The following is a 106,329-nucleotide window of genomic DNA, read 5'->3' as shown; positions in this document are numbered from 1 at the left end:
TACAGACATGCGGATTTTCCTATCATTATAATTTTTTGTCTGGCTCACATGTCTTACTCTAGGTGTCATATACCAATTTAAACTTCTTCACATTCCCCTTTTCTTATGTTTTACTTCTAAGGCTCGTGCACTTACCCCTCATGACCTTGTAAAATCTCCTGCACATACAACCTCCTATCTCTTCTTAATTTTCATAGCTCTCCTGCTTCTTTGTATTTGCATTACTTACATGTACTTACGTCTAAAACGTCACACTTCTTGCTGTCATGTTGTCACCGGCGAACCCCTTCTCCTCCTAAGACATGTTCCATCCCTATTATTAGTCCTCCTATTTCCGTAGCTGCTATATCTCAACGTCCCGCACATTCCCCACCACCCCCTCCCACTCTTCGTCAACTTACAACTCCCACTCGCTTAGCTCCTCCTCTTCCCACACGTATCACCTTCGATGATGGCTACTGTCTACCCACCCCTGTCATTTCACTTATGTCACCTTCGACTCCAACCTTTACTCTTCCGCACTTAGGCGAACACCTTTTATTATAACTTCCCCTTCCCTACGCTTGTCGGCTCCCCCTTGCACAACGTCACCATCTGGCCATACTACACTCACGGCATTCTCAAGCATCTCTTCGGCAGTTCCGCATACAGCCAGACACCCAGCAGTCGGTCAGCGAGGAATCATCATGGCGCAGCAGTCATCCTGGAGCAGCTGTACAAGCAGCCAGCCAGCCAGCAGCCATCTATTCCAGACATCATGCCGCCAGCCAGCCAGGAGACCTCCTATTGCAGCACACACCATGCAGCCAGCCAACCAGCTGACATCTTATTGCAGACATCATGCAGCCAGCAGATATCTTATTTCAGCTCATCATGCAGCCCGCCAGTCGGCCAGTGGACATCATGCAGACACCATGCAGCCAGCCAACCAGCTGACATCTTATTGCAGACATCATGCAGTCTTCATGCGGCTCATCATGCAGCCAGCCAGACACCATGCACACATCATGCAGCCAGCCAGCCAGCAGGCATCCTATTGCAGCCAGCCAGACACCATGCAGACATCATGCAGCCAGCCAGCCAGGAGCCTTCCCATTGCAGCAGACATCACACAGCCAGGCAGCCTGCTCATATTCTATTGCAGACATCCTGATGCAGACATCATGTAGCCAACCAGCCAGGAGACTTCCTATTGCAGCAGACATCATGCAGCCGGCCAGCCAGCAGATATCTTATTGCAGCACACCATGCACACATCATGCAGCCAGCCAGATACCATGCCGCCATCCTGCAGCAAGCACATAAACATGTAGCCAGCAGACCACAGGCAGCCTGCAGCTCAGCATACCACCAGCGGTCAGCATTCCAGCTGAACATGCAGCCAGACCCGTGCAGTACCAGCTATACCGACAGCTCCAACTTTTTTTTTTATTTTTTTTTCCACATTATTATATACAGGGTTTTTATTTTTCTTTACTCAATGTACCTTCAATTTTTATTTAAAAATATACACTCCATAACCATCTCTACTCTGCTTCGTAACCACTCACAGTGGATACATCTTGGCCAGGGGAATGATGAAGGAATTGGGAGCATAAAAGTCGAAACATTAATTTGCCTCAAACATTGCTCAGAAGCTCGCAAGTTGAACGCTCATTCACCCCACATTCCACCGGATGCAGAGCCGAGCAACAAGAATTTTCCACTCGGCTCTGCACAGTCAGCAAGGCAACGGCCCTCGCCAGCGGTGAGTGCACCTCCACTGTAAATTTCCATCTGCATCCAGGGATACCCCAGGTGCACAGTGGAGGTGCAAAGTCCACCAACCTATGACTCAAATCCAATGTATAAAACCGCTGGAGACAGTAAATCGATCTCTCACTTCGCTCCAATATCACCACCAAACTGATCGACGAGAAGAGGACGACGGCTTGCTGAGAGATCGAGACACTACGAGGCGGCAACAAGCGAGAAGTCCATAGCAGTCCGGATTAAGCCAACCGAAGAATCTGCAAGAATAAAACAAGTCGCCGAATTGCCTGCCGTCTCTTATCGTCATCTTCGATCTCTCCAGCGGACACCAGTCACCGTCGCCGACGCCAGAAGCCGAGGGCCAGACCAACAGCAAGGGGTGAGTAGCGTTCAACAACACACGCTCCCAACAATCCTTCATCAGCCTCCTTAAGGGTAGAGGTGGTTAGCCAAGTCAAACTTAAAACCTATTGCATTTAACTGAGCTACGTCCCGGCGTGACTCGATCCCGTACCTTACCCGACGTCACGCTACAATATATATACACATATATATATACACACACACTCAGATATTATATACACACTACTGCACGTTTGAGTTGTTGTTGTTTTAAGTCCACTTTATGCACAGTATGGCTAATCGGGACTGGACCTACAGTTTAAAGTGGGATCCGAACCACTTGTGCCTCCACCGGGTATCGAACCCGGGACCCCTTGATTACAAGGCAACGACGCTACCACTGCGCCATGGGGAGGCCCTACACTTCTGCACGTATTTAGAAATACATTTCGGGGGGTCAAACCAAGTGTTGCAATAATAATGCATAATAATAATTAGAATAATTATATTAAATTAAAATATTAATTAAATATGTAAATTAATTAATGTTAATTATTATTACATGAATAGGTAAAAGATCTTGAAAGAATAGATATATAACAGCACGTACTCATTATATAGCTTTCATGTAGTTAAGATCGCCAAGATTTGCATAAAAACAACTGCCTTGGTAAGCATTTAATGTCAAATAGAAAAATAATTGAATATTTATTGAATAACAAAAAAGGGGTTAGATCCAATTAACGAAAAGTAAAGTTGCTGATCAATATTTTATGGATATCATCATAATTACTGTGCATAAATATTTGGAACCCTTCAAAACCGTATGAGTGAAATTCATTGCCTTCCAATAAGTTGAGCGGATATAGCCATCGATTATACGTATATTTAATGCTACACAATTACATTTTGATTATTTACTTTCACTACATGATAAGTCTTTCGGGGGGTGGGTCCGGACCCCTTGGACCCCCTCCAAATACGTCCATGATACCTAGGTATAATATGAAGCCATGGGAAACATTCTATTTTAGAACATCACACGCGAATGTCCTGTTATTTAATGCAAAATTTGCATATATATATTTTTCTTTTGTTTTTCTTAGATTTTTTTAAAACAGATTTTAAAACCTGATAACAATTGTGAAACATATAAAGCTCTGGACCTCTTTCTGGGCTTACTTGGATTTAACGGAACGGAAAATCAGGAGTACGAAATGTGAAAATTGCGAACAAAGATACATCTTTTCATTTTAATGCAGGTTGAGATTAAAGGGGTTGAGGAGGATCTTGAGCCACCCCAACCAAGAATGGACATTTCCACTCAATTTTTTTATAACAATTTTAAAAACTACACCTTGGAAAAATGACCCCTGCAAGTTCTCGCGTTTCTTTGCGTCCAGTTTAAGGCAGAAACGAGACTTCGAAAGTTGCGAGGCTAGCGTTGCGCTGAAAACACGCCGCCGCCATGTTACTACGTCACTCCTTAGGGAGAGCTCGTTTGTCGTCTGCTTCGAGCGTCCAGTTCCGGATGGTTAGCCCACGGTGAGCGAACACGTGCAGCAGTTTTACAAATCTGTACCGATTTAAATATTGGAAGAAGGAGCGATAGGAGAAAGGAAAGCTGTGCTTTGTAAAGATTATTCTTCTATGAAATATCCGTGCTGCTCACGTGCAAGATAAATGAAAGGGTTCAGCTGCGTGTGTGTTCTCAGGCCATGCGAAAAATATTGCTTATAAAATTGGTTGCTGAACAGACACTCTAACTAACTAACTAACTAACTCTCTAGCCTTCTTAAACCCGAAGGTTCATGCCTGCAGCAACACAGGCCTTCCATCTGTCCCTATCTTGAGCAAGATCTATATACTCTTTTCCATCCCTACAGATTTCCCTTAGGTCCATCTCGACGTTGTCCCTCCATCTTCGTCTTGGCCTTCCTACTGGTCTCTTACCATCAGGTTTCCCAACAAGAATCCTGTAAACTCCTCTTTCCTCTCCCATTCGTGCCACATGGCCTGCCCACCTAAGTCTTCTTGATTTAATTATTCTAATAATGTCTGGACATGAATACAAATTATGTAGTTCTAAATTATGTAACCTTCTCCACTCACCTGTCTCCTCATCCCTTTTAGGTCCAAATATTTTCCTAAGGATCCTATTTTCAAATACTCTCAATTTATGTTCCTCTTTCAATGTAAGGGACCAAGTTTCACACCCATATAATACTACAGGCAAAATTACTGTTTTGTATATTTTAACTTTTAGTTTCTTAGATATTAAACGAGAAGACAAAAGTTTATAAAGAGAGAAGTAACATGCTTTTCCTGAATTAAGCCTACTTTTTATTTCCTCTTTAATATAATTTTCATTTGTTAATATTACTCCTAAGTATTTGAATTTGGAAACTGTTTCAAACGAGTTGTTATCAATAATTAGATTTTGATTATTACCTAACACTTGGTTTCGGCCTGTAAGCATATATTTAATTTTCTCTTTGTTAACTTCCAAACCTATCTCTTTAGCAGTTTTGAAAAATATTTTAGCATTATTCTTAATTGTATTCACATCATCCCCCAGTAAGTCTACATCATCTGCATATGCTAACAACTGAGTCACACCATTTAATTTTAGTCCTTCTTTAGTTTCGTTTACCTTCCTAACAGCATATTCTAAGGCAAAATTAAAGAGCAATGGAGATAATGCATCTCCTTGTTTTAACCCATCATGAATTGTAAATTTGTCAGACATATTAATAGCCACACGAATTTTACTTTCTGTTTCACTGGTGCATATTTTTATCATACTAACAAGCTTCTTAGGTATTCCAAACTCGACTAATATATTATATAATTTATCTCTTTTGACCGAATCATATGCTTTTTTGAAATCAATGAATAGCTGATGGACATTTTGATTATATTCCCACTTTTTCTCAAGTGTCTGTCTGATGTGAAAAATTTGATCTGTAGTTGATCTGTTGCGTTTAAATCCACATTGATAATCACCTATAATTTCATTAGCATATGGGGTTAGTCTTGTTAAAAGAATGTTAGATAATATTTTATATGTTGTTGAGAGTAGAGAAATTCCACGGTAATTATTGCAGTTCATTTTATCACCTTTTTTAAACACAGGAACAATTATGGATTCTTTCCACTGTTGAGGGATTTCTTCTTTATTCCATATTAAACAAATTAATTTATGAATTTGACATATTAATGAATTTCCACCATATTTAATTAACTCAGCTGGTATTAAATCAATGCCAGGTGCTTTGTTATTCTTTAGCCTTTTAATAGCATCTTTAACTTCAGTCAAGTTAGGTTCTGGAACTAAAGGTTCTGCTGTGTGTACTTCATTCACTTCTGATTTATCTCCTACATGGACATTTAAAAGGTCATTAAAGTAGTTCTTCCATCTATTTAGAATATCACTTGGGTCAGCTAGAAAATCACCGTCTTTATCTTTTATCAAGTTTACTTTAGGTTGCCACCCCTTTCTCAATTCATTTACACCTTTATATAAATCTCTGATATTTTTATTTTTGCTGTTTGTTTCAATTTCGTTAATTTTGCTTTTCAAGTAATCTCTTTTTTTTACTTCTAAACGTGCGGTTAACTTCTCGCTTTATTCTATTATAATTGTTTAGATTTGTATCATCAGAGTTATTTAACCACCTAAGTCTAGCCTGATTTCTTATTTCTATTAGATTATGACATTCATTATCAAACCATGGCTTACTTTTTCTTGGTTTATGGTATCCTATACTTTCTTTAGCTGCTGATTCTATTGCATTACGTATGTGCTCCCAATTCTTATTTACGTCTGTTTCATTTATATTTTCATCATCATTTAAATCCTGCAAAACATCAAATCTATTTGACAGTTTAATTTGGTAATCTTTCTTAATTCTTTCATCAGTAAACTTTCCTGTATCAAATTTTAGAACTTTTAGATTTTGTTGCTTATGATTTATCACTGAGAGTCTTTCTCTTAATTTAGCAATTACTAAATAATGGTCACTGGCACAGTCAGCACCTCTATGTGTACGAACGTCAATTATACTAGTATGCCTTCTCTTATCAATGAGAATATGATCTATCTGATTATGAGTTTTACCATCTGGAGAAGACCAGGTATATTTATGGATATCTTTATGTTTAAAAGTGGTACTTTTCACAATTAAATTCTTTGAGGTTGCAAAAGTAATCAATCTTATACCATTATCATTACTTAATTCATGAAGACTTTCTTTACCAATCGTGGGTTTAAATGTCTCTTCTTTGCCAATCTGTGCATTACAGTCACCTAACAGAATTTTCATATCATACTGAGAAAATTTATCAAAGACCTGTTCTAACTCTGTATAAAAATCATCTTTATAGATCGACCACAAGGAAAAAAACCTTGGGACGAGAAGTCCCCGCGCAACTTTCCCTTCTTCCCTCCACCTCGGGCCATAAGGAAGCATGGTCAACTCTCCCCCTCCCTTACTCGCGGGGGTACGGTGCACAGGACTCGCGGGTCTGCGCAGGTTGTTTTGCTCGTGGTTCCACTATAGTATTATCCTCTTTATCTTCCGTTGGTGCATGTATGTTTATTAAAATAATTTTACACCACCTACCCTGTAAAACTGCATATGATATCCTATCATTAATAAATTCTACTGTTTTAAGAGCTGAGATAATTCTATTATTTATGAAAAAGCCTGTTCCAAAATTATGATTTTCAGTACCACCATAGAAAAAAGTATAATTTTTAGTTTTACAATTCCCTTCTCCTCGCCACCTAACTTCCTGAACAGCTACTACATCTAATTTATACTTGACTATCTCATTAACTGTACACTGAAATGCCCCAGGCCGGTAAAGGCTCAGAACATTCATAATATCCTTATTCCTAACGTAGATCTTATCCTTAGTCCAGGGACCTCCCAAAGTAGTCCCCACCCGGAGATCCGAACGGGGGACTATTTTACCTCCGGAATATTTTACCTTGGGAACATCCATGGCCTTATATTGCTGATTCTTGACATGGCTTTTTACAGTGCAGAGTTCTCAGCTCTACGCCTAACCCCCGATATGAATGGAGGAACTACTACACAAGACAAACACAAACACATTAGACAGCACAACTACTACACAAGACACACACAAACACATCACAACTATAACACAATATAAACACAAACACACCACAACTACTACACAAGACAAACACAAACAAATTAGACAGCACAACTACTACGCAAAACAAACATACTAGACAGCACAACTACTACACAAACATACTAGACAGCACAACTACAACACAAGACACATACATACACACCACCGATACTACACAAGACAAATAGAAACACATTAGACAGCATAACTACTACACAAGATAAACACAACCACACTAGACAGCATAGCTACTACACAAGACAAACCCACATACAAGCACATCACAACTACTACACAAGATAAACACAAACACACTAGACACCACAACTACTACACAAGACAAACCCAAACACACTACACAGCACAACTACTGCACAATACACCCAAACACATAACCTCTACACAAGAAAAAACATAAACGCACAACTACTACTACATTTTAGTGCTAAGCACAGGGGAGCAATCAAATTTTAGATTGCATCTCCATTCTACACATACTCACCGATAATATTTGGAACCGATACCGATGCCGATATTTAACCGATTCCGATACATAAGATTATTAAACAGAAATGGGATGTTATTTCAGCATGACCAAAAAAAATAATTGCTATGTACATTTCTATTGCATATATCATAATGTATGTGGGTGGTTATGTGAACCTTTAAGAAGAACACAGATTCTCAAGAGATTTAACATTAGTACAAAAGGAGTTCTTTGAAATGCAAAATGAATTCCTGTTCTTAATGTTGGAAATTTACTGCTGCCAGATTCAACTTCAGAAACACGAGTTTTTAGCACTTCTGGAAATAATATAGATCTTCTCTTATCGCAAATCTGTTCAGCAACACTGAACACTCATTCACTGAATACTGATGCAGCAGGTATGCCCAGGTATTTTCTCAGCACTTGCTTCAGGTTTCAATACTCATTTTTGAATTTCCTGGTTCAGCAATGTACTGTTATATTTTCGATTTATAGTTAGGTTGATCCTCTGAATGAGAGTTTGCAATAATTGTATAACAAAAACTCTACAATGATGAAGAATCATAAACTAATTTTCAACAAATCTTACAAAACTATAATATAAAACTTATTAGAAGGTAAAACTCTAGTATTATCTGTACAGGTATAAATATCGGATTTTTTCCGATTCCGATACCGATGCCGATATGACCAGACACTCAAATTTTTTTTAAAACTTATATTTATCGATATTTACCGTAACCTATGTAGTGCAAAATAGGAATTTTCACATTCTTCACTTTATTTATAAAGCCTATTTAACTTTCTTTTCCATAAAGCAATTTCAGTTTGTGTTTCATTTCTGTTGCGCAAATTATGATCAAATATTTTTGTGCAGATAAGAGAAAATACACTGAGAAGATTACATTAGTTGCACAGTGCATATCTATACTTAGTTTATGTATAATTATTACAAGGAAATAATGTGTATAACCATGGGCGTATTTAAGGGGGATTCAACGGGTCCAACCCCCCTCATTTTTTGGTTCACTAAAATTACCAGTTTCCTTGTTCTATCCGCTTGTTCATAAAAAAATCCTTCGGACTTATTTCATTCTCTTAAATTAGAGACGTATAGGACGGGATACGGATGGGAAGGAAATTTCGTAATTCCACACACCAGATGGGACTGCAGACCAATATCTGCAATTTCCTGATAGTTTCGGAATTTTTGCGATAAGAAACTGCATTGACACTGTCAAATCAGTTACTTTTCCCCCTCGAATCATATTAAAGAAATTTGGTTCTTAAAAACGTAGTGACACAAGATGAACAGAAAAGTATCAATACTAAGTTGCGTGACTTCGTGACTACAAACACACAACTTTGTCGGGTCCAACATCCCCTCCCCCATGCTTCCCAACAAGCTTCCGGTCAGCGGTGTCCTGGATTTTTACTTACGAAATAAAGCAACCCTAATTATACCAAAAGTTGATCCATCCCCCCCCCCCCGTGAACTATATATACGCCCATGTGTATAACAATATCCCATACTGAAATGGTACGATATAATTATTTTGAATTTTGTACTGCGAAAAAAGCCGCCTCATCTCGTTACCCCGAACGCATTAATTGGTTGGTTCACAACTTCACCACTAAGTATCCTATCGAGACGAGACATGGCAGCCTTGGTCTCATTCTCGTCGAGAGTTGTAAATGTCTGTCTCGTGTTTATTTGTAAATGTCTCATTGACAGTCTCGCCTCAATTTGTAAACATCCGTCTAGGTTTGGGAGGGCAATTCTCGTTCTCGTCTCAAGTCTAGAAAAATATAGAATTGACAACGTATGCAAAGGCTTATCATTATAAATACCAAAAACCTTTCTTAATATTTTTTATTATTATTATTATTTTTTGACTCATCGTTTCGACGGTACAGCCCTCGAAAACTGAATATTATCCTGCTTATAAATGCAAACCAAACTGCAGATTCAGAATTACCAGGAATGAACTGGCGTTGTGATTATTATACACAAAATTCATGATTTATCTGAGGAAGTCGCATGTTCCAGGTTTGACTCTCGACCTGGGTATGACTGTTTCCTCGACCTGGGTATGACATATTTTTTTTTTTTTGGTGGACAATATGAAGAGCCGGCCAAGGTTTATTTTCATATGGAATAGTATTAAATGCAGATACATGCGTGTGTTTTAAGGTGACATGTAAATTTCTTGTTTATGTGAAAAAGTGAACTTAAATGTAAACAAAAGCATGCGCTTCACAGATTTTTGAATCTACAAAGAAAATCCAAAAAACATTCCCGCCTCGCCGGTCTCCGTGGCAGAAGGGTTAGCATAGTGCGCTATGACGCCAGAGGTCCCAGGTTCGAAACCCGGCCTGGGCATGGGGTGTTATTTGTGAGTGTCCATCAATTCCATCATATCATCACTCATCCTCATCTTCGCGATTAGCTAAAATTGGCAGAAATGCGAAGTAAAAAAAACCAAATAAATCTATCAAACATTCCTATCACTCCAAAGACCTAGCGAATCCAATCCAAAATCTACCAATAGAACCTGCAGTGAGTCTCATTTATCTCGTACATTCATCTGACTAATGAAATTTTCTTACAGTTTGACTTTAGTGTTTAACTTAAAATGGCGTTGTGTTTGTGTTGCATTCGATATAAAAATCAGATTTTAAGCAATTAATGTCCAATTATAAGTATACCTAATACATAGGTAAAATAAGTCCCCCCTCTGATAAAATCGCAGATTCCATCCTGTTTAAATGTCTAGGAAAAATTTCATTTCACCTAGGAATAATATCGCAATCCGATGAGTCGAAAACTGTCACAGCTTCATCTCGTCTCCTGTGTGGTGAGGTCCGTCCTTCTCGTTCTTGTTTGTGCTTATTTTTGTTTCGGTTTCCACTTTGAAGTTGCTAGAACATATTCTACATTCACTTCATGCTCAGGTAGGTTACTCTGGACTCTATTTTATAAAAAATATCTTAATATATAAGTTTATGTATAATTTTCCGAACACCCTCTTACAAAGTTATGAAAAATATGGGTGAGGTACAGGAGTGCATTGTAAACCCCCCCCCCCATCCCCAAGTTGGTCTGTCGTGTCTCGTCTCGTTCGTGTAAATATTACGTTTCGGAAAATTCCATTTTCAATATTCAAAAGAAAATGGGGTCAGTCATACACTCTTCTGATGAAGATTTGTATTTTATCTTCGAATCGACGCGACCACTTCTTTAGAAAAGTGTACCCCCCATACGCAAAGGAGCATTCGTATGCAGCCTGATTTTCTGAGAGCAAATCTGATTCCATCGTTCCACACACATTTTAAACAATTTTCATCTCCTTAAAGATTTATCTAAGAACATAGGTCAATGAACTAACTAGTAGCAAGCATAATGTAGTAGAATCAGTTTACAACGGTTTGAATTTCTGTGGTAAGGAAGATAAATGCTTATAAGTTATAAAAAATATTAACTTTTATATTGGGTGAATTTAAAATTGGTTCTTTTAACAGTAGCACCTTGCGTCTGCTGTCAAATTACCAAAGGGGGGTACAACTCGATTTACGGATTTAGGGGGGGTACAGTACCCCCCTTCAAAAATTTGGGGAGGTACAATGTACCCCTGTACCCCCCCCCCCCGTTCCTGCGCCACTGTAAGTGTTTCAGATAATAGGATCTTCCCCATATGTATTGAAGATGTCAAATGGTCACACGTGCTGACGGACTCAACCATTTTAAATCAATCAATCGAATCTCGCCCTGAGCATGTTTTTGTATTTTCCTTCATCAATTTCATCATATCATCACTCATTCTCAACTTCTGGATTAGCCAAAAGTGGCAGAAAGGCGAAGTAAATTAATCCAAATCAATAAATCAATCGTAAGGGGGAGGGGAGCTGATGGGATAACAGGCCGTCCTTAAATTCTGAGAAAATTTTCAAATGGAAGAAGAAAAGAACTCTGAAAAAATCGGTGATAAACGCAAACTTCCCTTAAGGCGAAGAGGGACAATTACGCACCAGTTGTGCATTTATTTCAATATAGTCGGATTGAGCACTGCTATTTAGAAAAGGATTTAGTATGGAAAAGAGTATGAATTTCTCTCCATGTTTCAAGTGGAAACTGTTTTTCAAGTTGATTAGTAAACTAGACATGATGTTTGAAAAATATGATTAATAAGTATTTACAGAATTCCATGAATTCCTTATGGGAAATCAACTTCAACTTCAAATTACGGCTAATCAAATGGGAGTTTTGACTTTTCCTTCTACATTCAACGTGTCCTTTTCCGTCCATGTACTTTTCTACGACATTGCATGTTTGATATTCCCGAGAGAACGAATAAAATAATGGTCCCATAAACCTAATGCATTTCTCCTATGGCCATCCTGGTAGTGTTGCCAAACCTTACGTGCATAAAAGAGCTAAATTTCACCATTAATAGAGCTAAAGATAACTTTCAAGGAGCTAGATTAACGAAGGCTGCATAAAGTGCCTCCTAGGGTAATTTTAGGTGTCAGAGAGGTGGGGCAGGCATCACTCATCTCAATAATCCAATGATGCTTATATGAAATCGAAAATGAAGGATTCACGGATAACAATATTGTCATCTTCACCTTAGGCACGGCGCAATGTTTATAAAAATAACTGGGGAGGTAAGAGCGGGTGGGTGACTCAGCCTATATATGAATGTCACGTCACGTGCAAAATGTACACTAATGGCAAAAGTTGGTCTTTAGGAGCCGGAGCCAGTGCTGGCATCATATTGGAGCAGAGGGTGGGTGTCACAGTCCACAGCGAAACGAGTGCACGAAAGAGCCAGATCTGGCTCCAAAAGAGCGAAGTTGGCAACAGTGATCGGCAGCTGCCCCAGCGAGAAAGACCTAGGGGAAATTGTCCCTCTCCCCCTTAAACTCCCCTGCTTACCATTTTTGCCTTTGAACAACTTTTAAAACGAAAGTTAAAAATCGTAATCACGAAATAATTTACAGTGTTTCCCACCCCTACATAGAAAGTAGTTTTACAATTCCAGACACCTCCAAAAGAAAAAAAGGAAAGAAAAATGCTGCACAGCGTACAGTTTGGTGCCTAATGATAGATAGTTTGATTAAATAAGGTTATTTTACGATGCTTTTCTGCCACTTTTGGCTAATCGCGACGATGAAGATGAATGATGATATGATTAAATTGACGAGGTCACTCTCACGAAGAACATCTAGAACCCGAGAGAATGAAAACCAATCCGCCAGGGAGGTCGGCATTTAGTGCTTATTGTTCAAATTCAATCTTTCTCAGAAGTATTCGAATAGTACAATATTCCACAAATTAACAATCGTTAAAATTTATATTTAATTTTCCTTTAATAGCCAGTACCACTGAAAATAAATAGTAATTCTGTGGTTACAAAATAATTTATTGCTAAATTAATTGATACGTTTTTAGCAATGATTCTTGCAATGAAGAACATGTCCGAATGTGAGTTAACATACGTCGTATCACAATTGCAGTTCGAAAAATGTCAGCACATGTATTAGCCACTCATGAATAGTCATAAAACTAAAATTACAACTCTTCACAAATAACCAATTACGGAAGGACAAAAACAAAAATTTGCAAAATATTCAATGTTACTTTCGTATGTTTTTATAGGTATATTTTATTAAAAATATTCATGGTTCAAAGGGGACATGGCCACCTTGGCCCCCTTGGGGACGGGCCTGATTACATCGCACAAACATAAAATTTCATGCATTGAAAGGAGTATGGAATGTTGATGTAAGAAAACAATATTTATTATCCTGAACGACCTCTCTGTCTGACACTGAGAGTAAAAAAAAAAAATACTAACAATCGGCATTAAAATAACAATAACCCGTGGCTCTACAGCCCTGTAAGAGCCTTGGCCTATCTCCCGACTGCCAGTCTCCCTCCCACAATCCTAGCTAGGGGTGTGGAGATCTGCAACCGGTAATGGGGTGACGTGGGGTCAGCACGTCGAAACCCCCAACCGTTGTAGGAGATTTCCGAGACCGGGTTACGCTACTCACTCGTAGCTTCCCAATTTCCTCACGATGGTGGGTTGCCACCGGTCCTATACACAGGCCGAGAACCCAGGTGGACTCGAACCCATGCCGTCCTGCAGTCGGAGCCCACAGCCACGGCATTATATCTGTCAATTCTTATCAAAGAAACAAGTCTCTGGATTCAATAATTAGTTAAAATAATTTCTAAGTTAATTATTGTATTTGGATTATATGCCCTTCTTAACTTTATGTTAAACGCTAATTTACAATTATCTAGAGTACTTAAAATAAATTTTCACATAAAAGTTCTAATACCTTCTAGAAAATGTTACGTTGGAAACATATACAAACCAGGTAAATCATTAATCTTATGGAAGTGACTTGGATACCCATACTCCGGACAGGACCCCCAAGTAGCGAGAGCGTTACATAACAGCTCAGCACAAAGTCCGTGCAGATTTCCTTTGAAGCACTTATTACTTAAAAAGCCACCAGGAAGGGACTATTATCTTTGATTACGAACGTCACAATATAAATTATATCTTGTGGAGCTCTTTATCGCAATCGGAACATTTAGGAAGCTACTGTAAATCCAAAGACAAGATTTTCAATAACGGGAAATACCAATCAAATACTATTAATACTCTATTAATCGAAGGTAAATTATGTGTGTGGGGGGGTGCTGTTAAGTCTTATTAAGTTAACATAAAACATAAAATTCAGAAATATCATACAAATACTAGTTTTTCTATATCTTCTAAAACATCTCTCGAAGTGTTAATTGACTGATACAGACAACATCTCTTACTACCCACTCCATACCAAAATGCACAGTATTCAATCATAGTGCCTATCGTACATACATTCCATCCCCGGCTAAAGCAATAAAACTCCCCTTTCTTCACAAAACTTAGGAGCTGTTCACCTGTGATGCAGATGTGAAAGGAGCGTGAATGATGACATGAAAGTCACAAAAAAAATTCTAAAGGGGAGGCCGCAACGGGGGCATTGAAGGTACAGAAGAAGCTTCTCTATGTATCTAAAGTCTAGAGAATCTTGTAAATACTTGCCGCTACTTAGACTTCGGCTCATAAAAAAGATGAATGAATGTAATAGATTCTGTCCATGTTCTGTTAATTTATCCTTCACCAAGTTGTAAGTAAAATAATATCTGCTGAATACATTGCCACTCTTCACTGCAAACAACAAAGTAAAAAAAAGGTAAAGTGCTCCCCTGTGCTTAGCACCACGCCATGAAGGCGTATAGGGGGTGTGGGGGTAACGCCCCACACTTTCTTGATCCGGTCATGAGTGGGGGTGATGTGATCAGCATCACGCCCCTGACCGCCTTTACCCCCCAGGGTTTCCCCCAGGTACCCATGTCATTCGACGCTGGGTGGGCGCCGGTGTAACGGGGAATTTGGACTCCGTAGAAAAGTGACTGTACAGTCAATTTTCTACGCAGTCCGAATTCCCCGTCTTCGTGACGGGGAATTTGGACTCCGTAGAAAAATGACTGTACAGTCAATTTTCTACAGAGAAAAATGACTGCCCTTTTCAGTTCCCGTCAATTAAGCAGGGGGTAAAATATCCCCGTAGAAAAATGACTGCCTGTCAATTCCCACTTAAAAGAGGGGGTACAAAATCCCCGTAGAAAAGTGACTGCCCAATTAAATCCTGCTTATATTAGGAGGGGGTACAATTTCCCCGTAGAAAAGTGACTGCCCCCTTAAATCCTGCTTATATTAGGAGGGGGTATAATTTCCCCGTAGAAAAGTGACTGCCCGTTAAAATCCTGCTTATATTAGGAGGGGGTATAATTTCCCCGTAGAAAAGTGACTGCCCTATTAAATCCTGCTAATATGAGAAGGGGGTACAATTTCTCCGTAGAAAAGTGACTGCCCCCTTATATCCAGCTTATATTAGGAGGGGGTACAATTTCCCCGTAGAAAATTGACTGACCCTTTAAATCCTGCTTATATTAGGAGGGGGTATAATTTCCCCGTAGAAAAGTGACTGCCCTTTTAAATCCTGCTAATATGAGAAGGGGGTACAATTTCCCCGTAGAAAAGTGACTGCCCTATTAAATCCTGCTGATATGAGAAGGGGGTACAATTTCCCCGTAGAAAAGTGACTGCCCCCTTATATCCTGCTTATATTAGGAGGGGGTACAAATTCCCCGTAGAAAAGTGACTGCCCCCTTAAATCCTGCTTATATTAGGAGGGGGTATAATTTCCCCGTAGAAAAGTGACTGCCCCCTTATATCTAGCTTATATTAGGAGGGGGTAGAAATTCCCCGTAGAAAAGTGACTGCCCCCTTAAACCCTGCTTATATTAGGAGGGGGTACAATTTCCCCGTAGAAAAGTGACTGCCCCTTTAAATCCTGCTTATATTAGGAGGGGGTATTATTTCCCCGTAGAAAACTGACTGCTCTTTTAAATCCTGCTAATATGAGAAGGGGGTACAATTTCCCCGTAGAAAAGTGACTGCCCTATTAAATCCTGCTTATATTAGGAGGGGGTACAATTTCCCCGTAGAAAAGTGACTGCCCCTTAAATCCTGCTTATATTAGGAGGGGGTATAATTTCCCCGTAGAAAAGTGACTGCCCGTTAAAATCCTGCTTATATTAGAAGGGGGTATAATTTCCCCGTAGAAAAGTGACTGCCCTATTAAATGCTGCTAATATGAGAAGGGGGTACAATTTCTCCGTAGAAAAGTGACTGCCCCCTTATATCCAGCTTATATTAGAAGGGGGTACAAATTCCCCGTAGAAAAGTGACTGCCCTATTAATTCCTGCTTATATTAGGAGGGGGTACAATTTCCCCGTAGAAAAGTGACTGCCCCCTTATATCCTGCTAATATTAGGAGGGGGTACAAATTCTCCGTAGAAAAGTGACTGCCCCCTTAAATATTGCTTATATTAGGAGGGGGTATAATTTCCCCGTAGAAAAGTGACTGCCTTATTAAATCCTGCTAATATTAGAAGGGGGTACAATTTCCCCGTAGAAAAGTGACTGCTCCCTTATATCCTGCTTATATTAGGAGGGGGTACAAATTCCCCGTAGAAAAGTGACTGCCCCCTTAAATCCTGCTTATATTAGGAGGGGGTATAATTTCCCCGTAGAAAAGTGACTGCCCCCTTATATCTAGCTTATATTAGGAGGGGGTACAAATTCCCCGTAGAAAAGTGACTGCCCCCTTAAACCCTGCTTATATTAGGAGGGGGTACAATTTCCCCGTAGAAAAGTGACTGCCCCTTTAAATCCTGCTTATATTAGGAGGGGGTATTATTTCCCCGTAGAAAACTGACTGCCCTTTTAAATCCTGCTAATATGAGAAGGGGGTACAATTTCCCCGTAGAAAAGTGACTGCCCTATTAAATCCTGCTTATATTAGGAGGGGGTACAATTTCCCCGTAGAAAAGTGACTGCCCCTTAAATCCTGCTTATATTAGGAGGGGGTATAATTTCCCCGTAGAAAAGTGACTGCCCGTTAAAATCCTGCTTATATTAGAAGGGGGTATAATTTCCCCGTAGAAAAGTGACTGCCCTATTAAATGCTGCTAATATGAGAAGGGGGTACAATTTCTCCGTAGAAAAGTGACTGCCCCCTTATATCCAGCTTATATTAGAAGGGGGTACAAATTCCCCGTAGAAAAGTGACTGCCCTATTAATTCCTGCTTATATTAGGAGGGGGTACAATTTCCCCGTAGAAAAGTGACTGCCCCCTTATATCCTGCTAATATTAGGAGGGGGTACAAATTCTCCGTAGAAAAGTGACTGCCCCCTTAAATATTGCTTATATTAGGAGGGGGTATAATTTCCCCGTAGAAAAGTGACTGCCTTATTAAATCCTGCTAATATTAGAAGGGGGTACAATTTCCCCGTAGAAAAGTGACAGCCCCCTTATATCCTGCTTATATTAGGAGGGGGTACAAATTCCCCGTAGAAAAGTGACTGCCCCCTTAAATCCTGCTTATATTAGGAGGGGGTATAATTTCCCCGTAGAAAAGTGACTGCCCCCTTATATCTAGCTTATATTAGGAGGGGGTACAAATTCCCCGTAGAAAATTGACTGCCCCCTTAAACCCTGATTATATTAGGAGGGGGTACAATTTCCCCGTAGAAAAGTGACTTCCCCTTTAAATCCTGCTTATATTAGGAGGGGGTATTATTTCCCCGTAGAAAAGTGACTGCCCTTTTAAATCCTGCTAATATGAGAAGGGGGTACAATTTCCTCGTAGAAAAGTGACTGCCCTATTAAATCCTGCTTAAATTAGAAGGGGGTACAATTTCCCCGTAGAAAAGTGACTGCCCAATTAAATCCTGCTTATATTAGGAGGGGGTACAATTTCCCCGTAGAAAAGTGACTGCCCCCTTAAATCCTGCTTATATTAGGAGGGGGTATAATTTCCCCGTAGAAAAGTGACTGCCCGTTAAAATCCTGCTTATATTAGGAGGGGGTATAATTTCCCCGTAGAAAAGTGACTGCCCTATTAAATCCTGCTAATATGAGAAGGGGGTACAATTTCTCCGTAGAAAAGTGACTGCCCCCTTATATCCAGCTTATATTAGGAGGGGGTACAATTTCCCCGTAGAAAAGTGACTGCCCCGTTAATTCCTGCTTATATTAGGAGGGGGTACAATTTCCCCGTAGAAAAGTGACTGACCCTTTAAATCCTGCTTATATTAGGAGGGGGTATAATTTCCCCGTAGAAAAGTGACTGCCCTTTTAAATCCTGCTAATATGAGAAGGGGGTACAATTTCCCCGTAGAAAAGTGACTGCCCTATTAAATCCTGCTGATATGAGAAGGGGGTACAATTTCCCCGTAGAAAAGTGACTGCCCCCTTATATCCTGCTTATATTAGGAGGGGGTACAAATTCCCCGTAGAAAAGTGACTGCCCCCTTAAATCCTGCTTATATTAGGAGGGGGTATAATTTCCCCGTAGAAAAGTGACTGCCCCCTTATATCTAGTTTATATTAGGAGGGGGTAGAAATTCCCCGTAGAAAAGTGACTGCCCCTTAAAACCCTGCTTATATTAGGAGGGGGTACAATTTCCCCGTAGAAAAGTGACTGCCCCTTTAAATCCTGCTTATATTAGGAGGGGGTATTATTTCCCCGTAGAAAACTGACTGCCCTTTTAAATCCTGCTAATATGAGAAGGGGGTACAATTTCCACGTAGAAAAGTGACTGCCCTATTAAATCCTGCTTATATTAGGAGGGGGTACAATTTCCCCGTAGAAAAGTGACTGCCCCTTAAATCCTGCTTATATTAGGAGGGGGTATAATTTCCCCGTAGAAAAGTGACTGCCCGTTAAAATCCTGCTTATATTAGAAGGGGGTATAATTTCCCCGTAGAAAAGTGACTGCCCTATTAAATGCTGCTAATATGAGAAGGGGGTACAATTTCTCCGTAGAAAAGTGACTGCCCCCTTATATCCAGCTTATATTAGAAGGGGGTACAAATTCCCCGTAGAAAAGTGACTGCCCTATTAATTCCTGCTTATATTAGGAGGGGGTACAATTTCCCCGTAGAAAAGTGACTGCCCCCTTATATCCTGCTAATATTAGGAGGGGGTACAAATTCTCCGTAGAAAAGTGACTGCCCCCTTAAATATTGCTTATATTAGGAGGGGGTATAATTTCCCCGTAGAAAAGTGACTGCCTTATTAAATCCTGCTAATATTAGAAGGGGGTACAATTTCCCCGTAGAAAAGTGACTGCCCCCTTATATCCTGCTTATATTAGGAGGGGGTACAAATTCCCCGTAGAAAAGTGACTGCCCCCTTAAATCCTGCTTATATTAGGAGGGGGTATAATTTCCCCGTAGAAAAGTGACTGCCCCCTTATATCTAGCTTATATTAGGAGGGGGTACAAATTCCCCGTAGAAAAGTGACTGCCCCCTTAAACCCTGCTTATATTAGGAGGGGGTACAATTTCCCCGTAGAAAAGTGACTGCCCCTTTAAATCCTGCTTATATTAGGAGGGGGTATTATTTCCCCGTAGAAAACTGACTGCCCTTTTAAATCCTGCTAATATGAGAAGGGGGTACAATTTCCCCGTAGAAAAGTGACTGCCCTATTAAATCCTGCTTATATTAGGAGGGGGTACAATTTCCCCGTAGAAAAGTGACTGCCCCTTAAATCCTGCTTATATTAGGAGGGGGTATAATTTCCCCGTAGAAAAGTGACTGCCCGTTAAAATCCTGCTTATATTAGAAGGGGGTATAATTTCCCCGTAGAAAAGTGACTGCCCTATTAAATGCTGCTAATATGAGAAGGGGGTACAATTTCTCCGTAGAAAAGTGACTGCCCCCTTATATCCAGCTTATATTAGAAGGGGGTACAAATTCCCCGTAGAAAAGTGACTGCCCTATTAATTCCTGCTTATATTAGGAGGGGGTACAATTTCCCCGTAGAAAAGTGACTGCCCCCTTATATCCTGCTAATATTAGGAGGGGGTACAAATTCTCCGTAGAAAAGTGACTGCCCCCTTAAATATTGCTTATATTAGGAGGGGGTATAATTTCCCCGTAGAAAAGTGACTGCCTTATTAAATCCTGCTAATATTAGAAGGGGGTACAATTTCCCCGTAGAAAAGTGACTGCCCCCTTATATCCTGCTTATATTAGGAGGGGGTACAAATTCCCCGTAGAAAAGTGACTGCCCCCTTAAATCCTGCTTATATTAGGAGGGGGTATAATTTCCCCGTAGAAAAGTGACTGCCCCCTTATATCTAGCTTATATTAGGAGGGGGTACAAATTCCCCGTAGAAAAGTGACTGCCCCCTTAAACCCTGCTTATATTAGGAGGGGGTACAATTTCCCCGTAGAAAAGTGACTTCCCCTTTAAATCCTGCTTATATTAGGAGGGGGTATTATTTCCCCGTAGAAAAGTGACTGCCCTTTTAAATCCTGCTAATATGAGAAGGGGGTACAATTTCCCCGTAGAAAAGTGACTGCCCTATTAAATCCTGCTTAAATTAGAAGGGGGTACAATTTCCCCGTAGAAAAATGACTGCCCCCTTATATCCAGCTTATATTAGGAGGGGGTACAAATTCCCCGTAGAAAAGTGACTGCCCCCTTAAACCCTGCTTATATTAGGAGGGGGTACAATTTCCCCGTAGAAAAGTGACTGCCCTTTAAATCCTGCTTATATTAGGAGGGGGTATTATTTCCCCGTAGAAAAGTGACTGCCCTTTTAAATCCTGCTAATATGAGAAGGGGGTACAATTTCCCCGTAGAAAAGTGACTGCCCTATTAAATCCTGCTTAAATTAGGAGGGGGTACAATTTCCCCGTAGAAAAGTGACTGCCCCTTTAAATCCTGCTTATATTAGGAGGGGGTATAATTTCCCCGTAGAAAAGTGACTGCCCTATTAAATCCTGCTAATATGAGAAGGGGGTACAATTTCCCCGTAGAAAAGTGACTGCCCTATTAAATCCTGCTAATATGAGAAGGGGGTACAATTTCCCCGTAGAAAAGTGACTGCCCCCTTATATCCTGCTTATATTAGGAGGGGGTACAAATTCCCCGTAGAAAATTGACTGCCCCCTTAAATCCTGCTTATATTAGGAGGGGGTATAATTTCCCCGTAGAAAAGTGAGTGCACTATTAAATCCTGCTAATATGAGAAGGGGGTACAATTTCCCCGTAGAAAAGTGACTGCCCTATTAAATCCTGCTAATATGAGAAGGGGGTACAATTTCCCCGTAGAAAAGTGACTGGCCCCTTAAATCCTGCTTATATTAGGAGGGGGTATAATTTCCCCGTTGAAAAGTGACTGCCCCTTTAAATCCTGCTTATATTAGGAGGGGGTATAATTTCCCCGTAGAAAAGTGACTGCCCCTTTAAATCCTGTTTATATTAGGAGGGGGTATAATTTCCCCGTAGAAAAGTGACTGCCCTATTAAATCCTGCTAATATGAGATGGGGGTACAATTTCCCCGTAGAAAAGTGACTGCCCTATTAAATCCTGCTAATATGAGAAGGGAGATATTACATACTCTCTCAGCATTTTGTCGTACATTTCTTGGAACAAGCGACGGAATGTCTTAAACTAACAGCATGTCCCGTACTCTTTGTTTTATCGGGTACTTATTGGCATCCGCTATTACGTCTCCATTTTGCTTTCTCTCTGTTCTATCGTGGGCGATTCAGCTGCCTTTTCCTTGAAAGTGTTGATTTTTGTGGCAATGCTTCAGCTGGTCGGCTCAAGTTAATGGGACGTATGCCTTAATTAATCACGTTTGACATAGATATTTACTAGCTTGAAAGAAAATATACTTTATATTTAGTTAATGTGATCAGAGGATTGTAGTAATCAATGTTTTATGCAGCATATAAACTTTCAACGGATAGTCACAAGCCACAGCGAACATAACCACAACTCTATTTCATAATTACACGTACAGAAGGATGAGTTCCACACTGAACTGCTAGCTGACGGGTGTCAGAAATTTCCACTATTACTATCAAAAAGATGTGACTCGTCACTTCCTTCATTATTGTCTCCAAAATCCATGTTTTCTAACGGTGCATGTACAGCCTACGTAGCGGGAAAGTGTGGCTTATGACTATATCACTACACAGATGACCACCTGGTTGGAGAGCCAAAAAGTTCAGTGATGTACATATTATACTGCCATTCGAAAAGAAAAATGACAATGTCTCGCACTTTTTGGACAGTGGGTTGCTTATTGTGCATGATGGTATGTTCAACAACAACAACAACATAAAAATCAAACATGTGGCTTAAGAATATCATCCACTGACTCCTTCATGTGTTAAACATGGTGAATAATATGTAATAGGTTAGTTGCAAACCACAACGAAATTATAAATGTCTGTATTTGATAAAGTTTTTGTATAAATTGAAATACATCACATATTATACTAAAATGCACTACAGCATTATTGAAATACATATTTAGTGAAAAGTGATAAATCATAATTCTCATGCTATATGCATTGTATATTATTTTTTTGTTCAATTTTTTTGAAGTTAAAACAATTGTTTTATTTGACTTGTGTACTCCTGGTGTTTCTGAATCGTATTGATTCTGATCAAAATGTTACAATTAAAACTATAGTCTGTGTGTAGATGTATCTTGTTATTTGTTCCTATGAAAATATGATTAGTGTGTACATAAATATGTTTGTGTGTGTAAGTATGCTTATGTAATATATGTTTCTGTGTAACAAAATTATGATTTATCAACCTCATAACACGAATAACGTGTGTATTCGATTATTTTAAAAATTGATCAAAGGTTCTATCATAAAATGCATCAATGTAATTTTTAAATTCGAGAGTTACTACGGATATGTGGAAGCAACCACTTTCAATTATATTTTACAAGTTATAAAATATTTCCATGTTAAAATATCGCTTCTACGGGCTCTCGTCGTGCTTTTCAAATAAATATAATTACCACAAGGGACAAAGTGTTTTACTTTTTGTTAGTTATGCATAGATTATATAAGAAGTATTTTTATGATGAGAAACCTATTTATTTGTGACAGTACACACACACATTGTGTACAAATTTGTTGTCCAAAATGTTTCAAGAAAATGCAATTCAAATGTCTTGAGTGATGGATTGATTGAGTTAGCGTTTTAATTTATGCACACTAAGTCTAATCAAGAATGGACCCACAGTTTAAAGTTGGATCCGAATTACTATGTGCCTCCACCGGGTATTGAACCCAGGACACCTTTATCACCCTACTCAAATGGTAGACTCATTCAAATGTTTTGATGAACATTCAAATGAGAAAGTTGTACGTAATAATTAAGTCAATGATGAGCCAGATACCAGAGTTATAAAGGCTTTATACGACAATATAATACATCTAATTTCCCTACTGTTTTGTGAAGTAAACTAAGTAAGCAGCAACTTTTCTCCGTAGCATTTTGTATGCAATTTCTCATGTAAGAACTAATTATTAGAACAGTAAATTTTCTAGGGGGAAATTTGTACCCCCTCCATATATATTAAAGATAAAAGGGGCAGTCACTTTTCTACGGGGAAATTGTACCCCCTTCTAATATCAGCAGGAATTAATGGAGCAGTCACTTTTCTACGGGGAAATTATACCCCCTCCTAATATAAGCAGGATTTAAGGGGGCAGTCACTTTTCTACGGGGAAATTATACCCCCTCCTAATATAAGCAGGATATAAGGGGGCAGTCTTTTTTCTACGGGGAATTTGTACCCCCTCCAAATATAAGCTGGATATAAGGGGGCAGTCACTTTTCTACGGTGAAATTGTACCCCCTTCTCATATTAGCAGGGTTTAATAGGGCAGTCAGTTTTCTACGGGGAAATTATACCCCCTCCTAATATAAGCAGGATTTTAACGGGCAGTCACTTTTCTACGGGGAAATTATACCCCCTTCTCATATTAGCAGGATTTAATAGGGCAGTCACTTTTCTACGGGGAAAATGTACCCCCTTCTCATATTAGCAGGATTTAATAGGGCACTCACTCTTCTACGGGGAAATTATACTCCCTCCTAATATAAGCAGGATTTAAAGGGGCAGTCACTTTTCTACGGGGAAATTATACCCCCTCCTAATATAAGCAGGAATAAAGGGGGCAGTCACTTTTCTATGGGGAATTTGTACCCCCTCCTAATATAAGCAGGATATAAGGGGGCAGTCACTTTTCTACGGGGAAATTGTACCCCCTTCTAATATTAGCAGGATTTAATAAGGCAGTCACTTTTCTACGGGGAAATTATACCCCCTCCTAATATAAGCAATATTTAAGGGGGCAGTCACTTTTCTACGGGGAATTTGTACCCCCTCCTAATATTAGGAGGATATAAGGGGGCAGTCACTTTTCTACGGGGAAATTGTACTCCCTTCTCATATTAGCAGGATTTAATAGGGCAGTCACTTTTCTACGGGGAAATTGTACCCCCTTCTCATATTAGTAGGATTTAATAGGGCAGTCACTTTTCTACGGGGAAATTATACCCCCTCCTAATATAAGCAGGATTTAAAGGGGCAGTCACTTTTCTACGGGGAAATTATACCCCTCCTAATATAAGCAGGATTTAAGGGGGCAGTCAGTTTTCTACGGGGAATTTGTACCCCCTTCTAATATTAGCAGGGTTTAATAGGGCAGTCAGTTTTCTACGGGGAAATTATACCCCCTCCTAATATAAGCAGGATTTTAACGGGCAGTCACTTTTCTACGGGGAAATTATACCCCCTTCTCATATTAGCAGGATTTAATAGGGCAGTCACTTTTCTACGGGGAAAATGTACCCCCTTCTCATATTAGCAGGATTTAATAGGGCAGTCACTTTTCTACGGGGAAATTATACCCCCTCCTAATATAAGCAGGAATAAAGGGGGCAGTCACTTTTCTATGGGGAATTTGTACCCCCTCCTAATATAAGCAGGATATAAGGGGGCAGTCACTTTTCTACGGGGAAATTGTACCCCCTTCTAATATTAGCAGGGTTTAATAGGGCAGTCAGTTTTCTACGGGGAAATTATACCCCCTCCTAATATAAGCAGGATTTTAACGGGCAGTCACTTTTCTACGGGGAAATTATACCCCCTTCTCATATTAGCAGGATTTAATAGGGCAGTCACTTTTCTACGGGGAAAATGTACCCCCTTCTCATATTAGCAGGATTTAATAGGGCAGTCACTTTTCTACGGGGAAATTGTACCCCCTTCTCATATTAGCAGGATTTAAGGGGGCAGTCACTTTTCTACGGGGAAATCATACCCCCTCCTAATATAAGCAGGATTTAAAGGGGCAGTCATTTCTCTACGGGGAAATTATACCCCCTCCTAATATAAGCAGGATTTAAGGGGGCAGTCACTTTTCTACGGGGAATTTGTACCCCCTCCTAATATAAGCAGGATATAAGGGGGCAGTCACTTTTCTACGGGGAAATTGTACCCCCTCCTAATATAAGCAGGATTTAATAGGGCAGTCACTTTTCTACGGGGAAATTATACCCCCTCCTAATATAAGCAGGATTTAAAGGGGCAGTCACTTTTCTACGGGGAAATTATACCCCCTCCTAATATAAGCAGGATTTAAGGGGGCAGTCACTTTTCTACGGGGAAATTGTACTCCCTTCTCATATTAGCAGGATTTAATAGGGCAGTCACTTTTCTACGGGGAAATTGTACCCCCTTCTCATATTAGTAGGATTTAATAGGGCAGTCACTTTTCTACGGGGAAATTATACCCCCTCCTAATATAAGCAGGATTTAAAGGGGCAGTCACTTTTCTACGGGGAAATTATACCCCTCCTAATATAAGCAGGATTTAAGGGGGCAGTCAGTTTTCTACGGGGAATTTGTACCCCCTCCTAATATAAGCAGGATATAAGGGGGCAGTCACTTTTCTACGGGGAAATTGTACCCCCTTCTCATATTAGCAGGATTTAATAGGGCAGTCACTTTTCTAAGGGGGAATTGTACCCCCTTCTCATATTAGCAGGATTTAAAAGGGCAGTCACTTTTCTACGGGGAAATTATACCCCCTCCTAATATAAGCAGGATTTAAAGGGGCAGTCACTTTTCTACGTGGAAATTGTACCCCCTCCTAATATAAGCAGGGTTAAAGGGGGCAGTCACTTTTCTACGGGGAATTTGTACCCCCTCCTAATATAAGCAGGATATAAGGGGGCAGTCACTTTTCTACGGGGAAATTGTACCCCCTTCTCATATTAGCAGGATTTAATAGGGCAGTCACTTTTCTACGGGGAAATTATACCCCCTCCTAATATAAGCAGGATTTAATAGGGCAGTCACTTTTCTACGGGGAAATTGTACCCCCTCCTAATTTAAGCAGGTTTTAAAGGGGCAGTCACTTTTCTACGGGGAAATTGTACCCCCTCCTAATATAAGCAGGATTTAAGGGGGCAGTCACTTTTCTACGGGGAAATTATACCCCCTCCTAATATAAGCAGGATTTAAAGGGGCAGTCACTTTTCTACGGGGAAATTATACCCCTCCTAATATAAGCAGGATTTAAGGGGGCAGTCACTTTTCTACGGGGAATTTGTACCCCCTCCTAATATAAGCAGGATATAAGGGGGCAGTCACTTTTCTACGGGGAAATTGTACCCCCTCCTAATATTTGCAGGATTTAATAGGGCAGTCACTTTTCTACGGGGAAATTGTACCCCCTCCTCATATTAGCAGGATTTAAGGGGGCAGTCACTTTTCTACGGGGAATTTGTACCCCCTCCTAATATAAGCAGGATATAAGAGGGCAGTCACTTTTCTACGGGAAAATTGTACCCCCTTCTCATATTTGCAGGATATAATGGGGCAGTCACTTTTCTACGGAGAAATTGTACCCCCTCCTAATATTAGCAGGATTTAAGGGGGCAGTCATTTTTCTACGGGGAAATTGTACCCCCTCCTAATATAAGCAGGATATAAGGGGGCAGTCACTTTTCTACGGGGAAATTCTACCCCCTCCTAATATAGTCAGGTTTCTACGGGAAATTGTACCCCTCCTAATATTAGCAGGATTTAAGGGGGCAGTCACTTTTCTACGGGAAATTGTACCCCCTCCTAATATTAGCAGGATTTAAGGGGGCAGTCACTTTTCTACGGGGAAATTGTGCCCCCTCCTAATGTAAGCAGGATTTAAGGGGGCAGTCACTTTTCTACGGGGAAATTGTACCCCCTTCTAATATTAGCAGGATTTAATAGGGCAGTCACTTTTCTACGGGGAAATTGTACCCCCTCCTAATATAAGCAGGATATAAGGGGGCAGTCACTTTTCTACGGGGAAATTGTACCCCCTCCTAATATAAGCAGTATTTAAGGAGGCAGTCACTTTTCTACGGGGAATTTGTACCCCCTCCTAATATAAGCAGAATATAAGGGGGCAGTCACTTTTCTACGGGGAAATTGTTCCCCCTTCTCATATTTGCAGGACTTAATAGGGCAGTCAATTTTCTACGGGGAATTTGTACCCCCTCCTAATATAAGCCGGATATAAGGGGGCAGTCACTTTTCTACGGGGAAATTGTACCCCCTTCTAATATTAGCAGGATTTAATAGGGCAGTCACTTTTCTACGGGGAAATTGTACCCCCTCCTAATATAAGCAGGATATAAGGGGGCAGTCACTTTTCTACGGGGAAATTGTACCCCCTCCTAATATAAGCAGTATTTAAGGGGCAGTCACTTTTCTACGGGGAATTTGTACTCCCTCCTAATATAAGCAGGATATAAGGGGACAGTCACTTTTCTACGGGGAAATTGTACCCCCTTCTAATATTAGCAGGATTTAATAAGGCAGTCACTTTTCTACGGGGAAATTGTACCCCCTCCTAATATAAGCAGGATATAAGGGGGCAGTCACTTTTCTACGGGGAAATTGTACCCCCTCCTAATATAAGCAGTATTTAAGGGGGCAGTCACTTTTCTACGGGGAATTTGTACCCCCTCCTAATATAAGCAGGATATAAGGGGGCAGTCACTTTTCTACGGGGAAATTGTACCCCCTCCTAATATTTGCAGGATTTAATAGGGCAGTCACTTTTCTACGGGGAAATTGTACCCCCTCCTCATATTAGCAGGATTTAATAGGGCAGTCACTTTTCTACGGGGAAATTATACCCCCTCCTAATATAAGCAGGATTTAAAGGGGCAGTCACTTTTCTACGGGGAATTTGTACCCCCTCCTAATATAAGCAGTTTATAAGGGGGCAGTCACTTTTCTACGAAGAAATTGTACCCCCTTCTCATATTAGCAGGATTTAATAGGGCAGTCAATTTTCTACGGGGAAATTGTACCCCCTTCTAATATTAGCAGGATTTAATAGGGCAGTCACTTTTCTACGGGGAAATTATACCCCCTCCTAATATAAGCAGGATTTAAAGGGGCAGTCACTTTTCTACGGGGAAATTATACCCCCTCCTAATATAAGCAGGATTTAAGGGGGCAGTCACTTTTCTACGGGGAATTTGTACCCCCTCCTAATATAAGCAGGATATAAGAGGGCAGTCACTTTTCTACGGGGAAATTGTACCCCCTTCTCATATTTGCAGGATTTAATGGGGCAGTCACTTTTCTACGGGGAAATTGTACCCCCTCCTAATATAAGCAGGATTTAAAGGGGCAGTCACATTTCTACGGGGAAATTGTACCCCCTCCTAATATAAGCAGGATTTAAGGGGCAGTCACTTTTCTACGGGGAATTTGTACCCCCTCCTAATATAAGCAGGATATAAGGGTCAGTCACTTTTCTACGGGGAAATTGTACCCCCTTCTCATATTAGCAGGATTTAATAGGGCAGTCACTTTTCTACGGGGAAATTATACCCCCTCCTAATATAAGCAGGATTTAAAGGGGCAGTCACTTTTCTACGGGGAAATTTTACCCCCTCCTAATATAAGCAGGATTTAAGGGGGCAGTCACTTTTCTACGGGGAATTTGTACCCCCTCCTAATATAAGCAGGATTTAATAGGGCAGTCACTTTTCTACGGGGAAATTATACCCCCTCCTAATATAAGCAGGATTTAAAGGGGCAGTCACTTTTCTACGGGGAAATTATACCCCCTCCTAATATAAGCAATATTTAAGGGGGCAGTCACTTTTCTACGGGGAAATTGTACCCCCTCCTAATATAAGCAGTATTTAAGGGGGCAGTCACTTTTCTACGGGGAAATTGTACCCCCTCCTAATATAAGCAGGATTTAATTAGGCAGTCACTTTTCTACGGGGAATTTGTACCCCCTCTTTTAAGTGGGAATTGACAGGCAGTCATTTTTCTACGGGGATATTTTACCCCCTGCTTAATTGACGGGAACTGAAAAGGGCAGTCATTTTTCTCTGTAGAGAATTGACTGTACAGTCATTTTTCTACGGAGTCCAAATTCCCCGTCACGAAAACGGGGAATTTGGACTCCGTAGAAAATTGACTGTACAGTCACTTTTCTACGGAGTCCAAATTCCCCGTTACACCGGGACAGAAAGTAATTTTAACCAATGTCAGGGGTGGGGGGTTGAGCTCCCCTGGCCCCTGCCTGGCTACGGGACTGGGTGCTACGCATGGTACCTTAAGCAACTGCGCCTCTTATTGCGTTGTTTCTGTAGGAGAATTAAAGTATTACATTGTATTACAATATTATTAAGAATAAGAAGTACTTGGCTTTGTGGAGTATTACCACAACACAAACACGACAAAGCGTAAAAGTTTGCTAAACCATAACCCCACCCGCCCAAGACCCACAGACCCTTGCTTTGTTAAGGACATTCATATCTAATCTGTGCCTTTTACCTTGTTTGAGCTTGAGTCACGTGTCATAAATCCGCCTGCTTTTCGTGGCCACCAATGGCACCTTCTCTTTGCCAATGGAATGACATGCCTGGAACAAGCCTCAGGCAGTAGATTGCAGTAGTTGGGTCAGTCAAGTTGAAGGCCGAGATCCCAGAATAGCTTTGTCGCCAGCCAGAACCCAGAACGAACCAGCCAAAGTGGAATACTCCAGTTGATAGTGAAGATAGAGACCGGCGTTCGAAGGTAAGTTCATTAATGCTTGAGATTGCACGTTTAAGTTTCCTGTATACAGGGGCGGCCGCTCATAAGGACGATACGGACGCCGCACTGCCGTGTGTAACCACAAGTGAACAAACATTACATTAACATTTATATATTAGCTTTTACATTGTCTGAATTGCAAATATTCCATTGCTTATAGATCGTTGGTTAGTCGGTTCTGTATTCTTCTTCCGCGACAATTGCGAAGTTTGCACGCCACCGTGCGGGGGAATACGGAACTTCGAGAGAAATCTGGCGGGGCGCCGTCCTCCCACTTTACGAGACGTAGAACATTCTCAGGCGCGGTCGCGAGGGATAAGAGGCGAGGGAACTTAGGGAATAACACGCGCGGGATCTGTGGCTGGGAGGACGGAAGGTTTGTCGTCCTAAACCCACCCCCTAGGCGAAACTGGCCCTCTCTCCGGAGAACGGTAAACAATGAAGAGTTGCCAGAAGCAATGAAGTTAACATAAGAAAAAAAATTACGAACCGTTGAAAAAAATCATTCTGTATTCCATAATCTTACTCACTTATGACATAAGAGTAGAGCAATAAATTACGCAATGCAATTTCCAATGAGGAAAGAAAATATCGGTAACTGTACATGTACAGACTCTTGCTTGATTTTTGTTATTTACCGTCGCTTTCTGCTACTTTTCGGTAATCACGACGATGAGGAGGAGTGATGATATAATGAAATTGATGGAGGGGCACTCACAAAGAACACACATACCCATGCCGGGATTCGAAACCAGGTGCCCTGGCTTTGTAATGCGGTATGTTAGCCGCGGAAGTCTGCTATAGATTCTTGTTACACGCAAAATTATCGCATATATGCGTTGTATTTTTTCTGAGTTTAGTGAAAAGTACATTTGCATTACAATGATGTGGAGTAGAGTCCAGCACATATTTCTGCCGTGCGATGCGCGACACAACTCAAGAAGCAGTGTTGCTGATGGAGCAGATAGAAAAATCGCTGCAGTGCGCCGATGCACAGCTGTTACGTACAACAAGAAAATTAGAGAATTCAGGTCTATCTAACGTTGAGTTTTAAACGTCATGCATTATACCAGGACTAGGATTAATATGTACTAACAAGTGGCTTTGTACCGTGCGTCGATTTCGATCTGCAGCCGAGAGATCGGGAGAAGCGTGGCGGGCGGCACTGACGGAGATGCCGACATTTGCGGCCTGAAATGCCCGCTTATTTTTATGGACATATGCAGACATTTATATAAATATTGCAAAACGAGCACTAACCTGTGTTATAAGAGTATGGTTTTAATTTTAGTAGCTTAGTGACTGTATGTGCCGATGATTTTGACACGCCCACCTCTTGTGAAACACGGCGTAGAGGTTTGTTTGGAGAACGTTCTAACGCTGCACCAATATCATCGAGTTTTGCTTCGGTTAGAATCCGTCGTTTTTGCTTAGGTGTTTTAAAACTTAACGATACAGTTTCTCGTAATTTAAGGACAAGATGTCTAACCGTATCTCTGTGTGGAGTTGAAACGCATGGGAATTTCTGTACAAATTACCTACACACGTCTCGACACGAGTTTGTTTTCACGTAGGTACGTGTCATACATAAAAAAATCTTTGTTCTAACGTGAATCTTGCGTCTGGCATTCCAATCGTCTCACTGACACGTCACACATACACACTCCAATAACACAAACAAGTAACTGCAAGTAACCAAGAATAACACTCTTGCGCACAGTACGAAATTAACACGCTCTTGGTTTACATTGCTCGCCACTATATTTACAACTCTGTCTTCATCTAGTCGCGAAGGAACAAAAAACTCGAGCTCGGATATTTCGGATTGCAAGGAAGCTCAGGAACACTATTGACTTTTAACGGTTTCTTCTACAGCGTAATCTTGATACAGTGTTGCACATTCAAAACCTCCAAACGATCCCCATCGGCACAAAACTCTTTCAAGGATATAAACTTAAGCAGGACGTTACTGGTCAAAACTATGATTAAAATGTTTTATTATCTGTGGCTCTTAACATCGTTTCTAAAGCGTATTTTTTTGTGTATATAAGAGCAGAACTTGGATGAATTACACAAGAACTTTTGCGTGTTATAACACAGGTTAGTGATCGTTTTGCAATATTTATATAAATGTCTGCATATGTCTATAAAAATAAGCGGGCATTACAGGCCGCAAATGTCGGCATCTCCGTCAGCGCCGCCCGCCACGCTTCTCCCGATCTCTCGGCTGCAGATCGAAATGAACGCACGGTATGTAGCTACATACATATGGACTAAAAATTTGCAAAATATGAACAAACACATACGTAAAATTACCAAAAATGCTGCAAAGACTTCTTCATACGATTCCTTATTTGAGTGACTTCGAACAAAATAAAAAAAAAAATTATTTTCCATTGCATTATTGCACTGGTGGCGTTCTAACTGTTTACTCCCAAAACCCGTATACACTGGTAAGGAACTGCAACGGCAGATAATAACATGCCAACTTGTTAAACCGCGACAATTGGACCACAACACTCCGCCTCAAAGCAGTATTATTATTTCCTCTCTGTGATCTGCGGTTGCCTTTGTTCTACATTTACAAACGATGCCGGTTTCCAAAAGAATAACAACATATTCTGCCACTAGACGATAAGCTGCGCGGCTTTTTCTTTTGCTATGAACCAGGGCAGGTGTAACGGGGAATTTGGACTCCGTAGAAAAGTGACTGTACAGTCAATTTTCTACGGAGTCCAAATTCCCCGTTTTCGTGACGGGGAATTAGGACTCCGTAGAAAAATAACTGCACAGTCAATTTTCTACAGAGAAAAATGACTGCCCTTTTCAGTTCCCGTCAATTAAGCAGGGGGTAAAATATCCCCGTAGAAAAATGACTGCCTGTCAATTCCCACTTAAAAGAGGGGGTACAAATTCCCCGTAGAAAAGTGACTGCCCCCTTAAAGCCTGCTTATATTAGGAGGAGGTATAATTTCCCCGTAGAAAAGTGACTGCCCTATTAAATCCTGTTAATATGAGAAGGGGGTACAATTTCCCCGTAGAAAAGTGACTGCCCCCTTATATCCTGCTTATATTAGGAGGGGGTATAATTTCCCCGTAGAAAAGTGACTGCCCTATTAAATCCTGTTAATATGAGAAGGGGGTACAATTTCCCCGTAGAAAAGTGACTGCCCCCTTATATCCTGCTTATATTAGGAGGGGGTATAATTTCCCCGTAGAAAAGTGACTGCCCTATTAAATCCTGTTAATATGAGAAGGGGGTACAATTTCCCCGTAGAAAAGTGACTGCCCCCTTATATCCTGCTTATATTAGGAGGGGGTATAATTTCCCCGTAGAAAAGTGACTGCCCCCTTATATCTTGCTTATATTAGGAGGGGGTATAATTTCCCCGTAGAAAAGTGACTGCCCTATTAAATCCTGTTAATATGAGAAGGGGGTACAATTTCCACGTAGAAAAGTGACTGCCCCCTTAAACTCTGCTTATATTAGGAGGGGGTATAATTTCCCCGTAGAAAAGTGACTGCCTTATTAAATCCTGTTAATATGAGAAGGGGGTACAAATTCCCCGTAGAAAAGTGACTGCCCCCTTAAATCCTGCTTATATTAGGAGAGGGTATAATTTCCCCGTAGAAAAGTGACTGCCCTCTAAATCCTGCTTATATTAGGAGGGGGTACAAATTCCCCATAGAAAAGTGACTGCCCCCTTAAATACTGCTTATAATAGGAGGGGGTATAATTTCCCCGTAGAAAAGTGACTGCCCTATTAAATCCTGTTAATATGAGAAGAGGGTACAATTTCCCCATAGAAAAGTGACTGCCCCCTTATATCCTGCTTATATTAGGAGGGGGTATAATTTCCCCGTAGAAAAGTGACTGCCCCCTTATATCCTGCTTATATTAGGAGGGGGTATAATTTCTCCGTAGAAAAGTGACTGCCCTATTAAATCCTGTTAATATGAGAAGGGGGTACAATTTCCCCGTAGAAAAGTGACTGCCTCCTTATATCCTGCTTATATTAGGAGGGGGTACAAATTCCCCGTAGAAAAGTGACTGCCCCCTTAAATCCTGCTTATATTAGGAGGGGGTATAATTTCCCCGTAGAAAAGTGACTGCCCTCTAAATCCTGCTTATATTAGGAGAGGGTACAAATTCCCCGTAGAAAAGTGACTGCCCCCTTAAATACTGCTTATATTAGGAGGGGGTATAATTTCCCCGTAGAAAAGTGACTGCCCCCTTATATCCTGCTTATATTAGGAGGGGGTACAATTTCCCCGTAGAAAAGTGACTGACCCCTTATATCCTGCTTATATTAGGAGGGGGTATAATTTCCCCGTAGAAAAGTGACTGCCCTATAAAATCCAGTTAATATGAGAAGGGGGTACAATTTCCCCGTAGAAAAGTGACTGCCCCCTTATATCCTGCTTATATTAGGAGGGGGTATAATTTCCCCGTAGAAAAGTGACTGCCCCCTTAAAGCCTGCTTATATTAGGAGGAGGTATAATTTCCCCGTAGAAAAGTGACTGCCCTATTAAATCCTGTTAATATGAGAAGGGGGTACAATTTCCCCGTAGAAAAGTGACTGCCCCCTTATATCCTGCTTATATTAGGAGGGGGTATAATTTCCCCGTAGAAAAGTGACTGCCCTATTAAATCCTGTTAATATGAGAAGGGGGTACAATTTCCCCGTAGAAAAGTGACTGCCCCCTTATATCCTGCTTATATTAGGAGGGGGTATAATTTCCCCGTAGAAAAGTGACTGCCCTATTAAATCCTGTTAATATGAGAAGGGGGTACAATTTCCCCGTAGAAAAGTGACTGCCCCCTTATATCCTGCTTATATTAGGAGGGGGTATAATTTCCCCGTAGAAAAGTGACTGCCCCCTTATATCTTGCTTATATTAGGAGGGGGTATAATTTCCCCGTAGAAAAGTGACTGCCCTATTAAATCCTGTTAATATGAGAAGGGGGTACAATTTCCACGTAGAAAAGTGACTGCCCCCTTAAACTCTGCTTATATTAGGAGGGGGTATAATTTCCCCGTAGAAAAGTGACTGCCTTATTAAATCCTGTTAATATGAGAAGGGGGTACAAATTCCCCGTAGAAAAGTGACTGCCCCCTTAAATCCTGCTTATATTAGGAGAGGGTATAATTTCCCCGTAGAAAAGTGACTGCCCTCTAAATCCTGCTTATATTAGGAGGGGGTACAAATTCCCCATAGAAAAGTGACTGCCCCCTTAAATACTGCTTATATTAGGAGGGGGTATAATTTCCCCGTAGAAAAGTGACTGCCCTATTAAATCCTGTTAATATGAGAAGAGGGTACAATTTCCCCATAGAAAAGTGACTGCCCCCTTATATCCTGCTTATATTAGGAGGGGGTATAATTTCCCCGTAGAAAAGTGACTGCCCCCTTATATCCTGCTTATATTAGGAGGGGGTATAATTTCTCCGTAGAAAAGTGACTGCCCTATTAAATCCTGTTAATATGAGAAGGGGGTACAATTTCCCCGTAGAAAAGTGACTGCCTCCTTATATCCTGCTTATATTAGGAGGGGGTACAAATTCCCCGTAGAAAAGTGACTGCCCCCTTAAATCCTGCTTATATTAGGAGGGGGTATAATTTCCCCGTAGAAAAGTGACTGCCCTCTAAATCCTGCTTATATTAGGAGAGGGTACAAATTCCCCGTAGAAAAGTGACTGCCCCCTTAAATACTGCTTATATTAGGAGGGGGTATAATTTCCCCGTAGAAAAGTGACTGCCCCCTTATATCCTGCTTATATTAGGAGGGGGTACAATTTCCCCGTAGAAAAGTGACTGACCCCTTATATCCTGCTTATATTAGGAGGGGGTATAATTTCCCCGTAGAAAAGTGACTGCCCTATAAAATCCAGTTAATATGAGAAGGGGGTACAATTTCCCCGTAGAAAAGTGACTGCCCCCTTATATCCTGCTTATATTAGGAGGGGGTATAATTTCCCCGTAGAAAAGTGACTGCCCCCTTATATCCTGCTTATATTAGGAGGGGGTATAATTTCCCCGTAGAAAAGTGACTGCCCCCTTATATCCTGCTTATATTAGGAGGGGGTATAATTTCCCCGTAGAAAAGTGACTGCCCTATTAAATCCTGTTAATATGAGAAGGGGGTACAATTTCCCCGTAGAAAAGTGACTGCCCCTTTAAACTCTGCTTATATTAGGAGGGGGTATAATTTCCCCGTAGAAAAGTGACTGCCCCCTTATATCCTGCTTATATTAGGAGGGGGTATAATTTCCCCGTAGAAAAGTGACTGCCCTATTAAATCCTGTTAATATGAGAAGGAGGTACAATTTCCCCGTAGAAAAGTGACTGCCCCTTATATCCTGCTTATATTAGGAGGGGGTATAATTTCCCCGTAGAAAAGTGACTGCCCTATTAAATCCTGTTAATATGAGAAGGGGGTACAATATCCCCGTAGAAAAGTGACTGCCCCCTTATATTCTGCTTATATTAGGAGGGGGTATAATTTCCCCGTAGAAAAGTGACTGCCCTATTAAATCCTGTTAATATGAGAAGGGGGTACAATTTCCCCGTAGAAAAGTGACTGCCCCCTTATATCCTGCTTATATTAGGAGGGGGTATAATTTCCCCGTAGAAAAGTGACTGCCCCCTTATATCCTGCTTATATTAGGAGGGGGTACAATTTCCCCGTAGAAAAGTGACTGACCCCTTATATCCTGCTTATATTAGGAGGGGGTATAATTTCCCCGTAGAAAAGTGACTGCCCTATAAAATCCAGTTAATATGAGAAGGGGGTACAATTTCCCCGTAGAAAAGTGACTGCCCCCTTATATCCTGCTTATATTAGGAGGGGGTATAATTTCCCCGTAGAAAAGTGACTGCCCCCTTATATCCTGCTTATATTAGGAGGGGGTATAATTTCCCCGTAGAAAAGTGACTGCCCCCTTATATCCTGCTTATATTAGGAGGGGGTATAATTTCCCCGTAGAAAAGTGACTGCCCTATTAAATCCTGTTAATATGAGAAGGGGGTACAATTTCCCCGTAGAAAAGTGACTGCCCCTTTAAACTCTGCTTATATTAGGAGGGGGTATAATTTCCCCGTAGAAAAGTGACTGCCCCCTTATATCCTGCTTATATTAGGAGGGGGTATAATTTCCCCGTAGAAAAGTGACTGCCCTATTAAATCCTGTTAATATGAGAAGGAGGTACAATTTCCCCGTAGAAAAGTGACTGCCCCTTATATCCTGCTTATATTAGGAGGGGGTATAATTTCCCCGTAGAAAAGTGACTGCCCTATTAAATCCTGTTAATATGAGAAGGGGGTACAATATCCCCGTAGAAAAGTGACTGCCCCCTTATATTCTGCTTATATTAGGAGGGGGTATAATTTCCCCGTAGAAAAGTGACTGCCCTATTAAATCCTGTTAATATGAGAAGGGGGTACAATTTCCCCGTAGAAAAGTGACTGCCCCCTTATATCCTGCTTATATTAGGAGGGGGTACAAATTCCCCGTAGAAAAGTGACTGCCCCCTTAAATCATGCTTATATTAGGAGGGGGTATAATTTCCCCGTAAAAAAGTGACTGCCCCTTTAAATCCTGCTTATATTAGGAGGGGTTATAATTTCCCCGTAGAAAAGTGACTGCCCTATTAAATCCTGCTAATATGAGAAGGGGGTATAATTTCCCCGTAGAAAAGTGACTGCCCCTTAAAAACCTGCTTATATTAGGAGGGGGTATAATTTCCCCGTAGAAAAGTGACTGCCCCTTTAAATCCTGCTAATATTAGAAGGGGGTACAATTTCCCCGTAGTAAAGTGACTGCCCCCTTAAATCCTGCTTATATTAGAAGGGGATACTATTTCCCGTAGAAAACTGACTGCCCCTTTTATCTTTAATATATATGGAGAGGGTACAATTTTCCCCGTAGAAAAGTTACTGTCCTAATAATTAGTTCTTACATGAGAAATTGCATACAAAATTCTACGGAGAAAAGTTGCTGCTTGCATAATTTACTTCACAAAACAGTAGGGAAATTAGATTTACTATATTGTCGTATAGAGCCTTTATAACTCTGGTATCTGGCTCATCATTGACTTAATTATTACGTACAACTTTCTCATTTGAATGTTCATCAAAACATTTGAATGAGTCGACCATTTGAGTAGGGTGATAAAGCTGTCCTGGGTTCAATACCCGGTGGAGGCATATAGTAATTCGGATCCAACTTTAAACTGTGGGTCCATTCTTGATTAGACTTACTGTGCATAAATTAAAACGCTAACTCAATCAATCCATCAATCAAGACATTTGAATTGCATTTTCTTGAAACATTTTGGACAACAAATTTGTACACAATGTGTGTGTGTACTGTCACAAATAAATAGGTTTCTCATCATAAAAATACTTCTTATATAATCTATGCATAACTAACAAAAAGTAAAACACTTTGTCCCTTGTGGTAATTATATTTATTTGAAAAGCACGACGAGAGCCCGTAGAAGCGATATTTTAACATGGATATATTTTATAACTTGTAAAATATAATTGAAAGTTGTTGCTTCCACATATCCGTAGTAACTCTCGAATTTAAAAGTACATTGATGCATTTTATGATAGAATCTTTGATCAATTTTTAAAATAATCGAATACACACGTTATTCGTGTTATGAGGTTGATAAATCATAATTTTGTTACACAGAAACATATATTACATATAAACATACTTACACACACCAACATATTTATGTACACACTAATCATATTTTCATAGGAACAAATAACAAGATACATCTACACACAGACTATAGTTTTAATTGTAACATTTTGATCAGAATCAATACGATTCAGAAACACCAGGAGTACACAAGTCAAATAAAACAATTGTTTTTACTTCAAAAAAATTGAACAAAAAAATAATATACAATGCATATAGCATGAGAATTATGATTTATCACTTTTCACTAATATGTATTTCAATAATGCTGTAGGGCATTTTAATATAATATGTGATGTATTTCAATTTATACAAAAACTTTAATTAACTGATGTGTTTATCAAATACAGACATTTATAATTTCGTTGTGATTTGCAACTAACCTATTACATATTATTCACCATGTTTAACACATGAAGGAGTCAGTGGATGATATTCTTAAGCCACATGTTTGATTTTTATGTTGTTGTTGTTGAACATACCATCATGCACAATAAGCAACCCACTGTCCAAAAAGTGCGAGACATTGTCATATTTCTTATCGAATGGCAGTATAATATGTACATCACTGAAGTTTTTGGCTCTCCAACCAGGTGGTCATCTGTGTAGTGATATAGTCATAAGCCACACTTTCCCCGCTACGTAGGCTGTACATGCACCGTTAGAAAACATGGATTTTGGAGACAATAATGAAGGAAGTGACGAGTCACATCTTTTTGATAGTAATAGTGGAAATTTCTGGCACCCGTCAGCTAGCAGTTCAGTGTGGAACTCATCCTTCTGTACGTGTAATTATGAAATAGAGTTGTGGTTATGTTCGCTGTGGCTTGTGACTATCCGTTGAAAGTTTATATGCTGCATAAAACATTGATTACTACAATCCTCTGATCACATTAACTAAATATAAAGTATATTTTCTTTCAAGCTAGTAAATATCTATGTCAAACGTGATTAATTAAGGCAGACGTCCCATTAACTTGAGCCGACCAGCTGAAGCATTGCCACAAAAATCCACACTTTCAAGGAAAAGGCAGCTGAATCGCCCACGATAGAACAGAGAGAAAGCAAAATGGAGACGTAATAGCGGATGCCAATAAGTACCCGATAAAACAAAGAGTACGGGACATGCTGTTAGTTTAAGACATTCCTTCGCTTGTTCCAAGAAGTGTACGACAAAATGCTGAGAGAGTATGTAATATCTGCATTCATCTTGAGACCTGGGTGATTTTAATGAACAGAATGCTAAGCTTATGGCTGCCTGGAAATGATGCCAAAGAAAAGCAAGTGTCACAGAAAGATGGAGAACAATCAACAAGATCACTAAACTTTTCGTATTATCTACAAGTTCATGACCTTAAACTTTTCAATCCGTAAAGAGGTTATTTTGACTGTCCATGATTTGCAGAACTATGCGCAAGAGATAAATTTTCAACACCCAATGAAGGAAACTTTAACAATACCAAAACAGGAAGAGAGGGATATACTTGTTAATCATGGACATAAATTCCCCGAAAAAGCTGTACATGTTTTATTAATGCCATCTCAAAATACACGTGTAATTCAGAACTGTCCCCAGAGAAAATACCTGAAAAAAGAGCAAGGAATTACATTGAAAAGCTGACTTTGGGCTAAAGTGAATCATGGATTTAACCACTTCGCCAAAGGAAAATCCACACCATAGCAATAGATATGCAGAACGCATTTCCAAATCCAAAATCAAGTGCTCCTTCTGCATTTTACGAAAGAACACTTTGGACATACAACTACGGCATACATGACTGTGGATTGACTGTCGTAGAACTGCCTTGAAAGAAGTTTGCAACAAGCTAGTTCCATGTGTAATGTTTGTAAGTTACTTGTATATATCGTGCATCATTCTGCACATGAATGTAAAGAATGCATGGTACCAACGTGCTCATCTTTCGAGAAAATTAATGTAGCCCTTACTGTACCTCCCTATCATATCGCACAGCTTTTCTGTAGAATATAGTCATAAGCCAAATTCGAGGTTTTCTCCAAGTTATTAGGTTAGAAACTACAGGAAGACATGGGCATTCAGGTTTACTGATTTTATGCATCATTAATAACATATTAAGGTTTATATTCACCTCAATCCCGTGTCCATAAATTACGATGCTGATTTAGCATTAAAATCACCCAGGTCTCAAGATGAATGCAGATATTACATACTCTCTCAGCATTTTGTCGTACATTTCTTGGAACAAGCGAAGGAATGTCTTAAACTAACAGCATGTCCCGTACTCTTTGTTTTATCGGGTACTTATTGGCATCCGCTATTACGTCTCCATTTTGCTTTCTCTCTGTTCTATCGTGGGCGATTCAGCTGCCTTTTCCTTGAAAGTGTGGATTTTTGTGGCAATGCTTCAGCTGGTCGGCTCAAGTTAATGGGACGTCTGCCTTAATTAATCACGTTTGACATAGATATTTACTAGCTTGAAAGAAAATATACTTTATATTTAGTTAATGTGATCAGAGGATTGTAGTAATCAATGTTTTATGCAGCATATAAACTTTCAACGGATAGTCACAAGCCACAGCGAACATAACCACAACTCTATTTCATAATTACACGTACAGAAGGATGAGTTCCACACTGAACTGCTAGCTGACGGGTGCCAGAAATTTCCACTATTACTATCAAAAAGATGTGACTCGTCACTTCCTTCATTATTGTCTCCAAAATCCATGTTTTCTAACGGTGCATGTACAGCCTACGTAGCGGGGAAAGTGTGGCTTATGACTATATCACTACACAGATGACCACCTGGTTGGAGAGCCAAAAACTTCAGTGATGTACATATTATACTGCCATTCGATAAGAAATATGACAATGTCTCGCACTTTTTGGACAGTGGGTTGCTTATTGTGCATGATGGTATGTTCAACAACAACAACATAAAAATCAAACATGTGGCTTAAGAATATCATCCACTGACTCCTTCATGTGTTAAACATGGTGAATAATATGTAATAGGTTAGTTGCAAATCACAACGAAATTATAAATGTCTGTATTTGATAAACACATCAGTTAATTAAAGTTTTTGTATAAATTGAAATACATCACATATTATATTAAAATGCCCTACAGCATTATTGAAATACATATTAGTGAAAAGTGATAAATCATAATTCTCATGCTATATGCATTGTATATTATTTTTTTGTTCAATTTTTTTGAAGTAAAAACAATTGTTTTATTTGACTTGTGTACTCCTGGTGTTTCTGAATCGTATTGATTCTGATCAAAATGTTACAATTAAAACTATAGTCTGTGTGTAGATGTATCTTGTTATTTGTTCCTATGAAAATATGATTAGTGTGTACATAAATATGTTGGTGTGTGTAAGTATGTTTATATGTAATATATGTTTCTGTGTAACAAAATTATGATTTATCAACCTCATAACACGAATAACGTGTGTATTCGATTATTTTAAAAATTGATCAAAGATTCTATCATAAAATGCATCAATGTACTTTTAAATTCGAGAGTTACTACGGATATGTGGAAGCAACAACTTTCAATTATATTTTACAAGTTATAAAATATATCCATGTTAAAATATCGCTTCTACGGGCTCTCGTCGTGCTTTTCAAATAAATATAATTACCACAAGGGACAAAGTGTTTTACTTTTTGTTAGTTATGCATAGATTATATAAGAAGTATTTTTATGATGAGAAACCTATTTATTTGTGACAGTACACACACACATTGTGTACAAATTTGTTGTCCAAAATGTTTCAAGAAAATGCAATTCAAATGTCTTGATTGATGGATTGATTGAGTTAGCGTTTTAATTTATGCACAGTAAGTCTAATCAAGAATGGACCCACAGTTTAAAGTTGGATCCGAATTACTATATGCCTCCACCGGGTATTGAACCCAGGACAGCTTTATCACCCTACTCAAATGGTCGACTCATTCAAATGTTTTGATGAACATTCAAATGAGAAAGTTGTACGTAATAATTAAGTCAATGATGAGCCAGATACCAGAGTTATAAAGGCTCTATACGACAATATAGTAAATCTAATTTCCCTACTGTTTTGTGAAGTAAATTATGCAAGCAGCAACTTTTCTCCGTAGAATTTTGTATGCAATTTCTCATGTAAGAACTAATTATTAGGACAGTAACTTTTCTACGGGGAAAATTGTACCCTCTCCATATATATTAAAGATAAAAGGGGCAGTCAGTTTTCTACGGGAAATAGTATCCCCTTCTAATATAAGCAGGATTTAAGGGGGCAGTCACTTTACTACGGGGAAATTGTACCCCCTTCTAATATTAGCAGGATTTAAAGGGGCAGTCACTTTTCTACGGGGAAATTATACCCCCTCCTAATATAAGCAGGTTTTTAAGGGGCAGTCACTTTTCTACGGGGAAATTATACCCCCTTCTCATATTAGCAGGATTTAATAGGGCAGTCACTTTTCTACGGGGAAATTATAACCCCTCCTAATATAAGCAGGATTTAAAGGGGCAGTCACTTTTTTACGGGGAAATTATACCCCCTCCTAATATAAGCATGATTTAAGGGGGCAGTCACTTTTCTACGGGGAATTTGTACCCCCTCCTAATATAAGCAGGATATAAGGGGGCAGTCACTTTTCTACGGGGAAATTGTACCCCCTTCTCATATTAACAGGATTTAATAGGGCAGTCACTTTTCTACGGGGAAATTATACCCCCTCCTAATATAAGCAGGATATAAGGGGACAGTCACTTTTCTACGGGGAAATTATTCCCCCTCCTAATATAAGCAGGATATAAGGGGGCAGTCACTTTTTTACGGGGAAATTATACCCCCTCCTAATATAAGCGGGATATAAGGGGGCAGTCACTTTTCTACGGGGAATTTGTACCCCCTCCTAATATAAGCAGGATTTAGAGGGCAGTCAATTTTCTACGGGGAAATTATACCCCCTCCTAATATAAGCAGGATTTAGGGGGCAGTCACTTTTCTACGGGGAATTTGTACCCCCTCCTAATATAAGCAGGATATAAGGGGGCAGTCACTTTTCTACGGGGAAATTGTACCCCCTTCCCATATTAACAGGATTTAATAGGGCAGTCACTTTTCTACGGGGAAATTATACCCCCTCCTAATATAAGCAGGATATAAGGGGGCAGTCACTTTTCCACGGGGAAATTGAACCCCATTCTCATACTAACAGGATTTAATAGGGCAGTCACTTTTCTACGGGGAACTTGTACCCCCTTCTCATATTAACAGGATTTTATAGGGCAGTCATTTTTCTACGGGGAAATTATACCCCCTTTTAATATAAGCAGGATATAAGGGGGCAGTCACTTTTCTTCGGGGAAATTATACCCCCTCCTAATATAAGCAGGATATAAGGGGGCAGTCACTTTTCTACGGGGAAATTGTACCCCCTTCTCATACTAACTGGATTTAATAGGGCAGTCACTTTTCTACGGGGAAATTATACCCCCTCCTAATATAAGCAGGATATAAGGGGGCAGCCAGTTTTCTTCGGGGAAATTATACCCCCTCCTAATATAAGCAGGATATAAGGGGGCAGTCACATTTCTACGGGGAAATTGTACCCCCTTCTCATATTAACAGGATTTAATAGGGCAGTCACTTTTCTACGGGGAAATTATACCCCCTCCTAATATAAGCAGGATATAAGGGGGCAGTCACTTTTCTACGGAGAAATTGTACCCCTTCTCATATTAACAGGATTTAATAGGGCAGTCACTTTTCTACGGGGAAATTATACCCCCTCCTAATATAAGCAGGATATAAGGGGCAGTCACTTTTCTACGGGGAAATTATACCCCCTCCTAATATAAGCAGCGTTTAAGGGGGCAGTCACTTTTCTACGGGGAAATTGTACCCCCTTCTCACATTAACAGGATTTAATAGGGCAGTCACTTTTCCACGGGGAAATTTTACCCCCTCCTAATATAAGCAGGATATAAGGGGGCAGTCACTTTTCTACGGGGAAATTGTACCCCCTTCTCATATTAACAGGATTTAATAGGGCAGTCACTTTTCTACGGGGAAATTATACCCCCTCCTAATATAAGCAGGATATAAGGGGGCAGTCACTTTTCTACGGGGAAATTGTACCCCCTTCTCATATTAACAGGATTTAATAGGGCAGTCACTTTTCTACGGGGAAATTATACCCCCTCCTAATATAAGCAGTATATAAGGGGGCAGTCACTTTTCTACGGAGAAATTGTACCCCTTCTCATATTAACAGGATTTAATAGGGCAGTCACTTTTCTACGGGGAAATTATACCCCCTCTTAATATAAGCAGGATATAAGGGGGCAGTCACTTTTCTACGGGGAAATTATACCCCCTCCTAATATAAGCAGCTTTTAAGGGGGCAGTCACTTTTCTACGGGGAAATTGTACCCCCTTCTCACATTAACAGGATTTAATAGGGCAGTCACTTTTCCACGGGGAAATTATACCCCCTCCTAATATAAGCAGGATATAAGGGGGCAGTCACTTTTCTACGGGGAAATTGTACCCCCTTCTCATATTAACAGGATTTAATAGGGCAGTCACTTTTCTACGGGGAAATTATACCCCCTCCTAATATAAGCAGGATATAAGGGGGCAGTCACTTTTCTACGGGGAAATTATACCCCCTCCTAATATAAGCAGGATATAAGGGGGCAGTCACTTTTCTACGGGGAAATTGTACCCCCTTTTCATATTAACAGGATTTAATAGGGCAGTCACTTTTCTACGGGGAAATTATACCCCCTCCTAATATAAGCAGAGTTTAATAGGGCAGTCACTTTTCTACGGGGAAATTGTACCCCCTTCTCATATTAACAGGATTTAATAGGGCAGTCACTTTTCTACGGGGAAATTATACCCCCTGCTAATATAAGCAGGATATAAGGGGGCAGTCACTTTTCTACGGGGAAATTGTACCCCCTTCTCATATTAACAGGATTTAATAGGGCAGTCACTTTTCTACGGGGAAATTATACCCCCTCCTAATATAAGCAGCATATAAGGGGGGAGTCACTTTTCTACGGGGAAATTGTACTCCCTTCTCAAACTAACAGGATTTTATAGGGCAGTCACTTTTCTACGGGGAACTTGTACCCCCTTCTCATATTAACAGGATTTTATAGGGCAGTCATTTTTCTACGGGGAAATTATACCCCCTCCTAATATAAGCAGGATATTAGGGGGCAGTCACTTTTCTACGGGGAAATTATACCCCCTCCTAATATAAGCAGGATATAAGGGGGCAGTCACTTTTCTACGGGGAAATTGTACCCCCTTCTCATATTAACAGGATTTAATAGGGCAGTCACTTTTCTACGGGGAAATTATACCCCCTCCTAATATAAGCAGGATATAAGGGGGCAGTCACTTTTCTACGGAGAAATTGTACCCCCTTCTCATATTAACAGGATTTAATAGGGCAGTCACTTTTCTACGGGGAAATTATACCCCCTCCTAATATAAGCAGGATATAAGGGGGCAGTCACTTTTCTACGGAGAAATTATACCCCCTCCTAATATAAGCAGGATATTAGGGGGCAGTCACTTTTCTACGGGGAAATTAGACCCCCTCCTAATATAAGAAGGATATAAGGGGGCAGTCACTTTTCTACGGGGAAATTATACCCCCTCCTAATATAAGCAGAGTTTAAGGGGGCAGTCACTTTTCTACGGGGAATTTGTACCCCCTCCTAATATAAGCAGGATATAAGGGGGCAGTCACTTTTCTACGGGGAAATTGTACCCCCTTCTCATATTAACTGGATTTAATAGGGCAGTCACTTTTCTACGGGGAAATTATACCCCCTCCTAATATAGCAGGATATAAGGGGGCAGTCACTTTTCTACGGGGAAATTATACCCCCTCCTAATATAAGCAGGATATAAGGGGGCAGTCACTTTTCTACGGGGAAATTGTACCCCCTTCTCATATTAACAGGATTTAATAGGGCAGTCACTTTTCTACGGGGAAATTATACCCCCTCCTAATATAAGCAGGATATAAGGGGGCAGTCACTTTTCTACGGAGAAATTGTACCCCCTTCTCATATTAACAGGATTTAATAGGGCAGTCACTTTTCTACGGGGAAATTGTACCCCCTTCTCATATTAACAGGATTTAATAGGGCAGTCACTTTTCTACGGGGAAATTATACCCCCTGCTAATATAAGCAGGATATAAGGGGGCAGTCACTTTTCTACGGGGAAATTGTACCCCCTTCTCATATTAACAGGATTTAATAGGGCAGTCACTTTTCTACGGGGAAATTATACCCCCTCCTAATATAAGCAGCATATAAGGGGGCAGTCACTTTTCTACGGGGAAATTGTACCCCCTTCTCATACTAACAGGATTTTATAGGGCAGTCACTTTTCTACGGGGAAATTATACCCCCTCCTAATATAAGCAGGATATAAGGGGGCAGTCACTTTTTTCTACGGGGAAATTATACCCCCTCCTAATATAAGCAGGATATTAGGGGGCAGTCACTTTTCTACGGGGAAATTATACCCCCTCCTAATATAAGCAGGATATAAGGGGGCAGTCACTTTTCTACGGGGAAATTGTACCCCCTTCTCATATTAACAGGATTTAATAGGGCAGTCACTTTTCTACGGGGAAATTATACCCCCTCCTAATATAAGCAGGATATAAGGGGGCAGTCACTTTTCTACGGAGAAATTGTACCCCCTTCTCATATTAACAGGATTTAATAGGGAAGTCACTTTTCTACGGGGAAATTATACCCCCTCCTAATATAAGCAGGATATAAGGGGGCAGTCACTTTTCTACGGGGAAATTATACCCCCTCCTAATATAAGCAGAGTTTAAGGGGGCAGTCACTTTTCTACGGGGAAATTGTACCCCCTTCTCATATTAACAGGATTTAATAGGGCAGTCACTTTTCTACGGGGAAATTATACCCCCTCCTAATATAAGCAGGATATAAGGGGGCAGTCACTTTTCTACGGGGAAATTGTACCCCCTTCTCATATTAACAGGATTTTATAGGGCAGTCACTTTTCTACGGGGAAATTATACCCCCTCCTAATATAAGCAGGATATAAGGGGGCAGTCACTTTTCTACGGGGAAATTGTACCCCCTTCTCATATTAACAGGATTTAATAGGGCAGTCACTTTTCTACGGGGAAATTATAACCCCTCCTAATATAAGCAGGATATAAAAGGGGAGTCACTTTTCTACGGGGAAATTGTACCCCCTTCTCATATTAACAGGATTTAATAGGGCAGTCACTTTTCTACGGGGAACTTGTACCCCCTTCTCATATTAACAGGATTTAATAGGGCGTCACTTTTCTACGGGGAAATTATACCCCCTCCTAATATAAGCAGGATATAAGGGGGCAGTCACTTTTCTACGGAGAAATTATACCCCCTCCTAATACAAGCAGGATATTAGGGGCCAGTCACTTTTCTACGGGGAAATTATACCCCCTCCTAATATAAGCAGGATATAAGGGAGCAGTCACTTTTCTACGGGGAAATTATACCCCCTCCTAATATAAGCAGAGTTTAAGGGGGCAGTCACTTTTCTACGGGGAATTTGTACCCCCTCCTAATATAATTAGGATATAAGGGGGCAGTCACTTTTCTACGGGGAAATTGTACCCCCTTCTCATATTAACTGGATTTAATAGGGCAGTCACTTTTCTACGGGGAAATTATACCCCCTCCTAATATAGCAGGATATAAGGGGGCAGTCAGTTTTCTACGGGGAAATTATACCCCCTCCTAATATAAGCAGGATATAAGGGGGCAGTCACTTTTCTACGGGGAAATTGTACCCCCTTCTCATATTAACAGGATTTAATAGGGCAGTCACTTTTCTACGGGGAAATTATACCCCCTCCTAATATAAGCAGGATATAAGGGGGCAGTCACTTTTCTACGGAGAAATTGTACCCCCTTCTCATATTAACAGGATTTAACAGGGCAGTCACTTTTCTACGGGGAAATTATACCCCCTCCTAATATAAGCAGGATATAAGGGGGCAGTCACTTTTCTACGGGGAAATTATACCCCCTCCTAATATAAGCAGAGTTTAAGGGGGCAGTCCCTTTTCTACGGGGAAATTGTACCCCCTTCTCACATTAACAGGATTTAATAGGGCAGTCACTTTTCTACGGGGAAATTGTACCCCCTTCTCATATTAACAGGATTTAATAGGGCAGTCACTTTTCTACGGGGAAATTATACCCCCTCCTAATATAAGCAGGATATAAGGGGGCAGTCACTTTTCTACGGGGAAATTATACCCCCTCCTAATATAAGCAGAGTTTATGGGGGCAGTCACTTTTCTACGGGGAATTTGTACCCCCTCCTAATATAAGCAGGATATAAGGGGGCAGTCAGTTTTCTACGGGGAAATTGTACCCCCTTCTCATATTAACAGGATTTAATAGGGCAGTCACTTTTCTACGGGGAAATTATACCCCCTCCTAATATAAGCAGGATATAAGGGGGCAGTCACTTTTCTACGGGGAAATTATACCCCCTCCTAATATAAGCAGGATATAAGGGGGCAGTCACTTTTCTACGGGGAAATTGTACCCCCTTCTCATATTAACAAGATTTTATAGGGCAGTCACTTTTCTACGGGGAATTTGTACCCCCTCCTAATATAAGCAGGATATAAGGGGGCAGTCACTTTTCTACGGGGAAATTGTACCCCCTTCCCATATTAACAGGATTTAATAGGGCAGTCACTTTTCTACGGGGAAATTATACCCCCTCCTAATATAAGCAGGATATAAGGGGGCAGTCACTTTTCCACGGGGAAATTGAACCCCATTCTCATACTAACAGGATTTAATAGGGCAGTCACTTTTCTACGGGGAACTTGTACCCCCTTCTCATATTAACAGGATTTTATAGGGCAGTCATTTTTCTACGGGGAAATTATACCCCCTTTTAATATAAGCAGGATATAAGGGGGCAGTCACTTTTCTTCGGGGAAATTATACCCCCTCCTAATATAAGCAGGATATAAGGGGGCAGTCACTTTTCTACGGGGAAATTGTACCCCCTTCTCATACTAACTGGATTTAATAGGGCAGTCACTTTTCTACGGGGAAATTATACCCCCTCCTAATATAAGCAGGATATAAGGGGGCAGCCAGTTTTCTTCGGGGAAATTATACCCCCTCCTAATATAAGCAGGATATAAGGGGGCAGTCACATTTCTACGGGGAAATTGTACCCCCTTCTCATATTAACAGGATTTAATAGGGCAGTCACTTTTCTACGGGGAAATTATACCCCCTCCTAATATAAGCAGGATATAAGGGGGCAGTCACTTTTCTACGGAGAAATTGTACCCCTTCTCATATTAACAGGATTTAATAGGGCAGTCACTTTTCTACGGGGAAATTATACCCCCTCCTAATATAAGCAGGATATAAGGGGCAGTCACTTTTCTACGGGGAAATTATACCCCCTCCTAATATAAGCAGCGTTTAAGGGGGCAGTCACTTTTCTACGGGGAAATTGTACCCCCTTCTCACATTAACAGGATTTAATAGGGCAGTCACTTTTCCACGGGGAAATTTTACCCCCTCCTAATATAAGCAGGATATAAGGGGGCAGTCACTTTTCTACGGGGAAATTGTACCCCCTTCTCATATTAACAGGATTTAATAGGGCAGTCACTTTTCTACGGGGAAATTATACCCCCTCCTAATATAAGCAGGATATAAGGGGGCAGTCACTTTTCTACGGGGAAATTGTACCCCCTTCTCATATTAACAGGATTTAATAGGGCAGTCACTTTTCTACGGGGAAATTATACCCCCTCCTAATATAAGCAGTATATAAGGGGGCAGTCACTTTTCTACGGAGAAATTGTACCCCTTCTCATATTAACAGGATTTAATAGGGCAGTCACTTTTCTACGGGGAAATTATACCCCCTCTTAATATAAGCAGGATATAAGGGGGCAGTCACTTTTCTACGGGGAAATTATACCCCCTCCTAATATAAGCAGCTTTTAAGGGGGCAGTCACTTTTCTACGGGGAAATTGTACCCCCTTCTCACATTAACAGGATTTAATAGGGCAGTCACTTTTCCACGGGGAAATTATACCCCCTCCTAATATAAGCAGGATATAAGGGGGCAGTCACTTTTCTACGGGGAAATTGTACCCCCTTCTCATATTAACAGGATTTAATAGGGCAGTCACTTTTCTACGGGGAAATTATACCCCCTCCTAATATAAGCAGGATATAAGGGGGCAGTCACTTTTCTACGGGGAAATTATACCCCCTCCTAATATAAGCAGGATATAAGGGGGCAGTCACTTTTCTACGGGGAAATTGTACCCCCTTTTCATATTAACAGGATTTAATAGGGCAGTCACTTTTCTACGGGGAAATTATACCCCCTCCTAATATAAGCAGAGTTTAATAGGGCAGTCACTTTTCTACGGGGAAATTGTACCCCCTTCTCATATTAACAGGATTTAATAGGGCAGTCACTTTTCTACGGGGAAATTATACCCCCTGCTAATATAAGCAGGATATAAGGGGGCAGTCACTTTTCTACGGGGAAATTGTACCCCCTTCTCATATTAACAGGATTTAATAGGGCAGTCACTTTTCTACGGGGAAATTATACCCCCTCCTAATATAAGCAGCATATAAGGGGGGAGTCACTTTTCTACGGGGAAATTGTACTCCCTTCTCAAACTAACAGGATTTTATAGGGCAGTCACTTTTCTACGGGGAACTTGTACCCCCTTCTCATATTAACAGGATTTTATAGGGCAGTCATTTTTCTACGGGGAAATTATACCCCCTCCTAATATAAGCAGGATATTAGGGGGCAGTCACTTTTCTACGGGGAAATTATACCCCCTCCTAATATAAGCAGGATATAAGGGGGCAGTCACTTTTCTACGGGGAAATTGTACCCCCTTCTCATATTAACAGGATTTAATAGGGCAGTCACTTTTCTACGGGGAAATTATACCCCCTCCTAATATAAGCAGGATATAAGGGGGCAGTCACTTTTCTACGGAGAAATTGTACCCCCTTCTCATATTAACAGGATTTAATAGGGCAGTCACTTTTCTACGGGGAAATTATACCCCCTCCTAATATAAGCAGGATATAAGGGGGCAGTCACTTTTCTACGGAGAAATTATACCCCCTCCTAATATAAGCAGGATATTAGGGGGCAGTCACTTTTCTACGGGGAAATTAGACCCCCTCCTAATATAAGCAGGATATAAGGGGGCAGTCACTTTTCTACGGGGAAATTATACCCCCTCCTAATATAAGCAGAGTTTAAGGGGGCAGTCACTTTTCTACGGGGAATTTGTACCCCCTCCTAATATAAGCAGGATATAAGGGGGCAGTCACTTTTCTACGGGGAAATTGTACCCCCTTCTCATATTAACTGGATTTAATAGGGCAGTCACTTTTCTACGGGGAAATTATACCCCCTCCTAATATAGCAGGATATAAGGGGGCAGTCACTTTTCTACGGGGAAATTATACCCCCTCCTAATATAAGCAGGATATAAGGGGGCAGTCACTTTTCTACGGGGAAATTGTACCCCCTTCTCATATTAACAGGATTTAATAGGGCAGTCACTTTTCTACGGGGAAATTATACCCCCTCCTAATATAAGCAGGATATAAGGGGGCAGTCACTTTTCTACGGAGAAATTGTACCCCCTTCTCATATTAACAGGATTTAATAGGGCAGTCACTTTTCTACGGGGAAATTGTACCCCCTTCTCATATTAACAGGATTTAATAGGGCAGTCACTTTTCTACGGGGAAATTATACCCCCTGCTAATATAAGCAGGATATAAGGTGGCAGTCACTTTTCTACGGGGAAATTGTACCCCCTTCTCATATTAACAGGATTTAATAGGGCAGTCACTTTTCTACGGGGAAATTATACCCCCTCCTAATATAAGCAGCATATAAGGGGGCAGTCACTTTTCTACGGGGAAATTGTACCCCCTTCTCATACTAACAGGATTTTATAGGGCAGTCACTTTTCTACGGGGAAATTATACCCCCTCCTAATATAAGCAGGATATAAGGGGGCAGTCACTTTTTTCTACGGGGAAATTATACCCCCTCCTAATATAAGCAGGATATTAGGGGGCAGTCACTTTTCTACGGGGAAATTATACCCCCTCCTAATATAAGCAGGATATAAGGGGGCAGTCACTTTTCTACGGGGAAATTGTACCCCCTTCTCATATTAACAGGATTTAATAGGGCAGTCACTTTTCTACGGGGAAATTATACCCCCTCCTAATATAAGCAGGATATAAGGGGGCAGTCACTTTTCTACGGAGAAATTGTACCCCCTTCTCATATTAACAGGATTTAATAGGGAAGTCACTTTTCTACGGGGAAATTATACCCCCTCCTAATATAAGCAGGATATAAGGGGGCAGTCACTTTTCTACGGGGAAATTATACCCCCTCCTAATATAAGCAGAGTTTAAGGGGGCAGTCACTTTTCTACGGGGAAATTGTACCCCCTTCTCATATTAACAGGATTTAATAGGGCAGTCACTTTTCTACGGGGAAATTATACCCCCTCCTAATATAAGCAGGATATAAGGGGGCAGTCACTTTTCTACGGGGAAATTGTACCCCCTTCTCATATTAACAGGATTTTATAGGGCAGTCACTTTTCTACGGGGAAATTATACCCCCTCCTAATATAAGCAGGATATAAGGGGGCAGTCACTTTTCTACGGGGAAATTGTACCCCCTTCTCATATTAACAGGATTTAATAGGGCAGTCACTTTTCTACGGGGAAATTATAACCCCTCCTAATATAAGCAGGATATAAGGGGGGAGTCACTTTTCTACGGGGAAATTGTACCCCCTTCTCATATTAACAGGATTTAATAGGGCAGTCACTTTTCTACGGGGAACTTGTACCCCCTTCTCATATTAACAGGATTTAATAGGGCGTCACTTTTCTACGGGGAAATTATACCCCCTCCTAATATAAGCAGGATATAAGGGGGCAGTCACTTTTCTACGGAGAAATTATACCCCCTCCTAATACAAGCAGGATATTAGGGGCCAGTCACTTTTCTACGGGGAAATTATACCCCCTCCTAATATAAGCAGGATATAAGGGAGCAGTCACTTTTCTACGGGGAAATTATACCCCCTCCTAATATAAGCAGAGTTTAAGGGGGCAGTCACTTTTCTACGGGGAATTTGTACCCCCTCCTAATATAATTAGGATATAAGGGGGCAGTCACTTTTCTACGGGGAAATTGTACCCCCTTCTCATATTAACTGGATTTAATAGGGCAGTCACTTTTCTACGGGGAAATTATACCCCCTCCTAATATAGCAGGATATAAGGGGGCAGTCAGTTTTCTACGGGGAAATTATACCCCCTCCTAATATAAGCAGGATATAAGGGGGCAGTCACTTTTCTACGGGGAAATTGTACCCCCTTCTCATATTAACAGGATTTAATAGGGCAGTCACTTTTCTACGGGGAAATTATACCCCCTCCTAATATAAGCAGGATATAAGGGGGCAGTCACTTTTCTACGGAGAAATTGTACCCCCTTCTCATATTAACAGGATTTAACAGGGCAGTCACTTTTCTACGGGGAAATTATACCCCCTCCTAATATAAGCAGGATATAAGGGGGCAGTCACTTTTCTACGGGGAAATTATACCCCCTCCTAATATAAGCAGAGTTTAAGGGGGCAGTCCCTTTTCTACGGGGAAATTGTACCCCCTTCTCACATTAACAGGATTTAATAGGGCAGTCACTTTTCTACGGGGAAATTGTACCCCCTTCTCATATTAACAGGATTTAATAGGGCAGTCACTTTTCTACGGGGAAATTATACCCCCTCCTAATATAAGCAGGATATAAGGGGGCAGTCACTTTTCTACGGGGAAATTATACCCCCTCCTAATATAAGCAGAGTTTATGGGGGCAGTCACTTTTCTACGGGGAATTTGTACCCCCTCCTAATATAAGCAGGATATAAGGGGGCAGTCAGTTTTCTACGGGGAAATTGTACCCCCTTCTCATATTAACAGGATTTAATAGGGCAGTCACTTTTCTACGGGGAAATTATACCCCCTCCTAATATAGGCAGGATATAAGGGGGCAGTCACTTTTCTACGGGGAAATTATACCCCCTCCTAATATAAGCAGGATATAAGGGGGCAGTCACTTTTCTACGGGGAAATTGTACCCCCTTCTCATATTAACAAGATTTTATAGGGCAGTCACTTTTCTACGGGGAAATTATACCCCCTCCTAATATAAGCAGGATATAAGGGGGCAGTCACTTTTCTACGGGGAAATTGTACCCCCTTCTCATATTAACAGGATTTAATAGGGCAGTCACTTTTCTACGGGGAAATTATACCCCCTCCTAATATAAGCAGAGTTTAAGGGGCAGTCACTTTTCTACGGGGAAATTATACCCCCTTCTCATATTAACAGGATTTAATAGGGCAGTCACTTTTCTACGGGGAAATTATACCACCTCCTAATATAAGCAGCATATAAGGGGGCAGTCACTTTTCTACGGGGAAATTATACCCCCTCCTAATATAAGCAGGATATAAGGGGGCAGTCACTTTTCTACGGGGAAATTGTACCCCCTTCTCATATTAACAGGATTTAATAGGGCAGTCACTTTTCTACGGGGAAATTATACCCCCTCCTAATATAAGCAGGATATAAGGGGGCAGTCACTTTTCTACGGGGAAATTGTACCCCCTTCTCATATTAACAGGATTTAATAGGGCAGTCACTTTTCTACGGGGAAATTATACCCCCTCCTAATATAAGCAGGATATAAGGGGGCAGTCACTTTTCTACGGGGAAATTGTACCCCCTTTTCATATTAACAGGATTTAATAGGCAGTCACTTTTCTACGGGGAAATTATACCCCCTCCTAATATAAGCAGGATATAAGGGGGCAGTCACTTTTCTACGGGGAATTTGTACCCCCTCTTTTAAGTGGGAATTGACAGGCAGTCATTTTTCTACGGGGATATTTTACCCCCTGCTTAATTGACGGGAACTGAAAAGGGCAGTCATTTTTCTCTGTAGAAAATTGACTGTACAGTCATTTTTCTACGGAGTCCTAATTCCCCGTCACGAAAACGGGGAATTTGGACTCCGTAGAAAATTGACTGTACAGTCACTTTTCTACGGAGTCCAAATTCCCCGTTACACCGGCGCTAGTAATTTTGCCCCCCGGGCGATGGCGGCAAATGCCGCTCCATTTCGACCCACCCTCCGTCATTACGCAGGAACGGGAAATTGAAAATCAATATATTCCTAAGTAAAACATCAAAATATAAAATAAATAATGAGACTTCTTATGCTATTTCAATACTATTCAGCGCAAAAGAATATCTCGCTCGACCACAGTTTTCAATAGGCTTATTTTTTTCTTCTCTTCAAATTTTGCCGCCCTGAAAATTTGCCGCTCTGGAGGGGGGGGGGGATGGCACGGTTCGCCCTCCCCTTCCGCCGGCCCTGCTATGAACTTGGTCACCCATCAAAGCATGGCAATTTTAACACAGAAAATAATATGCATCGCATTAAGCAGCAAAAATGACAGCCTCCTCTATGGCATTTTTACAAGAACACGTGCCAGAGCCAAGAGTTGAAATGCTGTTGGAGCCACATAATGTATTTATTTTGAACAATTCCAATATTATGAAATATGAACAATTTGTGAATTAAACCTGTTGAAATATGTAAAATTAAGTATATTTTCCTTAAATATATAAAAGTAAGTATTTATTAAAGTTAGAAATATGGAAAAATATTGACGATAAAATGTACCTTAAATCACTGCAAACATTACTATTCGCAAAGATATCACAAAATTTTAGCGATATTTCGTCAAACTGAAAGTATGTATTTACCTATAAATCCTAGCCCTGATTATAACCAGTAGATAACATTGAACACAGCTATGGGTTCGGTAAATTGTCTACAGTTCAGAAGCACTCGCACACAACGTCAAACCGGTCAAATACTTAGTATAAAATAAAAATATGGTGCTTCCAATCCAACAAAACTCACCGTCATTTTACCTGCCTTTCCCCTTCCGTGACAGAAATAGTGCTTTATTATTACAGTTGGCAACACTAGTTACTAGCTAGCCAATGAACATGCACTGCATAAAAGAAGCAACCACTACGCCGTGCTATATTGCCACATTACCGTCCCCTGCCGAACCGCGAGTTGGAGCGCTATTCAATTGTTTTCAATGATGTTTGCACGAGTGTGTCCAGGAATGGAATAACAATATGGCAACAATAGCGAAGGTTAGCGAGCAGGGTAGAACACGTGATGCTAAGAGAGAGGGAGACGAAACGAAAATTGGTATCTACGCAACGGCAACGATATGTGTGTTGTACTCTACTTACATGTTTTGATTAGCACGTTTGAAAAAATCCTCATAATGTGACAAAGTTGTCCAATTTCTTTTCAAGGCGGATGTTAAATAAATTAGAAACTCGTCATCTAAACTCGCCAAGAACCGCTACAGGAACCTGTGAACTACAAATTTCTTAAAATTTGGCAAAATTGTCTGGCTACCCCGAAGCAATAAAATTACCGCATGGGAAGACGATAGTTTTGACACTTGTTTCTTCGTTTTCCATGGAAAAGTGAAGCTTTTTCGGTACTTGTGTGCTGTAGTTGTGCATTTGTCGCGATGAACAGTGTGGAGAAATTGTTGGTGCGAAGTTTTTCTACCAGAAGTCTGGATGAAAAATAAACATAAAAAACCTAGGCCGAATTTGAATCTAGAATAAGTGTCACTCGCAAATTTCGCGTTGAAGGACAGAAGGGTGAATTTCAGTTACAAGCATGTTTGAAGATTTCTGGTAAGTTTGAAGTTTTTACTTTAGAGTTTCTGGTAACGCAGACATCACCTTTCCAGTAAGATATTTATTTTGGTACCCTATTTCACATATCAATTAGTCATGTTGGACAGGAGACTTTTTCTGTTTGACTTTTTTACTAGAAATTTTCACGTTCAATGCACGTAAATATTCGTCATTGTGGTTATCAAGTTGTGTAAAAATTAATATCCCTTCTTCTGAATTTTCCCCTCTGTTAAACGACAAAATCTGTTAGAATTCTATTTCTTCTTCCATCTTCTTCGCATTAGTGTTAAATAATTATTAATTTATTATAATATGTGCAAACGTGTAAAACATGATATTCGGTAAACACGAACGTATACATTTCTTATCACGTTGGCTGTTATACGAAATTCATCATTTAAACTCGCATTACTAGTAGAGCAAATTTGTGCCGGCCCCCGTGGCGGAGTGGTTAGCACATCGCGCTACGACGCGGCCCGTCGAATCCCGACCTGGGCATGGAGGTTTGTGAGTGTGCATTCATCAATTTCATATCACTCATACCCATCTTCGCAAATTAGCCAAATGTGGCGCAAAAGGAGAAGTAAAATAAAGGAAATCAATAGAGCAAATTTGTGAGATATCGCCCCTCCACTTTGGTTCACCACGAGCCGCCACTGCCTGTATATGTATACATATGCTCAGATTGTTGAATCTGAAATACTTGAATCGAAATATGTTTTATATTTAGAAATAATTATATTGCACGGGACGGGGAGGGGCTGCTGTTCATGTAGTAGTGTAGGAGTATGACCGCATTGAATTGAAAGTCCCCGTGGCTTAGTCGTTTCGAAAGTCCTCATGCTACCATTGCGATTTGTTGTGGCGTCCCTAATTTTATTTTAATGTCCGTTTCGACCAACGTCGTTTTGCTCGCTAAATGGGTTAAACTAACTCCTAAGTTAACCCACGAATTGTTTCAAAATCTTTTGCGCCACAGAAACTGGTCTGGTGCGGGGCACACCCAGCTTCCATATTTATACACATACAAACCTAAGAAAATATTTATTTTGATACATGTGTGTGTGGGTGGGGAAGGGGGAAAAGAAAGGGACAGAAAGATATTGGGAGAGATGAGACGAAGAGGTGATTGTGGAAAATGTTTTATTTGACGTTCAGTAATAAAAAACAATCAAATCAATGATGATTATCTTATAAATACCATATTTCATGTAAATTTGTTTTAAAAATGGGGGCGGGGAGCTGTTTGTTTTACGTTCAGTGCAGGATAACAAGTAGAGACACATAGTGGTTCGTATCTCACTTTAAACTGTAGGTCCAGGCCCCATTAGCCTATCTGTGTATAACCTGGATTTAGAATTCAGTAGAAAATAACGTCGATCTAGTATTTTGGATTTTAGATGCGTTGAGACCACTAAAATTTCCAATTCTTAATAAGAAACCTGTCCTCATATTACCATTTTGAAAGAGAGAGAGTTAATTGTATAATCTTTCGTTGTTAGTTTCAAAGAAGACTAATTCAAATAGTAACAATGGGAACGAATAAAGCTTACGAAAAGTTTTTGCCACCGTGGGGATTTGAACCTACGACCATTAGAGTGACAAACCAGTGCGATAACCACTACCCCACGAGTTCGTTACTTCTTACGGCATGATTATGAGTTAAGATCAATTCGTTCAATATGCATTAGAAATATAATTCCCACCCGCCTCTTTATGAACAACGCACCCAAACGCTCCTTTGTAGCAAATGAAATAAAGGTGGTATGAATGTCACAAAACATTTAAGCAAAATCTACTATATTTACGACGCAATCGTTTTGCATGGAGAGGCTACAGCTTCGAGAATTGAGGTTGTGGTTTGACTGTAATTGTAGGATACCCCATAGGTATCCATAAGCCAAGGCTGTAGTGTGCACTAGATTGGTTCATTTGTAGTGACGTGCTCAGGAATTTGTAAAGAGGTATGTGAATATAAAAATGTGTTAATGCTTATTTTTTAAACAGTGAACTCATAATTTAATATCTCTCTGTCCATCTCATTATCCTACTTAGGAACTAATTAGTATTGCAGGAGTCATACTGAAAAGGAATCTCACGTGACAATGACGAGAAATTAGATTTACGGAAGGAATAGTTTTCATATTTTAAAACCTCGAAGGGCATGGGCTATCTCCCGACTGTCAGTCTCCCTTCCACAATCCTACCTAGAGTTATCTTCAACTAGCAACGTTGGTCAGCACGTCGAACCCTCAGCCGTTATAGAATATATCTGAAACCAGGTTACACCAGTCACTCGTAGCTCCCCAATTTCCTCACGATGGTGGGTTGCCACCGGTCCTATACAGATAACAGGCCGAGAACTCAGGACGACTCGAATCCATGCCGTCCCGCTGCAGTCGGAGTCCAAAGCACAGAGTCTTAGACCGTACCGTTACGGAGGAGGAGAGTTTTCATATTTTGTTTCTTATAAATGTCGACAATACATTAAATATATTATGCACCAAAAATTAGTGTAAAAAAATAGCCGTTTCTATAAAAGATTCGAACCTTCGATCTTTAGTCAAGTAGGCCGCTATTTTTAACAATTTCCCTTTTTTTCACTCAATAACCTTCGTTGAACGTTTGTCTTAAGAATCGTTAGCAATCTTGTAAACCTTATTAATAGAGCCCGGAAGTTTGGCAAAATGCCTCTTTTTATCTACTGCATATATTGATAAAAAATTTCCGGATATACGTTTTTTATGTTGTTTCGAATGTTTTAGAAGCCTTTTCATTTTGCCTATTTTGTCTATTTGGGACCCCACTGCCTATTTTTAATTATAATGCCTTTTTTGCCTTTTTCAATGAAATTTGACCATTTTTTAAAAAAATATGTTGGCATTTATTTTTCTTCCGTTTATTATGTGAATAATTTTCGCTTTATTTAAGTAATATTGAACTCACGCATGTTTCAACATTGCTGAAGGAGAAAAGTGTGAGAAAAAAGTATTTCCTGCTGAGTTAGGATATTGCCTTTCGGGGTGTAAGGGGTGCTCCTTCCACATAGTGCATCCAATAGTCAACCTCACTTCCACGTAGTACACCCTGGACTGCAGACTAACGAGGCTCTGGCGACTGGCCCCATGGCCAGTATAATTTTGTTCGTGTTGTCCTGTGTTTTGTCCTTATTTGTGCTGAGTGCTCCTTTACAGCCTCAGCTTTTAACGAAAGTCAGAACATTTTAATCTTTTATGATTTTAGTTATACAACGTTAGAGTTGTTCTGTGTAACAATAAGGGGCTGGACCCCGTATAATGTGACGGGTACAAAATAGCCTTAGTGCTGACGCACCCAAAATTTTAAATTCAAATCAAAATCAAATCATATTGCCTTTCGGTTAACATTTCCTTGTGCATGATTGACTGCTGAAATGGAGAGGTTGATTTCGAACACAAAGAAGATATTTCTGAAATCTCCCTCTCGAACCCGAAAATTTCAGGAAGTTGCGCATGAGCTTAGTTTACCTCCGCAACCAGTCTTGACAAGATGGGGAACCTGGATATCAGCAGCTATATATTATGCTAACAACCTTCAAAAAATCAGTGAGGTGATCGATGCTCTTCCAGAAAATGAAGCGGCTTCAATTCGTGAAGTGAAAAACCCCTGTGCTATTCAAGTTTATTTTTGCACATTATGGTGCATTGCCAGAGACATCCATGAAAATCTACGAGGAATCTATGCAGCAGATTATGGAAGTGCCAGGAGAAAAGGGGCCAGCTGTTGCGGAAAAGTGCAAACGTGTAGTGAGTGCAAATAAGGACTTGAAACAATTGAAAACAATTTGTGATATTCTAAAAGGTGAAAATGCTGTTACCAAAATGAGTCCAGCTGCATTAGCTTGTTTTATGTAGGCTCCAATAACTTCTGTCGAAGTAGAAAGATCATTTTCTATTATGAAGAGAATTCTTTCTGACAGACGACTATCAATGAATGTTGAGAACTTAAAAAAACAACTTGTAGTTATGTGTAATCAAGACGGAGAAAATTGAAATGCCCTTCCCAATGTAGATTTTAACATTTTGCCAGAGATTATAGATAAAAGTAAGTGACTTCCAAATGTGCCTTTCTTCGCTTTATTTTGCCTTTTTTTTCATTTTAGTGCCTATTTTCCACATTATAAATGCCTTTTTGCCTGCCTATTTTAACGAAAATAAATGCCTGAACTTCCGGGCTCTACAGTTATTAACTTATCTGCTGTCTATCACAAATGTATTTTACAACCTGGAGTAGATTTTGATGTCTGCAATTTAGAACTTGACTTTCGTGGTAAGTAATTCTCTACCGTCTACTATAATAAATAAATCAAAGTCTACATATCTCATATTTTGTAAATGCAAAATGTCATTGTTAAATGTTACAAACTATTTCTCATTCCACCGTTAGTTCCAGATTTAGCCACAGCATTCTGGAAACCAGCGTGAAACGTGTTTCCCACGCTTCCAAGGTCAGGTAAACCCTTATCAGTTGTATTGGATGCCTGTGAACATGTTACATCATACGTCATGGTACTGAGGTGGATTTCTTCCCCTTCCCCTTTTACCTTGAACGGAAGTTATCCCCGACTGGGCACGACGAATCAATCACAGAAAAGCAGATTGTCTAGTAAATCGCATGCCATGTATTATTTCGAGCTCTAGGTTTTGGAAAGTGAAATAAAAAAAAAATATGTAACATTAATTCATAATGGTTGACTTCTTTGGGTATTATTTCATGACTCTTTTCTACTTACTCCAATGAAACGTTTGTCTACTGTTTTCAGTAGATCAATAGGTGTTTTGAAACATCTACGGTGTTCAGATTTTCAAAAAGATATAAATACAAAAAATAATAAGGGGGGTATGAAATTAATATTTACAGCCAAAATATTAAACTTAACATATTATACACTATACTGAATAAATTAATTTCACTTGCAGTTTCTCTACTGTACTGGTTTCAGTAGATCAATAGGTGTTTTGAAACATCTATGTTAAGATTTTTTAAATTTGATTTACAATTTGTGTGCCTGAAAACTTAGGGTATTTTACACCCGTCACGCTATACGGTGTCCAGCCCCTTATCATGACAAAAATAAAAGCGTGTCTGAAAACTAAAATATCCTTACCTGGGTTAAAAGCTGAGCCTGTAAAGCGACAGACAGTCAGCACAAACAAGGACAACACACACGCAGTCCTACAAAGATTATACTAACAGTAGGTCCAGTCACCAGAGCCTCGTTAGTCTGCAAAATGCAGTTCAGGATGTACTGCATGGAAGTGAGGTTGGTTTAAATTTTAAATAGATATAAAAACAAATTGTTAGTGAGGAGGAATAAAAAGTTATATTTACAGCTAACATGCTGAGCTAAACACACTACAAGGGTGTAAGGGATGACCTTCCACGAAATATGTACACCCAATTGTTGCTTCCACGTAGTACACACTGGACTTCAGTTTGCAGACGAACGAGGTTCTGGCGACTGGCCCCATGGCCAGTTGTGTTGTCCTGTGTTTGGTCCTTGTGGGTGCTGAGTGCCTCTTTACAGCCTCAGCTTTTAACCGAATTCAGAATATTTTAATATTTTAATTACAACACGACGTTACAGTTATGTTATTTTAGTTCTGGTAAGGGGCTGGACCCCGTATAAAGTGACAGGTGCAAAATAGCCTAAGTGCTAACGCACCCAAAATTTTGAATTCAAATTCAAACACACTACATGCAATATTACATGTAGTACTGAAGAGAATATTTCACTTGTAGTTCCTCAACTGTAATAAACCGTATAAAGTGACAGGTGCAAAATAGCCTAAGTGCTAACGCACCCAAAATTTTGAATTCAAATTCAAACACACTACCTGCAATATTACATGTAGTACTGAAGAGAATATTTCACTTGTAGTTCCTCAACTGTAATTACACATTAGGCCTACTGAAAGTGTTCAGTAGGAAATCATTGATTTTGAGTAGATTTCCGAGAGACACAGTAGAGTACTACAATTGATAACAGTAGATTCTGTCTACTGTAAACAGTAGAAATTACGTAGGTTTATAACGACGATGAGAATGAAACAGAGGTAAAAACAATGATAATGAAATGCAGAAGCGACCTGGAGCAATCAGGAACGTAGAATGTCTGGCAGCGAGACGCAAGACTTGATCAAGCGATTGTAGCGTCAAATTTAGCTTAGAGCTCATAATTGATATTTCTACATGAGCTCAACATACAAGTTACATACAATGAGAGAATTGAATTGAGTTTACATCGCACGTGATATGAGTCGAAACTATTGTTGCACATTGAACTGTGAAGTGAATCAATATTCAATTCGATTAACTAGTGAATGGTGATGTGCTGAGATTTTGTAACGAGATGTGCCAAATAGCTGACAGTATAATAACTTATGGACACATTGATTTAATATATTTCAACAATCTTATAACGTGCGATTTTGCATGAAATTTTATTACTTGAATCTACATCAGTTCATTCCAAAGGCTACAAGGCATTTTATGGGTTGTAAAATTCTGTGTTCGATTCACCGTTCGGTTAACTCTGCGATTTTTCTTTCTTATTAACCCGAAAAATTATTTATTGCATTTTACTTATTACGAAAATTCGTATATTATTTGCTTTGCGAAATGTAGAGAATATATTGTTTTTCATGCTTTTTACAAGAATACAACTATGCATGGTGAACAATAAATAATGTAAAATAAATACTATTCACAAAACGATGTCAATAGTATTTATTTGTTTTGTTTCTTGATAAATTTCCCTAAAATAAAAATGTATAACTTTCGCTGTACATGACATTTCGTCGAATATGACACATGGATAATTTTTATGCAAATCCTAGTAAAATGATGAGAAATTCAAAAACATATTCTGAAAAATTATTTTCAAAAATAACATTGAAAAATCATTAGAAAGGAGTGTTATTTTTTAAAAAAAATATATAACATTTTTATTTCTTTAAATTATTAATTAAATACAATACTTAGTTGCTATATATAATAATAATAGGGGTAATCGAACAGAAGTCAAACCTATAATCTTCGGGGTGTAATACTGATAGCCTATCACCGAACCAATTTACCATCATAAAAAAAATTGAAGTTTTTTTCTCGGAAATTACTGGCTAGTGCACGCTGGAATCTTGCCATACGAATATCTACCCTACCACTACAAGAAGCCACGTCACAACCTCAATTTTCGAAGCTGTAGCCTCTCCATGTAAAATGATTGCGTCGTAAATATAGTAGATTTTGTTTAAATGTTTTGTGACATTCATACCACCTTTATTTCATTTGCTACAAAGGAGCGTTTGGGTGTGTTGTTTATAAAGAGGCGGGTGGGGATTATATTTCTAATGCATATTGAACGAATTGGTCTTAACTCATAATCATGCCGTAAGAAGGAACGAACTCGTGGGGTAGTGTTTATCGCACTGGGTTGTCACTCTAATGGTCGTAGGTTCAAATCCCCACGGTGGCAAAAACTTTTCGTAAGCTTTATTCGTTCCCATTGTTACTATTTGAATTAGTCTTCTTTGAAACTAACAACGAAAGATTATACAATTAACTCTCTCTCTTTCAAAATGGTAATATGAGGACAGGTTTCTTATTAAGAATTGGAAATTTTAGTGGTCTCAACGCATCTAAAATCCAAAATACTAGATCGACGTTATTTTCTACTGAATTCTAAATCCAGGTTATACACAGATAGGCTAATGGGGCCTGGACCTACAGTTTAAAGTGAGATACGAACCACTATGTGTCTCTACTTGTTATCCTGCACTGAACGTAAAACAAACAGCTCCCCGCCCCCATTTTTAAAACAAATTCACATGAAATATGGTATTTATAAGATAATCATCATTGATTTGATTGTTTTTATTACTGAACGTCAAATAAAACATTTTCCACAATCACCTCTTCGTCCCATCTCTCCCAATATCTTTCTGTCCCTCTCTTCTCCCCCTTCCCCACCCCCCACACACATGTATCAAAATAAATATTTTCTTAGGTTTGTATGTGTATAAATCTAACATTAAATACCCCCAAAAATACTATTTATTTTCTACTTTCCGTCACCCCTCTCCCACTCCCACAACCCCTCATTATTATTGGCGTTCGCCAGACCAAGTGGTAATGTATCGACGTCTTGTAATCAGTGTGTCCTTTTCCGAGTTCCAGTCAGGTCGCATAATGTTTCAGATTCCAATTTAAATGTATCTCGAGTCGTGATTAGCCTATGTGTGCAAAAAGTGATGTTAAAACGAAATCGTGACCTCAATAATACAAGTTGTGTATTTTCTTTCAGCTGTGGTTCCCTCTTTCCGCGAGAAATAACGAATTAACCTAATCATTAACTCGCCATATTAAAATGCGTCTCTAAATTAATTAATGAAAACTATTATTACACCCAAACCACTATTTTATCGTAAATGTAAATGAAATGTCATTTCACGTAGTGAAAACAATGTGAAAATTGTTCTAATGAGTGATATATGATTGTCAAACACATACATGAATACATTACAGTAAGCTCGTGAACTATAATTGGGACAATTTAATACTAATTTGAAACGATTAAAGGCAATTAAAACGACAAAGTAAACTTTTGCGCAATCTTTCTGCCGATTCGCATTATTGAAACAATATTTAACCAATGGGGATGAGTAGTGTAATTGGATAGTTTCAACGCAACACTTGGTACGAATGCATTCGTAGCCTCTGTTTTTATCAATTAAATATCATTTTTTGACATATATTGGCAATTTTTTGTCGATGTTTTAGCGCTTAGCGATGTTTTAGCGAAATTTTCGATTTTTCCCATCTCACACTTGGTACGAATGCCACGATCTTACGTGATATAACTTAACCTATTTTTTTTTTTTACTTATTGTGTAGAGTAAAAAAGAGAATTCTGCAACACCAAGTGGTGCGCAGTGTTGCCAACCCCTCACCCGAAAAAATCACCAAGGTTTTTTCCTTGGTCTAACCTAACCTAAAGCAAGGAGTTGGCAACCTTGCTTGTGCAATCAGCCCGGTTCACCAACATCAAGTGAAGCGCAGTGTTGCCAACTCCTCACTCGAAAAAAATCACCAAGGTTTTTTCCTTGGTCTAACCTAATGTAAAGCAAGGAGCTGGCAACCTTGCTTGTGCAATCAGCCCGGTTGACCAACACCAAGTGAAGATCGCAGTGTTTCCAACTCCACACGCGAAAAAAATCACCAAGGTTTGTTTCTTGGTCTAACCTAACCTAAAGCAAGGAGCTGACAACCTTGCTTGTGCAATCAGCCCGGTTGACCAACACCAAGTGAAGATCGCAGTGTTTCCAACTCCTCACTCGAAAAAAAATCACCAAGGTTTTTCCTTGGTCTAACCTAACCCAAAGCAAGGAGCTGGAAACCTTGCTTGTGCAATCAACCCGGTTGACCGCCCTCAAGTGGAGATCAGTGTTGCCAACTCCTCACATGAAAAAAAATCACCAAGGTTTTTTCCTTGGTCTAACCTAACCTAAAGCAAGGAGCTGGCAACCTTTGCTTGTGCAATCAGTCTGGTTCACCGCCATCAAGTGGAGATCAGTGTTACCAACTCCTCACTCGAAAAAAAATCACCAAGGTTTTTTTTTTCTTGGTCTAACCTAGGCCGTGTCCGGATTGACAAGCGCTCCCTCCTATTCTCCCCCGTTGCTCTCGCGTGCCGTCGAAATCAAGTCCAAGTCGTCCGAATCTACATGTCCTCTTGTAGTACGGCTGTCACTTTTCTCGCCAGGTGTCAGCTCGAACTTCACCCACCGCGCTCTGGGGCACAGGCGCATCGCACGGAAGCAGAAGGCAGACGTCAAACAAACATGACAATGATTTCCACCTATTTACTACTCATATTGAAAATGTAACACGGTATTTCACCATTTACAATTTTTCTACATTCAGTATTATCGATAAAATGTTAAAGTATAGCTGAGTTTTACATCGTCTAATCAGTAAATGTTGTCTGTACAAAGTGAAAGTTAGAATATGGCTGCCAAGCGCAGGGTCACAGCGAGTTCAAGCGTGCATCTGTCGCGGCTCTCTGCTCTCCCCTCCGACTCCACGCCAACGTTGCTGTGAAATGAAGAGAGAGAGACCTACGGCTGACAACGGTGGTGAGCGAATGCGCCATATCGTAATTTTCCAACTCCGGCAATGTTTGTAGATTGTGACTTTTGTAAACCTACCTCTCGGGGACGATGTACCGCACACACACACACATTTTCTCTCCACGTTCCGCGCCTCATTTATTGCGCTGACGATGTTTCATAGCGTAGAAAACAGCACCAAAACCTCAAAAACTCATTTCAATTCACTGAAGTGAGCCACAGTGTTGCCAACCTACGAAAATTTCACCAAAAACCTCAAAAACTCATTTTTTATTAATTGAGGTTCGCCAAACCTCAAAAAACCTCGCTTTCTTTCTACGTTTAGCGTCTTTATTTATTGCGCTGACACAGCGTGATGAGTAAATAATGCACTCTCTCTCATTCTTGAAGGATGAATGCACCTTATCGTAATTTTCCAAGTCCCAGTCAAATGTTTGTATATCGTGACCTTTGTAAACCTACCTCTTTCGGGAACGATGTGCCACACACACACACACACACACACACGCACACGCGCTTCTCATTATTTCTGTATTGTGATGTGTTTATTTTGGTATGGGAGGACAGAGGACACCTAGACGATGCTAATGCAAGAAATCCCAGCTCTCTATGATCATCCTTTCGAAAGTTACGAGCGATGAAAAAAATATTTTGGCAATTGGCCCTCTCTTGACCCAGGACCTCTAAAAAAAAAAAAAAAAAAAAAAAACTTTGTACACGTACTCTGCATCACCAATATCGACAAAAGGGTCAACGGGGAGGATTTTTGCACTATTTCTCTCTCTCACTGTTTTTTCGAGACATTAACAATTTAACGCTGGACTTGGAAAATTTTTCGACAGAGGGGGCAAATTTGGTTCCATGACGACATATGTTTCTTTTGGTATGGGAGGACAGAGGACACCGAGACTCGACCGACACACTAAACCCAACCTCTCTACGCGTACTCTATCTCACCAAAAAAGGTTTAAGGTTCCAAATAATAATAGTTAAAGTTTCCCCAATCTAGTAAAGTGGATTGATTGAAATCTCCAAGACGTATTTTGAGTTTTTTTTGTGTATTCGCACACAAGAAATTCTATATAAATAACATACCTGAAATTCTATTTACAGTAGATTGAATTTTTGAGTTTTGTAATCACCCCAAGAAATTCTATATAAAATAACATACCTGAAAATTGTATCGTTATATACTAGACTTTTTGATTTCTGTAATTTTGGAGAAAGCAATGGCATCCACCACCAGTTTCAATCATAAAAATGATAAAACTAAATGTGTTACTTGCGAAAAATTAATATCTAAAACTAATATTAGCAAACACAGGGCAAGATGTAGCGAAACAGGTTCGAGAATTAATCGTTTGTTACCTTCTAAGTCTTGTGCTCGATGCGGAAAGATGATCAGCATTGCACATTTAAGTAAACACCTCAAAATTTGCAAACCATCGACCGGACAAGGAACATTGAAAAGGAAAATCGATAATGCAGATACGGAAGCTTCCACTTCCAAGCAAATTAAATTATCTAATGAACGCAAACCAATTAGATCTGCATTCAACGACCAACTCCAGGATTTTTCAATTAAGTCAGAACCAGGCCGTGACATTCTAAGTTTCTTGGACGAAACGAAAACATCTGTACTAAATATTTTGAAAGATAAACTTAAAAACAACTCTATAAAAGTATATGTTGTTCTGTTTTCTGAATACGAGAAAGTTGATGGCACAACGAGTATTTTTTATCATTGTACAAAAAACCAGACTCTTCATTTGGCGGACGTCGAAAATTTAGACAACTTTTATTATAAAGTTACCAACGAGCTGGTTAAGAAACATGACGATTTCGAGGCTAAAGGGTCGGGATGGTCTCTGTGTGGAAATCCTCACACGTTAACCGTTTACGTGAACCGATTCTCGCCTCTTCGCGCTTCCAGCTACGTTCCTCTTCCACCGAACATTCAACACAAGAGAGCTGTGTTAAATATACAGAACAGCGATAACAAATGTTTTCTCTGGTGTATATTGGCTGCACTGCATCCTGTTCATTGGTCAAATCATCCAGAACAGGTTTCTAATTACAAACAATACGAGACCGACTTTCAAAGTGTAATGTCTGACATTGAATACCCGGTGACATTGTCGGATATAACAAAGTTCGAAAATCGTGCAGGAAAACGCATCGCTATTAATGTATATTCCTTCACGTCAGATAAATATCTCGTGCATCCTGTCAGGATAAGCGATATCGACGATGACGATGCCCGTGTGATTAATCTTTTTCTAATTTCAAACGAGGATGTTCATCACTACACACTAATTCGTTCTCTATCACGTTTGGTCAGAAGTCAAACTACCAAGTATGCAACCCACATCGAAGTTTGCCCAAGATGCCTAACCACGTTCGACGATCGTGACCGACGTGATCATCAAAATCTTCATAGTCGTCAAATTGCTATCGAGAAACTTGCCGAACATAAAATTTATTGCGGTAACAACAGACCGGCTAGAATGTTGATGCCCGAAACGAACGAAGTCGAAGAATTCAAAATGCACAAAGCATTGTTGGAACATCCGGCCATCATCGTTGCTGATTTCGAGGCGTTCCTCAAACCACTCTCGTACTGTGAGCCGGATCCTGAAATTTCCTCCACAACACCGTACCAGCTTCATCAACCTAATAGTTTCGGCTATGTTGTTGTGCGACGTGATAAAATAAATGATGCATATATATACCGCGGACCAAATGTAATCGAACACTTCCTGGAAAAAATGGTGGAGGAGGTTAAGGTAATTGGTAGCGTACTGCTTACATCAAAACCGATGGCACCTTTAACTGAAAATGAACTTCAAGATTACAATTCCACTGAGGTGTGTCCGGTATGTGATCAAAGTTTCACTGATGTGAACAAAAAAGTATTCCACCACGATCATTTCAGCGGAAACTACATAGGTGGAATTTGCAACACGTGCAATCTTGAAATCCAGAAACCTAAATTCATCCCCATATTCTTTCACAACGGAAGCGGATATGATTTTCACCACCTGGTGAGACATCTTGGCTACGATCCGAAACGTATAGGTGTCTTGGCCGAGAATGAAGAACGCTACATTAGTCTCAGCAAGCAAGTGTCGATTCCCGGAACGAAAAATACAATCGAGATGCGCTTCCTGGATTCGTATAGATTTCTCTCTGCAAGTCTGGATGCTTTAGCGAACAAACTCACCGACGATCAATTCAAAATAACTAGAGCTAGTTTTCCCAACGTAGACATAGAACTCGTTAGACGTAAAGGGATTTATCCTTACGAATACGTTAGTGATGGTTCTAAATTTAACGACTACGCTCTTCCACTTCCAAGAGAATTTTACAGTAGACTCAGAGAGAAAGGAATCACGGACGAAGAATACCAACACGCGCAACTCATGTGGGAGAAATTAGAATGTAGGACACTCGGAGACTACCACGACGCATACTTAAAATTAGACGTGACGATACTCGCGGATGTTTTTCAAGCGTTCAGGAAAACGGCAACGAATATTTACAAATTAGATCCAGCGTATTTCTACAGTCTACCGGGATTAGCGTGGTCGGCAATGTTATTCCAGACAAAGGTCAAGCTGGAACTGATATCGGACGTTGACATGTTGCTATTTATCGAAAGAGGGATACGAGGTGGAATGGTGCAATGCGTACAGAGACATGCGAAAGCTAATAACGTACACATGAAAGAAGATTACGATTCAAATCGAGCATCGAATTACATCTTCTACGCCGACGTTAATAATCTCTACGGACATGCCATGGTTCAGAAACTTCCTTACGGGGGATTCGAATGGTTAGATCCCACTTCGATAGATATTATTCATTTCGACGATAGCGAGTGTGGTTTCTTCGCAGAGGTAGATCTCCAATTCTCCGACCACCTGCACGACACGTTTTCGGATTTGCCTCCGACTCCCGAAATCAAATGTCCACCCGACTCGGTTCAAGACAAGCTTTTGTTAACATTGAAGCCTAAACAGAGATACGTCGTCCACTACAAGAATCTCCGGTTTTTGATTGAGAAGGGTGTTCAGATAGTAAATGTTAGAAGAATACTAAAGTTTAAACATTCCACGTGGTTAAGACCTTACATAGAAACTAACACGCAACATAGGACAGCTGCCACTTCCGATTTAGACAAGGACTTTTTTAAATTAATGAACAATGCGGTGTACGGAAAGACCATGGAGAATGTTAGAAAGCACGTAGACGTGAAATTAATTTCCGATAAGAATAAATGTCGGAAGTGGATAGCCGATCCTAGATTCAAGTCGAGAAAAATTTACAACGAGAATTTGGCACTTTTCAATCTAGATATAAAATTGATGAAATTCAGAAAGCCAATTTACGTTGGCGCAACGGTTCTCGACTTGTCGAAACTTTACATGTTCGAATTTCATTACGACGTGATGAAGCCCTTCTACAATGATAAAATATCACTTATGTACACGGACACCGACAGCTTCATTTACAGCATACAAACACCTAACCTATACGAAGACATAAAAAATCCTTCCATGCTTGAGTATTTCGATACGTCTGCGTATCCTCAACCCAACAGATTTGGAATTCCATCTCGTAACAAAAAAGTCCTAGGTAAACTGAAAGATGAATGTAGCGGTGATATTATTGTCGAGTTCGCGGGTTTGCGTTCGAAGATGTATGCCATGAGAACAGAGACTAGCGTCACGAAGAAAGCAAAAGGTGTGGGCAAAAATACGATAGAGAGCAAACTCACCTTCCACGATTACATCGATTGCCTTTACTCACAATCGACGATACTAAGTATAGAACAAAGAATCCAAAGTGTAGACCACGTGATTACAACAAACAAAGTTAGGAAAGTTGCATTAGATCCGCATGACGATAAAAGATGTATTTTGTCTTGTGGAATCCACACGTTGCCTTGGGGACACTATCGTTTAGAAATTAGTAAAAATTGTAGACAATGCAATTGAAAAAAAAAAAAACAACTTAAATAACTATAACTAAAATAAAAAAAACTTTAACTGTCTCAAATTATCGCATACACAATAAATAACTAGCAAGGACAATGAATCTTTTTTTGGTTTCCGAAAGCAAACAATGGAGACTGTACACCGCACGGCAGATCATGAATTTCTACCTTTCATGTTATCTAAACTCAACGGCCTGTTGATCAATCAATTTTCGGAACGCCGCTCTTCTTGCTGGAACAGTATCCTTAAATAACCAGCATGCCTATGAACTTGTTCGGTTTCAAAAAACAGATCATCATGGAAACCATACCAGATCATGAAGTCTTACCTTCCGTGTTACCTAAACTCAACGGTTTGTTGATCATTCACCTCAACAGCATTTGGACGAAATTGGATGAGGACGTGGGCAAAACCTTTTACGTCTTCAACAACAATTTACATTTCTACGAAATTCCGATCGGTGGGAAACTTCAAATCACCGTGAATCCGGAAAACGTAGGCGAAATCAAAATTTCTACCGGCAAGAACATTTTTCGAATCAAGCACGACAAAATGCTTTCTAACATTGCGTACGATGTTTCAGCAGGAGATTATTTTTACATGGAACTCCTCGGAGATTACGACAAACTCATTCCTCTCTTCGTAGAATTACGAATCGTCTATCCTATTATAAATAACCGTTAACCAAAAATGCCTAACGACATTTTCGGCAACACCAAGCGTGTGGACCATGCAGAAGAGATTCTCATGTTGGACGTTCGTGTTAAGAAGTTGAGGACCGATTTGATCGCTTTGCAGGAGACCTTAAACAAAAGTTTAGAGTCGGAAATCGCTACGCTCCAAACGCAATGTCTCGACCCCATTCTGAAAATCGATTCCGAACTGAAAACGCTCATAAAAAATTACGTCGACGTACCTTCTTACGACAACGTTCAAAATATACAGTTGAGCGTGGATTCGCTTCAAAATGATTTGGCCAAATTACAGCAATTTCAAGCGAAAAATGAAGATTTGGAAAAATTGAAACTCGAAATCGAAGAACGAACTTCCGCAATCGAAAAGAATTTCTCCGAACTTCAAACCGTGGTGAACGATATTGATGTGGAACGCTTGCACGTCGTTGTTTCCAAATTACAAGAAGAATTCACCGGCACGTTGGAAGAAATTAAATCCAAGTTACAGACTTTGGAAGATACCATGACGAACCTACCGTCGTCGGACGAACTGCAGGTCATCGGTAAAAGCGTCGCGAACATAAAAATTCAATTGGAGGCCTATCAAGATTTCGAACACATTCAAACCACCATCGCTACGCTTCAGGCATCCTTGGAATTGATCAACGAAGAAATTAAAAATATTCACGCTGAAGCGAGAGCGTTGACGAGCATTCAAGACACGTTGAGCACGGTTCAGCAGAAGATCGAATATTTAGAAAATTTGAACGTCGAATCCAATCTCGCTCATTTTCATCACGTACTGGACAACATACAGGGTGACTTGGAATCGTTACGGACGAGCGTGCCTTCGAGCGAAGATTTGGAAAAATTGAAAACGGCGGTGACGGCACTATCCGAATCGAGCGACATCAAAATTTCTTTGAGCGATCTCGAGAGTAGGGTGGCCAATCTCCCCACCTCCAAAGAATTGCACGTTTTGAAAAGGAACATATCACGTATGCTGAAACGACTAGAAACGGAAACGGCGAACGTGGAACAGATTCGAGACGAAATCAGTTCGCTGGTGTCGACGCTGCCCACTTCGCAGAGCGTCGCCGATCTTCACACGCAGTTTACAGAGATGCGAAGCATCGTGAACGATCTTACCGAGAAGAGCTCGAAATTGAATCAAGTCGAGAACCTTCAGAACATCGTCGTCAACATCAGAGATCAAGTCGGAGTGCTGGAATCCACGCAGGAATCGACGCTGGCTTCTTTCGGTGCCAAGTTACAAGAACTCAACGAAAACTACAAGCAGTTGAACGTGGAAGTGAAAATCAAACCGTCGTTGTCTGCCGTAACGGATACCATAGTCGAGCATTTGCTGCCCATCGAAAATAAACTCGGACACGTTCACAGTAATCTGCTCGGCGTCGACACTAAATTCGCTAAACTGCATTCTCTGCAGGCCATCGAAATCAACAGCGTACCCAATCAACAGAGAATCTCCACGTTCGTCGAAGGTAACAAACTGTACATGTTGCATCCTTATCATCCGTACTACAAGTTTCTCCTCGATGGCACGATTCAGATAAACGAATTCTCGTACTGGTCTCACGGCAGAAAAGCTAGCGTTCCCACCATGACTTTGATATCGAATCGCGGTGTCCAGAAAGCAGGAAACATTCCTCTGGCACGTTGGAACGAAACGCGCAACATATATGAAATACACGAGGACGAAGATCTTACCGTTTTCGACGTGAGTGCCGGCGATAAGCTGATCATTCAAAACACGAGCGAGGTGCCACCCTCTTTGAATCCCATCACGCTGGTGCTTCTTTTGAAACGTAATCTCTAAAAAAAAAATGTCTAGGCAAGCCATCGTCGAAGAATTGCATAAACCTGCACGCCGCAACTACGAACGTTTGGCTGTGGTAACCAAGGGCATCGACGACCTCTGGCAAAGCGACCTCGTGGAGATGAGCAGCGGCAATTTGAAAAACATACATAAATTGAACAAGGGCAACAAGTACCTCCTCACCGTCATAGACAAGTTTTCGAAATTCGCATGGGCTTTACCTTTGAAGGCGAAAACGGGAACATGCGTCACGGAAGCATTCAAGACAATTTTTCGCGAAAGCGGCGGCAGACGACCACGGTTTCTGCAAACGGACAAGGGGAAGGAATTTTACAACGCCGTATTCCAAAAGTTTATTCAAAAACATGATATTCGACATTATTCAACCTTCAGTCACATCAAAGCCAGCATCGTGGAAAGATTCAATCGAACCTTGAAAACACACATGTGGAAACGATTCACGCTTAAGGGAAATTACAAATGGGTCGACATCCTGCCGGAACTCGTCGACACCTATAATCACACGGTGCACAGAACGATAGGCATGAAGCCAGCTGACGTTACCAAGTCCGACGAGCGGCGTTTAATTTCTACAGTTTACTGTCCAAAGTACACACCCACGACAAAGAAAGCTAAATACAAAATTGGAGACCAGGTGAGGATCAGCAAATTCAAACGCACCTTCGAGAAGGGATTCACAAAAAATTGGAGCATGGAACTTTTTACCGTGGTTCGAGTTCTAGCCGGAAACCGACACACGTATATAATAAAAGATAGTAGCGGCGAGATTTTGAAAGGAAGATTTTACGAAGAGGAACTCTCTAAAACGAAACACCCCGACACGTACCTCATCGAGAAAGTATTGCGCAGGAAAGGTAACAAACTGCTTGTCAAATGGCTGGGACTTCCAGAAAAAAGTTGGATCGACGCGAACGAAGTGATCTTGTGAGTACGTGGAACGTGGTGAAGCGTCTACCGGATCTGGAAAGTCAAACGAGAAAAAAAAAGAACGGCGAGTTGCTTCCCGACAGCATCCGCTGTCTGATCGTAGGTCCTTCGGGGTGTGGGAAAACGACGCTGCTCGTGGACAATTTTCTCCTCGCACCCAATTGGTTAGATTGGAAGAACAGGCACCTGTACGTGTTCTCGAAAAGTTTGGAGCAATCCAAATACCAGCAACTGATGAAAGTGTACGATGGTCTGGACATTGCAACGTTCGCTTCGGAAATAAAACCACTCGACGATTGTCGTGAAAATTCAGTTGTTGTGTTCGACGACGTCATCCTGGAAAATCAAAATGAAATTCGCAACTTTTTCACGCAAGGTCGTCACAAAAAAATGGATTGCTTTTACCTAACTCAAACGTTTTCCAAAATTCCAAAACAGTTACTACGCGACAACGCTAATTTCATATGTTTGTTTCGTCAAGATCACACCAACCTCAAGCACGCGTACGATGACTACGTAGGTGGAGACATGAACTACAATCAATTTTCGGAACGCTGCTCTTCTTGCTGGAACAGTGACGATTTCGGATTCGCGACGATCGACATGACGAGGAAACCCATCGACGGAAAATACAGAAACAAAATCAACGACTTTCTAAACGTTGCAACGTTGTGAGAAACGACGTATATAAATAACGTCATGACGAAACGAAAAATCGAAGACAAAAATCTCAAGTTGCGAGATTACCTCGCGAAACGCTTCAAAGGTTGGAAATCCGAGAATCGCGGATTCTACGAAGAGAAGAAACGTCAGGATCAACCCGTGATCGATGCCATCAGCGGTCTAGGTAAAGAAATTAAAAGTGTCACGGAACAAAATAAAAATTTGATCAACGAACTCGTACCACTCGCAGCTAAAAGTTACGCTGTACCCACGCCCATTTCGAGCATTCCTTCGACGCCGTTCGAACTGAAGGACGTACCGCCACGACGTCGAGCCATAGGCAGCACGTCGTCGTCGGATAAGATCGAGTTGGGACCTTTGGCACAAAACTACCTGAGCACGGGGAAGTTCGACAAGGATGAAGTGTTCGGATTGTATCCGAGCATGGAAAGCAACGAAGGCGGCGGTGTGGTGTGGAAGATTGGGAAATCGAAGGTGACCTTCGAAGGCAACGACATTAAAGTCAATTTAGGCGACAAGGATAGTTGGAACAGGTATCCGGGTACGGTGGGACTGTGGGAACTCGTCGCCAAAAAGCAGCCGAAAGATTACACCGACGAAGATTACCAAAGTTACAAGGAAATTCTGATCATGACGGATGCCTTGTACCAGAACAACGACGCCTCGCAGAATAGGGTGAAATCGAGCAGCGGTGAGAAGTACAGGAATCTCATCAAACCGATTTGGAACCAGGTCAAAACAGGCAGCGGCGTCAAACGCTACAACACGTTACCTAAAGAATTCGTTTGGGTGGACGACGTTAGGAAACTCGTGGACCGATTGTTGGTGATAGCCGGCGAAGAGAATGCAGGCAATCGTAATTTCTACAACGAGAAGGTTGGCATCGTGGACATGATCAGCACGAAACTTTCCAACTTCATCGTGAACGACGACAAGGGCATAGGCTACCTGATCAAAATCATCAACACGCTGCCTCCGAAATTTTGGAACGTGGCCGAAGGAAAGGGACTCGTGAACGACATCATCAACAAGTTACCTTTCGAGATGCATCTACCTGGCTACCAGTACTGCGGACCGGGTACCAAACTCGAGAAAAGATTGGAGAGAGGAGACAAGGGTGTGAATCCGTTGGACGCGGCATGCAAAGATCACGATATCGCCTACAACACCACGCAGACGAATCTGGACGCACGTCACGAAGCAGACAAGAAATTGGAACATGCAGCTTTCGAAAGGTTCGTGAGCAGAGACGCATCGTTGGGTGAACGGGTCGCCGCACTGGGTACCACCATCGCCATGAACACAAAACAAAAATTGGGTTGGGGTATATAAATAACATACAGTAAAAAAAAAAACAACATGGCTTGCATAACTGATTTGCCGCACGAACTACTATCTAAAATATTCAAAAAGGTAGTTAACGGAGATGTTAATAAACTTGTGATCATAGCTAAAACAACGCCCGCATTTCACATGGGATGCGAAATAGTTCTCAAAGACCGTCTTCGGGAGATCAGTGGAATGAGGTGCGGCGATCTCGACACTCTTCTGTCGGCTGCAGGGGAAAAATTGAACGAGAGGTTGGACGAACTGCACGAGGCGAGGCAGGGGAGAAGACGGGGCACCGATGATTGGAGAAAATCTATGCAGGAGACGGAAGAAATCATCACGCACATCATCGCGTTTTCGGAAGCACGAACTTTCTTCCTCTGTTAAAAAAAATATTCGATACAAAAAAAAATCTCGTGAAAAAAAAATATATATAAATAACACACATTGTGAAATTAAAAATTCTCTAACACCCTGAAATTTCTCTTTGATATGACGAGTGAAAAAATAAGTGACCTCCAAGCATTAAAACAAATGCTAAATTTGTCAGTCGAGTATGTAAAAATTCAGGAATTGGAAGTCGACAAACCTTACACGATAACTTCCGGTTCAATCGTTTCTACCCAGTATGGTCCCAAGGCGCGTCTGTTGCTCAACGGACAATACAGTCTATTTTTACCGGATCGATACGCCAGCATGTTATCCGACGAGAAGCTAGCTATCTTAATCGAGAACAAAACTCGAATCGTGTACAAGGGGACAAAGGAACTTCTTGGTAAGAAAACAAAGCATGTAATAGAATTTGTGTAACGGGGCTACGCGGAGTATATATAAAATAACATCCACTGAAAAAAAAATCTCAGAACATTTATATATAAATAACATACCGTGAAAATAACACATAGAGCATCAACATGAAGCCCAAGGGTGTCGTGTACCAGATACCATATTCGAATCTAAAAAATCTAGGTGCCCTCGATGGGTTACTCACCAAGAAACAACGCGAGAAGAAACGTTCTTGCTTGTCGAAAGGACATGGAATGAAATTGCTACTCAGCACACCTCAATTGAGACGCTTGCAGCGTTCGCGGAAACAGCAAAAGATCGGAGGTTTCATATTCAGCATCCCGGCCATCCTGGCAGCATTGGGGGCCGTTGGAAGTTTGGCCGGCGGAAGCGCCGCCATCGCGAAAACCGTCATCGACTCGAAGAAGAACAAGGCCGAGTTGGAAGAACAGAAACGTCACAACCTGGCCATGGAGAAGAAGGGGAAAGGTGTGACCAAAAAGCAAAAAAGCAACCTCGATGCTTTGAAGAAATATAAAAAAAAGAAAAAGCCCTGTCCAACTTCGATATTGAATCTCTGATCGAACCGTTGGGAATAAGAAACTTCAGGGGTGTTTTCATGTCCGATTCTCTACCATCTGCTGTGAAAAAAAAGGAGTATGGCGTGGTCAACCTGGACAGTTACAAAAATCCTGGTACACATTGGATATGCTACCTCAAAATTGACGATGACAATGCATTTGTTTTCGATTCGTTCGGTGGCACACCGCCTGCCAGGTTGGTGAAGTATCTCAGTGTTGCCAACCTCTACTACAATGACAAACGCATCCAGGGTTTCACCGATGTTAACTGCGGCCACCTATGCCTTTCCGTTCTCGCATACATGTCTAAAATAAATAACCCTACGATCGAAGATTTCCAGAAAGCATTGTGGAACCTGAAACACGATGGGCGTGTTCCATCTCACGAGCGAATCTTCGATCTTGAAACTCACGCTGCACGACGACATCGTCTATCCTAAATCCGTGGCTCTGCGTGCATTCTACAGCATGTACCTCATACCTAACGTCACGCATCACAACAACAAAATTAGCGTCGGAAGCGAACACATCGTCGTCACGCCAGGTCAATACAATCTTTCCACTTTGCAAGCTCAGTTACCCAAAGGCACGTACCTTTCTCAAAATTCGGTCACGCACAGAGGGGAAATCCTATCCGCGACGGAGACCGTGGACCTGGGCACCATAGGAGAACTTTTAGGTTTCGAGAACGACACGAAACTCGAAGCTGGCATCAAGCACGTGGCAACCAACATTCCTAAATTTCTAGCCATAGAGACTCTGAACGTACACTGTAACGTGGCGGAAGGCATGATCACGAAATCTTCGGACGGATTGTTAGGAAGTCACAAGCAGACGGGAATCATAGCCACGTTCAAACCAAGTTCCGAGTTCATGGAACCGATCATCTACACGCCCTCTTCGCCGATCTATTTTCCAGTATGTCGCAACCACATAGACAACATAGAGTTGGTGGTGACGAACGAGAAAGGAGAGGTGGTGGATTTCGCAGGTGCAACGACCACCGCCATCGTGGAGATCAGCGTATAATAAATAACGCACATAGTGAGAATGGAGCAAATCGAAAGTTACGAATTGCAATCTTTCCCTCCCAACCGTCGCACGTTCGCCAATCTCAACGAGGCGAACAGGGAGATCGAATACGACGTGGACGTAGGGGACGGGTTCGTTCATCCTCACAGAGCGGACCTCTACCTTCAATTCGACGTGGTGAAGAAAGAAAGCGGAGAAGCTTTTCCGCCCAATGCCAATTTGAAACTCGTGGACAACTTCGTGCCTCACCTGTTCTCGCAGGTGGAGGTGAGGAAACACGGTACCGTCATCGACAGAATTGATTATCCTGGCATCACGTCGACGGCAGTGGGAACATTGAAATTATCCAAAACGGACGCAGCATACTATCAGGCCGGAGGATTCGAAGCGGGGACCAAAATATCGACTACAAGTCACACGGTGCTTTTTCCCATGCGTCTGCTGCCGGGATTCTTCTCGGGCTACAAGGAGATCATGTGGAAGGGGGGACTGCGCGTCACTTTTCGAAGAGCGCCCAACGACAACGACGCCCTGATGCGATACACCAACTTGAACGCCGACGGCACGCCGATAGCCCACACTTTACCCGAAGCGGCGAAATGCGTCATCCGGAGCATGGAATTGAGAATGCCGATCGTGGAATACGAAACGAACTACGCCCTCAAGTACAAAGCGGAGATCTTGAAAAGTCCGCAGGTGGCGATTCACTTTCACGGCTACCAGTGCGTACAGAAAATGGCGTCCGGAAGTCACATGGAATTCGACGTGACCACTCAGTTCAACAACATACAGTTCGACATGCCAGATTTCGTCGTGGTGCTCTTTCAGACCGGGCGCGATAACAACCAGGAAAAAGATTCCAGCAAGTTCGACGACTGCAAAATCAAGAACGTTTATCTGAAGAATGGACGCAACGAAGTGTTCCCGCGCGAGAATTACAACCTCGACATGACCAAGGACGATTACCTCAAACTTTACGAAGCTTACACGGCTTACAAACGCGTGACCCAGGGAAATGTGGACATGTACTACACGCCCAGCGAATTCAAAATCCGCAGGCCGATGTTCGTCATCAATACCACAAAAAGGAAGCAGGTGGTGGTCAACGATCGCACCAACATCAAGGTCGTCTGCGAGTTCCACGATGCCTTGCCCGCCGATACTCTATGCAGCGTTATCCTGATTGCAGAAAAGTCCTTCGTCCACGATGTAAAGAACGAGAGGCTCAAAGAGCAGTTTTAAAAAATAATTCGAAAAATAAATTGTTATACGCACGCGCGTGTGCGTGTGTGTGTGTGTGTGTGTGTGTGGCACATCGTTCCCGAAAGAGGTAGGTTTACAAAGGTCACGATATACAAACATTTGACTGGGACTTGGAAAATTACGATAAGGTGCATTCATCCTTCAAGAATGAGAGAGAGTGCATTATTTACTCATCACGCTGTGTCAGCGCAATAAATAAAGACGCTAAACGTAGAAAGAAAGCGAGGTTTTTTGAGGTTTGGCGAACCTCAATTAATAAAAAATGAGTTTTTGAGGTTTTTGGTGAAATTTTCGTAGGTTGGCAACACTGTGGCTCACTTCAGTGAATTGAAATGAGTTTTTGAGGTTTTGGTGCTGTTTTCTACGCTATGAAACATCGTCAGCGCAATAAATGAGGCGCGGAACGTGGAGAGAAAATGTGTGTGTGTGTGCGGTACATCGTCCCCGAGAGGTAGGATTACAAAAGTCACAATCTACAAACATTGCCGGAGTTGGAAAATTACGATATGGCGCATTCGCTCACCACCGTTGTCAGCCGTAGGTCTCTCTCTCTTCATTTCACAGCAACGTTGGCGTGGAGTCGGAGGGGAGAGCAGAGAGCCGCGACAGATGCACGCTTGAACTCGCTGTGACCCTGCGCTTGGCAGCCATATTCTAACTTTCACTTTGTACAGACAACATTTACTGATTAGACGATGTAAAACTCAGCTATACTTTAACATTTTATCGATAATACTGAATGTAGAAAAATTGTAAATGGTGAAATACCGTGTTACATTTTCAATATGAGTAGTAAATAGGTGGAAATCATTGTCATGTTTGTTTGACGTCTGCCTTCTGCTTCCGTGCGATGCGCCTGTGCCCCAGAGCGCGGTGGGTGAAGTTCGAGCTGACACCTGGCGAGAAAAGTGACAGCCGTACTACAAGAGGACATGTAGATTCGGACGACTTGGACTTGATTTCGACGGCACGCGAGAGCAACGGGGGAGAATAGGAGGGAGCGCTTGTCAATCCGGACACGGCCTAGGTTAGACCAAGAAAAAAAAAACCTTGGTGATTTTTTTTCGAGTGAGGAGTTGGTAACACTGATCTCCACTTGATGGCGGTGAACCAGACTGATTGCACAAGCAAAGGTTGCCAGCTCCTTGCTTTAGGTTAGGTTAGACCAAGGAAAAAACCTTGGTGATTTTTTTTCATGTGAGGAGTTGGCAACACTGATCTCCACTTGAGGGCGGTCAACCGGGTTGATTGCACAAGCAAGGTTTCCAGCTCCTTGCTTTGGGTTAGGTTAGACCAAGGAAAAACCTTGGTGATTTTTTTCGAGTGAGGAGTTGGAAACACTGCGATCTTCACTTGGTGTTGGTCAACCGGGCTGATTGCACAAGCAAGGTTGTCAGCTCCTTGCTTTAGGTTAGGTTAGACCAAGAAACAAACCTTGGTGATTTTTTTCGCGTGTGGAGTTGGAAACACTGCGATCTTCACTTGGTGTTGGTCAACCGGGCTGATTGCACAAGCAAGGTTGCCAGCTCCTTGCTTTACATTAGGTTAGACCAAGGAAAAAACCTTGGTGATTTTTTTCGAGTGAGGAGTTGGCAACACTGCGCTTCACTTGATGTTGGTGAACCGGGCTGATTGCACAAGCAAGGTTGCCAACTCCTTGCTTTAGGTTAGGTTAGACCAAGGAAAAAACCTTGGTGATTTTTTCGGGTGAGGGGTTGGCAACACTGCGCACCACTTGGTGTTGCAGAATTCTCTTTTTTACTCTACACAATAAGTAAAAAAAAAAAATAGGTTAAGTTATATCACGTAAGATCGTGGCATTCGTACCAAGTGTGAGATGGGAAAAATCGAAAATTTCGCTAAAACATCGCTAAGCGCTAAAACATCGACAAAAAATTGCCAATATATGTCAAAAAATGATATTTAATTGATAAAAACAGAGGCTACGAATGCATTCGTACCAAGTGTTGCGTTGAAACTATCCAATTACACTACTGGGATGTTATCTCATATTTGGAAATGCTGCATTGGTTGAACTTCTTGTGGACAAGACCGTGAGTCACGCCTCCTGCTCCTCCGAATCGAACTTCACTCTGATTGGAGGATCGTATATTTCACAACACTTCCTTGTTTCAGAGCTACCAACATAATTTCGTAAGACGTTGGACTTAGAAAAAATCCATGCTACAGATTTTTTGAACATGACTGTACCACTTACCAGATGGCGTGGCAGGCGCACATAACGCATGACGGCCTTGAACACCTAATCATTTCCTTTTTCACCTCTCCTCTACACACTGTGCACATTTCGTCCGATTCCGATTGCTCCTTCTGGGTGTTTCATTTTTAATGGCGAGCAGTTTACATACACTATCAACAAGCCAAAGTTTAAAATAGGGGATCAGGTAAGGGTCAGTAAATATAAACAGTTATTCGAAAAAGGTTTTACTAAGAATTGGAGTACGGAGTTATTCGCAGTGTTTCAAGTTTTACCAGGGAATAGAAATACATATATAATAAAAGATAATCATAACAAAATATTGAAAGGGAGATTCTATGAAGAGGAACTTAGTAAAACAAGATATCGAGATACATATCTAATCGAGAAAATATTGAAGAAGAAAAATAATAAATTGTATGTGAAATGGTTAGGTTTGCCAGACAAAAGTTGGATAAAAGCAAACCAGGTGATTCTTTGACACCAACATGGAATGTGGTAAGGCGTTTACCAGATGTAGTGGAAACTAATAAAAAAAATGGAGAGTTGTTACCTGATAACATAAGATGCCTTATTGCAGGCCCATCAGGTTGTGGAAAAACCACTTTGCTTGTTGATAATTTCTTGCTTGCCCCCAATTGGCTAGATTGGAAAAATAGACACTTGTATGTATTCTCAAAGAGTTTAGAACAACCGAAATACAAACAACTCATGAAGCTGTACGAGGGACTGTGCATAGCTACATTTGCATCAACAATAAAATCTCTCGACCAATGTTTGAAAAATTCTGTTGTGGTATTCGATGATGTTATTTTGGAAAATCAGAATGAAATTAGAATTTTTTTTACACAGGGTCGTCACAAAGAAATAGACTGCTTTTATTTATACCGCGTTTGTTAGAACCTGTCCCGTTTCCCGCGCTACCGATCGCTCGGCAGTTCTGGTGCCAATGAGAAACTAGGAAAAAATCGTCTGCTGGGCAGCGAGGAGCGAATAGAAGCCAGAAGAGAGGCTCTTACGTAGACGCTGTTGCCACGTTGCGTATTTTAATTGGCTGCCTGGCTTTGACTTTTCCCAGCTCGGAGAAAAGCCAGCGATCAGCTAGCGCGGGAACCGGGACAGGTTGTAACAAACGCGGTATAGCTCAAACTTATTCCAAAATTCCCAAACAATTACTACGAGATAATACAAACTTAATCTGTTTGTTTCGTCAAGATCATACTAATTTGAAACATGTATACGATGATTATGTGGGAGGAGCTTAAATTACAACCAATTTTCAAAATTCTGTTCATCTTGTTGGAACAGCGACGATTTTGGATTTGTTACTATCGACATGACTCGTAAACCTAACAATGGTAAATTTAGAAATAAAATCAACGACTTTTTAAACGTTGAAACGATATAAAATAACCGTTAATTAAAAAACAAAAATATGACAAAACATACAATAGAAGATAATTCGAAATTACGAGAGTACTTGTCCAAACGTTTCAAAGGTTGGAAATCAGAGAATCGAGGTTTTTACGAACAACACAAGCGTCAAGACCAACCTATTATCGATGCAATCAGTGGTCTTGGTAAAGAGATTAAGAGTGTGACAGAACAAAATAAAAACCTCATCAATGAATTGGTACCTCTTACTGCTAAAAATTATGCAGAATTTCCTCCTACCCCTTTATCCAGCATCCACACTCCTCTGGTAGTTAAGGAACCACCTGCTAAAGTAGATATAGAAGAATCAGAGAAAATCGAGTTGGATCCCCTGGCAAGAGATTATTTGAGTACTGGAAAATTCGAAAAAGATGAAGTATTTGGTTTGTATCCAACTATGGAGGGTAATGAAGGTGTAGTATGGAAAATTGGCAAGTCTAAAGTTACATTCGAAGGGGACAACATAAAAATTAATTTGGGTTGGAGAAACAGCTGGTCCAGATATCCTGGTACCGTAGGGCTATGGGAGCTCATTACCAAAAAACAACCAAAAAATTTTACAGAAGATGTTTATCAAAGTTACTCTGAAATTTTGACACTCTCTGATGCTTTGTACCAAAATAACGATGCCAGTCAAAAGCGTGTGAAATCGAGCAGGGGGATAAATACAAAAATCAGATTAAACCTATCTGGAATCAACTAAAAACCGGTAGTGGTATAATACAATATAATACTCTAAGCAATTTGTGTGGGTAAACGATGTGAGAAAACTTATAGATAGGTTGCTGGTTATAGCAGGGGAGGAAAATGCTGGGAACAATAATTTCTATAATGAGAAAATGGGTATTGTAAACATGATTAGTGACAAATTAGCTAATTTTATTGTAAACGATCCTAAAGGTATAGGATACTTAATTAAAATTATCAATACTTTACCTCCTAAATTCTGGAATATATCAGAGGGTCGAGGTTTAGTAAATGATATTATTAATAAACTTCCGTTCGAATTGCACGTACCTGGTTACCAATATTGTGGTCCTGGTACAAAACTTGAGAAACGAATAGAAAGAGGGGACAGGGGTATTAATCCTCTGGATGCAGCTTGTAAAGAACATGATATTGCATACAACACACACAAAGATCTGAATGATCGTCATGTGGCTGATCAAAACCTGGAAGAGGCAGCTTTTGGAAGATTAACAAGCAGAGATGCATCATTAGGTGAAAAAATAACAGCGTTGGGTACAACTATTGCTATGAATACAAAACAAATATTAGGGTGGGGTTTGTAATATAAATACCCTGAATAATAATAATAATAATAATAACAACATGAAACCAAAAGGAGTTGTGTACCAAATACCATATCACGATCTTAAACATTTAAAACTTAATTCGATTTTAACTAAACAACAACAAGAAAAGAAGAGGCAATGTATAGCCAAAGGAAACTGAATAAAATTATTACCCAGTACGCCACAATTAAAACGATTGCAAAATGTAAGAAAGAAAACACACAGTGGAGGATTCATATTCAGCATTCCAGCTATTCTGGCTGCATTGGAGGCAGTTGGGAGCTTAGCCTGGGGCAGTGCTACTATAGCCAAAACTGTAATTGATTCGAAAAAAAATAAGGCAGAACTAGAAGAGCAAAAACGTCATAATCTTGACATGGAGAAAAAAATAGGCAAAGGTGTGAAGTCTAGAGCACTCAGAAAATTAAAAAAAAGAAGCTCTTACCAACCAAGACACTGAATCTTTAATTAAAATATTTAAAATTAAACACTTCAGGGGGGTTTTCATGCCTGATTCTCTCCCTAAAGGTAGTTCTCACTCTTGAGAATGTGGCGTGGTGAATTTGTACAAGTCAGAAAACGTTGGTACTCACTGGATATGCTATTATAAACAAAATGACAATGCTTTTATTTTCGATTCTTTCGGAGGGGTACCCCCTACAGAATTAATTCGTTACTTGAAACATGTTGAAATTTATTACAACGACGATCGTATTCAAGATTTCCATCAAATTATATGTGGCCATGTTTGCATTACGATGCTCAGAATTTTAAATAAAATACCAAACATCAAATTAAAAGATTTTCAAAAAGCTGTATTATATATTAAATATGGGAATTTTTCATCTCTCCAGCGAGACTTCGGTTTTGAAACTACATCTTCACGATGATATTATCTATCCAAAATCCATAGCTTTAAGAGCATTCTGCAGCATGTATCCGATTCCGAATGTAACTACCTACAACAATACTATATTAGTAGGTAATGAAAAAATAATTATTCCTCCTGGACAGTATAACTTATCGACTTCATAATTTGAACTTCCAACTACTATCTTGCTTTCTCAAAATTCTGTAACACACAGAGTAGAAATTGTAACTACCAATGAAACAGTAGACTTATCTACCATGGGAGAACTTTTAGGATTCGAGAACAATAGCAAATTAGAACCAGGTGTTAGGCACGTAGGTAAATTTATACCGAAATTCTTAGCTATAGAGACATTGAATATTCACTGTAACATTGCTAAAGGTATGATTATCAAAGCAGAAGAAAATTAGATTGGCAGTCACAAGGAGACAGGTATCATTGCTACATTTAAACCGAATTCGGAATTTATGGAACCTATCTTCTATTCCCCAATCCCACCAGTCTATTTCCCTGTTTCTCTTGATAAAGTTAATTACATAGAGATAACAATTACGAATGAAAAAAATGAAATCATCTATTTTGCTGGTGCTAATAGCACTGCGATAATAGAAATTAATATTTAAAATATATAAATAAATACCAAGATGGAAAATATCGAGAGTTATGAATTACAGTCCTTCCCTCCAAACAGGAGGACATTTGCAAATTTGAATCAGCCCAACAAAGAGATACAGTATGACATCACGGTGGGGAACGGATTCATTCATCCACATAGATCTGATCTGTATATAAAATTTGATATTGTAAAACAAAGTAATGGTGAAGAATATCCCCTCCCTGGGGCTAATATAAAACTTATAGATAATTTTGTTCCATTCTTATTCTCTCAAACTGAAGTCAGAAAGCATGGTACAGTGATTGACAGGATTGATTGCCCTGGAATTACATTCACTACACTGGGGACATTGAAACTGTCCAAATCAGAGAGTGCATATTATAAAGTTAGTGGGTTCGAAGCTGGAACAAAAATTCAAGCAACAAGTCACACAGTACTGTTCCCCATGAGATTGCTATTTGGATTTTTCTCTGATTATAAAGAAATTATGTGGAAAGGTGGTTTGAGTGTCATATTTTGCAGAGCACCCAATGATCATAATGCCATCATGAGAAACAAAACTTTAAATGCAGATGGAACAGCTAATGAGGCTAGTTTACCCGAAGCTGCGAAATGTGTGATCCAGTCTATGGAGTTACGAATGCCTATAGTTGAATATGAATCGAATTATGCTCTCAAATACAAAGCCGACATTTTGAAAAATCCTGAAATTCCGATTCAATTTTATACTTATCAATGCATTCAGAAGCCTGTGGAGGGTAAATTTTTTGAATTTGACATTACTAATCAGTTCCAATCTTTGCAATATGACATGCCAGAGTTTGTAGCTGTGCTGTTTCAAACAGGGAGGGATGACAATCAGGAAAAGGATAGCAGCCAGTTTGATAATTGTAAAATTAAAAATGTGTATTTGAGGAATGGCAGAAATGAGGTGTTCCCTCGTGCAAATTATAATTTAAACATTGCAGAACAAGATTATTTGAAGTTATATGAAGCATTTAGTGCTTTTAAACGAGTAACTGAAGGTAACATAGACATGTATTATAATCCAGATGAGTTTATAGTTCACAGACCAATGGTTTTAATAAATGCATCAAAAAGAAAATTGGTAGTTATTAATGATCGAACAAATATTAAATTAATATGTGAGTTTCATGAAACTTTACCGGAAAATACCATATGCAGTGCAATTTTAATTGTAGAGAAATCATACATATATGATGTAAAAAATGAAAGAGTGATAGAACAATTTTAATTTTTATACTATTTAATACTAATATATATATATATATATATATAATGCAATATAATACAATATACTTTTATTTATTTTTATTTTAGAGCAAAAATTTAGCCTTAGGGCTACTCTACCACCACCTAACTCAAATAGATATTACAATGAATAAGAAAAATATTAAACAAAATTTATTACAATGTTTACTTATATTATAGTGTCCATATTCTTTAGTATAGACATTGCATTCTAATATTTTACAATTTATTATCATTACTATCAAGAGCTACTTTCTTTTTTGTAGTATAGACACCAGCTAATTTGCTAGTTAAATAAATATTTTTTTAAATATTTTATTGTAAGTTCTCTTGTTCAGGCTTAACTTACATATATCGCAATGTTTACTTGTATTATCGTGTCCATATTCTCTAGTATGGACATTGCAATCTAATATTTGCAACTTATTATCATTGCCATCAAGAGCTACTTTATTTTTAAATGTAGTATGCACACCATCCAATTTGCTAGTAAGATGATATGAAAATGTGTTTTTTGTTTTCTTCTCAAATAAACATATTTTAAAATCTTCCATTGTAAGTTTTCTTGTAGATGGTCGACTTATACCTTTGACTCTTTTAATTTCTTCTTTGCCATGAATATTTAGACAATACATTTTTGGTCTTAGACCAGCAAATTCTGTTATTATAGACCCTGATGCCTCATCTTTCATTTTCCCAGGGATCATCTGATTTTCAAAACTGTATAATAGATTATTTTTGGATTTTTCTGGATAATTACTAAAGTCAAAATATTTTTTCATATCTAGCAAATCACTGTACAAATTGTGTGTTTCTATCACATACACAAAACTATCAGTATCCATGTATGCTATTTCAATTTTATCTTTGTATACATCTTTCATAATATCATAATAAAATTTATACATTTCTAATTTAGCTAATTCTAGAACTGCAACACCCACAGCTATTGGTGCATCACATTTTACTTTGTTATTGGATCTTTCAATAAAAGTCAGATTATCTGTAATTCTTGTAAAACCTTTGTATGTGGGATCAGCAATAAGTTTCTTGAGTTTTCTTTGATCGCACTCCAAATTACATCTTACTGATTTCTTTTGTTCTCTGTACATTTTCCATATATTGCATTAATTATTAATTTAAAAAGATCCTTTTCATCTTTAGAATTTGTTTGTATTCTATTCTTTGTATTTTCCACAATATAAGATTTTAACAATTTTTCTTGCTCAAATTTTAACCCCTTATGGATTTTAGTAAGTTCCATACCTTGCTCCAAGTAATATTGCAACAGTCGATAGTGAAGTACATAATTTTTTTTAGTTTCGAAAGATAATATCAATTTTGTTTCCTCTGTACCTGGGACTTTCTGAGAAACTGGTGCCATAGCTAATCTGTGGTGATGTTTATGGAGATCAGATGGATTTTTCAAATCAACTTCCAGTAGACAACCTTTTGGATGATCTTCAGGCCATTCTAAGAAATCCTTGTTTTTAAGTTCTTCTTCACTCATCCATTTGTAATTACCAATTGGCAGTGATTGAGTCATCGCATAACCATATAAATTGTTCATATCAACATAAAATATGTATTTAGATGGTTTGCTAGGATCATAGTTAGGTAAATATTTATTGTTTGCTTTTGCATATCTTAAAGAACACTGCACTATACCACCACGTTTAGCAGATTCATCAAACATGAACTGGTTAATATTATTAATAAGACCAATTTCAACTTTAGTATTTAAAAGCATGGTCTGCCAGGATAAACCGGGTGTTGTGTACATAAAAACAGGATCTACTTGATATAATTTAAAACAACGTTCTCGAAAAGTTTCGAATACATCAGCCAACTGGAGAGTATCCAAAATCAAGTAGTTGTCATGATAATCTCCCATTGTTTTGCAATCTAGTGTTTTCCAGACTCTGTGTGCATATTGATAATCTTCCTCGCTACATTCTTTATCATCAAGTTTGTTATAAAATTTATCTATCGATGGTAACTGTGTCTCATCAATTTTTTTAAAATCATCCATGTAATCATACGGGTAGATCCCTTTTCTTTTCAACAATTCTATCTTATCCTCATCAAAATATATTTTTGTGTAAACAAATTTCTCGTTGTTTAATTTACTCACTAGAGTAGCCAAACTGCTGGGAAGAAACTGATATGAATCCAAGAATCTAAGAACAACTTTTCTTCCATTTTCTAATTTGATAGTTTTCTCTATAGCAATATATTTATCTTTACTGCGTGGTATAATATTGATATTATCTGTATCATACCCTAATTCTTTGATAAATAAATGTGCATCAAAAATTTGCAAATTGTGCATAAATATAGGAATAAAATTAGATTTCTTTATTTGCAAATTACATGAATTACAAACTGTATGGATATATTGTCCATTAAAATGGTTATGGTGTTTCTTTTTTTCACTATCAGAATTAAAATATCTATTACAGTATCTGCAACTTAAAATATTATCATGTTCCTGTTGTTGTTCTGGTGTAAAAACGTTTATTGGTATTTCATCATTATATAAGATTGGACCATATTTTTCACCCCACTCTCGAAATTTTTGAATAAATTTTCGGTCTGCATCTTCACCTCGATAAAAATATAATTCTTCAGAATTATTTTGTTCATATGTTTTTACTAATTTTAGTGCAAAACCACATGCTTTATGTTTAGTTATATTTGTTGTACTTGATGCATTCGAATCTGGAAAATATGTTCCTATTAGTTCTGCTATTGTTTCAAAATCTCCATAGATTGCAAATGGATTTTTTAGCAATGATTTGAAATTACTAAATTTTACACTTTTGGATGAAACATCATAAGTCCCAGGAGGGTGGAGAGAGCAATATTTAATATGTTCCTTTAATTTCTCTTCACATGTTTTCCCATCTCTTCCATCAAATTTTGATAAGCATCGATCACATATTGTTATTTTACCATGATCTGATGTTATTTGACTATGTATCAATCGTCCTAGATCCTGTATAAGACAATAGTGTTTCTTGTTTCTCTTTGTAACATATAATAAATATATAACACGTGTACCATCTGCTGCTGGATAGTGACGCAGTGGATAAATTTTATTATTTTTATCAATACCATAAACTTGCACAGCTATTGGTCGATTGTAGTATTCTTTATATTGTTTTTCAAATTTACTAATATCTGAGATATCTACTGAATATTTTATGCCTGACATAGGTTTTTTAAACTCTTCTATATATTCAGGATAATTGTAATTAGAGATACGATATTTATTGTTAGATGCTGGATAAAAGTGAGCTATGATGCACCAGAGAAAACATTTAATATCTTCATTTTGAATATTTATTACAGCATTCTTGTTTTTGATCTGATCGGGTAATTTAATATAACTAGATCCACCCCCAAGAGGGACATATTTTGATATTTTCAATTCAAGTTTATGGTTTGTATCACAAAGTGACCAACCCGAACCTCTTCCTTGGAACGTTTCTTGTTTTGACTTAAGTTCTTTACAATTTTTTCATAAATATCATACAAAGAACAAATATCACTCTTGTGTAAAATTAACACACGGGTACGATGAATATATTGTTCTTTTTCACTATGAAAATTTATATACATAGAGAATAGATTAAAATATATTTTGAGAGAACATCTTTCAAGTTTATTTTTAATTGCTTCTATAATTTTTTCTTTCAATTTAGCTAAAAAAATTGGAATATCTGTATCTTCGTTATTTATGTCTAATATAGTATATATTTTTGTATACAAAATTTTTTGTTTTTGGTTTCTGTTATTCATTTTTTTGTTATTCTTTTATATAATTTGTATATATATTTTTTAAAAATAAAAAAGATTTGGTTTTATATTTTTAATAAAATTTCTTCGGTTTTATATATTTATTTTTTTTCAAAAATATAAAATATATGTTAGAACAATTTATACTTAATAAAAATTAATTATAAATTTATATGTTATTAGTATTCTACATACCAAAGTGTATATATATTTTTATATATAGCCTTTTTTCTTTCTTCTAAAAAAGGCACACATGTACATTTTCAGACGTAAAAAATTAATCAGAATATATTATACATTTAAAAAATAATTTTATATACTCTACATAGCACTGTGCAGTACTCATAACTCAGAATACACATGCATTTAAGAAATAATTATATACGCAGCACTGCAGTACTCATAACTTAGAATACACACACATTTAATAAATAATTATATACGCAGCACTGCAGCACTCATAACTCAGAATACACATGCATTTAAGAAATAATTATATACGCAGCACTGCAGTACTCATAACTTAGAATACACACACATTTAAGAAATAATTATATACGCAGCACTGCAGCACTATACAGCATTGAAAAATATCTCAAAATCACTATCAATATATCTATTTCTCTTAAAAAATGTAATAATTGTAAATGTATGCTTAAAATATACTAATATAAGCTCAAAAGTAAATTTTGTCCCCTATGAGTGAGATTTGATAAAAAAAAAACATAATTATTTTTTATACTATAAAAATGGTAAAAATTGGATTTCTTAAATCTTTCACCCCTTAGAAAATTAGCTGAAAACAGAGTAAAATAAATAAATAACAAATAAATGTTTACAAACGAAGCATTATCTCTACTACAGTGTTAGCACAACAATGGAACAGTGCAACTGATGTAACATTGTTTGCATCTACAATTTGACGGTGTCTGCTTTCATAGTTCGTCGGCGTCTGCTTCACAGAGGAACAACTACACGAAGTCATATGCGGAAAATTGCCTTGACCCTAAATCATTGACGCTTCAGGCTACAATCTTTTTTAAAATTGTTTTCTTTACTTTGCTTTTCTGCCATTTAGGCTAATCGCAAAGATGAGGATGAGTGATGATATGATGAAATTGATGAAGAGACACTCACATAGAGCGTACATCCCCAGGCCAGGATTAGAACCTGGGACCTCTGGCGACGTAGCGCGCCGGGTTAATAGGCTACAATGTGTTTGTGAATACAGACGATGGCGTGCGGATTGGCAACATATTGTGTTTTCGGACTAGTCCCGTTTTAATTTGAACTACAATGATACCGGAGTACGCAGTATATGATATCGTGTTGAGTGCTATCTTCTAGTATGCATTGTCCAGCGTTATACAGGCTCAATGGCAGGTGTGATCGTGGGGGGGGGGGGGGGGGGTGCCATTCGCCTGGTACGAATTGAGGATACTCCAAACAGGAAGCGCAACATCATGCAAGTTATAGACGCAGAAGTCATGCCTGTCATTCAGCGCACTCTTGGAGTTATATTCCAGCATGACAATGCCCGTCCACATGTTGCCTGGATTGTTCAAGCCTTCTTCGCAGCACGACAGATACAGCTTCTTCCCTGCCCTGCAAGGTCGCCCGATGTGTCACCTATTGGGCATTTCTGGAATGTGGTCGCTAAGGAACTTGTCCGCTAAGAACCTCCAGCAGCAAATACCGACGGACTGTGGACTCGCAATCAAGAAGCCTAAGAAGCAAGTCTTCAGAAAATTACCCAAAGCCTGTTGGATTCGATGCCACGACGTATTGCAGCTCGAGGAGGCTTCACAAACTATTAATTTTGCATGTAATATCGTTGTATTGGTTTGAAATTATAATCCTTTATATAATGTCAATATTAGTAATATGTGGAATAAATTTCATTCGAGTAACGTGATACCTTCATGGTGCGGCAATTTACACAAACAGTAGTGTCCATCCAAAAAATAAATTTATGTATTTAGAAAGTTCTTTATTTACATTACACATACTTTCTTTTAAATGAAGTTGTTGTTGAATTGTTGCTTTCAGTCCACTTTATGCACAGAAAGGCTAATCGGGAGTCGATCGAAGTTTAAAGTGGGATCCAAACCACTCTGCCGTGTGCCTCCATCGGGTATTGACGCGGGACCCATTGATTACAAGGCGACGACTTTACCAGTGCGCCATCTGGGAGGCTCCTGAATGAAGTTGTGTTACTGATATGCAGAAGCATGTGGGTTGTTTTCCTTGTTAAGTTGCTCTTCCAAGTCCACTTATAAACAGATATGCTAATTGGGACTGGACCTACAGTTTAAAGTTGGACCCGAACAATATGCGCCTCCATTGGGTATCGAACCTGGGACATCTTGATTACACGGCGGCGACGTTACCAAAAAAGGAAAAGATTTAGAAAAGACGAAGACAACTAGAACTTTACTAAAAATATCACATAGACACAGAAATCAGTTCATGAGAAATGTATTTTTTGCCTGTTTCGTTAACCAAAGGATAATTATGTAATCAGAAGTGAAACAATTATGATTTAGAAATAATAATTGCTGTGTGAACTTTGGTCAAAGATCGCGCATTCTAACTTTGGAAATTGAATATGTGAGGTATAATGGTTAACCCGCCTATCCAAAGCCTGGGCTAACATAATCGGCATACGGAACATTTATTGTTATCGTATGTTGTACCTCATCAGAATATGCCAGGTTTTTCAGAAATAACTGAGGGCTACACAAATTTATTGCAAGTAAACTATTGAACCTACGGTAATGAAACCAGTCCAGAACGTTCGAGGAACGCAAACAGTTTGTGCGTGTATGTTTTGTTAAGCTGAGAGTTCACATCCCTGCCGCCAGGCGACACTCAAATCACCCACATGAGTCACAGTGTTTTGTGCACTGTTTTGGTTCCCAAGATCACCGGGCCTTACACCCTGTGACTTCTTTTTCTGGAGTTTCATCAAAGACAGGATCAGGGGTGCCCACAGGGGGGATTATGGCGCAGTTTGCGGCATCGAGATTTTTTTGGGGAGCATCTTTTCTCTTCAAATAATATAAAATTCAACATTTATAATTTTTTTCGAAAATACATGTAAAGTTTTTACACCTTAAATGCATCATATTTAACCCATTAGATGAAGATAAGAAAGAGTTTGAGGGTATTATCGAAGTTGGGAGGGGAGATATCAAACTTTTAAATATTACGCCTTAATTGACATGTGGGTTCTGGGGGGAATTCTGAATTAAATTTTGAGGGGGACAGTATCCAACTCTAGGTCTTAGATTATGGCGGGTATTTTAGTTAGAGAGGGATTGAGCATTAAATTGAGTGGGCATCCAATTCTTGTGTATTACTATTGTCTTAGACTGTTGCGGAAATTCTGGTGAGTAGACTGAGAATTATTTTTTTGGAGGAGCCAATATCCACTCTAAAATTGATTGAGTATTAAATTTAAAGGGGAGAGATAGAAAGCTCTTGATAAAGTGTTAAATCTTAGATTGTCAAGGGATTTCTGTAGTGGAGAAAGAGTTCGAACATTAAATTTTGGAGACTGTATTTAGCGATATGGAATCCACACGTTTGCGACCCCGAACGTGCCAAAGGAGAAGCTGGAAAACACTACGAAAGTATTGACATCCTATTAAATTAATATTCTTGAAAGCCTGCATAGAAATGGATGTAAAAATTTTCTTCGCTCGCAATAATGTGTTCCTAGGATTCGTGTTTGGCGCTTTAATGAGGTGAATGTGAAGCTTTTATACTATAGCTGCATTACAAGACAAGCGATATTCTCGATTATGATGGAGGATTTTAGGGATGGTCTTGAGTGATGCGCTCCCCGCTTAGGGAGGAGGGGCAGATCAAGTATAGCGTTCAGGAAAGCTAAGAAAAATGTTAATTTCGGTAGACACGCTGTCGTAATTAAAAACTTTATGTGGATTACGATATGGTTTGAGGGCGCGAATGATATGATTTTGGGGGGGGTGCGCCATTGGCCTAGGGGGAATGGGCACCCCTGGACAGGGCATTCGTCTCACCGATACCACGTCATATAGCAGCCCTAAGAGAGCGTATCATCACAGCGATAGACACTATCAACAGGTCCATACTGATGCGAGTGTGGCAAGAACTAGACTAGCGTGTCGATGTGTGCCTTATCACCCGTGGTGCACACATTGAACACTTGTAGCTGTAAAAAAACGGTTCGAGTTCCTTGCTCGTTCTGAACTGGTTTCATTAACCTAAGTTCAATAATTTACTTGCAACAATTTTTTGTAAAGCCTTAATTATTTCTGAAACACCCGGTATTAACAAAATTTACGTAAAAATATTTCTTACAAATTACAGTATTATTGTGGGTACAGTTTGGTTGTTGTAGAGGTGCTACTATATTGGTATTCATTCTCAGGGCTTTCATGAAACAGTGTCAGTTCATACTTTCTATTTGTTTCGTTTCAGATCAACGTCTTCTTTACACATCTCATCTCAGGATTGTACCACGTGTTCAAGAAGACGTCGTCCCGAGAGATTAGATAAAGCAATCATTAGGTAGACTTATCTCCAGTCAGCAGCCATACTGAGAAGATCGTGGAAAAAGAATTTGTGAGAAGCCCCATTACAAGCAAATAAGGTTTCTTTCGTCGGTCTGTGAGTGTAGCTAAGGAGAATGCCAACAGCAGCCTTCAAGACCTGTTCCTTGTGTGGGAAAGAGGCGAAAGAGAAAGAATTAGAAAATCATGAATTAATCTGTAGAGAGGAAGAAGTTGAATGTGGGAATGAATGTGGGCTTAAACTTCCACGTCAAATGCTGAGTGAACACGTGAAGGAGAGCTGCAGAAAACGAAAAGTTGTGTGTGATCTATGTAAAGGAGACATTTTGCACGAAGACCTGGAGGATCACAAGGTGCAGTGTTCACAACAGGTTGTGGAATGTGAACTGAAGTGCGGTGTACACACAGAGCGCTGTGATTTGTCCAAACACATGGCCGAGAACTGTTCCAAATCGCTAATAACCTGCTACTACTGTGGTCAGGAGGTGAAGAAGAACAACATCGAAGATCATGCCAAGAAGTGCGACGGGTCTAAGTGCTTGTGCGATGAGTGTGGAATGAAGGTCCAAGAGGAATACATGAGCTATCATCTGAAGGAGAGGTGCATGAAACGCTTAATCCAGTGCGTGCTTTGCGACACTAGTACAGCGGCAGACCTTTTACCAGAACATCTAGAAACCTGTGAAGATGTTCCGGTTCCTTGCGAAAGAAAGTGCGGAAAGAAGTTACCCAGGAAGAATACTGGTGAGCACTTACAAGAATGCCCCAAGAGAATGGAAGAATGTGATTATTGCGAGAAAGAATTCGAGTCAGAGATGTTAGAGGATCACCACTCAGATTGTGTGAAGTTCCCGATTCCTTGTCCTGAGAGTTGTGGTGTTGAAGTTGCAAGAGAAGAAGTGGAACGCCACTTGGATGAAGAATGCCAGAAAGAGAAGTGCGTGATGCGTGAGGTACAGTGCGTTTTCTGCGACTCGTTCGTACTGAATTATTCCTTGGACAAACATTACGACATCTGCGAATCAGCACTTGTACGCTGTGGCAATAAATGTGGCGTTAAAATATCGAGGATAGATCTTAGTGAACACTATCGAAACGAGTGCCCAAAAGCACTGATAGTGTGTGCGCATTGTGAGAAGAAAGTCGAGAGACAGTTATTGGAGGATCACCACGAAGAATGTGCAAAGTTCCCGATTCCTTGTCCTGAGAGTTGTGGTGTTGAAGTTGCAAGAGAAGAAGTGGAACGCCACTTGGATGAAGAATGCCAGAAGCTCTTCGCTGCCTGTGCTTACAAGGAAATGCAGTGCAGCTATGAAGGTTTTCCTGCAGGGATGACGCAACATTTGAAGGAAGAGGTGGGGCACCACATGAATCTAATAAAGGGATTTGTTGAAAATCTCAAAATGGAATTAGAGAGCGAGAGGAAAAGAAACGGAGAACTGCAGATGGAGATAAAGGAACTAAGAAAGGTCAGTTTCTTGTGGAAAGTCGAAGACATAGCTGAGAAGATAGAGAAAGCTAAGAACGAAAGCGATTATAATATTTATAGTCCCCCATTTTACAGCAGTAAGCACGGGTACAAATTAAGATTAAAGATGTACCCGTATGAGCATCTCCTTAAGCACCAAGTCTATTTGGGAGTTTACATTCAAGTGATGCCAGGAGAGTATGATTCAATTTTGAAGTGGCCCTTCACTAAACTTGTAACGTTTAAATTAGTTGACCAAGCAACGGATGGCAAGGATATTGTTAAAAGTCTTCGCGGATATGACAGTAAGTTCTTTAGTAAACCCAAGGACGGTAAATGCAATGCCGTATACGGGAATTGTTGTTTTGTTTCTCACGAATTACTCAATAGCAGAAGTTTCGTAGTAGACAATGCAATATTTCTGGAAGTATCTGTGGAAGAATGATAGTAATGCTGAAAGATATGAAGTAATAAGCAGCACGATACTGTGGTTTGTGATATTCGATATAGTTCTTTGTGAAGGGAAATATTCTTTGTCATTTAATTCATTGTTTAAAGAAAATTCATGCGCTATAACACACAACAAAACTGAGAAATAAATTCAGATCTTAATAATATTTGGTAAATACTGAACTATCTGAAGAGCAACAAATTTAATACATGTAATTCAAAACTGAGAACAATGTTTCATTAATGTATTTTTTATTTCGTGTACAAGTACTGAATAGTGTTTGTAAATATAAGCAGTGGAAATTTCTTACTAATCTCTTAGGCTCACCTTGCAATCTACATAAGTCTTATGGGTAACGAAGAAAGCGGACGCAAGATTTATTTTCGGAGGAGGCTGTAATTTTAAAGTTTGGTTTTACATCGTTGCGTTCAAGGAGAATGGGGCGGGATACGTAAAAATATATTTCGTAATTACCATCTTTAATCTTCGTTTATGAAAGTTGTTTAATGAGAAAAAATGTAACAGGGGGTCACATTAAGGAGAGCTTGCATCTACAACTTGAGGTTTTCCCAAGTTCTTCACTACTTTCATTTCAACATTTTTATTTTTTATTTTTATCAAAATCTCGGGAGGGCCTTTAGCTCCATCAGCTACAGGCTGGCCATGGTAACTGAAGTCGCTCCCCCTCCCCTCCACGCAATCCAATACCCTGTCATATAATAACGGTATAATAATGAAGTTAATTAATTCATGCCCTACCCCGTAGCGGAATCGTAACAATAAAGAGAATTTAAGCAGACCCACATCTAGATGTCTTTGATAGGAAGAGAAGAAGATTCGGAAATGTGGACAAATGAAATACTACTATATATTAGATATGACCACCAACGCTATCTGAAATATAGAGGGTGGCTCAAGAAGTCACTTAACACCCCCCGTACAAGGCTGTAAAGGACTTTTAATTCAATGGAAGCGTCACACTGTAAATTGTTAGCGACAGCCATTCATAATGCGCAGCTCTTCGTGGATGTATCCGATTAAAATCGTGTGCAATGGCATGCGAACCTCTCTCCCTAGACATCACTTTGATCTCGATGCATTACCGATGCGCTAAACACATTTTAAGGCATTTTTCTAACACCTCGAAAAGGAGTAAATTGGTACAAGAATTCAGTCATAACTTTTTCCTGGTTAAAGACACGTCGAAAAAACCTTCACCATTGCATTTCTTGTGAAATTCTAGCTTGATCTGATATATCATATCACCCCCTTCCCATTTAAAATTCTGAAGTTGAATTCAAGATGGCGGACGTCAAGATGGCCGCCGACCACGTGGGTAGCGTCAATCTGGTTCCCCCTTGGCTTGATAACGATTAGTCATCACCATTCCCATGTTGTGTGCTACAGTGGCCTTGTACCGGGGGTGTTAAGTGACTTTTTGAGCCATCTTGTATATGTGTTTGCTTTTTCTTTCACTTATCAACCTTAAAAACTCCATATTGTTTATGTTTTGGCTGGTAATAATAACATTACTCATTAACTATATAAATGGTGTGTATTGCGAATGTGCATTGCAGAATTGGCGGAATAAAGCATGAGAGCTTTTCTGGACAGCGCTGGATATGCAAAGGCAAGTATTTTTATTCATATTACTAACAGTGATTCTTTATTTTTCTTGTCACTCTAAAAAATCACTCATAGAAACTAATTTCATTTGCTTTTACCACATCTGCCACCATCTTGCTTGCTTTTCTCGTTTAGTTAATAACGAGAATAATAATAATTTAATTTAATCATGCATTGGAGCTAATCGAGACATAACTTTTAGAATCTTACATGGAATTGAAACATTGTGGTAAAGTTTTTGCATTGTAATCAAGCGGTTCCAGGTTCGACATCCAATGAAAGAACAACTCAAACTTTATGCATTACAGTTAATCGGGACTATGTTTAAAGAAGCCAACAAAAGCCCCCAGCGGGGGAATCAAACCCTCAACCCCTTGGTTAGAAAACTTCGAAGCTTTGTGCACAAAAGCTAATCGGGACTTTTGAACAAATAGAATTGAATATCCATCCAATTTTGTCAACATTTTGAAATCGAACCCGGAAACATTTCGTTAAAACATCAGCTTTAATCTTTTCATATTTAAACATCAGCTTTAATCTTTTCATATTTAAACTATTATTCTATATCGCGGAATAAAAAACAACATCCTCGCCGCGCCGCGCACAAAAAGTGGTAGCCATATTTTTTTTATTCAAATACTATTTATGCATAGATGGGCTAATCGGGGACCTATAATGGCGGACAAAAACAATTGTCTCCATTTGTCTACATACTGAATCGAACCCGGCACCTCTTCATTACCACGCGACAACATTAACCACTCGTTTTAACGGCCATCTTGCCCCTTGTGTTTAGCTCACACAGGCTAATCGCAACAGAAATCGAACACTCGACACCCTTCACAAATTGCCTCCCCGAAGACGCAGTGGTAGCGTCGTTGCCTTGTATTCAATAGGTCCAGGGTTCGATTCCCGGTGGAGGAGCATAGTGATTCCAATCCACCCCTTTAAACTGTAGGTCCAGTCCCCGAATAGCCTTAATGTGGATAAAGTGGACTTAAAAACACCAACTCAATCAATCAATCGACACCCTTCATTACAAAGCAATAACCTTAACCACTAGGCTTTCGGGGTACAGCTACTGCGCCGCCATTTTAAAATCAGATTTCGTTATGTATTTACGTTTCACGCATGCATGTACGCCACACACACACATGTTAGGTTAGTAAACACTCAGAAACGACATCAGCGGGGGTCAATTACCCCCCTCCCATTTCCACCTCAGCACCGGGCTCTGAGAACGGATGTCTTCAAGGTCAACAGAGGATTAAATTTCTGCTGCGTCAGTGATCCCTGCTCTCAACCACCGCCACAGGATGTAATGTGACACCGGATGTAGTGATCCAAAGCGCCGAGACTACTACTCATGCCCAGGCCAGTATTCGAACCCGGATCCCTGGCGTTCAACCGCGATGTGCTAACCACTACGCCACGGAGGCCGGTTTGTAGAAACAAAGAAAGAGAACGACGGGGGTGGGGGGAGGACTACCGCATATGGGTTTTCCTTTCATATTTAACAAAATACAGAAAAGCGAAAATAAATCAAATCTGTCAATCAATTATTTCTTTTTAACACTTTCACTATGCAATTCTTCTTTAGCATGCAACGTTTTTATTAAAATCATAATACGATTTATGAAATGATGAAATCTGAAATGCGAGTGAGAACACGGACAACCTTCTTTGTAATACATCGATCGGTTTCAGAAACTTGAATTTTTACAATACGTTTGCACTTGTAATTCACCCCACCTTTTTAAAAGTAGCATGTTTTAATTATGTTACTAATCATTAAAAGAATACCTCAATACCATCCCTAGTATGATAATTAATATTCCCTCCTAAAGGGCCTCCCCGATGGCGCAGTGGTAGCGTCGTCACCTTGTAATCAAGGTGTTCCGGGTTCGATAACCGGTGGAGTAACATAATGGTTCGGATCCAACTTTAAACTGTAGGTCCAGTCCCGATTAGCCTTACTGTGTATAAAGTGAACTTAAAACGCCAAATCAATCAAAGTAATAAAACACTTTCCCTCTCTCAACCTCCCGTAGAAATGATAGCGGCTGTTTGCTTCGGCCAAGACCCGAACATAACCGAAGAGTCACCGAGGATAACTAATTCTCTCATTCCAGTTCAACAGATTTTCCTTTACATATCATATCTCCCTTTCCAAAGTCCCAGTGTTGTTTATTATCTATCGACAGAGGATTGTATCACGTGTTCACGAAATGGAGTTCTTCCGAGTTTATAAAGTAAATATTAGCCAGAGTTATCTCCACAATTGAGGTCACAGGTTACAACGCGATAATCGTATAGAGAGGATTTTCAGACGAATCATTATCTACACTACATATAAAGTTCTGTGTCTAGCTGTGAGTGTAGCTAAGAAGAATGTCAACAGCAGCCTACAAACCTGTTTCTCTTCTGCGAAAGAGGTGGAGGAGGAAGAATTAGAAAGTCATCCGATAATCTGCAGAGTTGAAGAAGTTGAAATGAGTGTGAAAATGAGTGTGGGCTTAAACGTAAACGTCAAATGATGAGCGAACGCTCGATAAAGATCTGCAGAAAAGCAAAAGTCGTGTGTGATCTGTGTAAGGAGACAATTTCACAAGAAGACCAAGAGGATCACAAGGTTCAGTGTTAACATCAGGTTGTGGAATACGAAATGGAGTGTGGTGAGCAAACCGATCACTCTAGTTTGTCTGAACACTTGGACGAGGACTGTTCCAAATCATCAACAACCTTTGACAAACAATATGGGAAGAAATCTGAAATGTGCATCTGCGAGAAGTGTATGAAGGAAGTGAAATCAGAGGATACGGATTTTCATCTGAAAGAGAAGTGCGTGATGCGTGAGGTACAGTGCGTTTTCTGCGACTCGTTCGTACCGAATAATTCGTTGGCCAAACATTACGACATCTGCGAATCAGCACTTGTACGCTGTGGCAATAAATGTGGAGTTAAAATATCGAGGAAAGATCTTAGTGAACACTATCGAAACGAGTGCCCGAAAACACTGTTAGCGTGTGAGCATTGTGAGGAGAAATTCGAAAGACAGTTGTTGGAGGATCACCACGAGGAATGTGTAAAGTTCCCGATTCCTTGTCCTGAGAGTTGTGGTGTTGAAGTTGCCAGAGAAAACATGGAACGACATTTGGATGAAGAATGCCAGAAGCTCTTCGCTGCGTGTGCTTACAAGGGAATGCAGTGCGGCTATGAAGGTTTTCCTGCAGGGATGACGCAACAGGTGAAGGAAGACGTGGCGCTTCACGTGGACCTAATTAAAACCATAGTCGAAAATCTACAAATGAAATTCGAGAGTAAAGGGAAAAGAGACGAAGAAATGAAATGCACATTCGATAATCTTCAATTGAAGTTAGAGAGTGAGAAGAAAATAAATCAAGAAGTAAAAGGCATAGTTGAAAATCTTGAAATGAAATTAGAGGGTGAGAAGAAAATAAGTCAAGAAGTAAAAGGCATAGTTGAAAATCTTGAAATGAAATTAGAGGGTGAGAAGAAAATAAATCAAGAAGTAAAAGGCATAGTTGAAAATCTTGAAATGGAATTAGAGGGTGAGAAGAAAATAAATCAAGAAGTAAAAGGCATAGTTGAAAATCTTGAAATGGAATTAGAGGGTGAGAAGAAAAGGAATCAAGAAGTAAAAGGCATAGTTGAAAATCTTGAAATGAAATTAGAGAACGAGAGGAAAAGAAACGAAGAACTGCAGATGCAGATAAAGGAATTAAGACAGGCCAGTTTTTTGTGGAGATAGAAATACTAAGAACATTCTAAAGATGTGTAGTCCCCCCTTTTACAGCAGTAAGCACGAACACAAATTAAGAGTGATGATGTTATACAGTGGTAGTGGCGTGGCGTGACTTTTTAAAAAGTGTTACCGGCTATCAGTACGACAATTATGCCTGCTAGACGTTATTACAACCCCCCCCCCCCCCTTCGGTAAAGAAAACATGTCTTCGAGCTAGATGTTTGTTCATTTCGTTCTTGTTTTGCAATCAGCACAGTGATTTAGCCACTAACACTCCTAGAAAGAACTACCACTCATGAGACAGTTACAGATAGGATTGCAGATACCTATACCTGCCGCAAAATTAGTTTGGTATTGAGAGCTGAAGGAACACGCGTCACGGTGTTGCCATATCATGCGGTACGGTACGCAGTGCAGCCGTCTGACGCTGTCTCGAGGAAAACGTGTTATGAAAAGGAACCACAATGATGAAATGTGTTATTGTTTTTCGAGGAAAATGGAATAACAATGATGACAACAATGATGAATGTGTTATTGTTTTTCTATTCATTTCCATCTCCCTTACAACATGAACGAATTAATGAAACGAACATTGTTTACAAGTTACCTTTTCAATCCATTCTGTATATACACTTTCAATAATCATTTCTTTCCGAAG

General features: G+C 39.8%; 1 protein-coding gene across 1 annotated transcript; it reads left to right on the top strand.

The window, feature by feature from the left end:
* The first annotated feature begins 30,202 nt into the window (after window positions 1-30,202).
* On the top strand, window positions 30,203-100,511 carry LOC145980624 (TNF receptor-associated factor 4-like). Its single transcript, XM_083113662.1, has 2 exons — window positions 30,203-30,319; window positions 98,269-100,511. The coding sequence occupies exon 2, from the start codon at window positions 98,477-98,479 to the stop codon at window positions 100,271-100,273; it is 1,797 nt and encodes a 598-aa protein (XP_082969788.1). The 5' UTR covers window positions 30,203-30,319; window positions 98,269-98,476; the 3' UTR covers window positions 100,274-100,511.
* Window positions 100,512-106,329: the final 5,818 nt, after the last annotated feature.

The sequence above is a fragment of the Lepisma saccharinum genome, chromosome 28 (assembly GCF_977018435.1).
Source record: "Lepisma saccharinum chromosome 28, izLepSacc3.1, whole genome shotgun sequence".
Taxonomy (NCBI): Eukaryota; Metazoa; Arthropoda; class Insecta; order Zygentoma; family Lepismatidae; genus Lepisma; species Lepisma saccharinum.
The sequence above is the reverse complement of the archived record's forward strand: the minus strand, read 5'-3'. Positions and strand labels throughout refer to the sequence as shown.

Coding starts and splice junctions, on each gene's coding strand:
- LOC145980624 (XM_083113662.1), top strand. CDS start 98,477: ATGCCAACAGCAGCCTTCAAGACCTGTTCCTTGTGTGGGAAAGAGGCG.